Source organism: Symphalangus syndactylus, chromosome 3 (genome assembly GCF_028878055.3).
Source record: "Symphalangus syndactylus isolate Jambi chromosome 3, NHGRI_mSymSyn1-v2.1_pri, whole genome shotgun sequence".
NCBI lineage: Eukaryota > Metazoa > Chordata > Mammalia > Primates > Hylobatidae > Symphalangus > Symphalangus syndactylus.
Window position 1 is genome coordinate 103,628,011 of NC_072425.2, and position 144,179 is coordinate 103,772,189.

The 144,179-nt window shown below is 39.0% G+C and overlaps 1 protein-coding gene, 1 long non-coding RNA gene and 1 pseudogene across 3 annotated transcripts; 1 reads left to right on the forward strand and 2 right to left on the reverse strand.

Annotated features, from left to right (window-relative positions):
* The first annotated feature begins 16,319 nt into the window (after nucleotides 1–16,319).
* Nucleotides 16,320–17,089, forward strand: LOC129478555 (large ribosomal subunit protein eL8-like; annotated as a pseudogene).
* A 22,145-nt stretch (nucleotides 17,090–39,234) lies between these two features.
* On the reverse strand, nucleotides 39,235–115,293 carry SDHAF3 (succinate dehydrogenase complex assembly factor 3). 2 transcript variants are annotated; one of them, XM_055272633.2, is made up of 5 exons: nucleotides 113,227–113,391; nucleotides 88,985–89,131; nucleotides 78,215–78,407; nucleotides 77,478–77,630; nucleotides 39,235–40,000 (listed from the first exon to the last, which is right to left on the reverse strand). In XM_055272633.2, the coding sequence occupies exons 3-5, from the start codon at nucleotides 78,233–78,235 to the stop codon at nucleotides 39,797–39,799; spliced, it is 378 nt and encodes a 125-aa protein (XP_055128608.1). In that variant the 5' UTR covers nucleotides 78,236–78,407; nucleotides 88,985–89,131; nucleotides 113,227–113,391; the 3' UTR covers nucleotides 39,235–39,796. The 2 variants fall into 2 exon arrangements, with proteins under 2 accessions (XP_055128608.1, XP_055128607.1); XM_055272632.2 differs by lacking the exons at nucleotides 77,478–77,630; nucleotides 78,215–78,407; nucleotides 88,985–89,131; nucleotides 113,227–113,391 and adding an exon at nucleotides 114,065–115,293.
* Nucleotides 105,130–107,405, reverse strand: LOC134735992 (uncharacterized). Its single transcript, XR_010119601.1, has 2 exons — nucleotides 105,778–107,405; nucleotides 105,130–105,500 (listed from the first exon to the last, which is right to left on the reverse strand). It is a non-coding gene; the product is annotated as an uncharacterized lncRNA (long non-coding RNA).
* Nucleotides 115,294–144,179: the final 28,886 nt, after the last annotated feature.

A 144,179-nucleotide genomic window follows, 5' to 3' on the forward strand; every position in this document is an offset into this window, starting at 1 on the left:
AAAAATGCTTTAGACCAAATGGACCTAACAGTGATAATACAGAACATCCCCTCCAACGGGAACAGAATACACATTGTTCTCAACTGCACATGGAACATTCTCCAGGATAGATCATATGTTAAGCCAAAAGACAAGCCTTAGCAAATTTAAGAAAGTTAAAAATATCAAGCACCTTTTCTGACCACAATGTTAAGAAACCAGAAATCAATAAGAAAAATGTAAACACAACATATTAAAACATGGGATGTGCAAAAGCAGTGCTAAGCAAAAAATTTATAGCAATAAACACATTGAAAAAGATATCAAATAAACAATGTTATGCCTCAGGAAATAAAAGAGAACTAAGCCCAATGTCAGCAGAAGGAAACAAAGAGATTAGAGCATAAATGAAAGAGACTGGAAGAACAATACAAAAGATCAGTGAAAATAATTTGTTTTGAAACGATAATTGACTAAGAAAAAGTGAGAACTCAAACTTGGAACTGAAAAAGACATTGCAACTAATAACACAAAAACAAAAAGGATCATGAGAGACTATTATGAACAATTACATACCAATAAATTGGATAACTCAGAAAACGAATAAATTTCTAGACACATATGTCATGGCTGAAGCAGGAAGAAATAGAAAATCTAAACAGATGAATAATAAGCAGCAGATTGAATCAGTAATTAAGTCTTCCATCATAGAAAATCCCAGAACCTGATGGCTTTACTGCAGAATCAACCAAACACTTAAAAAACTGATACCAACTCTTCACAAATCCTTGCAAAAAATGGAAAAGGCAGGAATACTTCCAAACTCTTTTTATGAGGCCAGTATTACCCTGATAATGAAACCAGAGAAAGACACTAAAAGGAAAAAAACACATTCAAAAAAACTGCAGGCCAATGTCTTCAATATACATCAATGTAAAAATCCTCAACAAAATATTAGCTAACTAATTTCAACAACATATTAAAAAATAATTTACCATGATCAAGGCGGATTTACCCCAGGGATGCAACGATGTTTCAACATACACAAATCTATAAGTGTAATACATCATGTTAACAGAATAAAAGACAAAAACCATATGGTCATCTCATTAGATGTAGAAAGAACATTTGACAAAATTCAGCATCTTTGAGGGCATTCCAAGACGGCTGAATAGGAATAGCTCTGGTCTGCAGCTCCCAGCGTGATCAACGCAGAAGACGGGTGATTTCTGCATTTCCAACTGAGGTACCTGGTTCATGTCATTGGGACTGGTTGGACAGTCGGTGCAGCCCACAGAGGGCGAGCCAAAGCAGGGCAGGGTGTTGCCTCACCCGGGAAGTGCAAGGGGTCAGGGGATTTCGCTTTCCTAGCCAAGGGAAGCCGTGACCCACTACCTGGAAAAATGGGACACTCCTGCCCAAATACTGTGCTTTTCTCAAGGTCTTAGCAACTGGCAGACAAGGTGATTCTCTCCCGTGCCTGGCTTGGTGGCTCCCACGCCCATGGAGACTTGCTCACTGCTAGTGCAGCAGTCTGAGATGAATCTGTGAGACTGCAGCCTGGCTGGGGGAGGGGCGTCCATAATTGCTGAGACTTGAGTAGATAAAGCTGCCAGGAAGCTCGAACAGGGTGGAGGCCATCCCAGCTCAACAATGCCAACTGCCTGTAGACTCCACCTCTGTGGGCAGGGCATAGCTGAACAAAAGGCAGCAGACAACTTTTGCAGACTTAAACATCCCTGTCTGACAGCTCTGAAGAGAGCAGTGGTTCTCCCAGCATGGCGTTTGAGCTCTGAGAATGGACAGACTGCCTCCTCAAGTGGATCCCTGACCGCTGTGTAGCCTAACTGGGAGACACCTCCCAGTAGGGGCCAACAGACACCTCATATAGGTGGCTGCCCGTCTGGGACAAAGCTTCCAGAGGAAGGATCAGGCAGCAATATTTGCTGTTCTGCATCCTCTGCTGGTGATACCCAGGCAAACAGGATCTGGAGTGGAACTCCAGCACATTCCAACAGACCTGCAGCTGAGGGACCTGTTAGAAGGAAAACTAACAAACAGAAAGCAATAGCATCAACATCAACAAAAAGATCATCTACACCAAAATCCCATCTGTAGGTCACCAACATCAAAGACCAAAGGTAGATAAAACCACAAAGATGGGGAGAAACCAGAGCAGAAAAGCTGAAAATTCTAAAAATCAGGGTGCCTCTTCTCCTCCAAAGGATCACAGCTCCTCACCAGCAACAGAACAAAACTGAATGGAGAATGACTTTCACAAGCTGACAGAAGTAGGCTTCAGAAGGTCGGTAATAACAAACTTCTCTGAGCTAAAGGAGGATGTTTGAACCCATCCCAAGGAAGCTAAAGACCTTGAAAAAAGATGAGACGAATGGCTAACTAGAATAAACAGTGTAGAGAAGACCTTAAATGACCTGATGGAGCTGAAAACCATGGAACGAGAGCTTCGTGACACATGCACAAGCTTCAATAGCCAATTCGATCAAGTGGAAGAGAGGGTATCAGTGATTGAAGATGAAATGAATGAAATGAAACAAGAAGAGAAGTTTAGAGAAAAAAGAGTAAAAAGAAACGAACAAAGCCTCCAAGAAATATGGCACTATGTGAAAAGACCAGATCTATGTTTGATTGGTGTACATGAAAGTGAAGGGGAGAATGGAACCAAGTTGGAAAACACTCTGCACGATATTATCCACGAGAACTTACCCAACCTAGCAAGGCAGGCCAACATTCAAATTCAGGAAATACAGAGAATACCACAAGGATACTCCTTGAGAAGAGCAACCCCAAGACACACAATTGTCAGATTTGCCAAGGTTGAAATGAAGGAAGAAGTGTTAAGTGCAACCAGAGAGAAAGGTAAAGTTACCCACAAAGGGAAGCCCATCAGACTAACAGTGGATTTCTTAGCAGAAACCCAACAATCCAGAAGAGAGTGGGGGCCAATATTCAACATTTCTTTTTTTTTTATTATACTTTAGGTTTTAGGGTACATGTGCACAATGTGCAGGTTTGTTACATATGTATTCTTAAAGAAAAGAATTTTCAACCCAGAATTTCATATCCAACCAAACTAAGCTTCGTAAGTGAAGGAGAAATAACATCTTTTACAGACAAGCAAATGCTGACAGATTTTGTCACCACCAGGCCTGCCTTACAAGAGCTCCTGAAGGAAGCACTAAACATGGAAAGAAACAACTGATACCAGCCACTGCAAAAACATGCAAAATTGTAAAGACCATTGATGCTATGAAGAAACTGCATCAATTAATGGGCAAAATAACCAGCGAACATCATAATGACAGGATCAAATTCACACATAACAATATTAACCTTAAATGTAAATGGGTTAAATGCCCCAATTAAAAGACACAGACTGGCAAATGGGATAAAGAGTCAAGACCCATCAGTGTGCTGTATTCAGGAGACCCATGTCACACGCAAAGACACACATAGGCTCAAAATACAGGGATGGAGGAAGTTCTACCAAGCAAAAGGAAAGCAAAAAAAAGCAGGAGTTGCAATCCTAGTCTCTGATAAAACAGACTTTAAGCCAACAAAGATCATAAGAGACAAAGAAGACCATTACAGTATGGTAAAGAGATCAATTCAACAAGAAGAGCTAACTATCCTAAATATATATGCACTCAATACAGGAGCACCCAGATTCATAAAGCAAGTCCTTAGAGACTTACAAAGAGACTTAGACTCCCACAAAATAATAATGGGAGACTTTAACACCCCACTGTCAATATTAGATCAATGAGACAGATGGTTAACAAGGATATCCAGGACCTGAACTCAGCTCTGCAACAAGCAGACCTAATAGACATCTACAAAACTCTCCACCCCAAATCAACAGAATATACATTCTTCTTAGCATGGCATCACACTTATTCTAAAATTGACCACATGATTGGGAGTAAAGCACTCCTCAGCAAATGTAAAAGAATAGAAATCACAACAAACTGTCTCTCAGACCACAGTGCAATCAAATTAGAACTCAGGATTGAGAAACTCACTCTAAACCACACAACTACATGGAAACTGAACAACTTGTTCCTGAATGACTACTGGGTAAATAACAAAATGAAGCAGAAATAAAGATGTTCTTTGAAACCAATGAGAACAAAAATACAACGTACCAGAATCTCTGGGACACATGTAAAGCAGTGTGTAGAGGGAAATTTATAGCACTAAACGCCCACAAGAGAAAGCAGGAAAGATCTAAAATTGACACCCCAACATCACAATTAAAAGAACTGGAGAACCAACAGCAAACGAGTTCAAAACCTAGCAGAAGGCAAGAAATAACTAAGATCAGAGCAGAACTGAAGGAGGTAGGGATACAAAAAAACTCTTTAAAAAAATCAATGAATCTAGGAGCTGATTTTTTTTAAAAGACCAGCAAAACTGATAGACTGCTAGCAAGACTAATAAAGAAAAAAAGAGAGAAGAATAAAATTGATGCAATAAAAAATGATAAAGGGGATATCACCACCAATCCCACAGATATAGCAACTACCATCAGAGAATACTATAAACACCTCTATGCAAATAAACTAGAAAATCTAGAAGAAATGGATAAATTCCTGGACACATACACCCTCCCAAGACTAAACCAGGAAGAAGTGGGATCTCTGAATAGACCAATAACAGGCTCTGAAATTAAGGCAATAATTAATAGCCTACCAACCAAAAAAAGTCCAAGACCAGATGGATTCACAGCCGAATTCTATCAGAGGTACAAAGGGGAGCTGGTACCATTCCTTCTGAAACTATTCCAATCAACAGAAAAAGAGGGAATCCTCCCTAATTCATTTTATGAGGCCAACATCATCCTGATACCAAAGCCTGGCAGAGAAACAACAAAGAGAATTTTAGACCAATATCCCTGATGAACATTGATGGGAAAATCCTCAATACTGGCAAACTGAATCCAGCAGCACATCAAAAAGCTTATCTACCACGATCAAGTTGGCTTCATCCCTGGGATGCAAGGCTGATTCAACATATGAAAATCAGTAAATGTAATCCATCACATAAACAGAACCAATGACAAAAACCACATGATTATCTCAATAGATGCAGAAAAAGCCTTTGACAAAATTCAACAGCCCTTTATGCTAAAAACTCTCAATAAACTAGGTATTGATGGAACGTATCTCAAAATAATAAGAACTATTTATGACAAACCCACAGCCAATATCATACTGAATGGGCAAAAACTGGAAGCATTCCCTTTGAAAACCGACACAAGACAGGGATGCCCTCTCTCACCACTCCTATTCAACATAGTGTTAGAAGTTCTGGCCAGGGCAATCAGGCAAGAGAAAGAAATAAAGGGCATTCAATTAGGAAAAGAGGAAGTCAAATTGTCCCTGTTTGCAGATGACATGATTGTATATTTAGTAAACCCCATTGTCTCAGTCCAAAATCTCCTTAAGCAGATAAACAACATCAGCAAAGTCTCAGGATACAAAATCAATGGGCAAAAATCATAAGCATTCCTATACACCATTAACAGACAGAGAGTCAAATCATGAGTGAACTCCCATTCACAATTGCTACGAAGATAATAAAATACCTAGGAATCCAACTTACAAGGAAGTGAAGGACCTCTTTAAGGAGAACTACAAACCACTGCTCAATAAAATAAAAGAGGACACAAAGAAATGGAAGAATATTCCATGCTCATGAATAGAAAGAATCAATATTGTGAAAATGCCCATACTGCCCAAAGTAATTTATAGATTCAATGCCATCCCCATCAAGCTACCAATGACTTTCTTCACAGAATTGGAAAAAACTACTTTAAAGTTCATATGGAACCAAAAAAGAGCCCGCATTGCCAAGACAATCCTAAGCAAAAAGAACAAAGCTGGAGGCATCACGCTACCTGACTTCAAACTGTAGTACAAGGCTACAGTAATCAAAATAGCATGGTACTGGTACCAAAACAGATATAGTGACCAATGGAACAGAACAGAGGCCTCAGAAATAACACCACACATCTACAACCATCTGATCTTTGACAAACCTGACAAAAACAAGAAATGGGGAAAGGATTCCCTATTTAATAAATGGTGCTGGGAAAACTGGCTAGCCATATGTAGAAAGCTGAAACTGGATCCCTTCCTTACACCTTATACAAAAATGAATTCAAGATGGATTAAATACTTAAATGTTAGACCTAAAACCATAAAAACCCTAGAAGAAAACCTAGGCAGTACCATTCAGGACATGGGCATGGGGAAGGACTTCATGACTAAAACACCAAAAGCAATGGCAACAAAAGCCAAAATTGACAAATGGAATGTAATTAAACTACAGAGTTCTGCACAGCAAAAGAAACTACCATCAGAGTGAACATGCAACATACAGAATGGGAGAAAATTTTTGCAATCTACCCATCTGACAAAGGGCTAATATCCAGAATCTACAAAGAACTCAAACAAATTTACAAGAAAAAAACAAATAACCCCATCAAAAAGTGGGCAAAGTATATGAAGAGACTTCTCAAAAGAAAACATCTATGCAGTCAACAGACACATCAAAAAATGCTCATCATCACTTGTCATCAGAGAAATGCAAATCAAAAACACAATGAGATACCATCTCATGCCAGTTAGAATGGCAATCATTAAAAAGTCAGGAAACAACAGGTGTTGGAGAGAATGTGGAGAAATAGGATCACTTTTACACCGTTGGTGGGACTGTAAATCAGTTCAACCATTGTGGAAGACAGTGTGGTGATTCCTCAAGTATCTAGTACTAGAATTACCATTTGACCCAGCAATCCCATTACTGGGTATATACCCAAAGGATTATAAATCATGCTACTATAAAGACACACGTACACGTATGTTTATTGCGGCACCATTCACAATAGCAAAGACTTGGAACCAACCCAAATGTCCATCAATGATAGACTGGATTAAGAAAATGTGGCACATATATACCATAGAGTACTATGCAGCCATAAAAATGGATGAGTTCATGTCCTTTGCAGGGGCATGGATGAAGCTGGAAACCTTCATTCTCAGCAAACTGTCGAAAGGACAGAAAACCAAACACCGGTATGTTCCCACTCATAGGTGGGAATTGAACAATGAGATCACTTGGACGCAGGGCAGGGAACGTCACACACTGAGGCCTGTTGGTGGGGGGGCTGGGGAGGGATAGCATTAGGAGAAATACCTAATGTAAATGATGAGTTGATGGGTGCAGCAAACCAATATGACACAGATATACCTACGTATCAAACCTGCATGTTGTGCACATGTACCCTAAAACTTAAAGTATAATTTAAAAAAATAGAATCCATAAAATCAGTGACTTTCAAAAAAATTCAACATCTTTTATCATTAGACACTCTCAATACATTAGATATAGAAGGAATATACCTCAACACAATAAAGGTCATATATGATAAGCCCACATATACTCAACAGTGAAAAACTGAAACCCTTTTCTCTAAGATCTCGAAAAGACAAGAATGCCTACTCTGATTATTTCTATTCAAGTAGAGTGGGAAGTCCTTGCCAAAGCAATTAGACAAAAGAAAGAAATAAAAGGCATCTAAATAGGAAAGGAAGTAGTGATATTATTATTGTTTGATGACAAGAACTTATATATAGAAAAACTACAAAGATTTCACCAAAAACTGCTAGAGTTAATTTAAGAATATAGTAAAGTTGTAGAATACAAAATCAACATACAAAAATTAGAGATCTTCATGTACACTAACAATGAACATTCCAAAAGAGAACAATCCTATTTACAGTAGCCATAAAAATAATTTAGAAAGAAATTAATCGAGGAGATAGAGACCTGCACACTAAAAACTATAAAATGTTAATAAAATAAATTGAAAAAGACACAAATAAATGGAAAGATATCCCATGTTTATGGATTGGAAGAATTGACATTGTTTAAATGTCCATAATACCCGAAGTGATATACAGATTCAATGCAATCCCTATCAAAATTTCAATGTCATTTTCCATGGAAAAGAAAAAAACAATCCTAAAATTCATATGGAACCACAAAAACCCCAAATAGCCAAGGCAATCATAAGGGAAAAAAAAAAAACTGGAGGCATCACACCGCCTGACTTTATATTATAAAGCAGCATGGTACTGGCATAAAAATAGACTCATTGACTAATGGGAAAAAAATACAGAGCCTGGAAATGAACCCATGCGCATGTGGAGAACTGATTTTCAACAAAGGTGCCATGAATACAGGAAAAAGACAGTCTTTAATGAATGCTGTTGAAAAAAATTGGATATCCAGATGCAGAAGAATGAAATTAGACCCTTATCTCACACCATATGTAAAAATCACCTCAAAGTGGATTAAAGAAAATAAGACCTGACACTATAAAACTACTAGGGGAAAACATTCTGGAAAAACTACAAGATACTGGTCTGGGCAATGATTTTTTTAGATTTGACCCCAAAAGCACACTCAATAAAAGCAAAAAGAGACAAACAGGATTACCTCAAAATAAAAATCCTCCACACAACAAAGGAAACAACAGAGTGAAGAGACAACCTAAAGATCAGGAGAAAGCCATGCAGCTGATTGGGGTCAGTATGTAAAATATGAGAGTCAATTCTATACAAAGAAAACAAATCTGATTTAAAAATAGGTAAGGGAACTGAACAGACATTTATCCAAAGAAGATCTACAAATGGCCAACAGATATTAGAAATATTGAGCATTTTTTCATAAATAGAGAAATGCAAATTAAAACCACAATGAGCTATCCCCATACATGTGTCAGAATGGCTATTCAAAAGATGAAAGATAATGAGTATTAATGAGAATGTACAGAAATGGGAACGCTTGGACACTGTTGGTGGAAATATAAATTAGTACGGCCATTATGGAAAACTGTATAGAGGTTTCTCAAAAAACTAAACATAGAATTACATATGTAAATTACATATTTACATATATAAATATAAATTAGTACAGCCATTATGGAAAACTGTATAGAGGTTTCTCAAAAAACTACACATAGAATTACATATGATTCAGCAATCCCACTTTAGAATATTTACTCAAAATACTTGAAATCAGTATATTGAAGAGATGTCTTCATTCCCATATTCACTGAAGCACTATTCACAGTGGGAAAGTTATGGAGTCAGCCTAAGTGTCCATCAACAGAGGAATAGATAAAGAAAATACGGTATTACACATGATGGAGTACTATTTAGTTAAAAAGTTTGTCACTTGTGGCAATATGGATGGAAGTAAAAAACATTATGCTAAACTAAACAAACCAGACACAGATGAAGATTGCATTTCTCATTATATGTAGAATATAGAACACTCAAATGCAAAGAAGCACAGAATAGAATGGTAGTTACCGGGGGTGAAGGTGGGGGGGTGGTGCAGGAGGAATGAGGAAGATGATAGTCAAAGAAAACAAAGCCTCAATTAGAAGAAATATTTCTTTTTCCTTTAGATATATTGCATTACAGAGTGAATATAGCAAAATAACCTATTGTACATTTCAAAATCACTGAGAGTTAATTTCAAATGTTCTCACCACAAAAAAATAAGTATTAAAGGTAATGAACATATTAATTAGCTTGATTTAATTATTCCATATTATATTCATAAATATCACTTTGGGCCAGGCATGGTGGCTCATGCCTGTAATCTCAGCACTTTGGAAGGCTGAGGCAGGTGGATCACCAGGTCAGGAGTTCGAGACCCGCCTGAGCAGCATGGTGAAACCCCGTCTCTACTAAAAATACAAAAAAATTAGCCAGGCGTGGCGGCACACGCCTGTAATCCCAGCTACTCAGGAGGCTGAGGCAGGAGAATCGCTTGAACCCAGGAGGCAGAGGTTGCAGTGAGCCGAGATCGCACCACTGCAATCCAGCCTGGGCTACAGAGTGACTCCATCTCTCAAAAAAAAAAAAAAAAAAAAATCACTTAGAACTCCATAATTACATGCAATTATAACTTGTCAATTTACAATTAAAGGTTTTTTTATAGGCCTGGCACAGTGGCTCATGCCTATCTCAGTATTTTGGGGGCTAAGAGAATTGCTTGAGCTCAGGAGTTCGAGACCAGCCTGGGCAACAGTGAGACCTCTTCTGTACTAAAAAACAAACACACAAAACAAACACACAAACAACCTAATAAAAACATCTACAGGCCGGGTGTGGTGGCTCATATCTGTAATCCCAGCACTTTGGGAGGCCGAGGCAGGTGGATCATGAGGTCAGGGAGATAGAGACCATCCTGGCTAACATGTTGAAATCCTGTAACTACTAAAAATACAAAAAATTAGCCGGGCACGGTGGCACCACCTGTAGTCCCAGCTACTCGAGAGGTTGAGGCAGGAGAATCACTTGAACCCAGGAAGCAGAGGTTGCAGTGAGCTGAGATCACGCCACTGCACTCCAGCCTGGGCGACAGAACGAGACTCTGTCTCAAAACAAACAAACATCTATGGCAGGAGATTCCCAGTAATCAGGTGAATAAATTGACGTGGTTTGTGAATATCTTGCAGCTTCTTTCTCCAACCACCCTAGTGCTTAATGGGCCTATGTACAGAGTGGCCACGGCAGCAGGGATATGGTGGCAGGATGCTATGCATGGGCTGAATAACATGGACTTTCCCACACCAAGGCTGACATGGATACCACTGTTGTTTTTTTGTTTTTTTTGTTTGTTTGTTTGTTTTTTGAGATGGAGTCTGGCTCTGTTGCCCAGGCTGGAGTGCAGTGGTGCAATCTCGGCTCACTGCAAGCTCCGTCTCCCGAGTTCACGCCATTCTCCTGCCTCAGCCTCCCGAGTAGCTGGGACTACAGGTGCCTGCCACCACGCCTGGCTAATTTTTTTTCGTATTTTTAGTAGAGACGGGGTTTCATTGTGGTCTCGATCTCCTGACCTCGTGATCCGCCCACCTCGACCTCCCAAAGTGCTGGGATTACAAGCGTGAGCCACCGCGCCCGGCCGGATACCACTGTTGTTGAGCCTGATCTATCAACATCAGAGATCAATGCTGAGCCCTTTGATGTGCCAGTACCCGCTAGGGGACTAGATAGATATCTGGTAGCAAATTGATTCCATCAGTCTCTTCTTTATGAGGAATAGGCAGGGATTTATCCTCATTGGAATAGGTATGTATTCTGGATATGAATTGGGCTTCCCTGCTGATAATACACGGCCAGCGTCACAATTTGTGAACCTATGCATTGCCTCACTCATCATTACGTGATTATACAAATGTTGCTGGTAACCAGTGAACTCATTTCAGAGCAAAAGAAGTGCACAATGGGCTCATGCCCATGGAGTTGATTAATCTCCCAGCACCAATCACCTAGAAGCAGTTGATCTAGCAGAATGCTAGAAAAACCTAGTGAAGACTCAGTTATGATGCCAGTTTGGAGACGATGCCCTGAAAGTATGCGGTTCTATTTTACAGGATGAAGTTTATAGTTTGAATTAGTAACCAATATTTGCTGCTGTCTCTCCCAAAGTCAGGATAGATGGACCAAGAAATCAACATACAGAATTGCATATCATTCCCCTCACTATTAGTAATACTTGCAGAATTTTTGCTTTGAAATTTGCCAATTTAGAAGACGTGGTTCCAAGGGAAAAATGTTTCTACCAGGGGACACGATGATGGTTCTATTGAGTTAGAAGTTAGGGCTACCACCTGGCCATTTGGGGTTCTTCATGCTACTGATCCAACAGGCAAAGATGGGGTTAATCCACTGGATGGGATGACTGACTCTGTTTACTAAGAGGAAATGGGGTTGCTGCCTACACCAGAGCTGGGAGGACTATGTTTGGAACTCAGAAATATTTCCACCTCAAAAGGGCAGGTCCGCTGAAGATTCAGGTCCTTCAGAATGAGAGTTTGAGACATCAAACATCACCAGGTTAAAAACAACAGTAAAGACAGCTTTGATCTGGTGAAGTTGTGGCTGAGAACAAAAGAGACAAGGGATTGGTAGTGAAAGAAGAAAGTTATAAACTATTACCTTGGGACTAGTTATAGAATTAATGACTAATATATATATTTTCTGTTGATTGTATAAGTGAGTGTTCATCTCTGTACATGTAAATACAAATTTTTCTTTCATATGCTTCCCCTTATTAATTTTCACAAATTTTGTTGGCAGGTAGGTTTACAATTTCCTCTTTAGGTGACCAAATATTCAGATGGAACTATGACTGAATTTTGGGAGTAGTTATCATAGCCCAAAGATAAATCATTTATGGATGTGGATGCTCTTATTGTAACTTTAGGCTCCTCATTTTGAGAAAAGGATGAGAACATCTTCATTTGTACAAAGGATAGTTGCATTTCTAAGTGAAAACATAGAGTTGTTTTTGTTGTTTGTAAGACAAATACACATAGAAGGATGCGAGCGTGCTGAATAGCTAAAGGGATGGATTTTGCCAGTTTCTGAGTTATTGTCCTTTAGCTTCAAACCCACTCTTCTAACTCAGCTTTGTGATGCTGGTGTTAGGACTACAAACTACATTCCTGCTTTGCCACATGGTTTCCTAGGCTCTGCCAATAGGGGATACTAGAGGAAAACTACTGGATTGGAGAAGGAAAAGCCTTGTTACTTCCAGTTTGCTTCTTATTCCTATTCCTATCAGTGTCCTCCAGCCTCTTTTCACTCTAGAAGCTGCGGCCCATTCTAGTAGCAGCAGTTGAAGCAAATTTACAGTTTCTAACATTTGCAAAACTAGCTGCATCATACTCACTCCACCTAAGACACACCAGCTGTCCACTGCCCCTCTCCTCAGAGGCCTGAATTTCAGCTGCTCGGGGCACACTTCTTTTGAAGTTTAACAATTTTAACCTCTTCCCGTTATTCCCTCAGCCCTAGAATTGATAGCTTCTTCCTGCAATTGCTACCTCTATGACATCTTATTGTTCTCTTTTGCTTTATCAGTTCTTAATAACTAATAAACAACTTTTCATCTTCTCTCAATGAAAATGACTGGTGTGGTTTCTGTCTTTTGAGAGTAGTTTCAGTCTTCTGACTGGACTCAAGTTCAGCCTAAAACTGCCTTCTCACGTATTTTAAGTTCAGCTTAAAGGTTTCTCCATACAGAGAAATACTGTAAACCAGAGGTGTAAACAGATTATAACCTAATCTTGTTTCAATCAAGAAGTTTTGGCCAATTGAAGGCAGCCAGCTGTTCAAACCATGTTTAAATAAAGCAAACACGAAGATGTAATCAATCCAGCTGTTTCTGTACCTCAACTTCCATTTTCTGTATGTCACTTTCCTTTTCCTGTCCATAAATCATCTTCTACCACAGAGCTGTGCTGAAGTCTCTCTGAACCTATTTTGGTTTTGGGACTGCCTGATTTGTGAGGCCTTCTTAGTTCAATCAAACTGTTTAATTTGTCTATGGTTGTTTCTTTTGGCAACTCCAAGTGATTCAAAAGGTAAACTCAAGCTAGATCGTAAAGCATGTAACAATATGCATTGAGGAGTTTGGACTTACCTTAAACAAGATAGCATTGAAGGGTTTTTAAAGCAAGTAAGTGACATAATCAGATTTGAATTTGAGAACAATTACCCTCATGGCACTCTAGAGAACAGACTGGAGGGGTCAATACTAGAGGAAGTTAGGAAGATATTGGAGAAATCCAGATGAGATAATAGGTTGAACTAAAGTGAAAGTGTGGATAGAAAAATCTGAGTGAATGTAAGAGTTATTAAATAGAATAGACTTGGTGATAGGTTGAGTAAAGGTGGGGAGGGAACAAAAGGAATGTATTTCATGCAGAGGTAAGGAAGAGAAACACATCAAAGATGACACTCAGTTTCTGGTAATGACAGCTAGGTGATTGTTCATAAAAAGAAGCCCAGACAGGGTGATCAGGTTTAGGGCAATTGAATGAGTGGAGTTTTGAACTATAGTCTTTGGGTTTTAGGATAGCTAGGGGTAGATATCTAAGGAATGCTTGGATTCAGAGGTATGGGGCTCATGAGAGAGATGTAGCCTAGGGAGAGATCTGGATATCATCAAATACATGGTTCAGAGAGCCAAAGGAGTTGATGGAGTACCCAGAGGGGGAATGGAGTAAGAAAGATATAAGACCAAAATCCTAAGAACAAAATGTGAGGATGTTTGGTGTGGTACTTTGAGTAAGCAGGTGTTTCTTTTTCTTTCTTTCTTTCTTTTTTTTTTTTTTTTTGCAGATGGAGTCTCACTCTGTTGCCCAGGCTGGAGTGCAGTGGTGCATCTCCGCTCACTGCAAGCTCCACCCCCCGGGTTCATGCCATTCTCCTGCCTCAGCCTCCCAAGTAGCTGGGACTACAGGCGCCCACCACCATGCCCGCCTAATTTTTTTGTGTTTTTAGTAGAGACGGGGTTTCACAGTGTTCACCAGGTTGGTCTTGATCTCCTGACCTTGTGATCCGCCTGCCTTGGCCTCCCAAAGTGCTGGGATTATAGGCGTGAGCCACTGTGCCCGCCGCAGGTGTTTCTTTTCATTACTGAATTTGAAAGTTACCATGAACTGTGTCCAGAGTTAGGGCCCATTTACATGATCTCAGGAAATTTGTCTTGCAGTCTCCTTTTGGAAGAGTTACTATCATCTAGTGTTGACTGTCATGCCTGCACTGTCTCCCTACACAGGGGACTCTAGTGGGACTACCCTATTGGCATCACTATTTGATGACCAGTATGGGGTGCTCATCTATGAGGAACTGACACAGAGGTACCTAAAGGAATGCTTGGCACCCTACGAGCAACATGAGAACCTTCGAGTGGGTAAGACCACTGTAAAGCAAGTGTCTAAAATGTCACTTGATGGGGACACAACCAATAGGTGCTGACCCAGCAGGTTACCTTTAGCAATTCAATAACATTTTCCTCTGGGAGGAAGTGTAATGGTATAGTGGTTAAAGGCATAGGTGCTAGGAAAACTAAAAAGGTTGAAATCCCATTTCTTGCTCTTATCAGCTATTTGACACCTAGTAAGTTACTTCATTCCTCTAAGCTTCAGATTATTCATCTATAAAACAAATAGCAAATCATAGGGAAATTGAGGTTTAAATAATTTATGTAACATGATCTATATAATAGATGAATAGCTATATACTATATGTAATCTAATAATAACCAATGTAAATCTCAGTATGTGGCATACATTCTATGTTAACTACATGTGCTTGATGTCAGTTTATTGCCTCTCTTCTCCAAAGTGATTCTGCCTTACCAGCTCTGTTTTGATGGAGATTTAAATACTTTTCCTTTGTAGTGAGAAAATATCTAGCTTTATCAGTGGAGAGTGCTGGAGGATCATTGCAAAAGCAGGGATTTATCTAGTGTGCTGCCATTTTTGCTTCTCCTTTGTTCCTGCTGCACAGATGCCAGCAGCATGTGTGTTGGGACACCAGCATACTCCACCTACCTGCATGTCCAGGATGTATAGTCTTTTGCCAAGCTTGTAGCCTGGCCTGGACTGGTGATCACCTCACCTGGCACTCAGGACAGGATCAATGAACATCTCATGCTATAGGGCACTCTGCTCACAAGTAAACTCCGGATGCCCTGACTCCCTCTTTGTGCCTACCTGGCTATCAGCCTCTGCCCATCTGTACCCGAGTTGCTTATTGTGTAACTCTAGACACAAACACTGTGCACTCTAAGCCACACATGTCCTTAGGCCTCATACCCTCTGTGTGCCTGTTACCATCCTCAACCTGCTTGCATTGCATAAGGTTGTTAAGACGCTCAGATATCCACACTGCATATCCGTCTGTACACTGCCTTACCAATGAGCAGAATCCCCAAACTCCCAATTCCTTCGTAAGCCTGCCTGCCTGCCAGCACCATCACACCTGCCAGAGGGTAGTTTCCTGCTTGCTTAGCAACTATACACTAGCTCTAGCCTGGGCAACACAGCAAATGCCTCTGCTATCTACTAGGCTCTGAATCCCAACCTTGGGAAGGGCCTCTCTTTCCAAGTTTCTTCTTCTGTGGGTACTCTGCCTTATCCCTAGGGTATTCCTTTGAGTTCTCTTTACAACTTTATAACAGTTTTACAGTTACGTCCCTACTTAATACTTTTTATATTAAACTTTCCATATTCAAATTGATCGTTTGTTCCAGAATGAACAATGACTACTATACTATTTTTAGATATTTTATTCAACTAATATTTATGGAGTCCCTACAATGTGGCTGGCACTTTATACGTATTGGTCAAACATCAGAGAACAGAACAAACTTTCTGCCTTATGGAACTTGCATTCTCTATAGAAAGACTGAGATTGGGCTCTCTCCTCCTGCCACCCAAGATGCCAAAAAGAAAGGCTAATGGGAAGAAGCAGGTGGCCAAGAAAGTGGTGAATCCCCTGTTTGAGAAAAGAATTAAAAATTTTGGCATTGGACAGGACATCCAGCTTAAAAGGGAGCTCACCTACTTTATGAAATGGCCCCATTGTATCAGTTTGCAGCACCAGAGAGCTATCCTCTATACGTGGCTGAAAGCGCCTCCGGTGATTAACCAGTTCACCCAGGCCTTGGACCGCCAAACAGCTACTCAGCTTCTTAAGCTGGCCACTGACCAGAGAAAAAGCAAGAGAAGAATCAGAGGCTGTTGGCCTGGGCTAAGAAGAAAGCTGCTGGCAAAGGATATGTCTCTGCTAAGAGATCACCTGTCCTTCAAGCAGGAATTAACACCATCACCACCTTGGTGGGGAACAAGAAGGCTCAGCTGGTGGTGACTGCACAGGACATGGATCCTATCGAGCTGGTGTCTTCCTGCCTGCCCTGTGTCATAACATGGGGGCCCCTTACTGCATTATCAAGGGAAAGGCAAGACTGGGGCATCTAGTCCACAGGAAGACCTGCACCATTGTAGCCTTCACACAGGTTAACTTGGACAACAAAGGAGCTCTGGCTAAACTGTTGGAAGCTATCAGGATCAATTATAACGACAGATATGATGAGATTCCCCATCACTGGGGAGGCAGCGTCCTGGGTTCCAAGTCTGGCTCGCATTGCCAAGCTGGAGAAGCCAAAGGCTAAAGAACTTGCCACCAAATGGTTAAATATACACTGTTGAGTTTTCTGTACATAAAAATAATTAAAATACAAATTCTCTTTTAAAAAAAGACTGAGATTGGGGCAACAGAGTTAAACAATGTGAGATGTGTCTTTGGGTCTAGAAGACACAAAGGTACCCTCACATGTTTCATAAAGCTAAGCTTTGAGAACAACTGCAATATTTTGAAGATATTCACTATACTAGTTTATTGAAGTGTTACAATGTTGCATTTCTCCCTACTTTAGATTAGTTGGTTTAAAACATTATCTATTCCAAATCCCATTCATTCAAATGTTTTTACCATAATCTTTTTGTTTAGTCATATTTTAAAATCAAATTGCTATTGAGTGAGCTTGTCTTACAAGTTCATCATGATATACATTTTAAATGTAAAATTTTACTATTCTTGTAGCCTGGTGCTTTGTTCTCCTTTCAGTCATCTAATGTGAGTGGCAGCATTCATTAGATATGCCATTATATGCAGATAGTTATTCTCTTAATGTTGCTTAGCAACAGTTATTCAACATTCAGCTCGTTTCAGCTTTCACACTGATATATTTTGAAATCCTGAAAAGGGTATACTATTTCAGGTATCTAGCATTGAACTCTATTATTTCTTTGCTAAAACATTATAAGCTAATCTTACAATTTGTACAAAAATAATACATTTCCTAAAGCCCATAACTGCCAACGGACCCCAGCACTTCTGCATGTTTCTGTAAGTCAGACTTAAAGATGTCTAAAATACTCAACTAGTTGGAATAAGTGAATTTATATTTCAAATTCATTAATCTCAAGAGTCAAAATGCATTCCTTGATCAAATAAGTACTGAAAATAAAAGGGCAAAACATGTGGTTAAACTAGATACATTTATTAGCCTCTTGAAATTCCATAATTTTATAGGAATAAAGTTGATACAACAAAGGTCCTGTAGTCTTTCCTCTATCAGGTCTATTAACAAGGAAAATGCAAACAACCCTCAAGTGTTGTTCATTGTAAAACCAATTTTTTGAAACACATCAACATAAAATGCCAAGAGCTAGAAAATAAGGACCTTTATAAAAAATGATAGCAACAAATACAAACACAAAAGTAACCATTAGGTCAATTTTCTCTGTTAAGCAGATATATTCCTACATTACATATTAACCAAATTCTTGAAGTGTTATGAATAAGTCAAAATTGGGGGGAGATGGATTACATTGAAAGGGAGCTAATCACTATAAATGAAAGAACCTGTGGTTGATCCTTAATTGAAATAATTATTTTCCTATTTTTTTAGTTTTACTCACTCAAGGTATGTTGTTGGTTTGGTTTGTTTTTTTTTTTTTTCAAGTTTAAATAAACTCTTTATTCCAAGTTATTCTAATGTGGAAAAAGCATTGTAATTATTATTTTTACATCTAAAATAGAGTGATTTATTTATTTATTTATTTTTTTATTATTACACTTTAGGTTTTAGGGTACATGTGCACAATGTGCAGGTTTGTTACATATGTATCCATGTGCCATGTTGATTTCCTGCACCCATTAACTCATCATTTAGCATTAGGTGTATCTCCTAATGCTGTCCCTCCCCCCTCCCCCAACCCCACAACAGTCCCCGGAGTGTGATGTTCCCCTTCCTGTGTCCATGAGTTCTCATTGTTCAATTACCACCTATGAGTGAGAACATGCAGTGTTTGGTTTTTTGTCCTTGCAATAGTTTACTGAGAATGATGTTTTCCAGTTTCATCCATGTCCCTACAAAGGACATGAACTCATCATTTTTTATGGCTGCATAGTATTCCATGGTGTATATGTGCCATATTTTCTTCATCCAGTCTATCGTTGTTGGACATTTGGGTTGGTTCCAACTCTTTGCTATTGTGAATAGTGCTGCAATAAACATACGTGTGCATGTGTCTTTATAGCAGCATGATTTATAGTCCTTTGGGTATATACCCAGTAATGAGATGGCTGGGTCAAATGGTATTTCTAGTTCTAGATCCCTGAGGAATCACCACACTGACTTCCACAATGGTTGAACTAGTTTACAGTCCCACCAACAGTGTAAAAGTGTTCCTATTTCTCCACATCCTCTCCAGCACCTGTTGTTTCCTGACTTTTTGTTTTTTTTTGTTTGTTTGTTTGTTTTTGTTTTTTTTTTTTTTTTGAGACTGAGTCTCGCTCTGTCGCCCAGGCTGGAGTGCAGTGGCACAATCTCGGCTCACTGCAAGCTCTGCCTCCTGGGTTCACGCCATTCTCCTGCCTCAGCCTCTCGGAGTAGCTGGGACTACAGGCTCCCGCCACCACGCCCGGCTAATTTTTTTGTATTTTTGGTAGAGACGGGGTTTCACCGTGGTCTCGATCTCCTGACCTCGTGATCCGCCCGCCTCGGCCTCCCAAAGTGCTGGGATTACAAGCGTGAGCCACCGCGCCTGGCCTCCTGACTTTTTAATAATGGCCATTCTAACTGGTGTGAGATGGTATCTCATTGTGGTTTTGATTTGCATTTCTCTGATGGCCAGTGATGATGAGCATTTTTTCACGTGTTTTTTGGCTGCATAAATGTCTTCTTTTGAGAAGTGTCTGTTCATGTCCTTTGCCCACTTTTTGATGGGGTTGTTTTTTTCTTGTAAATTTGTTGGAGTTCATTGTAGATTCTGGATATTAGCCCTTTGTCAGATGAATAGGTTGCAAAAATTTTGTCCCATTCTGTAGGTTGCCTGTTCACTCTGATGGTAGTTTCTTTTGCTGTGCAGAAGCTCTTTAGTTTAATGAGATCCCATTTGTCACTTTTGGCTTTTGTTGCCATTGCTTTTGGTGTTTTAGACATGAAGTCCTTGCCCACGCCTATGTCCTGAATGGTATTGCCTAGGTTTTCTTGCAGGATTTTAATGGTTTTAGGTCTAACATCTAAGTCTTTAATCCATCTTGAATTAATTTTTGTATAAGGTGTAAGGAAGGGATCCAGTTTCAGCTTTCTACATATGGCTAGCCAGTTTTCCCAGCACCATTTATTAAATAGGGAATCCTTTCCCCATTTCTTGTTTTTGTCAGGTTTGTCAAAGATCAGATAGTTGTAGATATGTGGCATCATTTCTGAGGGCTCTGTTCTGTTCCATTGATCTATGTCTCTGTTGTGGTACCAGTACCATGCTGTTTTGGTTACTGTAGCCTTGTAGTATAGTTTGAAGTCAGGTAGCGTAATGCCTCCAGCTTTGTTCTTTTGGCTTAGGATTGACTTGGCGATGCGGGCTCTTTTTTGGTTCCATATGAACTTTAAAGTAGTTTTTTCCAATTCTGTGAAGAAAGTCATTGGTAGCTTGATGGGGATGGCATTGAATCTATAAATTACCTTGGGCCGTATGGCCATTTTCACGATATTGATTCTTCCAACCCATGAGCATGGAATGTTCTTCCATTTGTTTGTATCCTCTTTTATTTCATTGAGCAGTGGTTTGTAGTTCTCCTTGAAGAGGTCCTTCACATCCCTTGTAAGTTGGATTCCTAGGTATTTTATTCTCTTTGAAGCAATTGTGAATGGGAGTTCACTCATGATTTGGCTCTCTGTTTGTCTGTTATTGGTGTACAAGAATGCTTGTGATTTTTGTACATTGATTTTGTATCCTGAGACTTTGCTGAAGTTGCTAATCAGCTTAAGGATATTTTGGGCTGAGATAATGGGGTTTTCTAGATATACAATCATGTCATCTGCAAACAGGGACAATTTGACTTCCTCTTTTCCTAATTGAATACCCTTTATTTCCTTCTCCTGCCTGATTGCTCTGGCCAGAACTTCCAGCACTATGTTGAATAGGAGTGGTGAGAGAGGGCATCCCTGTCTTGTGCCAGTTTTCAGAGGGAATGCTTCCAGTTTTTGCCCATTCAGTATGATATTGGCTGTGGGTTTGTCGTAGATAGCTCTTATTATTTATCTGGTTTGTTTTTAATATAGCAGTGAAAGTCAAGCCCAGAAACCCATCAGAATTTCCTAGAGAGCTTTTTTTAAAACTACAAATGCGGTGGCTCACGCCTGTAATCCCAGCACTTTGGGAGGCCGAGGCGGGCAGATCACGAGGTCAGGAGATCGAGACCATCCTGGCTAACACGGTGAAACCCAATCTCTACTAAAAATACAAAAAATTAGCCGAGTGTGGTGGCGGGCGCCTGTAGTCCCAGCTACTTGGGAGGCTGAGGCAGGAGAATGGCATGAACCCAGGAGGTGGAGGTTGCAGTGAGCCGAGATTGTACCACTGCACTCCAGCCTGGGCAACAGAGCGAGACTCCATCTCAAAAACAAAAAACAAAAAAAACTACCAATGCCTAGGCTCTATCCTACACAGTTTCTTCAGGGTGGGCACCCAGTAATTTGTATTTTTAAAAAATCCACCATTGTACTCAATGGTAAAACACTCTCATTTATAAGGCTCAATATGCACTGGGAGAAGGAGGAGGGGTTCCATATCATGTCCACTCTTTCTTTCCTTGATCTTGAGCAAATGTCTCCAAATGCCTTTGGACTGTCCATTTAGAGATTACACTTTGTCTCTCTTTCCCGTGCCCACACTTCGAACAATTATCTTTTCCACTCCAGAAGTTTTTAGTAGCTTAAAAATGGAAGTCAATGACATACACATACAATTTGAAGAATAATTATAAATACTCATATAAACATAACACAGCTTAGAATATGAAACATTGCCCCCCGGGATCCGAGAAGACCCCATGTGCCCATTTCCAGTCACAACCTTGTTAGTGGAGTTAACCACTATTTAATTTTTGTGATAGTAATTTGCTTGCTTTCTGTAATGTTTTACCATGAATACCTGCATTCCTCACAATATTGTTTTGTTTTGCCTGTTTTTCAATTTTGTACTAATGCATTCACACCATATTTATTTGACTTCTTTCTTCAGTGTATATGAAAATAATAGTTCATTCAGGTTTGCTGCTATATGACTATATCATAACTTTTTTTCCATTCTGCTATTGAGGGACATTAGCATTGTTTCTGGTTTGACAAAAACAAGCAATGAGGAAAGGATTCCCTATCTAATAAATGGTGTTAGGAACACTGGCTAGCCATATGCGGAAAACTGAAACTGGACCCCTTCCTTATACCTTATACAAAAATTAACTCAAGATGGATTAAAGACTTAAACATAAGACCTAAAACCATAAAAACCCTAGAAAACTGAAGCTGCTAAAATAATTCTTATATGAACATTCTTGTATAGTATCCTAATTCACACATGCACAAAATTGTCTAGAATTGGTTTTGTGGGTTGTAAAGTAATAGTAACAGCAATAACAATAATAAATGCTTTGTAGTGTTTATTACATTCCAGGTACTGTTCTGAACATTTCACAGAGACTAACTCATTTAATGCTCACAACACTATGAAAGCAAAAATTGGTTTTGGGGTGAGGAGACAAACTTTACTTTTATGAATCAAGTCACATGTTCAAGGTCAAAAAGCTAGGAAAATGGAATTCAAATCCATGTAGTTGGCAGAAGTGTCTGTACTCAACCATCATACTACAGTGTAATACCATGAATCAATAACATGAAAAATGCAATAGTATTATGCATAATAATCTTCAAATTTACTAGAGAATATCAAAATGTATTCCAAAGACATTATACTAATCTATACTCCCACCAGCAGGATAAGAGTTTTTATTGTTTCCTTATCTTTGTTAACACTTGTTATTGTCAGACTTTATTTTATTAAACCTGGAAGTTGTGTAATGTAATCTTATTGTAATTTATATTTAAATTTCCCTATTACAAATGAGGCTAAGGATTTTTTTCTGTTAACTGACCATGTAAATTTCCTTATTTGTGAACTTACTATTCAATATCTTTGCCCATTTTCTATTGGAATTAACCCCTTTTTCATTGATTTATAGGAGTTCTTCAGATGTTGTTGGCCATTAATATATGTAGCAACGATCTTTTTATACTCTGAGGCTTGTGTCTGCATTCTTTACTACTTTTAATAATAAGTTTTATGTTAATCAGACTTATTCATTTTGTTCTTTAGAACTCGTTGTCTTATTTTAAAAGTTCTCTCCTACTCCAATATTTTGAAGATACTGTGTATTATTTTCTTGCAGTGTTGTAATACTGCCTTTCATATTTTGATCTTTAAGAAACCTATAACAAATTTGAGATACCAAAGTTTTTTTTTCCTAGAAAAATACCACTTTCCAGAACAGTTTATTGAAAAGTAGTCATTTCTCCATTATACTGCAGTACATCATTGCCATTAAGTCAAGGCACCCTATAATAAAATGCTATAATATCTTAATAAATAAAGCTATATTTGACATCTGGTAGGGTAAGTCTGATTATATTGTCCTTAAGGGTGACTTGGTTATCCTTGGCCCTTTACAATTCCATATAAATTTTAAAATAAGCTTGTCAATTAAAAATAAAAACATTTAGAAATTAGATGAAGACTGTGTTGAAACTACAGACCATTTGGAAACAAGGTATTTACAATATTAAATATTCTAATCCTTGACTGTGGAGTGCCACTCCCTTTATGGCTTCTTTAGTGTCTTTAAGTAAAAAGTTTATAATTTCCTCCAGAAAATTTTTTTTAGTATAGTTAATTCCAATTATTATTTTTAATTTTTTAAAATTATACTTTAAGTTCTGGGGTACATGTGCAGAACATGCAGGTTTGTTACATAGGTATACATGTGCCATGGTAGTTTGCTGCACCCATCAACCTGTGATCTATATTAGGTATTTCTCCTAATCCTATCCCTCCCATAGCCCCCCACCATCTGACATGCCCCCAGTGTGTGATGTTCCCCTCCCTATGTCCACGATAATAAGAGCTATCACTTATGTTCTCACTTATGAGTGAGAGCATGCAGTGTTTGGTTTTCTGTTCTTGTGTTAGTTTGGTGAGAATGATGGTTTCCAGCTTCATCTATGTCCCTGCAAAGGACATTAACTCATCCTTTTTTACAGCTACATAGTATTCCATGGTATATAGGTGCCACATTTTGTTTATCCGGTGTATCATTGATGGGCATTTGGGCTGTTTCCAAGTCTTTGCTATTGTGAACAGTGCTGCAGTAAACATATGTGTGCATGTGTCTTTAGAGTAGAATGATTTATAATCCTTTAGGTATATACCTAGTAATGGGATTGCTTTGTCGAATGGTATTTCTGGTTCTAGATCCTTGAGCAATTGCCACTGTCTTCCGCAATGGTTGAACTAGTTTATACTCCCACCAACAGTGTAAAAGTGTTCCCATTTCTCCACATCCTTTCCAGCATCTGTTGTTTCCTGACTTTTTAATGATCGCCATTCTAACTGGAGTGAGATGGTATCTCATTGTGGTTTTGACTTGCATTTCCCTAATGACCAGTGATGATGAGCTTTTTTTCATATGTTGGCCACATAAATGTCTTCTTTTGAGAAGTGTGTGTTCATATCCTTTGCCCATTTTTTTGATGGGGTTGTTTTTTTTCTTATAAATTTGTTTAAGTTCTTTGTAGATTCTGGATATTAGCCCTTTTCAGATGGATAGATTACAAAAATTTTTCCCCATTCTGTAGGTTGTCTGTTCACATTGATGATGGGCTTCTGCACAGCAAAATAAAATTTTAGTTTACTTAGATCCTAATTGTCAATTTTGGCTTTTGTTGCCATTGCTTTTGGTGTTTTACTCATGAAGTCTTTGCCCATGCCTATGTCCTGAATGGTATTGCCTAAGTTTTCTTCTAGGCTTTTTATGCTTTTAGGTCTTACATTTAAGTCTTTCATCCATCTTGAGTTAATTTTTGTATAAGGTGTAAGGAAGGGGTCCAGTTTCAGTTTTTTGAATATGGCTAGCCAGTTTTCCCAGCACCATTTATTAAATAGGGAATCCTTTCCCCGTTGGTTGTTTTTGTCAGGTTTGTCAAAGATCAGATGGCTGTAGATGTGTGGTGTTATTTCTGAGGCCTCTGTTCTGTTCCATTGGTCTATGTATCTGTGCTGGTACCAGTACCATGCTGTTTTGGTTACTGTAGCCTTGTAGTATAGTTTGAAGTCAGGTAGCGTGATGCCTCCAGCTGTGTTCTTTTTGCTTAGGATTCTCTTTCTTCCGCTCGATCGATTAGGCTATTGATAGTTGTGTATGCTGCACAAAGTTCTCGTGCTGTTTTTCAGCTCCATCAGGTCATTTATGTTCTTCTCTAAACTGGTTATTCTAGTTAGCAGTTTGTCTAATCTTTTCTCAAGGTTCTTAGCTTGCTTGCATTGGGTTAGAACATGCTCCTTTAGCTTGGAGGAGTTTGTTATTACCCACCTTCTGAAGCCTACTTCTGTCAATTCGTCAAACTCATTCTCCATCAGGTTATGCTCCCTTGCTGTTGAGGAGTTGTGATCCTTTGGAGGAGAAGCAGCATTCTGGTTTTTGGAATTTTCAGCCTTTTTGCGCTGGTTTCTCCCCATCTTCCTGGATTTATGTGCCTTTGTTCTGTGATGTTGGTGGCCTTCGGATGGGGTTTTTGTGTGGACGTCCTTTTTGTTGATGTTGATGCTCTCATCCTTTCTGTTAGTTTTCCTTCTATCAGTCAGGCCCCTCTGCTGCAGGTCTGTTGGAGGTCGCTGGAGGTCCACTCCAGGACCTGTTTGCCTGGGTATCACCAGCAGAGGCTGCAGAACAGCACAGATTGCTGCCTGTTCTTTCGTCTGTAAGCTTTGTCTCAGAGGGGCACCTGCCAGATGCCAGAAGGAGCTCTCCTGTCTGTCGACCACTGCTGGGAGGTGTCTCCCCGTCAGGAGGCACGGGGGTCAGGGACCCACTTGAGGAGGCATTCTGTCCCTTAGCAGAGCTCAAGCACTGTGCTCGGAGAACTACTGCTCTCTTCAGAGCCAGCAGGCAGGAACGCTTAGGTCTGCTGGATCTGCGCCCCCAGCCGCCCCTTCCCCCAGGTGCCCTGCCCCAGAGAATTTTTAACATCTTTTTCTAAATTGGTTTCTAAGTATTTAATATTTGTTGATAAAATACTTATAAATTTTCATGCTGCTTTTTGCTGCTACACATAAATTCAATTGATAGCAATTATTGCATCCAGCAAACTTCTCTTATTCATCTGAATTTGTGGAAATTTGTGGATTCTTCTAGATTTTCTCCATATACAATTATATTATCTGAGACTTTCAATTTTGAATTCAGAAGAAGAAATGACAGATATCCTTGTCTTTTTCTCAATCTTAAAGACAAAGCTTTCAACGATTCATCATGTTTGCTGCTGATGTTCAGTAGAAACCCTTTCACTGATAAAGTGCCCTTTATACCTGGTTTGCTAAAAGCATTTTTATCATGAATGGATACTGAATGTTTTTTTTTTTTTTTTTTTGAGACGGAGTCTCGCTCTTTCACCCAGGCTGGAGTGCAGTGGCGCGTTCTCGGCTCACTGCAGGCTCCGCCCCCGGGGGTTCACGCCATTCTCCTGCCTCAGCCTCCCGAGTAGCTGGGACTACAGGCGCCTGCCACCTCGCCCGGCTAATTTTTTGTATTTTTAGTAGAGACGGGGTTTCACCGTGTTAGCCAGGATGGTCTCGATCTCCTGACCTCGTGATCCACCCGCCTCGGCCTCCCAAAGTGCTGGGATTACAGGCATGAGCCACCGCGCCTGGCCGATACTGAATGTTTAGCAAATGCTTTTTCTCCATCTAATGAGATGATCATAATTAAATTTCCTTTAATTTATGTGATCATAGTAATTGATTTTATGTAAAAACAACTTTGGATTTCTGGCATAAACCAAACTAGTTCCTGATGAATCATCCTTTGCTGAATTTGTCTTGCTAATACTTAGTTTAGAATTTTGAATCTCTGTTCCTAAGTGAAACTGGCCAGTAATTTTCCTTTCTCATAATTCATTTGGTTTCAGGTATTTGCTGAGCCCATATAGTTAAGGAGTAACTCTCTTTTCTGAAAAGGCTTAAGTTTGGAATTACTTTTTGAATACTTGTTAGTACTCACCAAGTAAGTTGTTTAGGCATGGAATTTTCTTTCTGGGAATATTGTAAATTATTGATTCAATTATTTTGATGGTTATTGAACTATTGTATATTTTGGTAAGCTATGTTTTAAAATTCATCAATTTCTTCTACATGTTACAAACTTATTGGTTTTAAGTTATTCATAATAATATATTTAACATCATAATAGAAATATTTATGTCCTCTTCTTCATTCTAGATACAGGATATGTGTGCCTGCTTTTTTCCTTAACTTTGCCAGAGGTTTATCACTGTTAGAAATCTTTTTCAAAGATAAAACCTTAAAATAAAATTCTGGTCTAGTCTTTATTGCCTTCTAGTTTCTTTCAGCTTATTTTGTGTTGTTTTTCTATAACTTAAGATATATGCTTCTTGGCCGGGAGTGGTGGTTCACGCCTGTAATCCCAGCACTTTGGGAGGCCGAGGCGGGCGGATCACGAGGTCAGGAGATCGAGACCATCCTGGCTAACACGGTGAAACCCCGTCTCTACTAAAAATACAAAAAAATTAGCCGGGCGAGGTGGCGGGCGCCTGTAGTCCCCGCTACTCGGAGAGGCTGAGGCAGGAGAATGGCGTGAACCCGGGAGGCGGAGCTTGCAGTGAGCCGAGATTGCGCCACTGCACTCCAGCCTGGGTGACAGAGCGAGACTCCATCTCAAAAAAAAAAAAAAAATATATATATATATATATATATATATATGCTTCTTTCATTAACATTTAATCTTTCCTTCTGCTAGACACATTTAAATCTATCAATTTCTTCCAAGTGCTGTTTTAGCTGCAACACTACATTTTAAGTATTTTCACCACTGTCCAGTTCCACTTACATTTTAGGTTAGATGAGCATTTCTTTGACACACGGGTTACCTTGAATTGCATTAAAATCCTCAAATATGAGGCTGCTTAATCATTTACTTACCAGGTAATGCCAAACTTTTTTGAGACAAGAGTCTTGCTCTGTCACCCAGGGTGGAGTGCAGTGGCACGATCTCAGCTCACTGCAACCTCCGCCTCCTGGGTTCAAGCAACTCTCCTGCTTCAGTCAGCCTCCCAAGTAGCTGGGATTACAGGCATGCATTACCACACCTAACAAATTTTTGTATTTTTAGCAGAGACGGGGTTTCACCATGTTGGTCAGGCTTGTCTCAAACTCCTGACCTCAAGCAATCCACCCACCTTGGCCTCCCAAAGTCCTGGGATTACAGGCGTGAGCCACTGCACCTGGCCGGTAATGTCAATTTTGAATTACCTTCCTAGTGGACTGAAATTTTGATTATATGACTCTTTCCCTAGCAATTTCTTTTTTCCAATACTAATATATCTACATCAGCTTCCTTTTGGTTTGTATAACTTTTACCCATCACCTTACTTTCCAAATGTTTGTATTTTATGGTTTAGGTGTTGTCTTTTATAGCAGTATGTAATTGGTTTCATTTTTTAATCAGTTAACAATCTGCCTTTAACTGGATAACTCGGTCCATTTACATTTAATGTAATTACTGACATTTTGGTTATGTCTACTGTCTCATTTTTTTCTACTTACTCTGTTCCTTCTATTTCTCTTATAATTTTTTTCTATTTCATTTTTCCACCCTACTAGTTTGAAGTTATATATTCATTTCTATGTAACAATCATTTCAAGTGGTTACACTAGAAATTACATCTATACTTACATCTGTTAATATCTTTTTTTTCTACTTACTCTGTTCCTTGTACGGTTTTTTCTATTTCTTATTTTATAATTATTTTTCCTATTTCATTTTTCCATTGTACTAGCTTGAAAGTTATATATTCATTTCTATATAGCAGTCATTTGTAGTAGTTACACTAGAAATCACATGTATATTTACAATTAAGTTAATCAGTACATTTTATTCACTTCTCACACCATCTAAACTTAGAGCACTTCCTTCAATCATTACCATACCAATTAATGTATTATTCTTGTATGTTTTTAAATCTCTCATTTTTAACCCTATGAAACATCAATATTCAATATAATAACAGCTCCTTCAGAGTCATCCATTTTTACAATCTAATTGGTCTTTTATTTCTTCTCATTACACGAATAAAGCACATCCTTTTTTATTAAAAAGAAACTTTAAGTTCAGAGGTATATGTGCAGGTTACATAGGTAAACTTGTGTCATAAAGGTTTGTCGTACAGATTATTCTGTCAGGTATTAAGCCTAGTACTCATTAGTTGTTTTTCCTGATCCTCTCCCTCCTCCGACTCCCCACCCTCCAACAGGCCCCAGTGTCTGTTGTTCCCTTCCATATGTCCATGTGTTCTCATTACTTAGCTTCCACTTATAAATGAGAATATGTGGCATATGGTTTTCTGTTTCTGCATTATTTTGCTAAGGATAATGGCTTCCAGCTCCATCAACATTCCTGCAAAGGACATGATCTCATTCTCTTTTATGGCTGAATAGTATTCCACGGTGTATATGTACCAGATTTTCTTTTTACACTTCCACCAACAGTGTATAAGCATTCCTTTTTCTCCATAACCTCACCAGCATGTTATTTTTCGACTTTTTTTTTTTTTTTTTTGAGACGGAGTCTCGCTCTGTCGCCCAGGCTGGAGTACAGTGGCGCAATCTCGGCTCACTGCAAGCTCTGCCTCCCGTGTTCATGCCATTCTCCTGCCTCAGCCTCTCCGAGTAGCTGGGACTACAGGCGCCCGCCACCACGCCCGGCTAATTTTTTGTATTTTTTAGTAGAGACGGGGTTTCACCATGGTCTCGATCTCCTGACCTCGTGATCCGCCCGCCTCGGCCTCCCAAAGTGCTGGGATTACAAGCGTGAGCCACCGCGCCTGGCCTTTTTGACTTTTTAATAGTAGCCCTTCTGACTGGTGTGAGATGGTTTCTCATTGTGGTTTTGATTTCCATTTCTCTAATGATCCATGATGTTAAGCTTTTCTTATATGTTTGTTGGCCGCAAGGTACGTCTTCTTTGGAAGAGTGTCTGCTCATGTCTTTTGTCCACATCTTAATGGGGTTGTATCTTTCTTGTAGATTTAAGTTCCTTCCAGATAGTGGATATTAGAACTTTGTCAAATACATAGTTTGCAAATACTTTCTCCCATTCTGTAGGCTCCCTGTTTGTGCAGCTCTTTAGTTGGAATTAAATCCCATTTGTAAATTTTTGCTTTTGTTGCATGTGTTTTTGGTGTCTTCGTCGTGAAATCTTTATCCGTACCTATGTCCTGAATAATATTGCCTAGGTTGTTTTCTAGGGCTTTTATAGTTTTGGGCTTTCCATTTAAGTTTTTAGTCCATCTTGAGTTGATTTTTGTATATGGTATAAGGAGTCCAGTTTCAATCTTCTGCATATGGCTATCCAGTTATCTCAGCACCATTCATTTATAGGGAGTCCTTTCTCCATTGCTTGCTTCTGTCACCTTTGTGGAAGATCAGATGGTTGTAGCTGTTTAGCTTAATTTCTAGGCTCTCTATTCTGTTCCACTGGTCTATATGTCTGTTTTTGTACTAGTATCATGCGTTTTGGCTACTGTAGTCATGTAGTGTAGTTTGAAGTTGGGTAGTGTAATGCCTCCAGCTTTGTTCTTTTTGCACGGGAGTGCCTTGACTATTTGGGCTCTCTTTGGGTTCCGTATGAATTTTAAAATAGTTTTCCCTAGTTCTGTGAGGATGTCATTGGTAGTGTAATAGGAATAGCATTGAATGTACAAACTGCTTTGGGCTGCTATAAGGTCATTTTAATAAAATTGATTCTTCCTATCCATGAGGATGGAATTTTTTTCCATTTGTTTGTATCATCTCTGATTTCTCTGAGCAGTGTTTTACAGTTCTCCATGTAGAGATCTTTCACCTCCCTGATTCACTGTATTCCTAGGTATTTTATTCTTTTTGTGGCAACTGTGAATAGGATTGCATTCCTGATTTCACTCTTGGCTTGACTGTAGTTGGTTATAGGAATGCTACTGATTTTTGTATGTTATGTATCCTGAGATTTTGCTGAAGTTGCTTCAGCTTAAGAAGCTTTTGGGCTGAGATTATAGTGTTTTCTAGATACAGAATCATGTTGTCTACAAACAGAAATAGACTTCCTCCTTCCTATTTAGACGCCCTTTCTTTCTCTTGCCTGGTTGCTCTGGCCAGGACTCCAATACTATGTTGAATAGTAGTGAGAGAGAGATTATGCTTTTGCCCATTCAGTATGATGTTGGCTGTAGGCTTGTCATAGATGGCTCTTATAATTTTGAGGTATGTTCCTTCAATACCTACTTTATTGGGAATGTTTAACATGAAGAGGTATTGAATTTTATTGAAAGCCTTTTCAAAGCACATCCTTTATAATTTCCTTCAGTGAGAATCCGCAGATGGCAACCTTGCTCATATTTTGTTGTCTGACACTATCTTTCTTCTACCTTCATTCCTGAAATACACTTGCTAGGTATATAATTTTAAAATGGAATTTATTTCTCTCAACACAGAGATAGTCATTCAACTGGTTTCTGATTTCCATTATCGTTGAGAAGTCAGCTTAAGATTTAGTTGTGAGGAAGATTCACGGTGCACTGCTTACCACTTTAGCCCACTGCATCTTGCACTGCAATCTCTACTACTTCCAAGAGTCTGGTGAGACAGGACATTCACACACACGTTTCATGAAGTCGTCTTATTAATTGTAGGTAGGCAGTAAGGAAAAACAGTAGCCCAGGATTCATGACAAGCAAGTCTCCAAAGGCTGAGGAAAGCTGCCTAGGGCAGATTTGGACTCATCTGTGCATACCCCACTTGCACTATCGCTGAGGGCCCCTGGGTTTTGAAAGCCATACCCCCTAGGAGGTGACATGGTCTGCTGGGTTAAAGTGAAGGACACCCTGTTCCAGGAGGGACAGGAACAGAGCCTGGGCTGTTCTGGACAATTCTTTATTAGAATGTTGTATTCCTGGCACATTTTTACAAGAACTACAAGTGAGAAAGTGGAGAACAGTTGGGTCACCAAAGCCATCCAGGGACTTGTCCTGTACTAGCTGAGGTTCCTTTGTGACTTTTGTTTTGGCTGCTTTTACAAGTTATTGGCATTCTGCTGCTTCAGTATGGTATGTCTAAGAATGAGGATTTTATATCTATCCTGCTTAGGATAAATACATAGACTAATGTGTTTCATTGATTTGAAAAAGTCTCAGGAATTATAGCTTCAAATATTGGTTCTGCCTCAGTATCTATCTGAAACTATTAGATATACATTAGACTCTTGTGTTTTAACCACCTCTCACATTCTCAAGTTTGCTTTTCATGTGGAATTCTGGATAATTTCTTTTGGTTCTATATTGCAGTCACTAATTATCATCATTTCAAGTCCATCTAGTCTTTTAAACTCGCCCATTAGGGTTTTTTAATTTTAGTTATTCTGTTTTCTACTTCTATAACTTCTGTTTGGTTCTTTTTCAAATATGCCAGGTTGCTTTTTATAATGCCTTGTTTCTTGCAGATATTTCCAAATAACTTTTAAGTTTAAACCTGTGAACACGTTTTATATTATACATATTATATTATGTTAATTCCAATATGAGTTTTCTGGTGGTCTGTCTCTGCTGCCTCTTAGTCATGGTGCTAGCTTTCCATGTGGAGTCTGCTTGTTTACTGAAACTTGAGGATTCACTTTCCTTGAAATTATCTGTGACCCGAGTATCCTCAAAAACTTGTTTACATTTGTCAGGTACTCATTTTGGGACCATATATTAAATTTATAGCTTAAGTTTTATTTTAGCACACAGATGACTTGAATCCAGGATAGCCTGCAATTCTGCACAAGTACTGGAGCAAGTTTTCTTCTGGCTCGCTCTAACCCTGAGGGTATAGTCTTTAGGGTCCTGTCTTTCTGGAAAAACCGTTTCTTACGACTCTCCAACTTACGTGGGTTCTGTGCTTTGTCTTCTGCCCACTGTATCCCAAAGGACCATCAAAACCAAAGTAGAAATTCATCTTAGGGTAAAAGAGGCTTTACCAGTTTCACTTAGCAATATTGGCCTTAAGTAATCTCTTAGGATATTGCCAGCTCCTAGAAGCTTCTAAAAAATACTTTTTCTATTCTACCTAAAAGTTTTCATTTTCAGCAGAACTACTCAAATTAGCATTGTTTGCCACATTACTAAAAGAAAATCTAACATTTTATTTAAAATCCCATATATTTCATAGCATCATTTTCTCACTTATCAATGTCAGGAGATGTTCCATGTCGTTAAAAATTCTTCATAAACCTACATTTAAACTACTTCATTATACATGTCATCACAACTCACTTAACCTTTTAAGTATTTGGGGGAGTTCTGCTGTTCCAAATTCACTCAAATATCATTTTTTAATAACATGATTATATGAAAAATTTTGTGCACATTCCTGAATATCTTTTCTTTAGGATAGAATCTTAGAAATAAAATTTATGGGTTCAAAAAGTACCATTGTTCTTAAAGTTCTTAATACATATTTCCAATTTATTTTCAATAAGCCGTATCAGATTCCTCTCAACCACCAAGTACAATAGTAAGAAGCCAATTGTGCCACGTATCACTACCATTAAGTACAATCCAGACACCCTCCTCCACTCCAAATGTTAAGCAGGGAAATATGATAGGATTTGCATATCACTAAGGTGACTGGCTGCAAATAACATACTAAAAAACAGGCTGGAGATAAGAAAGCCACATATAGATTGCTACAGAAAGAAATTCTAAGTCTAAAGTGTCATCAGACTAATACTCGGAAAAGGGGGAATGAGTAATTTTGAGACAGTAAAGCAGTACAGTGTATCAGCCCTAACTATATAATAAGCCGCCCCAGAATATACTGATTTAAAAGAACTGCCATTAATTTAGTTTGTAATTGGCAATTTGGACTGGGATTAGCTGTCATGGCTGAACTCATTCATATAAATGTGGTTGGCTGAGAGCTGGCTGGTCTAGGAATGATGACTCATCTTTGCGCCACATGATCTGATCCTCTGGTAGGCCAGCCCTAGTTTGCTCACATGGCAGTTGGACAGATGTCCAATAGTGCCGGAAGAAGTATGCAAGGCTCTGAGGGCCTAGAACCTAAGTTTGCATAATATTGCTCTCTCATTCTTTTGAGCAAATCAAGTCACAAGGCCTGCAGATTTGAATAACTGAAAAACAGATGAATAGGGAGGCACTGCAAAGTTACCTTGCAAAGGGCATGAGTACAAGGAGTGGTAGAGAACTATGAGCATTTTGTGATCCACCATATAGCGTTGTCAGAAGTGCTGAATAGTGAGGGAGAGGCCTCTAGGGAAATGGTGAAATTGAAGCAAAATTACAAAAATCTAAACTGGTAAAGTGCGTATATGTTACTTATTTTATTTTTTTATTATACTTTAAGTTCTAGGGTACATGTGCACTACATGCAGGTTTGTTACATATGTACACATGTGCCATGTTGGTGTGCTGCACCCATTAACTCATCATTGCGCATATGTTCACTGAAAAGGGAAGAGAAGTGTATTTGATTTTAAACATGAGTTGGAAATGTCAATTTCAAACAGATCTTAAGTTCAGAAATGAGATTAAGAGGCTCCATCAAAAACTACAAGAACTGATAAAATCAGTAAAACTGCAAGATACAAAATCAACATATAAAAATTAGTAACATCTCTATATGCCAAAAGTGAACAATCTGAAAAATTTTTTTAATCCCATTTACGATAGTTACAAATAAAATTAAACACCTAGGAATTAACCCTTTAACCAAGAAGTAAATGATCTCTATGATGAAAACTATAAAACAATGAAAAAAATTGAAGAGGAAACAAACTATGGAAAGATATTCCATGTTCATGGATCGGAAGACTCAGTATCATTAAAATGTCCATATTAACAGATTCAATGCAATCCCTATCAATGCCATTCTTCACAGAAATAGGAAAAATTCTAAAATTTATGTGGAACCACAAAAGACCCAGAATAGCCAAAGTTATCATGAGCATAAAGAAGAAAACTGGAGAAATCACATTACCTGACTTCACATTCTACTACAGAACTATAGTAACCAAACAGCATGGTACTGGAATAAAAACAGACACATAGAACAACGCAAAGAAATAGAGAATCCAGTAATAAATCCACACATCTCCACACATCTACTGGCCAGGCGAAATGGCTCATGCCTATAATCCCAGCATTTTGGGAGGCCGAGGTGGGTGGATCACTTGAGGCCAGGAGTTAGGGACCAGCCTGATCAACATGGTAGAACCCCATCTCTACCAAAAATGTAAAAACTATCCAGGCATGGTGGCACATGCCTGTAGTCCCAGCTACTCAGGAGGCTGAAGCACAAGAATCACTTGAACCTGGGAGGTGGAGGTTGCAGTGGGCCAAGATCATGCCACTGCATTCCAGCCTGGGTGACAGCGACATTCTGTTTAAAAAAAAAGAAATGAAAAAAAAAAAACAAAAAAACCACACATCTATAGTGAACTTATTGTTGACAAAGGTGCCAGGGACATATATTGGAGAAAAGACAGTCTTTTCAATAAATGGTAGTGGGGAAAACTGGATATCCATGTGCAGAAGAATGAAATTTGACCCCTATTTCTCACCATATACAAAAATCAAAATGGACTAAAGACTTAAATCTAACACCTCAAATTATGGAACTACTATAAGAAAACACTGAAGAAAATATCCAGGGCATTGGTCTGGACAGAAACATGAGTAATACCCCCCAAGCACAGGCAACCAAAGCAAAAATGGACAAATGGGATTATAGTACATTTAAAAAGCTTCTACACAGCAAAGGAAATAATCAACAAAGTGAAGAGACAATCCAGAGAATGGGAGAAAATATTTGCAAACTACCCATCTGACAAAGGAGTGATAACCAGAATATATAAGGAGTTCAAACAACTCTATATGAAAAAATCTAATAACCAGATTTAAAAATGGGCAAAAGATCTGGTAGACATTTCTCAAAAGACATTTAAATGGCAAACAGCCATATAAAAAGGTGCTCAAAATCACTGATCATCAGCGAACTGCAAATCAAAACTACAATGAGATATCACGTCACCCCAGTTAAAATGGCTTTTGTCCAAAAGACAGGCAATAACAAATGCTGATGAGAATGTGGAGAAAATGGAACCTGTGCAGTTTGGGTGGGAATGTAAATTAGTATGACCACTATGGAGAACAGTTTGGAGGTTCTTTAAAAAACTAAAAATAGAGCTAGCATATGACCCAGCAATCCCACTGATGGATACAGACGACAAATAAGAAAAGTCAGTATACTAAAGAGATATCTGCACTCTCAAACTGCAGCATTCTTCATAATAGCCAAGTTATGGAATCAGCCTAAGTGTCCATCAACAGATGAATGGATAAAGAAAATGTGGTATACAATAGAGTACTATTCAGTTATAAAAAAGAATGAGATCCTGTCATTTGCGACAACATGGATGGAACTGGAGGTATGTTAAGTGAAATAAGGAATGAATAATACCTAGTATTTCACAGCACAAGGTGACTATAGTCAATACCGTACATTTAAAAATAACTAAGTATAACTGGTTTATAACACAAAAGATAAATGTTTGAGGGGATGGATAGCCCATGTTCCATGATGTGATTATTATACATTGCATGCCTGTATTAAAATTATCTCATGTACCCCATAAATACATATATCTATGTACCCACAAAAATTAAAAATTTTAAAATGAGATTTAGGTTGGTGTGACTTAAGAGTAGAGCTAATATTTGAAGCAACAGATGTGTAACGTGAGAGTCCTGAGGATGAAATCCCAGAGAACATCATATTTTTAAAAGTGGGGGTGGGGAGGAGAAAATTTATAATCTAAAGGAGAATTAGGCAGTATAAAAAGCAGAAGTGGTTTAAAAGCAGAAGAGAGTAATACTATCAAATCTTCAACATATCAACCTTACAGTGATTAATATCCCATTGATTTTGGCAAGTGAGTAGTTACCCTGGCTAGAGCAGCAGATGAAGTAAAGAAAAAGGAGACATGGAAGGTACTGCTCAGTGGCTGGCTGAAGTGAAGGATCACAGAAACTAGGCAGTCTGTAATGGAAACAAAAGCACTAGTGGAATGACACTGAAGACACCAAGTAGTCAAAGGACTGATAAGTTTATTTATCAGTTTACTGTTAAAGACCACTCCCTATTATTTCCCAAATTTTTAGTTTACGAGCTTTGTGTCCCAGTATTTGCACAGTGCATCTAGGCAAAACAGCAAACGAAACTTAGTTTTATTAAGTAGTCCAAACAACTTATTTATGCCAAAACAATTTAGCACCTGTTGTACACTATGCAACTTACACTGTAATCATATTGACCAACACTACCTACATTTTCTGTTACTCACTCATCTTCTGTGGTATTTGCATTTTTATCACAGCAAACACTAAAAGCCCAGCTTCACAAAGATCTGTCATTAAAAAGAATGTGGCAATGTAACTGTAAAACTGAAAATCCTTGCACTAGTAATGTGTGTGGTGTCCAGCAAACACAAACGTGACTGTGATTTCCTCAAAGTTAAAATATCCTGCAGCACCCGAGTTCTCTGAGGTGCCTAGGGAATCTCAGTTTATAATTTCGGAACCATAGCCCTATTCCCTATCCTTGCTTTTATTTTTCTCAATAGTACTTATCACCCTACATATTTTATTTCACTCCTTTAGAATGTGAGTTCCATGGGGGTAGTAGACTTTTTGTCTTTGATAAGTGCTATATTGCTAGTACCTAGAATGACATCTGGCAAATGCAGGTTTTTAATAAGTAGCTGTTGAATGAATTGTGCAGTGGGAGTAAGAAACTGATTATATTGTTAAGAGATTGTGGCAAAAGCACAGGATATTGAAATTCATAATTTCAGATGCAAAAGTTCTGAACAGAGTGAAGGTTTAAGTGTAGCCATAGCATGAGTGAGTGGTTGAATGAGTGAAAGTGAATAATGCCAGATAACTCTCAGTCTGCTGGATAAGTAAACGACATAAATATTAAGTCACCAAAATAATGCCAAGATTTGAGGTTAAGTCAAGTGCCAACAAACAGAAGGGAAGTACACCCTAAAAGAAAAAAAGCCACAAAGGAACGAGTTCTTAAGTGAGGGTGGCATAGTGATGGGTTGAAAGGGACAATCGGATGGGTCTCTTGTAAAGCGGGGGTTGTGGCCCACTTTACAAGACTATGGCAAAGCAGTGTGTTCAGAAGTATTAGGCTTCTATTAGGCATGATGAAAAGGATAATGCTGTAAAGAGTTTGCAGATGTATTTGTTCATGATGAAAGAGGGCTCCTGAATGCACAACTAGATTTTAAACTTCTTGAGGGCAGGAGCTTTGTCTTATCCATTGTTGTATCCCTGAAGCCTGTTATAACATAGACAGAATAATTATTATCTTTCTCAATGAGAAAGAAAGACCAACAGATCAGACTGACTCAAAAAAAAAAAAAAAAAAAAAAAAAAAGGATGGAAGAATGGACTCAGGTGGCCCTAGCAGGTGTATACAAACAGAGAACACATGAGACACCAACCCAGAGAAAACATGTATCAGTTTCTAAAGAGATGACATAAATTCCAAGTACATCTAAAAAAATGATCATTTCAGAATCTTGGAGTAAGCCTCCCTAACTAACTGTCTTAGTCTCTTTGGGCTGCTATAACAAATTACCATAAACTGGGTAGCTTATAAAGAGAAATCTGTTTCTCATGTTTTGGAGACTGCAAAGTACAAGATCAGGGCACCAGCAGATTCAGTGTCTTATGAGGGGCCACTTTCTGCTTTAACATCATCTTCTCACTGTATCCTCATATGGTAGAAGGGGCAAGAGATCTCCTTGGGGCTTTTTTTTTTTTTTTTTTATAAGGGCACTAATCCCATTCATGAGGGCTCTACCACCTAATCGTATCACACTGGGAATCAGGTTTCAATAACTAAAGATACAAGTCATTTAGCATAATATTTTTTAAAATCCACATTTTATGTTGTAAATGGGGTTACCGTTTTTAAAATTTGACATCTTAGGAAAGTTTCTTATACTTAAGTTGATTTGTAATGTCCTCAACTATTAGTTGATAAATGAGAGTCTCAAGGTAGCTGCACATTATTTCAGGGGTTGTTATTAACAAACAAACACTGGAGGAAACGTATTATATTTTGTATAGTTTATTATACAAATGATAGTAAAATAGTGAATTTTAAAGCGTCTCCCTAACCTTTCATTGTGAATGAACAGTGATGCAGGGAGAAGAGACATTCAGAAGAAAAATCATGTATGTATTATTAAAGTAGAAGAGAGAAAATGTTCAGAATGACAATGTATTTAAAAAATAACCTTGTTGGAATTGTACATCTATCATTATCACAACATACTTATTTGATGAAGCTAAAGAAAAGCCAGAAGGCTAATACGGCTGGATGAGAATAGCATTTTAAAACGTTTTCAGCAACAGTCTAGAAATTTGTCCATTTTAGATCCATTATTTCCTGTTTAGTTCCAAAATTGAATTTCCTACAAGTGCTATTATGCCAATAGTTTTTTCAATTGTCACTAGTGATCTTGATCCATATATTGCATTCATAATATCCAAAATAAAAGAATATTTCATTAATAACAGGTGTTTTCAAAGCTTAAATATATTTCAAAAACCAATGACAGTTAAAGTAGGGGTTCTAAATTTTTGCATGTCTTATTAAGCTTTGTTGTATAGACTAAAATTTTGGTTTCGTAGACTCAGAAATACTAAATTGCCTATTGGGTTTTGTGGCTTCTTGCATCAGCTCCTGCAACTGTCCAATTTGTTCATCACGAAAGTCATTAAGTTTTTCTTCTGGGAGGAAGGTGCCAAAACATGCTTTTCCAGTTGAATTTTGTCTGTTTTCATTAGCTTGTTGCGATAACACTGTTGCATACACCTAAAAAGATAAAGAATGAAGGTTATAGATGTAAAGTTTAAATAATATTTAACATTAGAGGACTTGAATTCTGAGTCACCTATTTTTCCTCATCACTAAATGCAGAAGCATTTGGTTAAGGAGATATATAGTTGTGAAGATACAATTCATTGATAATTTCATATATATCTATTTTTAGCTCTTTAAGCGTTTTAATCAACTTTTAGCAAAATTTTTAACCTGGATATAAGTAAAGAGTGGTGAGTCCACGGATGAGCTTCAGAAGCATGCATAAACCACATCAAACCATATGCAAAATTGTATTTACACAAGTACAGACATCATTTCTGGGGCCATAGCTTTCAACAGATTCTCAAACAGGAACCATGGGTCTTTTTTCCCCCAATTTTTATTTTAAACCTGCACATGTACCCCCTAGATACAAGGGGTACATGTGCAGGTTTGTTAGATGGGAATAACTGCATGATGCTCAAGTTTGGAGGGAGTAAGCACAGTACCCAACAGGTAGTTTTTCAACCCATACCTCACCCTTCAGTAGTCCATGCTGTCAGCTGTTCCCAGTTTACATCTATGTGTGCTCAATGTTTAGCTCCCACTTAAAATTTTATTTTTCTGTTCCTGTGTTAATTTGCCTAGGATCATGGCATCTATGTTGCTACAAAGGACATGCTTTCATCCTACTTATGGCAGCATAGTATTCCACGGTGACATGTAATACATCTTCAAGTGAGTCTAAGTTCATTCCTATGTCTTCAATTACAATTTTAATTTAAAACATACTAGAGAGAAACTTCTTAAACCTTTAAGCCTTCAATATTTAACAACTATCTGTTTCAAGAAAAACTTTTTCATGTTCTAATTTTGCTTATTCATTAAGTACATTAAGCCTAATATTCCAACTATCCCCATCTGCACAAGTGCCACTGTTTTGAAACAGACTCACTCTAAAATTAATCTTTTAAGCAGACAAAGTACCAAAGTATTTTAGTTCATGAAGTTAAAGTGAATGAACTGGCTAACTCTGGATAATGCTGCTACCTGATCTGGCTTGAGATACATAAATTGCTTGTAATTGCTGGAATGGCGGCATTGCCAGAGCAACTTTAATTCCAAACATTCCAAACCTATGGAGAAAATATTTTTCCATGATTTACAGAAATCCACTTATTAAGATGAAAACACTTCAAGTTTTATCAATTCCACTTCTATACGCTTCAGGGCAGGCAGGGTTTTTCAACCTCGGCACTATTTTGTGTGTGTAGTGGGGGTAGGGGTGGGGAGGGGTTGGTGAGAGTCTGCATTGTAGGATGTTTAGCAGCATCTCTTGTCTCTGACCACCAGATGGCAGTAACACCCCTCTCCCAGTCTTGATAATCTAAAATGTCTCCAAACACTGCCAAAGGTTTCCTGGCAAGGCAAAAATCACCCTACCATCCTGAAGAAACTTTCAAACATGTGAACAAGTACCATGCACAAGAATGTTGATTGTTAGAATGTTGATTGTTAAAGCAAAAAAAAAAAAAAAAAATGGAAATAATTGTACTTCAACAGGAGAAAAGTCAAATACACTGAAATTTACTCAGATGATTATAAAGAAGTCATAACAAATAAGCTACAAGTCTATGTATCAACACGGATGAAACTCCAAAAAATAAAATCTAGAAAGCAGGCTTTAAGAAATTATTCATTTGCAAAAATGGACAACTAAGGAGCTCTAAATAGCAAAAACAGAGGACTCACAACTCCCAATTTCAAAACTTAACTAGAAAGCTACATTGAACAAAACAGTGTGGTACTGGCATTAGAATAGATGTATAACACCAATAGAATGAGGAGTCCAGAAGTAAATCCTTACATATATAGCCAATTGATTTTTGATAAAGATGTCAAATCCATTCAGTGGTGGAAAGAATAATCTAGTCAACAACTGGTGCTGGGAAAACTGAATTTCCACATGCAAAAGAGTGAAGTTAGATACCCCATCTTCTACCATGTACAAAAATTAACTCAAAGTAAATCAAAGACCTAAATATAAGAGCTAAAATCATGAGAATCCTAGAGGAAAATATATAGGTAAATCTTTATGACCTTTGATTTGGCAATAGGTTCTTAGATATGACACCAAAAGCTCAAGCAACAACAAAAATAGATAAACTGGACAGTATCAAAATTAAATACTTCTATGAATCAAAGGATACTTAATAGTAAAAAGACAAACTACAGAATGAGAAAAAATTTGCAAATCATATCTGAAAAGGGCTTATTATCCAGAATATATAAAGAACCACAACTAAAAGACAAAAGGGTAAAGCACATGAATAGACATTTCTCCAAAGATATACAGATGGCCAAGTACATGAAAAGATGCTCAAAATCATTCGCCATTAGAAAAATGTAAATCAATGCCTGACTTCACCCTAAGATGTCTACTATAATAAATTTTTTAAACCCCAGAAAAATAACAGTTGTTGGCAAGGCTATGAATAAACTAGAATCCTCATACATTGATAATAAGAACACAAAATGGTATAGCCACTGCAGAAAAGACTGGCAGTTCCTCAGAAAGTTAAACACAGAATTACCATATGATCCAACAAATGCACTCATAGGTATATACCAAAATAACTGAGAACAGGAACTCAAACACATACCTGTATACACAATAGATGACATTTGGAAAATAACCTAGATGTCCACCAGCAAGCAGATAAAATGTGGTATACACATACAATGGAATATTTATCACCCTTAAAAGGGAATGAAGTTCTGATCCATACTACAACATGGATAAACCTTGAAAACATTACGCTAAGAAGCCAAACAAAAAGACATATTGTATGATTCCACTTACATGAAATATGTAGAATAGGCAAATTCATAGAAAGAATAGAGAATACTAATGGCCGGGAGGAGGTAGGAGAGGGTGTTATTGTTTAATGGCCACCGAGTTTCCGTTTGGGTGAGGAAAAATCTAGAATAATGTTGTTACAATGTATCATTTACAGTGTCCAGGAAAAAAATAATTAAAAATTATTACAAACACAGTTAAGAGGCAATCAATGGAGACCAGTGCCTGAGATTATTCAGACATTAGAATAAGCAGAAATAGATTTTAAAGCAGGTACTATAAATGATAAGTATGTAAAAGAAAATACAGTCATCATAAATGGGGCAGATAAATCTCAGCAGAGAATGAGGAATTATCAGAACCAAATAAATTCTAGAACTCAAAAATGCACAATCTGGAATTTTTTAAATGTCACTTAATAGTAGACTGGAGATGAAGGGAAGATTCATGAACTTGAAAATACAGCAATAGATTATCCAGTTTTAAATAGAACAAAACTCTTAAAAGAATCTGTGAAACAATGCCAAAAGAGTTACCATAAGTTTAAGTGGAATCCAAGAAAAGAGGTAACTGCCTTAGCAGAAAAATAAATTTTAATGGGTATCTTATTTTTTTTTTTTTTGAGACGCAGTCTCGCTCTGTCGCCCAGGCTGGAGTGCAGTGGCATGATCTCGGCTCACTGCAAGCTCTGCCTTCCGGGTTCACACAATTCTCCTGCCTCAGCTTCCCCAGCAGCTGGGACTACAGGCGCCCGCCATCACACCCAGGTAAATTTTTTGTATTTTTAGTAGAGATGGGGTTTCACTGTGTTAGCCAGGATGGTCTCAATCTCCTGACCTCATGATCCACCCGCGTCAGCCTCCCAAAGTGCTAGGATTACAGGCCTGAGCTAAAGTGCCTGGCCGGGTATCTTATTTTTATAAACTTTTATGAATTTTAATGAATATTTTAAGGAAAAATAAATTCAAGAAGCTTAGCAAGTTCCAAGCAGAATACAAAATACTATACCTAAGCATATGATAGTTAAATTGTTGAAAAATAAAGCAAAAATCTTTTTTAAAAGTTTAAAAATATATATGTATCTTTTACAAATATATGCAAATGTACAAAACATAAAAACAAGCATGGAAACAACCAACATCAGGATCCTGATTACCTCTGAGGAGTAAGAAGGGGGAATGAATTTTAGCTGTACCTTTTAATATTTATTTTCAAAAAGTGAACTAAATATTTCAAAATATTAATATTTGTTAAATCTGAGTGGTGAATACATAACTTTCCCATTTTTGAAAATTTTCATAACTTTGTGTATAATTTCAGAGAACATTTCACTTAGGGTATAATTTGTAATAATTATGGGAATAATGTTTCTTATGGAAAGTAGAAATACATTTCATGTGTGAGAAATGATCAATGAATGAACACCTTGGGGAGAAAGACTCACAAAAAGGAAACAAAAAAAACCCAACCTTTCCCCTGTACAACATCCATTACTGACTAGTCTTTGACTCCATGTACTTGCAACAGCATTCCTTTCCTGGCAAGAGAGAAAAATGGCCAAAATAAAAATAACTTCAGGACCACAATTTGGAGGTTTCCAGATACAGGAAGAAGCAGCAGTAAAATGTGAATTTACGACTAAGTCACCCTTCCAAGCATATCTGCCTGGAGGGAAGAGACTCAGAACAGAAAAATACTACACTACACATTAACTAACAGCATCTTTTGGTTTCAAACTGTTATGCTGGCTTCTAAGAATAAAGCTATCCCGAAAGTTAGAAGATTCCTATGATTGCTCTCTTGAACCAAAGAGAATATGCAGTGCTTCCTCAGGGTAAGTTAAGCAGCTGCTTCAAGTAGCAGAAAGCTGTCGAAGAGAGACACTTTTGAGTATGGTGAGAGCAGGTGCAGTGGGCTGAATGGTGTCCCCAAAAGATGTCAAGTCCTAATCTCTGAAACTGTGTTACCTTATATGTATATTAAGGTTTTGCAAGTGTGATTAAGGATTCTGAGACGAGATTATCCTGATGGTCCTGAAAATGTGGTCACAAGTATTCTTAGAGTGGATGAGTATTCTTAGAGGGGATGAGAGAAATTAGGCATACAGAAGAGAATGTGATATGAAGAAAAAATCAGTTTGGAGTGATATGGCCATAATTCAAGGGAATCCTGGATCCATCAGGAAGCTGAAAGATGTGGATTTCTTCCCTAGAGCCTCTCACTCTTTAAATGAGGCCTCTCCAGAATACACTACCATTGTTTTAAGTCAGGCTGTGGTAATTTATTACAGCAGACACAGGAAATTAATACAGCAGTGAACTATAGGAACACAGTCTTAAAGTCTCCTAGTAGAAAAAAACTAACCTTCATGCTATCCTGTTTCCCATTAGAGTTTTTGAAAAGGCAGAGAAGCTGTAGTACCAGTTTGTCAGTGATAGAACAATTAAATATTATGAGGCCAGCTGTGCCTTCACTGTACTCTCTAATTCTCTACCTGTATATTAAACTTGCTTATAGTCTGAATCAAATTGATACTATTAAATTACTGATATGGTCGAGCACACTGGCTCACACCTGTAATCCTAGAGCTTTGGGAGGCCGAGGCAAGAGGACTGCTTAGTTTTTAGTAAACCAAACATCACACATTCTCACTTGTAAGTGGGAGCTAAATGATGAGAACTCATGAACACAAAGAGGGGAACAACAGACACCTATATAAGGTGGAAGAAGGAAAAGAAAAGATAACTATTGGATACTGGGCTTAATGACTAGGTGATGAACTAATCTGTACAACAAACCCCTGTGACACAAGTTTACCTACGCAACAAACCTTCACATGTACCCCCAAACCTAAAATTAAAATCTAAAAAATGTGTCAGTTTAATAACGTTAAGAAAACAATCAAATTATAAATTAACTTAAATTACTTAAATTTTAGAACTCACTTATTATACAGATGTTTTTAAAGAATAGAAATGAACTATATTAGATTTCTTCTTACCAGCATTTAGAATCAAACTAAATAAACCATTTCAAGGAATAACATAAAAAGAGAAACAACCAGATATTACGTGCCTTCTGATATTAGTACATATTACCAAAACAACAACAATAAAACCAAAAACAAAAAAAATACACCTAATAAGCCTCTACATCTAATTATCAATTTACAGGAAACACAAGAGACCTAAGTGTTAAACGTCACCATGGGAATGCAATCAGCATGATTCAGACTATGAAAAACTACATAACAACGCCAGTCTCAGAAGTAATAAAGGAAAAATGGCAACTTTACAGTGAAGAAAGCAGAAAGATACCACCTCAATGAAATGATCAAGGTAAACATCACCAGTAATAAGTCACACTGCTCTCATGTACCTCCCAATAATTAGGCACTGAGAGGATGTATCATCTCGGTGGTATTCTTGCCAATAATGCACAACCTCAATCTAATCATAAGAAAACATCAGATAAAGTTCAATTAAGGGGCACTCTATAATATACCTGATCAGTACCCTTCAAAAGTTTTAAGGCCATCAATGACAAGGAAAAAGGAAGGAAGGAACTATTACAGATTAGAGTAAACTAAGGAGCTCTGATTAGGACTAAATGTGATGCAGGATCTTGCATCAGGCCCTGGAACAGAAAGAAAAAATTCCTATAAAAGCTGGTGAAACTGAATATACTCTGTAGTTTAATTAATAATATAATATTGCATTAATGTTAGCTTCTTAGTTTTTATAATAGTACTATAGTTATGTAGGCTATTAACAGGGGAAGTAGCTGCAGAAAGGTATAGGGAACCTGTACTATCTTTGCAACTCTCTTCTGTAACTCTAAAATTAACTCAAAGAGCTAAACAAAAGAATTTTAGATTTAACAGGTGTATCAACTAATTATAATACATTTATTTATTTCTTATTTGAACAAAAATGCTCACAGTGGCTCATGCCTGTAATCCCAGCATTTTGGCAGGCTGAGCTGAGTGGATCACTTGAGGTCAGGAGTTTGAGACCAGCCTGGCCAATATGGTGAAACCCTGTCTCTAATAAAAATACAAAACTTAGCCAGTGTGGTGGCATATGCCTGTAACCCCAGCTACTCAGAAGGCTGAGGCAGGAGAATTGCTTAAAACCAGGAGTCAGAGGTTGCAGTGAGCCGAGATTGTGCCACTGCACTCCAGCCTGGCGACATAGCAAGACTCTGTCTTAAAAAAAAAAAAAAATGCTGCTAACAAGAAGAATCAGGAAACTTTAAAAACTGACTGGATGTTTGGTATTAAGAATTATTTCGGCCAGGTGCAGTGGTTCACGCCTGTAATCCCAGCACTTTGGGAGGCAGAGGTGGGCAGATCACGAGGTCAGGAGATTGAGATCATCCTGGCTAACATGGTGAAACCTCGTCTCTACTAAAAATACAAAAAATTAGCCAGGCGTGGTGGCGGGTGCCTGTAGTCCCAGCTACTAGGGAGGCGGAGCTTGCAGTAAGCCGAGATCGTGCCACTGCACTCTAGCCTGGGTGAGAGAGTGAGACGCCATCTCAAAAAAAAAAAAATCTAATTTTGGAGGTGACAGGTGACATAATAGTATGGTCATGACTTTAAAGAGTCTGCATTAAAATATCTAAGAAAAATTTTATGTTTGTGATTTAAAAATCTGGGAGAAAGAGAAATAAGTAGGGGTACAGATGAAACCTGATTGGCCATGAGTTGACAACTGTTGAAGTCAAGTCATAGGTACACGGTGGTTCATTATATTTCCTCTACATTTTATATGGTTGAGATTTCTCTAAATTAAAAAAATGCATATATACACATGCATACACACATTCATATATAACTTAAAATTAGAAACATTCAACTAAAACTATTTCAATAACTTCTCACTTTCAACTATGGGTTTGAAATTTCTTCTCAAAAAAGCTTCCCAGGTACTGGTGCAGTCCACAGCCTGTTAGGAAGCAGGCAAGCATTACCACCTGAGCTCTAACCTCCTGTCAGGTCAGCAGTGGCATTAGATTCTTACAGGAGCATGAACCCTATTGTGAAGTGCCTATGCAAAGGATCTAGGTTACGTGCACCTCATGAGAATATAATGCTTGATGATCTGAGGTGGAGCCATTTCATCCCAAAACCATCCCCTCCAACCTGTAGAAAAATTGTCTTCCACGAAACCAATCCCCAAAAGGGGACCGCTTACAGTTCTTTGATAAAGCCTTGATTTACCAGTAGTTTTTCTTCTGTTTCTAGAAATATTTCTTAAACATCTTATCATCATAATTTTTTACAATACACATTTTTAAAATCCAAGCAAGACATACCAAAATCATTTTTAAATAGGTTTCACAGTAATTTCCTCACCAAAACAGTAGGATTTCAGTACTGTCACTTTAGCACATAGCTGGTGAAACTTTCTTTAATAATTTACTTTGTGTACCATTAATATTTTTATTTATAATGTAAATCATTGAAATTCCCCACAGGCTAGAAACAAAGTGGCATAAAATTCCTTATATAACTGACATACAAAAATTGAGACTGAGACTGACTGGTTCAATAAACAAATCTGGGCCACAATTTAAGATTCCAATAATGAACAGTGTTGGAAGAAGAAAATTGGATTTGAATATGGAAAGGTGGTAAGAGTCACAGAAGGACAAGACCAAGAAAACAATGGATTTCGGAGAGTTGAGGACTCTGAGTAACAGGACTATGAAGGCAGAAAAGCTACTAGACCCATTCATCCCTTAAAAAATACATGCATATAGAAAAAGGTATAAGGATTGGTCACATTAACTATAGTTCATCTAGACTACAAAAGAGCATGCAATAGTTAAAAAGAACAAGGTCAAACATGTACTGACATGAAAAGCTTCCCAAGTAAAATAATCAACTTGCAAAATAACATGGATATATGCCATTTGAATATGCTTCAAAACATGTACAAATTTAAACAGAGGCTGAAAGGATGGCCAGAAACTTTTGAAGAATAGTTTTTCATATTTTGTTCTGAACACCTCAACTCTGTACTGTTTTGATATTTTATAATAAATATTATTTAAGTAACTAAATGAAAGGGAAAGAAAGGAAGGAATAGCTATAGGAAAAACTTGGGGATAAGGAAATTACAGCTCCAGTATTTCATTTGTCCTTAACAGCAGAGATCAAAGCAATTTTGCAGATTGTAATTAATGTAATTTGAACACAAGCTTTAAAAAAGAAAATCTAAGTTCTCATTATTTTGTGTAATCACATATCTAGTATTTGCTCATCTGTGTTTTCTAAAACAAAATTCCAACTAAATGGCCCCAAAGTAATAATGATATATGAAAATCCAAACTGTCAAGCTCTGTAAATAAAGATAATTAGTTGCCTCACAAAAGGCTATTCTTATTTAGAAAAGCATGTAGCATAGGCCTCCTTTAATACTAAAACCAAATGGTGTAAAACATTTTATGAAAATAGCATTATTAAGGTACTCATCAACTGTATAGAGTTCAAGAAAATACCAAACTATATGACATCTATCCCATTAAAAACTTGACTTTTTAAATATTTTATATACAAAGAATTTCCTCAATAGCATAAAAAAAGATTTGAGGTTAAATCATAAAAATGCTGTCACAATCAGTCTGATGCCTTTCTTTTGAATTACAAAAATTATAAATTCCCTTTAAAATGGGCATAAACTGTGCTACTATTCTCACAACTTCCTGGATAGCTAAAATGACAGTAATTTTTTATAGTTTTGAAAAATTATTTGTATTCTTCAATGTAAACAACCAAAGGAAAGCCAACTATTATTTAGGAAAGAAAAAGGTAACTTTCCCCCAAAATTTATTCAATTATTGTAAGATTCTCTTTAGCAACACTGAACCAACAAACCTAAGTTGGGAGCATTTGGTCAAGCTTTCCCTAGAGAACTTATTAAAAATACCATGACTCCTAGAGGAGCAAAAACAAAAAACACCCCTCTCCACAAGAAACCTGAAAGTTACCTGAATTACAATAACTAAATTCAAAGACACTTTGGGGATTTGAAGCACGTCTGCCCAAGTCATTAATACAGAATATATTATAGAAAAAAAAAAAAAGAACCTACGTTGGCAATGATAATAAATTTGGTTTCTTGGGCTCATTCTGATGAGGTTTTATGATTTTCAAGTCAAAGATGATAGATTATACATGCTATTTCTTAGCCCACAAACACTTGTAATATATAACACTTTGATATACAGAGTGCAAAGAATAGAAAGTAACACTAGTGTCACTAACAAGTGAATTTCTCAGGTGGCCATGAAGCTTAGCCTCTGTGAAGTCAGGTTCCTCTGTAAGCCAAACTCAAGATTCACCTGTGACTCCCAGAGATGAGCAAAAAAAGGTGTTAGTTGTGACACAGCACAGCAAAGATAAAAAGAAAAAAAAGCAAGAACATAGAAAGTTCTTGGCTAAGGAAGTAGTAAGGAAATGTTATAGAAAACCTAGTTCACAAATATTCTTTACATTTGTCTACTATAAACTCTATGTTCATGATATTTGACACTTACAAATCAAATGTCATAATGTCAGAAATGAGAAGTCAGCACAGAAAATAAGCACATTCTTGTTTATGAAATTCATCCAAAAGTTCCCAGAAACAATAGCATTGAACTTAAGGTAATATTACATAATTTACTTCATCTAAAAACGTATTCATAAAACTAATTTTAAAAATACATTTTCCTGATCATTTAGGTGAATGGACTATTTGTACATTTTATGTTTTATATATAACCTTTAATTTATTCTTTAGTAATATTAGAATTCAGTGAGGCACAAGGAAACTTTCTGGAGTAACAGATTTTTGTTACCCTGAATGTGGTGACAGTTTCATGGATGTATACATATTTCAAAACTCACCCAAGTATACACATTAATATGTGTGGTTCACTGTGCATCAATGACACCACAGTAAAGCCGTTACGTTAAAAAAAAAAAAAAAAAAGGAACTAGCCAACTCCTTACCTTACTCACTTATACCTCAATGGAGGTGAGGATGGGTTCTAGCAAAGTAGCAAGAAAATAAGTTTAACTGTAATACCTAAGGATGACAATGATCCAGTTAGATAAAAATGTATATACAATACTGATTTAAAAATTGATGGGGAACAAAAAACAGCTTATAAAGCTAATACACAAAACTCAAAGCTTTTGAAAAAATTCTTCTAAATATTTTACATCATCATCAACAACTAAATTGTAATAGCTAATAGAACAAAAAAGTTCACTCCTAGACATTAAAAGCATGAAGAGTTCAAAACTATAATTTTATTTTTCTTTTTTTACGTTTTTTATAATCAGGCTTTTTCTTTTCACTCTACAGAAAAACTGCATTTAGCAACAGATTTTTAACTACCTGCTCATCTGTAATGCAGGTTAATTCTATATTTTAAAAGATTATATAAATTAAAGGACATGATGCATTCAAATTCTATTTTGATGTAATCAGTTTAGAAAATCCCCAATTTATTGAGAAAATAAAATTAGTACGTTTTATAACAAATTATTTACATTATAGCTGTCACCAAAAATATGTATAGCAATCTGCATAATTCTTACTCTCCAAAGGAATCTATCAAGTGAGTTACATCAAATCAAATATTTTAAAAATTATATTTGATATATATAGAAATTGATAGTACTTTCACAGTTCAATTTGGGGTAATACTGATCCAAAGCAGAGGATCATGATATTAATACTCTTTTTTTTTTTTTTTTTTTTGAGACAGTTTCGCTCTTGTTGCCCAGGCTGGAGTGCAGCGCCACGATCTTAGCTCACTAGGTTCAAGTGATCCTTCTGCCTCAGCCTCCCAAGTACCTGTGATTACAGGCACCCGCCACCATACCCAGCTAACTTTCGTATTTTTAGTAGAAGCAGGGTTTCAACATGTTGGCCAGGCTGGTCTTGAACTCCTGACCTCAAGTGATCTGTCTGCCTCCCAAAGTGCTGGGATTACAGGCGTGAGCCACCGCACCCAGCCCTGAAAGGCACATTTTAACACAAAATTTAAATATATTCTAATGTCTTACAAGTTATCTTCTGTATTTGTTATTCTAATTAACCAAATGAAAGAGTGTATCACAATCACATTTCACGTTACCCAGAGTCTACACATCTGTAATCAAACTAAAATATCAAATAAGATAGCTCACTCACTAAACGAGAATATAAGAACTCATTAAAGGAGAATATAAGAATAAGTATATAAGAAATGAACAGGATATTTATTTGTAGGCTAAAAGAAGAGGGGATAAAAATTAGTTTACAAAGTAACATAATAAAAAATGTAAAAGGCATGAAGAAAACACAAAAGCCAAGCGTATGAAACCTCTCACCTTGGAGTCAACACCTATCCCAATTACACCCCCGGTTAGCAGGAAGAAGTTAGAGCAGTTGTCACACTTTTTCCATCTTCACTAGCCCACATCTTAAGATTAAGGTGATATAAAACCCAAAGGAAGGGATTGAAACCATCATTGCAAAATTATAACTGAGACAGTGAGAGAGATCTGACCTAACCAACTCCATCTTGCTTCTCACGTCCAAGCTGTCCTTATTTAATCCTGGGCACAGGTTGAATTAACTTTGGGAGAATTTAGTTTACAGTTTGAAACAAAGATAACACATCTTTCCCAAAACAAACCCCCTTCTTGCCTGGGAACTAGACTGCTGTTGTAGGACTAACAAATTAGCCAAAAGATTATGATTTCAGACTCATGCAGCTGGAGGCTACAAGATTCTGACCCTCCCCCAAATTGCTCCTGGGGATAATATCACTATTGTGAAACTTAAGATTGATGCAGGATTTTTTGCTCTAAGCTTAGTTCAGCTAAATCCAGGTTCTTGTCTCATGACCAGGAAAAATTAGGCATGTGAACACATTGAAGGGTGATAAGGGCAGAATTCATTAGGCAAAAAGAGGGGGTCCGGCCAGCAAGCTTCCACCTCACAGACTGAATACCAGGGCTCCCACACATGAGCTGGAGACCAGGCTCCTCCTGTGCATAAAGGACGAATTCCTGGTGGCTCCACCCCATTCCCCCAGTGCATGTGGGCCTCTAGTTCACTGTGGGCATGCCCAGGCAAGACCCTGTGCAGGTATTCCCTTATCTGCACAAAAACATCCAGTGTACACACTTGTGGGTGGATTAGAGATTCTCCAGGGACCCTTCCTTATCTACCTAGGCATTTGTCTGCCTCCTGCCCCTATCAAGATCAGTGCTTGTTTTGCAGCCCCTGCACTTGGATCAGCTGGCACCACCCAGATCGATAAACTGGCTCATCTGATCTGTGGGCCCCCACCCAGTGCAAGAGGATAGCTTCAACTCTGTATGATTTTATCTCTGACCCCACCAATCGGTACTCCTGACCCACCGTCCCCCACCCACCAAATTTTCCTTAAAAACCCTGATCCCAAATGCTTGGAGAGATTGATTTGAATAATAATAAACTCATCTCCTGTACAGCCAACTATGTGTGAATTACTCTTTCTCTATGGCAATTCCCCTGTCTTGATAAATTGGCTCTGTCTAGGCAGCAGGCCTGGTAAACACATTGGGTAGTGTATTAGTCTGTTCTCACACTTCTCTATTAAAAAACCTACCTGAGACCGGGTAATTTTTGAAGAAAAGAGGTTTAATTGACTCACAGTTTGGTAGCCTTAACAGGAAACATGACTGGGAGGCCTCAGGAAATGTACAATCATAGCAGAAGATGAACAAAAAGCGAGCACCTTTTCCACATAGCAGCAGGAGAGAGAGAGAGCCAAGGGAGAAAGTGCTACACACCTCCCACCAAGCCCCTCCTCCAATTCGACATGAGATTTGGGTGGGGACACACATCCAAACCATATCAGGTGGTTACATGTAAATCCATCCTAACACACTCCTCTTTAACTGCCTTGGCATGAAAATAAAAAAACTCACTGAAAGTTGTAAAATTTTATCAAGCATTGTCAAGAAAGAAAGTGCCTAGATCAGTCAAATTAGTATTTTGATGCCCTGAGCGAGACACTTCAGTGGAAAAAGTACATAAAATCTATTTTAAGTTTAGTTATAAGATCCGTTATGCATTGTTCTATGCTGAATGAATAACTTTTAAACGGCAATTATTATTTCTACTATTCTATAAGGTCCTTCATCTGGCTCCTTATTTCACCAGCATCATTACAAACTACCTATAATTCCTGTAAACCTAAAATAAAATTCTAAGCCCCCCACCAACTAACTGGCCCCTTCTCTTGGCCAAGGGCATTCTAAAGTAAACCTGAAATATTAGTTCAGGCCATAATGGGAAAGGGTGGTCAGACATGCCTGATCATACCTTCTTCCCTTTGGAATTCAGGCACAGCTGACCAGCATTAACATTAAAACAGAAACCTTAAAACTAACAGAAGAGACTCTCTAAGTCTTACAATCTGTTCTCTCCAAAAGCTGCTATCAGGAGACTTCATCTGCATAACAAGAACCTTCCTCTCCACAACCCCTTATCTTAACCCAGACACTCCCTTTTATTGATTTCAGGTCTTCAAACTCTTTCAACCAATTGCCCATCAGGAAATCTTTGAATCCCCCTATGACCTGGAACTCCCACCCTCCCCAATTTGAGTTCTCCCCACTTTCCAGACTGAACCAATGTACATCTTACATGTATTTACTGATGTCTTATGTCCCGTAAAATGTATAAAGCCAAGCTGTTGCCCAACCACCTAGGGCATATGATGTCAGGACCTCCTGAGGCTGTGTCACAAGCATGTCCCTAACTTTGACAAAAAACTGTTAAATTAATTGGTTGAGAGTTGTCTCAGATAGTTTCTGGTTTACATTCTGAAATATTCTACACCCATCCATGCATCAGCAGCCATATAGTCCCTCTATTTGGAATGTCCTTATTTACTTCATGGAATAAGATGTCAAGACTCAGTTCAAATGTCATACTGTTGGGACACCTGTACCCCTGCCCAGGTTTGCCTCTATGCTCCCTTGGCACTTTGTACACAGTTTTTTTATAGCAGACTTCTTACTGTTGATGTTGACAGCAAAGTCCTCAAGACACAGGATCATGCCAAGACACCCACATCCCTTCACTGTCTAGCAATACCAGGCATTGATATACATTTATTAAAGAAAAAAGGAAGAGAATAAAATGTGTAAACTGTGCTGACCAGCTAAAACCTGTATTCACAATTCACCTGACAAATTTTGCTTTACAAGGCAAACTGACAATTTAGCCTTGCAATCAGCATATTAACCTCTTCAATTTCACAAAAACACATAGAACGTGGACAAATTTGAATGGATGAGCTTGCAAATCTAAATATCAGAATTCAGACCCAGGTTTATTCCAAGAAAATGAGGAGACTCAGGATTAGTATAAACATGATTATTTGGAGGTGTTTATTTCTCCTTTACACCATTTTACAAAATCTCACCTAGTCATTTAAATTCTTCGATCACAAAAAAAGTATTATTAAAAAGGCAGCAAAGTCCCTTTAATCCCACATTTGAAAGTCAAATGTTGATTTTCAAATAAATACCCGTAAAAAACATGCTAATGGAATGCTAACTGGTAACCAAAATAAAAAACAAGCAAAAAAAAAAAAAAAAGTAGGAAAATCCTTTGAGATACCCTAATTGATCTGAAGTCAAGAAATTTATTTATTTTTATTTATTTATTTTTTGAGACAGAGTCTCGCTCTGTTGCCCAGACTGGAGTGCAGTGGCACGATCTCGGCTCACTGCAAGCTCCACCTCCTGGGTTCACGCCATTCTCCTGCCTCAGTCTCCCAAGTAGCTGGGAATACAGGTGCCCACCACCACACTCGGCTAATTTTTTTATATTTTTTTAGAAGAGTTGGGGTTCCACCATGTTAGCCAGGATGGTCTCGATCTCCTGACCTCGTGATCCTCCTGCCTCAGCCTCCCAAAGTGCTGGGGGTTTAATCTTTTAAAGAGTGAGTTGTATTCAAAGAACTCCAACTTATTGTTTTCCATTACAGTTTCGTCACAGCCATGACACATCATTTCAAACTATGTTCCCTAATAGGTTTATCTTGTCATCTTTCCTATAGTTTCAGTTCACTATGTAATTCTGTTTATATACTAATATATTGCTTCAGTATGATGCAAATTATGAGAAATTATGTTAGTCTATCATCCCTCCATCCCCACATTGGTAGATGAGTTTCACTTCAAATCTCCACCACTAGTTATTCACTGTGTGTGTGATGAATTCACGCAACTCAAGATGACTTGGGGCATAAATGTCATAGCTATATAAAAGAACTATGAACTGGCCAGGCACGGTGGCTCATGCCTGTAATCCCAGCACTTTGGGAGGCCGAGAGGGGTGGATCACCTAGAGTCAGGAGTTTAAGACCAGCCTGATCAACATGGAGAAACTCCTGTCTCTACTAAAAATACGAAATTAGCTGGGCGTGGTGGCACACACCTATAATCTCAGCTACTCAGGAGGTAGAGGCAGGAGAATTGCTTTAATCCGGGAAGTGGAGGTTGTGGTGAGCCGAGATTCTGCCATTGCACTCCAGCCTGGGCAACAAGAGGGAAACTCTGTCTTAAAAAAAAAAAAAAAAAAAAAAAAAAACAACTATGAACCAATAGACCTTTAGTTTAGAGATAATAATTACCTTGCCACCATACAATCTGTTAAATAAGCAGGAGGCCATTAGCCTGAGGCTGTCCTAAGTAACAAACTGCAAGCTAATTTTGTAACGAATAGCCAGTTTCAACCAATCACGAACAGTCAAGCTTTAACCAGTCACAAGCAACTAACATGCCACCATGCCCAAATACTTCCTGTGTCTGTGTATCCATCTGAATATCTGAACATGAGACTTAAGACTTAGTTTTATAAAATGACTGCCTCTGGGAAGCAAACACACAAAAATGGGAAGGGATGAGACATGGCAATGATGCTTTTAATGCTTTGATACTACCTGATTTTTGAGACTATGTAAACATAAAACTTAAAAAAAATTAAAAAGAATGCTTGATGATTATGTTTTTTGGGAGGCAGGATAGGAGTTCCTGAACTAGGCCCCATTTTGCCAGGGTCTTATTCCCTGCTTCATACATTTCTAACCAGCCTTCCCCTCCTGAAGTGAAGTCTTTCTTCTGGTTTTCTTGGTTCATCCTTATCTCTGCTGTTTAAATTTCTGAGAGAGAAATAAGTCAGTATCAGCATTATCTGGATTTTGTTAGAAATGCACATTCTCAGGTTTTGTCTGAGATCTACTGAATGAGAGAACAAGATTGGGGGGCCAGGAATCTGTGTTATAAGAAGCCCTCCAGATTCTTCTGGTGTAACTTAAAATTTGAGAACTACTCCTATAATGATTTAACATTCTTCTTTTCCTCATTTCTTCCACAAAGGCTACATCCTCTCAATTTCCACACAAACACCTACAGAAGTGCACAACCCATACAGAAGATACAGTCTGTGTAAAATAAATACCATAAATGCCTGGGGAAAGGGGGCAATTATCATAAACACTACTCTTTATTCTGCTCTCAAATGCCATGAATTTCTAGATGTTTAATAATAAATCTGAAATGTTTTAAGTGGTTAATGAAAAGAAATAGTATGGAAGGGATGTCCCTGAGTCCTTGTCAACAAATAAGAATCACTCTCTTTCTTACCTGCAAGTTAAAGACATCTATCTCAACACTAAAAAGATGGGTGTAATTACAATACCACTTACTTTTGACCGCTTTGATTCATGCTGTCTTAATTCTTAAAATCAAATAAAACCACAGAAGGCTTTCTGTGGCATACATCCATAAATACTAATAAATCAAAACAAAGCTTCTAAGGATTATTTTTAAATCTTTTTTTAAATCAAATAATTTTAAATCAAAACTTTTAAAATCAGATTTACAATAGCCCAGGAAGATGGGGAGAAACCAGCGGAAAAACGCTGAAAACTTCAAAAAACCAGAAAGCCTCTTCTCCTCCAAAGGATCACAACTCCTCGCCAGCAAGGGAACAAAACTGGATGGAGAATGAGTTTCAAGAATCAGAAACAGGCTTCAGAAGGTAGGTAATGACAAACTCCTTTGAGCTAAAGGAGCATGTTCTAACCCAATGCAAGGAAGCTAAGAACCTTGAAAAAAGGTTGGATGAATTGCTAACTAGAATAACCAGTTTAGAGAAGAACATAAATGACCTGACAGAGCTGAAAAACACAGCAAGAGAACTTCGTGAAACGTACACAACTATCAATAGCTGAATCGATCAAGCAGAAGAAGGGATATCAGAGATTGATGAACAATTTAATGAAATACAGTGAGAAGAGAAGATTAGACAAAAAAGAATAAAAAGGAACGAAAGAAGCCCCCAAGAAATATGGGACTATGTGAAAATACCAAATCTACGTTTGGTATACCTGAAAGTGATGAGGAGAATAGAACCAACTTGGAAAACACTCTTCAGGATATTATCCAGGAGAACTTTGCCAACCTAGCAAGACAGGTCAACATTCAAATTCAGGAAATACAGAGAACACCACAAAGATACTCCTCAAGAACAATCCCAAGACACATAATTGTCAGATTCATCAAGGTTGAAATGAAGGAAAAAATGTTCAGGGCGGTCAGAGAGAAAGGTAAGGTTATCTATAAAAGGAAGCCTATGAGACGAACAGCAGATCTCTCTGCGGAAACCCTACAAGCCAGAAGACAGTAGGGGCCAATATTCAACATTCTTAAAGAAAGGAGGCCGGGCCGGGCACGGTGGCTCACGCCTGTAATCCCAGCACTTTGTGAGGCTGAGGCGATAGGATCATGAGGTCAGGAGATCGAGACCATCCTGGCTAACACAGTGAAACCACGTTTCTACTAAAAATACAAAAAATCAGCTGGGCCTGGTGGTGCTTGCCTGTAGTCTCAGCTAGTCAGGAGGGTGAGGCAGGAGAATCGCTTGAACCTGGGAGGTGGAGGTTGCAGTGAGCTGAGATGGCGCCACTGCACTCCAGCCTGAGTGACAGAGCGAGACTCCGTCTCAAAAAAAAAGAGGCCAGGCGCAGTGGCTCATGCCTGCGATCCCAGCACTTTCAGAGGCTGAGGCGGGCGAGGAGATCGAGACCGTCTTGGCCAACATGGTGAAACCTCGTCTCTACTAAAATATAAAAAAAACAGCCAGGCATGGTGGTACATGCCTATAATCCCAGCTACTTGGGAGGCTGAGGCAGGAGAATCGCTTGAACCCGGGAGGCGGATGTTGCAGTGACCTGAGATCGCACCACTGCATTCCAGCCTGGCAACAGAGCAAGACTGTGTCTCAAAAAAAAAAAAAAAAAAAAAGAATTTTCAACACAGAATTTCACATACAGCCAAACCAAGCTTCGTAAGCGGAGGAGAAATAAAATCCTTACAGACAACCAAAGGCTGAGCGATTTTGTCACCACCAGGCCTGCTTTACAAGAGCTCCCGAAGGAAACACTGAACATGGAAAGGAAAATTGGTACCAGTCACTGCAAAAACATACCAAATTGTAAAGAACATCAACACTATGAAGAAACTGCATCAACTAACGGGCAAAATAACCAGCTAGCATAATAACGACAGGATCAAATTCACACATAAATATATTAACCTCAAATGTTAATGGGCTAAATGACCCAGTTAAAAGACACAGACTGGCAAATTGGATAAAGAGTTAAGACCCATCAGTGTGCTGTATGCACGAAATCCATCTCATGTGCAAAGACACACATAAGCTCAAAATAAAGGGATGGAAAAATATTTACCAAGGAAATGGAAAGCAAAAAAACAAAGCAGGAGTTGCAATCTTAATCTCTTATAAAACAGACTATAGGCTGGGCGCAGTGGCTCACGCCTGTTATCCTAGCACTTTGGGAGGCTGAGGCAGGCAGATCACAAGGTCAGGAGTTCAAGACCAGCCTGGCCAATAGGGTGAAACCCTGTCTCTACTAAAATCACAAAAATTAGCTGGGCATGGTGGCAGGTGCCTGTAATCCTGGCTACTCGGGAGGCTGAGGCAGGAGAATCACTTGAAACCCGAAGGCTGAGGTTGCAGTGAGCCGAGATTTCACTGCACTAAAAACTAAAACAAACAAAAAAGACTTTAAACCAACAAAGGTCAAAAGAGACAAAGAAGTGCATTACATAATGGTAAAGGGATCAATGCAGCAAGAAGAGCTATCTTAAATATATATGCACCCAATACAGGAGCACTCAAATGCATAAAGCAAGTTCTCAAGAGACCTACAAAGAGACTTAGACTCCCACACAATAATAGTGGGAGACTTTAACACCCCACTGTCAATACTAGACAGATAAATGAAACAGAAAATTAACAAGGATATTCAGGAGTTGAACTCAGCTCTGCACCAAGAGGATCTAATAAACATCTACAGAACTCTCCACCCCAAATCAACAGAATATACATTCTTCACAGCACCTCATCACTATTATTCTAAAATTGACCACATAATTCGAAGTAAAACACTCCTCAGTAAATGCAAAAGAGTGGAAATCATAACAAACAGTCTCTCAGACCACAGTGCAATCAAATTAGAACTCAGGATTAAGAAACTCACTAAAAATCGCACAACTACATGGAAATTGAACAACTTGCTCCTGAATGACTACTGGGTAAATAACAAAATGAAGGCAGAAATAAATATGTTCTTCGAAAGCAATGAGAACGAAGACACAATGTACCAGAATCTCTGGGACACATTTAAAGCAGTGGGTAGAGGGAAATTTATGGCACTAAATGCCCACAAGAGAAAGCAGGAAAGATCTAAAATTGACACCCTATTATCAAAATTAAAAGAACTAGAGAAGCAAGAGCAAACAAATTCAAAAGCTAGCAGAAGACAAGAAATAACTAAGATCAGAGCAGAACTGAAGGAGATAGAGACACAAAAATCCTTCAAAAAAAAGCAATGAAGCCAGGAGCTGGTTTTTTGAAAAGATCAACAAAACAGATCGCTAGCCAGACTACTAAAGAAGAAAAGATAAAAGAATCAAATAGGTGCAATAAAAAATGATAAAAGGGATATCACCACTGATCCCACAGAAATACAAACTACCATCAGCGAATACTATAAACACCTCAACACAAACTAGAAAATCTAGAAGAAATGGATACATTCCTGGACACATCCACCCTCCCAAGTTTAAACCAGGAAGAAGTCAAATCTCTGAATAGACCAATAACAACTTCTGAAATTGAGGCAGTTATCAATAGCCTACCAACGAAAAAAACTCCAGGACCAAACAGATTCACAGCTGAATTCTACCAGAGGTACAAAGAGGAGCTGGTACCAATGCTTCTGAAACTATTCCAAACAACAGAAGAAGGGGGAATCCTCCCTACTCATTTTATGAGGCCAGCATCATCCTGATACCAAAACCTGGCAGAAACACAACAAATAAAGAAAATTTCAGGCCAATATCCCTGATGAACATCGATGTTAAAATCCTCAATAAACTACTGGCAAACCGAATCCAGCAGCACATCAAAAAGCTTATCCACCAAGATCAAGTCGGCTTTATACCTGGAATGCAAGTGGGTGCAGGACAGTGGGTGCAGTGCAGTGGCACGAGCCGAAGCAGGGCGAGGCATTGCCTCACTCAGGAAGCGCAAGGGGTCAGGGAGTTCCCTTTCCTAGTCAAAGGGGTGACAGACGGCACTTGGAAAATCAGGTCACTCCCACCCTAATACTGTGCTTTTCCAATGGGCTTAAAAATGGCACACCAGGAGATTATATCCCGCACCTGGCTCGGAGGGTCCTACACCCACGGAGTCTCACTGATTGCTAGCACAGCAGTCTGAGATCAAACTGCAAGGCAGCAGCAAGGCTGGAGGAGGGGTGCCTGCCATTGCCCAGGCTTCATTAGGTAAACAAAGCAGCCGGGAAGCTCGAACTGGGTGGAGTCCACCACAGCTCAAGGAGACCTGCCAGCCTCTGTAGGTTCCACCTCTGGGGGCAGGGCACAGACAAACAAAAAGACAACAGTAACCTCTCCAGACTTAAATGTCCCTGTCTGACAGCTTTGAAGAGAGTAGTGGTTCTCCCAGCACGCAGCTGGATATCTGAGAACGGGTAGACTGCCTCCTAAAGTGGGTCCCTGACCGCCGAGCAGCCTAGCTGGGAGGCACCCCCCAGTAGGGGCAGATTGACACCTCACACGGCCGGGTACTCCTCTGAGACAAAACTTCCAGAGGAACGATCAGGCAGCAGCATTTGCGGATCACCAATATCTGCTGTTCTACAGCCACCGCTGTTCTGCAGCCACCGCTGCTGATACCCAGGCAAACAGGGTCTGGTGTGGACCTCTAGCAAACCCCAACAGACCTGCAGCTGAGGGTCCTGTCTGTTAGAAGGAAAACTAACAAACAGGACATCCACACTAAAAACCCACCTGTACATCACCATCATCAAAGACCAAAAGTAGATAAAACCACAAAGATGGGGAAAAAACAGAGCAGAAACACTGGAAACTCTAAAAAGCAGAGTGCCTCTCCTCCCCCAAAGGAACGCAGCTCCTCACCAGCAACGGAACAAAGCTGGACGGAGAATAACTTTGACAAGCTGAGAGAAGAAGGCTTCAGATGATCAAACTACTCCAAGTTACAGGAGGAAATTCAAACCAATGGCAAAGAAGTTAAAAACTTTGAAAAAAAATTAGACGAATGGATACCTAGAATAACCAATGCAGAGAAGTCCTTAAAGGAGCTGATGGAGCTCAAAGCCAAGGCTTGAGAACTACGTGAAGAATGCAGAAGGCTCAGGAGCCGATGCGATCAACTGGAAGAAAGGGCATCAGTGATGGAAGACGAAATGAATGAAATGAAGCAAGAAGGGAAGTTTAGCGAAAAAAGAGTAGAAAAAAACGAACAAAGCCTCCAAGAAATATGGGAATATGTGAAAAGACCAAATCTACGTCTGATTGGTGTACCTGAAAGTGATGGGGAGAATGGAACCCAGCTGGAAAACACTCTGCAGGGTATTTATCCAGGAAAACTTCCCCAATCTAGCAAGGCAGGCCAACATTCAGCTTCAGGAAATACAGAGAACGCCACAAAGATACTCCTCGAGAAGAGCAACTCCAAGACACCTAATTGTCAGATTCACTAAAGTTGAAATGTTAAGGGCAGCCAGAGAGAAAGGTCCGGTTACTCACAAAGGGAAACCCATCAGGCTAACAGCGGATCTCTCGGCAGAAACTCTACAAGCCAGAAGAGACTGGGGGCCAATATTCAACATTTTTAAAGAAAGGAATTTTCAACCCAGAATTTCATATCCAGCCAAACTAAGCTTCATAAGTGAAGGAAAAATAAAATCCTTTACAGACAAGCAAATGCTGAGAGATTTTGTCACCACCAGGCCTGCCCTACAAGAGCTCCTGAAGGAAGCACTAAACATGGAAAGGAAGATTGGTACCAGCCACTGCAAAAACATGCCAAAATGTAAAGATCATCAAGGCTAGGAAGAAACTGAATCGACTAACGAGCAAAATAACCAGCTAACATCATAATGACAGGACCAAATTCACATATAACAATATTAACTTTAAATGTAAATGGGCTAAACGCTCCAATTAAAAAACACAGACTGGCAAATTGGATCGAGTAAAGACCAATCAGTGTGCTGCATTCAGGAAACCCATCTCACGTGCAGAGACACACATAGGGTCAAAATAAAGGGATGGAGGAAGATCTACCAAGAAAATGGAAAACAAAAAAAGGCAGAGGTTGCAATCCTAGTCTCTGATAAAACAGACTTTAAACCAACAAAGACCAAAGATCAAAAGAGACAAAGAGACATAATGGTAATGGGATCAATTCAACAAGAAGAGCTAACTATCCTAAATATATATGCACCCAATACAGGAGCACCCAGATTCATAAAGCAAGTCCTTAGTGACCTACAAAGAGACTTAGACTCCCACACAATAATGGGAAACTTTAACACCCCACTGTCAACATTAGACAGATTAATGAGACAGAAAGTTAACAAGGATATCCAGGAATTGAACTCAGCTCTGCACCAAGCAGACCTAATAGACATCTACAGAACTCTCCACCCCAAATCAACAGAATATACATTTTTTTCAGCACCACATGACACCTATTCCAAAATTGACCTCATAGTTGGAACTAAAGCACTCCTCAGCAAATGTAAAAGAACAGAAATTATAACAAACTGTCTCTCAGACCACAGTGCAATAAAACTAGAACTCAGGATTAAGAAGCTCACCCAAAACCACTCAACTACATGGAAACTGAACAACCTGCTCCTGAATGACTACTGGGTACATAATGAAATGAAGGCAGAAATAAAGATGTTCTTTGAAACCAATGAGAACAAAGACACAACATATCAGAATCTCTGGGACACATTCAAAGCAGTGTGTAGAGGGAAATTTATAGCACTAAATGCCCACAAGAGAAAGCAGGAAAGATCCAAAATTGACACCCTAACATCACAATTAAAAGAACTAGAAAAGCAAGAACAAACACATTCAAAAGCTAGCAGATGGCAAGAAGTAACTAAAATCAGAGCAGAACTGAAGGAAACAGAGACACAAAAAGACCTTCAAAAAATTAAAGAATCCAGGAGCTGGTTTTTTGAAAAGATCAACAAAATTGTTAGACTGCTAGCAAGACTAATAAGAAAAGAGAGAAGAATCAAATAGACATAGTAAAAAATGATAAACAGGTTATCACCACTGATCCCACAGAAATACAAACTACCATCAGAGAATACTATAAACACCTCTACACAAATAAACTAGAAAATCTAGAAGAAATGGATAAATTTTTCAACACATACACCCTCCCAAGACTAAACCAGGAAGAAGTTGAATCTCTGAATAGACCAATAACAATCTCTGAAATTGTGGCAATAATCAATAGCTTACCAACCAAAAAAAGTCCAGGACCAGATGGATTCACAGCCGAATTCTACCAGAGGTACAAGGAGGAGCTGGTACCATTCCTTCAGAAACTATTCCAATCAATAGAAAAAGACAGAATCCTCCCTAACCCATTTTATGAGGCCAGCATCATCCTGATACCAAAGCCTGGCAGAGACACAACCAAAAAAGAGAATTTTAGACCAATGTCCTTGATGAACACTCATGCAAAAATCCTCAATAAAATACTGGCAAACTGAATCCAGCAGCACATCAAAAAGCTTATCTGCCATGATCAAGTCGGCTTCATCCCTGGGATGCAAGGCTGGTTCAACATTAACTGTAATCCAGCATATAAACAGAACCAAAGACAAAAACCACATGATTATCTCAATAGATGCAGAAAAAGCCTTTGACAAAATTCAACAACCTTTCATGCTAAAAACTCTCAATAAATTAGGTATTGATGGGACGTCTCTCAAAATAATAAGAGCTATCTATGACAAACCCACAGCCAATATCATACTGAATGGGCAAAAACTGGAAGCATTTCCTTTGAAAACTGGCACAAGACAGGGATGCCCTCTCTCACTACTCCTATTCAACATACTGCTGGAAGTTCTGGCCAGGGCAATCAGGTAGGAGAAGGAAATAAAGGGTATTCAATTAGGAAAAGAGGAAGTCAAATTGTCCCTGTTTGCAGATGACATGATTGTATATCTAGAAAACCCCATTGTCTCAGCCCAAAATATCCTTAAGCTGATAAGCAACTTCAGCAAAGTCTCAGGATACAAAATCAATGTACAAAAATCACAGGCATTCTTATACACCACTAACAGACAAACAGAGAGCCAAGTCATGATTGAACTCCCATTCACAATTGCTTCAAAGAGAAGAAAATACCTAGCAATCCAATTTACAAGGGATGTGAAGGACCTCTTCAAGGAGAACTACAAACCACTGCTCAATGAAATAAAAGATACAAACAAATGGAAGAACATTCCATGCTCATGGGTAGGAAGAATCAATATCGTGAAAATGGCCATACTGTCCAAGGTAATTTATAGATTCAATGCCATCCCCATCAAGCTACCAATGACTTTCTTCACAGAATTGGAAAAAACTACTTTAAAGTTCATATGGAACCAAAAAAGAGCCCACATCGCCAAGTCAATCCTAAGCCAAAAGAACAAAGCTGGAGGCATCACGCTACCTGACTTCAAACTATACTACAAGGCTACAGTAACCAAAACAACATGGTACTGGTACCAAAACAGAGATATAGATCAATGGAACAGAACAGATCCCTCAGAAATAATGCCACATATCTACAACCATCTGATCTTTGACAAACCTGACAAAAACAATCAATGGGGAAAGGATTCCCTATTTAATAAATGGTGCTGGGAAAACTGGCTAGCCATATGTGGAAAGCTGAATCTGGATCCCTTCCTTACACTTTGTACAAAAATTAATTCAAGATGGATTAAAGACTTACATGTTAGACCTAAAACCATAACAACCCTAGAAGAAAACCTAGGCAATACCATTCAGGACATAGGCATAGGCAGGGACTTCATGTCTAAAACACCAAAAGCAATGGCACAAAAGCCAAAATTGACAAATGAGATATAACTAAAACTAAAGAGCTTCTGCACAGCAAAAGAAACTACCATCAGAGTGAACAGGCAACCTACAGAATGGGAGAAAATGTTTGCAACCTACTCATCTGACAAAGGGCTAATACCCAGAATCTAAAATGAACTCAAATTTACAAGAAAAAAACAAACAACCCCATCAAAAAGTGGGCGAAGGACATGAACAGACACTTCTCAAAAGAAGACATTTATGCAGCCAAAAAACACATGCAAAAATGCTCATCATCACTGGCCATCAGAGAAATGCAAATCAAAACCACAATGAGATACCATCTCACACCAGTTAGAATGGTGATCACTAAAAAGTCAGGAAACAACAGGTGCTGGAGAGGATGTGGAGAAATAGGAACACTTTTACACTGTTGGTGGGACTGTAAACTAGTTCAACCATCATGGAAGTCAGTGTGGCGATTCCTCAGGGATCTAGAACTAGAAATACCATTTGACCCAGCCATCCCATTACTGGGTATATACCCAAAGGACTATAAATCATGCTGCTATAAAGACACATGCGCAAGTATGTTTATTGAGGCACTATTCACAATAGCAAAGACTTGGAACCAACTCAAATGTCCAACAACGATAGACTGGATTAAGAAAATGTGGCACATATACACCACGGAATACTATGCAGCCATAAAAAATGATGAGTTCATGTCCTTTGTAGGGACATGGATGAAACTGGAAATCATCATTCTCAGCAAACTATTGCAAGGACAAAAAACCAAACACCGCATGTTCTCACTGATAGGTGGGAATTGAACAAAGAGAACACATGGACACAGGAAGGGGAACATCACACTCCGGGGACTGTTGTGGGGTGGGGAGAGGGGGGGTAGGGGGAGGGGGAGGGATAGGATTAGGAGATATACCTAATGCTAAATGATGAGTTAATGGGTGCAGCACACCAACATGGCACATGTATACATATGTAACAAACCTGCACATTGTGCACATGTACCCTGAAACTTAAAGTATAATAATAATAAAATTAAAAAATATATATCACAATGAAAAAGGAAAAAAAAATCTGACACAAACAAGCAATGAGGAAAAGATTCCCTATTTAATAAATGGTGTTGGGTAAACTGGTTAGCCATATACAGAAAAGTGAAACTGGACCCTTTCCTTACACCTTATACAAAAATCAATTCAAGATGGATTAAAGACTTAAACATAAGACCTAAAACCATAAAGAATCCTAGAAGAAAACCTGGGCAATACCATTCAGGACATAGGCATGGGCAAAGACTTCATGTCTATAACACCAAAAGCAATGGCAACAAAAGCCAAGATTGAAAAATGGGATCTAATTAAACTAAACAGCTTCTTCAAAGCAAAAGAAACTATCATCAGAGTGAACAGGCAACCTACAGAATGGGAGAAAACTTTTGCAATCTATCCATCTGACAAAGAGCTAATATCCAGAATCTACAAAGAACTTAAACACATTTACAAGAAAAAAAAAACCCATCAAAAAGCGGGCAAAGGATATGAACACACACTTCTCAAAAGAAGACATTTATGCAGCCAACAGACTATGAAGAAATGCTCATCATCACTGGTCATTAGAGAAATGCAAATCAAAACCACAATGAGATACCATCTCATGCCAGTTAGAATGGCAATCATTAAAAAGTCAGGAAACAACAGATGCTGGAGAGGATGTGGAGAAACAGGAACACTTCTACACTGTTGGTGGGAGTGTAAACTAGCTAAACCATTGTGGAAGACAGTATGGCAATTCCTCAAGGATTTAGAACTAGAAATACCATTTGACACAGCAATCCCATTACTGGATATATACCCAAAGGATTATAAATCATTCTACTATAAAGAGACATGCACATGTATGTTTACTGCATCACTATTCACAATAGCAAAGACTTAGAACCAACCCAAATGTCCATCGATGATACCCTGGATAAAGACAATGTGGCACATACACACCATGGAATACTATGCATCCGTAAAAAAGGATGAGTTTATGTCCTTTGCAGGGGCATGGATGAAGCTGGAAACTGTCATTCTCAGCAAACTATCACAAGAACAGAAAACCAAACACACCGCATGTTCTCACTCATAAGTGGGAGTTGAACAAGAAGAACACATGTACACAGGGAGGGGAACAGCACACACCAGGGCCTGTCAGAGGATGAGGGGGGCTAGGGGAGGGATAGCATTAGGAGAAATACCTAATGTAGGTGACGGGTTGATGGGTGCAGCAATCCACCATGGCACGTGTATACCTATGTAACAAAACTGCACATTCTGCACATGTACCCCAGAACCTAAAGTATAATAAAATGAATAAGTAAATAAGAAACCAGCAGAGAAACTTACTGTTGTAATCATTCTTCGTGTAATCCCAACCAAACAGCAGCTAATTGTGAAGTCGAGTCCCATAGACTATATAGATGCTTGCTGACTTATGATGGGGTAGTGTCCTGACAAACCCACTTTAAGGTAAAAATACCATTAGTGGAAAATAATTTAACACACTTAACCTACCCAAGATCATAGCTTAGCCTATCCTACCTTAAACATGCTCAGAACACTCACATTAGCCTACAGACAGGCAAAATAAACACTGGCAACACAGTATACTGTAGAGTACTGTGACTGAGTGGCTGATTGGGACCCAGCCACTGCCCAGCATCACAAGAGGCTATCGCACTGTATATCGCTAGCCTAGGAAAAGACCACAATGCAAAGCACAGTTTCTACTAAATGTGTTTCACTTTTGCATCCCTGTAAAAGTAAAAATACCTTAAGTCCAACCATCGTTAAGTGGGGGACCATCTGTACTTTTTTTTTAAGAGATGACAAAGAAACTGAAACAAGTAGAAATTAATGTTTATACCAAATTCCAAAAATAATTTTCCTACTTAAAAAAGAAAAAGTCTTATTGCGCCTACACTGACTGTTTGCCAAAGCTCAGGCTTCAGCAGCCATTTGTCATTCCTTCCACAAATACACCTCTATGTTCCAGAGCTTCAGCATTGCCAAATTCAAAACCTAATCTCAAGTCTGACCACCTCTGCCTTTCACCACAGTCACATATTTACAACTGCCTACAGCGCATCTCCATTTGGACGCTTTTCATTGGCCTGTTCTTAACAAATCCTTGTCATTATCTTTCCTTTCCTAATGTCATCAGGATAGTACCATCCTCAGAGAAAAATCATAGAATCAGATGGCAGCAAATATGGCGGAGTAGAGAACACCAATGGTCTAACCCTCCAAAAAGCAACAAATAAACTGGCAAATACTGTCAGAACCAACCTTCTCGAAACTCCAGAAACTAATGGAAAGCTTACAGCAACTAGGTAAATGTTAAGAAAGAAAGAACTAAATCTCAGTAGGAGAGTTTTGTGGCTTTTTAACTCACTCTTATCTACTTCCATGTTCCCCAGGTGACCAGTGGCGTTGAAGACATCAGCCCACACTCCTGGTAGACATACTCAATACCACAGGGAACTGAATAGGCCTTATTCTTTAATAAAAAGAAAAAAAAAACTGGGGTTGTTATGACTTATTTGGTGATTTCCTGGAGGACCAGCTCAAAGGGACTGCCTTTCTCTTGCTTGACTCAGAACTCTCCCTGTGCTGAGGGGGCTTTTGGGAAACTTCAACAAAAATATGTAAAGGAAAGGTTAGTCAGTGCTGCCTGGGGCAAGGGATATTGGGGGAAAACAACAGACTAACCAAAAAACTTGGGAGGAAAGGCTGGTGAATGAGATGCTCTAACGAATAAGGGCCTTAAAAAGCACCCACATATTTCTGGAAATCTAAAAGGTCATACACATTGCTACATGTCTAAAATGTTAAAGAAGTTTAGATTCTAGCATCACTGCTTAGAGGAGATTCCCCCCAGGAGAGCTGCCTCAACAGGAACATCTACAAACTATGTTTTAAGATCAAGACATACATTTTTATCATATTAAGCCACTAAGACTTTGGAATTACTTGTTATAGAAGCTGGCACTAATTACATGAATGATACAGACTTGAAGGAATCTAAAAGACATGTATGACATTTTGCTGGAAAATAATAACTTATTTAAATAAAAATGCGTAACTTTATACCATGTTCTGTTCAGTTAGGATCTCAGCAAGTATACTTTCCTTATATCATTGAATTGCTAACAACAGTAAACAGAAAAAAGAAAAAAAAATGGTTGTTTACATATGTGTATATATTTTTCAATAATTTACTTTGAGCCTTACACTGTAACAATTTTAAAGCTGCATGAATCAAATTTTTATAAGTTGAAGTATCTTAAATTAACTACAGAATGAAATAGTTTATTCCTAAAAAGTTAGCTAAAATTAAAAATCTCCTGTTGGTCCTATTTTATCACAGTTTAAGGTCATATTCTATACACTGGGTTTCTTATAGTGATCCTGGTCTATATTATTTTTTAATTATTTTTTCCAATGACATTGGTCTTGCATCTTTCCATTTCAAAGATTTACTCATAAACATGGGGAAACTCGCTGGGTGCAGTGGCTCACATCTGTAATCCCAGCACTTTGAGAGGCGAGGCAAGTAGATCACCTGAGGTGAGTTTGAGACCAGCCTGGCCAACATGGTGAAACCCCGTCTCTATTAAAAATACAAAAATTAGCCAGGGTGGTGGCAGGCGCCTGTAATCCTAGCTACTCAAGAGGCTGGGGCATGAGAATCACTTGAACCTGGGAGACAAAGGTTGCAGTCAGCCAAGACTGTGCCACTGCACTCCAGCCTGCGCAACAGAGTGAGACTTTGTCTCAAACAAACAAACAAAAACAAGGGGAAACTAAGATGTTTATAGGATCAGAAGAAATGGAAACATCAAACAACAAAAAAAGGTTCATGGGTGAAAGCTTTCATATTCTATATTAGTGGAAATATAACTGTTAGTTGACTAAAAGTGTTCTCTCAATTAACCTAGCCCCCAATAGGAAATTTTAAGACAAGTAACCTAGCAATGATTGTATTTTTTTTTAATTATACTTTAAGTTTTAGGGTACATGTGCACAACGTGCAGGTTAGTTACATATGTATACATGTGCCATGTTGGTGTGCGGCACCCATTAACTCATCATTTAACATTAGGTATATCTGCTAATCCTATCCGTCCCCCCTTCCCCCACCCCAAAACAGGCCCCGATGTGTGTTGTTCCCCTTCCTGTGTCCATGTGTTCTCATTGTTCAATTCCCACCTATGAGTGAGAACATGCGGTGTTTGGTTTTTTGTCCTTGCGATAGTTTGCTGAGAATGATGGTTTCCAGTTTCATCCATGTCCCTAAAAAGGACATGAACTCATCATTTTTTATGGCTGCATAGTATTCCATGGTGTATATGTGCCACATTTTCTTAATCCAGTCTATCATTGTTGGACATTTGAGTTGGTTCCAAGTCTTTGCTATTGTGAATAGTGCCGCAATAAACATACCTCTGCATGTGTCTTTATAGCAGCATGATTTATAATCCTTTGGGTATATACCCAGTAATGGGATGGCTGGGTCAAATGGTATTTCTAGTTCTAGATCCCTGAGGAATGACCACACTGACTTCCACAATGGTTGAACTAGTTTACAGTCCCCCCAACAGTGTAAAAGTGTTCCTATTTCTCCACATCCTCTCCAGCACCTGTTGTTTCCTGACTTTTGAATGATCGCCATCTCACACTCTGGTGTGAGATGGTATCTCACTGTGGTTTTGATTTGCATTTCTATAAGGATTCCTAAGGTTCTAACTAACTACAAGGTTGGAATTCCAATATACAACCCATCTTGTTTGTCAGGAAATAGAAGGGAACTGTCACAGCAAGGATACCATGTACAGAAGTCTAACTTGAAAAAGTCTAGAGAATGTAAAAAAGAATCAACTTAGGAAGCCAGTAAAATGACGACTTTTGAAATTCTTTTAGTTCTCTACTAGACAATTAGTATCCAGAGTCAAATGTCAGTACCCTAGGGATACAGAGATTATACACAGCAAGGCAATCCACTAGGGTAAGGGGAAAAATAACAGAATTCCTAAAAAATTTCTGGTTAGAAATCCAAACAACACATGTTCTCACTTAAAGTGTGAGGTGAACAATGAGAATACGTGGACACAGGGAGGGGCCTGTTGGGGGCTGGGGGCTGGGGGGCTGGGGGAGGGATAGCATTAAGAGAAATACCTAATGTAAATGACGAGTTGATGGGCGCAGCAAACGAACACGGCACATGTATACCTGTGTAAATAACCTGCACGTTGTGCGCATGTACCCCAGAACTTAAAGTATAGTTAAAAAAAAATTCACTCCAAAAATATATGTAAAACATTAAAAAAAGAGAATTTTTTTCTTAATATTTATAGAATATCCTTAGCATCCTCATGACTGTGTAACATACAGTCTAGGTCATGTAGAATACAGGCAATAAATAATATGAGGGAAGAACAGAAGTTCTCCTGTTCCCCTGCACTGAAGAAACCTCCACCTATACCCCTGTATTTGCTTTTGATGTATGGTATTTATATGTGCTACAGTTTGATATGTCAGTTAAATGGATTTAAATTTATATTATCTAGTTTAAACTAACCCTTAAAATGGACAGATAACTTCAAAGATGCCCATAAAGAATGTTCTGAAGACAACATTAATAATGCAAGTAGAAACAAAAGATAACAGTGGAGAATACTTTTCCAACTATTAGTGCAAGCTCATCAGCCACATTAATGAGGTAAAAACAATGGCAATAATGTACACCTGATATGGAGGGAATGGCACTTTACCTCTATGGTTTTCATCCCAACAACTCATAACCCCAGTTTTTTCATGAGAAAGACATTAGACAAATCCCAATTGGCGAACATTCTACAAAACACTATGTGTACCTTCGAAACTGTCAAGGTCATCAAAAACAGGGAAAGGCTGAGAAACTGTCACAGCCTAGAGGGCTAAGGTGACATGACAACTAAATATAATGTGATCTCCTGGGTGGAATCCTGAAACAGAAAAAGGTCATTAGGCTAATGACCTAAGTTAATGTGAATAAAGACTAGGCTAAATGTGAGTAAGAATGGACTTTAGTTAGCAATACTGTGTCAGTATTAGTTCATTAGTTATGACATATGTACCATAATTGTTTAAAAAATGGCAATATAATTAAGTCTAAAAACAAACTAAAACTTTCAAAAATATCAAGAAGACTACTTGGAATGTAAATTGGTATCTACTGTTATTAATGAACACTCCCCACTAGGTAATGTATCATGCTTCAGATATTAGCTAATGGTAAGACAATTCAGAATTCATAATATATATACACATGAATAATATATGCTCCAAAAGTTTAGAGACTACAATTCTAGAAAATACTAGGTAATGTATCATGCTTCAGATATTAGCTAATGGTAAGACAATTCAGAATTCATAATATATATACACATGAATAATATATGCTCCAAAAGTTCAGAGACTACAATTCTAGAAAATAAGTAGTCACCATATAAATAACTAGATGTGATACTACTGTCCATATATCCCCAGTTACTTATTGTATATACACCAAATATCAAATGCTAAGGATATAAAGATGATCTCACAATTTCTGATTTAAAGCAGCTTATAATTTAGTGGGAAAGCACACAAGTAATAAGGTAGTTAATCACCACACAATATAATGAAGAGCAGCAAGTGCATAATAACTGCCATAAATAGAAATGAACAGAGTTCAATGGGAGCACTTGGGCTGAGAAATGAGGCATGGGGCAGAAAAGGTTTCCATGAAAATGTGCCATCTAAGCTGAGTCTAAAAGGGTAAGAAGTAGGCCAAGCTAAATCAAAGGAAGGTGTTCAAGAAACAAGGACCAGTATGCACAGGAGTCCAGAGCTACACCGTCCAATAGAGAAGCCACAAACCAAGATGACTACTGAGCACTTGAAACATGATTACTGAGACTGAATGAGGAACTCAATTCTTGATTTGATTTCATTTTAATTTAAATTTTAAAATTGAAGCAATTCAGCACAGAAAAGATATTAATGCTCCCCAAATTGACCTCTAGTTTAATGTAATTCCAATCAAAATCCCAGATATGTTTTTTGTACATAAAGATAAGCTTATTATAAAATGTATAGTGGAAAATAAAGGTTCTATTATAGCCAAAGCAATTTTGAAATAGATGAATTAAGTGAAAGGAGTAACTCTTTCTGATGTTAAGGATTAATGTATTGTCACAGGTAACAAGGCAGTGTGACAGCTAATAGACATGGAATAGAAAGAAAACACTAGACTGACAAATATGCCTTACTCATTTTTTACTAAGGTACCTGAATAATTAAATGCAGGAGAAACAGTCTTGTAACAAATTATGCTGAAGCAACTGGATATCCCTAAGCAAAAAATAAATAAATAAGCCTTGACCTAAAACTTCAAATCATATGGAAAAGTTAATTCAAAATAGATCATGGGCTTAAATGTAAAACATAAAGTTATCAAAAATAAAAACAAAAACAAAAAACAAAACAGGAGCAAATCTTCAGGACCTAGAAGTAGGTAAAGAGTTCTTATACTTGACACCAAAAGAATAACCCCAAAAAAGGAAAAAATGATAAACTGGGTTTCATCAAAATTTAAAACTTCTGCTCTGAAAAAGACTGTGTTAAAAAAGGATAAAAAAACAAACTACAGCCTGGGAGAAAATATTTGCAAACCACATAACTGACAAAGGACTAGTATTTAGAATGTATCAAAAACTCTCAAAATCGGAAAAAAAAATCCAATTGGAAAATGGGCAAAATAAATGAGCGACATTTCACCAAAGATAATATAAAGGTGAAAAATAAGCACAAGATGTTCATCATCACTAGTCATTAGTGTCAGGCCTCTTAACCCAAGCTAAGCCATCATATCCCGTGACCTGCACATACACATTCCAGATGGCCTGAAGCAACTGAAGATCCACAAAAGAAGTGAAAATAGCCTTAACTGATGACACTCCACCATTGTGATTTGTTTCTACCCCACCCTAACTGATCAATGTACTTTGTAATCTCCCCCACCCTTAAGAAGGTTCTTTGTAATCTCCCCCACCCTTAAAAAGGTTCTTTGTAATTCTCCCCACCCTTGAGAATGTACTTTGTGAGATCCACCCCCTGCCCGCAAAACATTGCTCCTAACTCCACCGCCTATCCCAAAACCTTTAAGAACTAATGATAATCCCACCACCCTTTGCTGACTCTCTTTAGGGACTCAGCCTGCCTGCACCCAGGTAAAATAAACAGCCTTGTTGCTCACACAAAGCCTGTTTGGTGGTCTCTTCACACGGACGCATGTGACAATTAGGAAAATGCGAATTAAAACACAAGATATCACTATACACCTTAATTAAAACAGCCAATTTTGAGAGGTGACAGTGTGCTGGCAGTCCTCACAGCCTTTGCTCACTCTCGGCGCCTCCTGTGCCTGGGCTCCCACTTTGGCAGCACTTGAGGAGCCCTTCAGCCCACCGCTGCACTGTGGGAGCCCCTTTCTGGGCTGGCCAAGGCGGGAGCTGGCTCCCTCAGCTTGTGGGGAGGTGTGGAGGGAGAGGTGCCAGCGGGAACCGGGTCTAAGCGTGGCACTTGCGGGCCTGCTGGAGTTCCAGGTGGGCATGGGCTTGGCGGGCCCTGCACTCGGAGCAGCCGGCCAGCCCTGCCGGCCCCGGGCAATGAGGGGCTTGGCACCTGGGCCAGCGGCTGCGGAGGGTGTACTGGGTCCCCCAACAGTGCCAGCCCACCGGCGCTGTGCTCGATTTCTCACCGGGCCTTAGCTGCCTTCCCACGGGGCAGGGCTTGGGACCTGCAGCACGCCATGCCTGAGCCTCCCACCCCCTCCATGGGCTCCTGTGCGGCCCAAGCCTCCCCAACGAGCGCCACCCCCTGCTCCACGGTGCCCAGTCCCATCGACCACCCAAGGGCTGAGGAGTGCGAGCGCACAGCACGGGACTGGCAGGCAGCTCCACCTGCAGCCCCGGTGCAGGATCCACTGGGTGAAGCCAGCTGGGCTCCTGAGTCTGGTGGAGATGTGGAGAACCTTTATGTCTAGCTCGGGGATTGTAAATACACCAATCGGCACTCTGTATCTAGCTCAAGGTTTGTAAACACACCAATCAGCACCGTGTCTAGCTCGAGGTTTGTGAATGCACCAATTGACACTCTATCTAGCTGCTCTGGTGGGGCCTTGGAGAACCTTTATGTCTAGCTCAAGGATTGTAAATACACCAGTCAGCACTCTGTGTCTAGCTCAGAGTTTGTAAGTGCACCAGTCAACACTCTGTATCTAGCTGCTCTGGTGGGGCCTTGGAGAACCTTCATGTCTAGCTCAAGGATTGTAAATGCACCAATCGGCACTCTATATCTAGCTCAAGGTTTGCAGACACACCAATCAGCACCCTGTGTCTAGCTCCAGGTTTGTGAATGCACCAATCGACACTCTGTGTCTGGCTGCTCTGGTGGGGCCTTGGAGAACCTTTGTGTCGATACTCTGTATCTAACTGATCTGATGGGGATGTGGAGAACTTTTATGTCTAGCTCAGGGATAGTAAACGCACCAATCAGCGCCCTGTCAGAACAGACCACTCGGCTCTACCAATCAGCAGAACGTGGGTGGGGCCAGATAAGAGAATAAAAACAGGCTGCCGGAGCCAGCAGCGGCAACCCGCTTGGGTCCCCTTCCACACTGTGGAAGCTTTGTTCTTTCGCTCTTTGTAATAAATCTTGCTACTGCTCACTCTTTGGATCCACACTGCTTTTACGAGCTGTAACACTCACCTCGAAGGTCCGCAGCTTCACTCCTGAAGCCAGCGAGACCACGAGCCCACCGGGAGGAGGGAACAACTCCAGACAACGCCGCCTTAAGAACTGTAACACTCACTGCGAAGGTCTGCAGCTTCACTCCTGAGCCAGCGAGACCACGAACCCACCAGAAGGAAGAAACTCCGAACACATCCGAACATCAGAAGGAACAAACTCCAGACGTGCCACCTTAAGAGCTGTAACACTCACCGCGAAGGTCCGCGGCTTCATTCTTGAAGTCAGTGAGACCAAGAACCCACCAATTCCAGACACAATTTCATGCGCGTCCGTGTGAAGAGACCACCAAACAGGCTTTGTGTGAGCAATAAAGCTTTTAATCACCTGGGTGCAGGCGAGCTGAGTCTGAAAAGAGTCAGCAAAGGGTGGTGGATTATCATTAGTTCTTACAGGTTTTGGGATAGGCGGTGGAGTTAGAAGCAATGTTTTGGGGGGCGGGTGGTGGATCTCTCTAAGTACATTCTTAAGGCTAAGGAGAATTACAAAGAACCTTCTTAAGGGTGGGGGAGATTACAAAGTACCTTCTTAAGGGTGGGGGAGATTACAAAGTACATTGATCAGTTAGGGTGGGGCAGGAACAAATCACAATGGTGGAATGTCATCAGTTAAGTCTATTTTTACTTCTTTTGTGGATCTTCAGTTACTTCAGGCCATCTGGAGGTATACATGCAAGTCACAGGGGATGCAATGGCTTGGCTTGAGCTCAAGGGCCTGACAACCAGCATCCAAAACACTGCGACCACCAAAACGCTGGCAAGGACATGCTACAGAAACTCTGATTCACTGCTGGTGGAAATGTAAAATGATCACCAAAACGCTGGCAAGGATATGCTACAGAAACTCTCATTCACCGCTGGTGGAAATGTAAAATAGTACAGCCACTTTGGAAGACACTTTACAATTTCTAACAAAACTAAACATACTCTTACCATATGATCCAGCAATTGCATTCCTTGGTATTTATCCAAAGAAGTTGAAAAATTATGTACACTCAAAAACGTGCAAACAGATGTTTACTGCAGCTTCATTCATAATTAACAAAACTTGGATGCAACCAGGATATCCTTCAGTAGGTAAATGAACAAACTGTAGTACATCCAGACAATGAAATATTCATCAGAGCTAAAAAGAAATGATCAAGCCATGAAGACACATAGGAAACTTAAATGCATATTACCAAATAAAAGCAGCTAAGAAGTCAATTTGAAAAGGCTACATTCTGTATGATTCCAACATGTAACATGCCAGAAAAGGCAAAACTAGGGCGAGAATACACAGATCAGTGGAGAAACCACCTTTGCAAAAATTATAAGTGAGAAAATTATGACAGCGAAAGAGATATGACCTAATTAACTGCATCTTGCCTTTAACCTCCAAACTGCCCTTGTTCATTCCTGGGTGTAGGTCTAGCTAACTTTGTGAGGAATTTACACTTCAATTTTGAAACAAAGTAACAGGCCCTGACTAAAACAAACATCCTCCTTGCTTGGAGACTAGGCCACCTTTGTAAAACTAACAAATTTGCCACAAAATAAGAAATAATGGCTCAGGGCCAGATGCAGTGGTTCATGCCTGTAATCCCAGCACTTTGGGAGGCCATGGCAGGCAGATCGCTTGAGGTCAGGAGTTCAAGACTGGCCAAGATGGCAAAACTCTGTCTCTACTAAACCACCACGCCTACAAAAATTTGCTGGGCATGGTGGCACACATCTATAGTCCCAGCTACTCAGGAGGTGGAGGCATGAGGATCGCTTAAACCTGGGAGCAGGGGTTGCAGTGACCTGAGATTGTGCCATTGCAATCCAGCCTGGGCGAAAGAGCGAGACTCCATCTCAAAATAAATAAATAAATAAACAAAATAATGGCTCAGAAGTCACACAGTCAGAGACCATAAACTTCCTAACCTCCTGAATTGCTCCTATGGATAACATTACTACTGTAAAACCTAAGACTGATGTTTGACATATTTTTCAGACCCTGCATTCTAATGGATCCACTGGTGTTACCCAGGCCCATAAACTGAGATATCTGGTCTTGTGACCTCCCACCCAGGAACTGACTCCATGCAAGAGGACAGATTCAACTCCTTATTACTTCATCCCTAACTTAACCAATCAGCATTTTCCATTCCCTAGTCCATGCCTGCCAAACTATCTTTTAAAAACTCTAGTTTCCAAATTTTCAGGGAGGCTGATTTGAGTAATACCAAAACTCCAGTCTCCCATTTAGTTGGCTCTATGTGTATTAAACAGTTTCTCTATTGCAATTCCCATCTTGATAAATTGGCTTCATCTGGCAGAAGGCAAGTAGAACCCATTGGGGGTTACAGTTGTGGGCTATGAGAGGTTGGTGAGGGGGATGAACCGTCAGGGCAGAGAGAATTTTTAGGGCAGTGAAAATATACTATATACTACTATAAAGATGGATACATGTCGTTATACATTTGTCTAAACTCACAGAAAGTAAGAAAACAAGAGCAAACCCTACATGTAAATGATGAACTCTGGGTGATCTTAATGTGTCAATGTAGTATTGGGGCTCAGAAAATGATACCCCAAAGTAAGGCTCTTTGGTATCCTGACTGGGGAACAGCAGGGAACCAGTGGATGCAAGCTGAAGTTTTCTCTGAGGACCCCTAATCCACCTAAAGATGGATCTGGAAAGACCATACCATAGGAAAAAGAGACTAAAGGTTGGCCGAGCGTGGTGGCTCATGCCTGTAATCCCAGCACTTTGGGAGGCCGAGGCAGGCATATCACGAGGTCAGGAGATCGAGACCATCCTGGCAAACACTGTGAAACCCCGTCTCTACTAAAAATAAAAAAAAATTAGCCAGGCATGGTGGCAGGCGCCTGTAGTCCCAGCTACTCGGGAGGCTGAGGCAGGAGAATGGCATGAACCCAGAGGGTAGAGCTTGCAATGAGCGGAGATTGTGCCACTGCACTCCAGCCTGGGCAACAGAGGGAGATTCCAACTCAAAAAAAAAAAAGACTAAAGGTTAACAACCTCACCCAGAGCAGCTTTACCCATTCTTTGAAGGGCTGCTCCCTGAGATATTTTAATCTATGTAACAAGACAACCTTTGTTCACTAGATTTCTTCCCCTCATCCTCCCAAATCCTGTCTGTCCTTACTTCCACTCCCTAGAAGCCCCAAGCCTCTATTTCTTTCTGCAGCTACAGATACTATAAAAATTCCAATCATCTGGCCTGAGTCTTTTTGTGAGACTCTTGTGTATATGCACATGATAAATCCGTATGCCTTTCTCCTATTAATCTGTCTGCTTTCAGTTTATCACAGATTCAACTACAGAAACTTCGGAGGTTGCAGTAAAAGTTCCCGTCACCCCCAGTTTGTTCATCTATTGTAACAAATGTACTACTCCAGTGGGGGATGCTGATAATGGGAGAGGCTATGCATATGTTGGCGCAGAAGGTATATGGAAAATCTCTGTGCTTTCCTCTTAATTTTGCCATGAACCTAAAACTAATCTTAATATATTAAGTCTTAAAACACACAAACAAACAACTGACAGCCAGGCACAGTGGTGCATGCCTGTAGTCCCAGCTACTGAGTATTTTAACCCCACTATTCAGACTACTGATCAGAAAAAGATTCCTAGGCTGGGCGCGGTGGCTCACACCTATAATCGCAGCACCTTGGGAGGCCACGGCAGGCGGATCACAAGGTCAGGAGATCAAGACCAACCTGGCTAACACAGTGACATCCCGTCTCTACTAAAAATACAAAAAATTAGCTGGGTGTGGTGGCGGGTGCCTGTAGTCCCAGCTACTCGGGAGGCTGAGGCAGGAGAATGGCGTGAACCTGGGAGGCAGAGCTTACAGTGAGCCAAGATCGCACCACTGTACTCCAGCCTGGGGGACAGAGCAAGACTCCATCTCAGAAAAAAAAAAAAAAGAAAAAAGATTCCTTCCAAAATATTACTGATCACTGACAATGCACCTGGTCACCCAAGAGCTCTGGTGGAGCTATACAAGGAGATTAATAATGTTTTCATGCCTACTAACACAATATCCATTATGTAGCCCCATGGATCAAGAAGTAATTTTGACTTTCAAGTCTTATTTCAAAAATACATTTTGAAAGACTATAGCTGCAATAGATAGTGATTCCTCTGATGGATCTGGACAAAGTAAATTGAAAAACTCCTGGAAAGGATTCACCATTCTAGATGCGATTAACAGCATTTGTGATTCATGGGAGCAGGTCAAAATATCAACATTAACAGGAGTTTGGAAGAAGTTGATTCTAACCCTCATGGATGACTTTGAAAAGTTTGAGAATTCAGTGGAGTGAGTAACTGCAGATGTGGTGGAAACAGTAAGACAACTCTACTTCAGAAGTGGAGCCTGAAGATGTAACTGACTTGCTGTAATCTGATTATAAAAGTTGAATGGATGAGTTCTCTCTTATGGATGAGCAAAGAAAGTGATTTCTTGAAATGGAATCTACTCCTGGCAAGGATGCATGAACAGTGTTGAAATGACAACAAAGGATTTAGAATATTACATAAACTTAATTAATAAAGCAGCAATAGGACTTGAGGGAATAGACTTCAACTTTGAAAAAAATGACTACTGTGCATAAAATGCCATCTAACAGCATTGCATGCTACAGATCAATCTTTCCTAAAAGTGTCAATTAATGCACCACACTTTATTGTGGTCTTATTTTAAGAAATTGCCACAGCTACCCTAAACTTCAGCAACTACCCCCCTCATCATTCAGCAGCCATCAACATTGAGGCAAGATTCTTGATCAGTAAAAATATTATGACTTGCTGACAGACAATCATTAGCATTTTCAGCAATATTTTTAAATTAAGGCCTATATATTGTATTAAGACAATGCTTTGACACACTTAGTAGATAATAGTGTAAACATAACTTTTATATGCACTGGGAAACCAAAAAAACCCACATAGCTCATTTTATTGCAATATTTGCTTTTTATCACAATATCTCCAAGGTATACATGTGCAGTTTGCTCCTACCACAGTGGTTTTGCCATTTAGTATACAGTACAAATCTGCAACTATGTATTGTTTGGCAATGCTTTTTATCTTGCAACTAACCCTTCTGGCACCAGTAAGCTTTAAAAAAAAAGAGTATCTTGAGTGAAAAACTGAAATTTTTATTTCTAAAAACCAGTTGATAATAAACATGCAACATGGAGACTACTGCAATCCTGCAATCTCACTGACTAAGTGTAAATCAAAAGACACAAATCAGCCAGGCACGGTGGCTCACACCTGTAATCCCAGCACTTTGGGAAGACAAAGCGGAAGAATCGCTTGAGCCCAGGAGTTCAAGACCAAAGCCTGGGTAACATAGTGAGACCCATGTCTCTACAAAAAAAAAAGAAAAAAAAATAGCCAGGTGTGATGTCACATGCCTGTAGTCCCAGCTACTCAGGAGGTGCAGGTAGGAGGATCACTTTGGCCTGGGAAGTTGAAGCTGCAGTGAGCCGAAATCATGCCACTGTACTCCAGCCTGTGAGACAGAGTGAGATCCTGTTTCAGAAAAAAAAAAAAAGACGACACAAATCTAATGATTGTGCATCAGAATCTACTTTTTAAATTATTGTACATGGAGACAATAGGTATAATTACAGATAATATATATTTACATATATATTGTAAAAAATTGTGCTGAGAAGCACAATTTTTTCATTTAGATCAAATCACTGATCATTTAAGTTAATTTCACTCATTTTTATTCTAGGTTATCTTATGCACATATAAAAGTAAAGCAATAGTTGTTAGACTGTTAACAAAAGAACTACTTTGAAAAAAGTTGAATGCTATTAGCTTTATGTCAGTGATAGCAGATGCTTCAAATGTAAAAACCAGTTAAATTAAATCTAGGAACAGGCTGAATTGTTTATCAAATTCATGCAGTCAAAGTAAAACTACTGGTGACTATTTATTTTTATTTTCTTTTAAAAGACAGGGTCTTGCTCTTTCGCCCAGGCTGGATTACAGTAGGGCAATCATAGCTGGCTTCAGCCTCAAACTTCTAGGCTCAATCAATCCTCCAGCCTCGGCATCCTGGGCAGCTGGGCCTACAGGCATGAGCTGTCATGCCTGGCTAATTTTTAAAACATTGTTGTAGAGACAAGGTCTCACTTTGTTGCCCAGACTGGTCTCCATCTCCTGGCTTCAAGTGGTCCTTCCACTTCAGCCTCCCAAAGTGCTGGGATTATAGTTGCAAGCCACTGTGCCCGGCTGGAAATTCATTCTTAAAGGTGAAACATCTGATGTTATCGTGAGTGTTATTATAAATTCAGTTTTTAAAAAGTTCAGCAGTGGCTCACATCTGTAATCCTGGCACTTTGGGAGGCTGAGGTGGATCACTTGGGGTCTGGAGTTCAGGACCAGCTTGACAACATGGTAAAACCCCGTCTCTACAAAAATTATCTGGGCATGGTAGCATGTGCCTGTAATCCCAGCTACTTGGGAGGCTGAGGTACGAGAATTACTTGAACCTGGGAGTGAGAGAGGTTGCCGTGAGCCTGCACTCCAGCCTGGGAGACACGGCAAGACTGTCTCGAAAAACATAAAAATAAAAATAAATAAATAAATAAAAAGTTCACCACTGAAGATAAAATTATTTTTTACAGTGATAACACATTTTGGTGGTGCAGAGTACCAAAGTAAGAAACAATGTTCTTATTAGAGTCTTTGAGAGGAATGTACATGCAATTAGTGGTGCGTGCACAATTTATAACCATGCTCAAACTGTGACATTCTAATAATCAAAACAGAATCTGCTGTCAAATTGACACTTGGATAAAAATCTGTATTTATACAGTAAGAGTAATATATAAAATTTTTGTAACAAAACTGCTATTGAGCATAAGCATTTCCCCATGGCAGCATGAGCTTTCCTTTTGGGCTGCGATTTTAGAAATCTTGGAGCCTTTTCAGAACTAATTTGCAAATCAACCTAAGTATCCTACAATGATGCTGAAATTTCTTATAAACTAGTTCCCTAGATTTTGGTTGCATTTTGTTCAAATCAGTAGGTATTATTTAATCAAAGTACTGGACAAATAAAGAAACAAAAAGCTTAAGCGTTTAATAAAGTGTTTTTGAAAATAAAGCTTATACCTAGAAGACAAATTTACTAAAAGAAGAAACAATGAATTATGAGAGCACAAATAATGCACAAGATCTAAGTCTGAAATTCTATAATTGCGTATCTATCTCAACTTCTGAAAACAATCTTTTGAAGAACTCCTAGTTATAACTGCATATACTTATATTCATACCCAAATAGAAGAAAACTGAAAAGGCCTATGATTTTGAAGCATGTGAATTTGGCAAAACATTTAAAATAATCCTAAATACAGGTAATTTATCTGCCAAGTTTTATCTTACAGAAATATCTGTCAGAGAAAACTAATCTAAATGGAGACAATATCAGTACCTATTGGCTGGGCGCAGTGGCTCACACCTGTAATCCCAGCACTTTGGAAGGCCGAGGCGGGCAGATCACGAGGTCAGGAGATCAAGACCATCCTGGCTAACACAGTGAAACCCCATCTCTATTAAAAATACAAAAAATTAGCCAGGCGTGAGAATGGCATCAACCCGGGAGGAGGAGTTTGCAGTGAGCCCAGATCGCACCACTGCACTCTGGCCTGGGCGACAGAGTGAGACTCCGTCTCAAAAAAAAAAAAAAAAAGGTACCTATTAAAATCTTTGGGCTTAAATATTTATAATTTAAATGCAAAAAAAATATTGATTTGAGAATATCCTCCATTGGGCAAAATTTGCCCTGAGTTTCTTTGGTATCCCAATATTTATAGCAGAATAGTTTTCTCTATTAATCATAAAATGTAACTTCAAAAAAGATATCAGGCAACTAAAAAAAATTAACTAGAACGAAATTGCAAAATCTATATTCTTCAGAGAAAAAAAGTGACACTGCATTACAGACAGGAACAGATAGAAAGTACATAAATATGTCTCAAGAACAATTATCTTATGTTCTTTTTGTAACATTTATACAATCACAATAAAAAGTGTTTTGCCTTCAAGTATACAAATGTTTTATATTTTGGAAAATTTTTGAGAAGTTATAAAGAACTGTTTCATAGTTCTAACAACATAATAAACACAATTTATATGTCAATAAATACACATTTCAAAAATGTGTGTATGATGTGATTTTAGTGCTTCTATTACTCCCAAAAGTGTCCCAGTTTTGACAACAAATTATACAACCTAACTAATAATAGACAGGACAAAACATCAGCACATTTAAAAAGGCCAGAATATTACTGGCCAAAAATAAAAAATGTCATGTTATCTCTTTGCTTTTTAAACTAAATTATCTGGCATCTAGTGTTCAAAAGCGGGGGGGGGGAAAGCCTATTTAAGTTTTCACAAAATTTCCAAGTCTCTATTTTTATCTTTTCCAGGTCATCATTGATAGCATTCATAATTTCACAATTAATCTGCTAACTATAAAGCTGCATCTTCCTTAAAATTTTTATTATAAATATATTTTATTGTAGTAAGAACCACAAAAATTTACTCAAAAACCATCATGTGTTTGATGGCTATCTGCCTTCCAAGACTGGGAAATCCTGAAAACGAAGATTCTCTCTCTGTTGGGGTTTTGAACTACTATGAATCATCAGGCTATAGAGCAGGATCTGAAACATGGAAGGCATTTAATGTTTATTGAATGAAATAATTTCTTCAATTAAGACAAAGAAAATTTAAGAGAACACTTCACAGCGACAGGGAAAGGAAGCAAGATTCAAAATGGTAATGAGACCATGAAATGGTCATTCAAAATTCTAGGTAACACAAAAGAATGTATGTTGAACCAATTCCTTAATTTCTAAAATAAAGTCAAATAAAATTTCACATATTGGGTTTCACATATTCATCTAAAACTGGTAAATAAATGCCTTCAATATCCCCTAAACTTACTAAGAAAAATGACTTTTACCAAACCAATTATTTAAACACTATTCAGTGATTACCCATGAAGCCTTCAAAAATGGATTAACATTGTATATAGTAGAAAAAATATTTACTCCCTTTTAAAATTAGTTAAAACATATATATAAAATAGTTAAAGTGGCAACAAATCTGTAACACACATTCAAATATGAAATGTACTAGTTAGAATGTAAAAAGACAAATACCACTTCAGATAAAATTTAAAGTTTTCATTTGGTTACGTCTTCCCAGACATAAGTATCTTCTGCCATCAGGTGGAAATTTCTGAAATTACATGTACACACAAAATTAATGTTATCAAGTTCCTAGAACTGATAAAGGAATTCAGCAAAGTTTCCAAATACGAGATTAATGTACACAAATCAGTAGCTCTTCAATACACCAATAGCGACCAAGCGGAGAATCAAATCAAGAACTCAACTCCTTTTACAATAGCTGCCAAAAAAAAAAAAACTTAGGAATATACCTAACCAAGGAGTTCAAAGACCTCTACAAAGAAAACTACAAAACACTGCTGAGAGAAATCACAGATCACACAAAGGGAAACACACCCCATGCACATGGATGGGTAACATCAATATTGTGAAAATGACCATACTGCCAAAAGCAATCTACAAATTCAATGCAATCCCCATCAAAATATCACCATCATTCTTCACAGAATTACAAAAAACAATTCTAAAATCCATATGAAACCAAAGAAGAGCCCACATAGCCAAAGTAAACTAAGCAAAAAGAACAAATCTGCAGGCATCACACTACCTGATTTCAAACTGTTAAGACCATAGTCACCAAAACAGCATGATACTGGTATAAAAATAGGCACATAGACCAATGGGACAGAATAGGGAACCCAGAAATAAACCCAAATACTTACAGCCAACTGATCTTCGACAAAGCAAACAAAAAAGTAAAGTAGGGAAAGGACAACTTTTTCAACAAATGGTGCTAGAATAATTGGCTAGCCACATGTAAGAGAATGAAACTGGATCCTCATCTCTTGCCTAATACAAAAATCAACTCGAGATGGATCAAGGACTTAAACCTAAGACCTGAAACTATAAAAATCCTAGAAGATAACACTGGAAAAACCTTTCTAGACATTGGCTTAGGATTTCATGACCAAGAACCCAAAAGCAAATGCAATAAAAACAAAGACAAATAGCTGGGACCTAATTAAACTAAAGAGAAAAGGAGAGTCAGCAAACAGACAACACACAGAGTGGGAGAAAATCTTCACAATCTATACATCTGACAAAGGACTAATAACCAGAATCAACAATGAACTCAAACAAATCAGTAAGAAAAAAACAAACGATCCCATCAAAAAGTGTAAAGAATGTAAGTAGACAATTCTTAAAAGAAGATATACAAAAGGCCAATGACCATATGAAAAAACGCTCAGCATCACTAATGATCAGGGAAACGCAAATCAAAACCACAATGTGATACCGTCTTGCTCCTGCAGGAGTGGCCATAATAAAAAAAAATAAAAAAAAATAGATGTTGGCATGGATGCGGTGATCAGGGGACACTTCTACACTGCTGGTGGGAATGTAAACCAGTACAGCCACTATGGAAAACAGTGTGGAGATTCCTTAAAGAATTAGAAGTAGAACTACCATTTCATCCAGCAATCCCACTACTGGGTATCTACCCAGAGGAAAAGACAATCTTTTTCATTATTTGACAAAGATACTTGCACATGCATGTTTATAGCAGCACAGTTCACAATTGCAAAATCGTGGAACCAACCCAAATGCCCATCAATCAATGAGTGGATAAAGAAACTGGTATACACACATACACATACACACACACACACACACACACACACACACACAGTGGAACACTACTCAGCCCTAAAAAGGAATTAATTAACAGCATTTGCAGTGACCTGGATGAGACTGGAGACTATCATTCCAAGTGACGTAACTCACGAATGGAAAACCAAATATTTTATGTTCTCACTGATATGTGTGAGCTAAGCTGTGAGGATGCAAAGGCTATAAGAATGACACAATGGACTCTGGGGACTTGGGGGAAAGAGTGGGAGGGGGGTGAGGGATAAAAGACTACAAATATGGTGCAGTGTATACTGCTCGGGTGATAGGTAGACCAAAATTTGACAAATCACCGCCAAAGAACTTACTCATGTAACCAGATACCACCGGTACATCAATAAGTTATGGAAAAAGAAAAAAAAATTAATGTATCAGACTAGGATATTAGCTTACCCTAGCAGTCTCTAATATTTGAAAAGATTAATCCAGTTTTTAAACAAAGTAAATATTCTTAGAAGAATTTAAGAAGGGGCCGGGCGTGGTGGCTGAAGCCTGTAATCCCAGCACTTTGGGAGGTGGAGGTGGGTGGATCACTTGAGGCCAGGAGTTCGAGACCAGTGTGGCCAACATGGTGAAACCCCCTACTAAAAATGCAAAAATTAGCTAGATGTGGTGGCGTCTGCCTGTAATCCCAGCTACTCAGTAGGTTGAGGTGGGAGAATCGCTTGAACCCAGGAGGCAGAGGTTGCAGCAGTGAGCCAAAATCGCACCACTGCACTCCAGCCTGGGCTACAGAGTGAGACTCTGTCTAAAAAAAAAAACAAAAACCAACAAACAAAAAAAGAATTTAAGAAGAAAATAATCCTGAAAAGCTGCTCCTTTTTCCTGAGAGAAGATAGTGGTGTTCATTTGTACCTTAAGGAAATTGCATGCAGACACTCCGTTTCATTTTCTTTCCAAGACTCAGCAGTTATGGCTCTTCTAGGTCTTTTCCACTTCAAGATCTTAAATTCCTTAAATACTGTCTCCTTTTCTCTCCCCTACTTTAGGCACTTAAAAACCCTGTATTAAATGGGAAAAGAAACAGGAGTATTAAGCTACTTTAACTTGTTCTGAATAATTAGAAACTAGAGATGCTTGATACTAGTTTTATAAAGACAAAAGCTTATTAATAGCCAAATAGCAAAAAAAAACAAAATTAAAAACTGAACCAGCTAGCTATGCATACAATCATCTGCCTAATGGGTTGACAGTATTATCTACATAAAGACATGAATTAAAGTGCTTGGAATAAGCCTAATGCCCTAAGTTCTCATATATTTATAAAATACAATTTCAGAATTTAAGACTTTGTTTACATTATTAATCTTTATAAACACTACAATTCGGGCCAGGCGCGGTGGCTCATGCCTGTAATCCTAGCACTTTGGGAGGCCGAGGGGGGCAGATCACGAGGTCAGGAGTTTGAGACTAGCCTGGCCAATATAGTGAAACACTGTCTCTACTAAAAATACAAAAAATTAGCTAGGCGTGGTGGTATGCGCCTGTAATCCCAGCTACTCGGGAGGCTGAGGCAGGAGAATCGCTTGAACTCGGGAGGCGGAGGTTGGAGTGAGCCGAGATTGCGTCACTGCACTCCAGCCCAGGCAACAGGGCAAGACTCTGTCTCAAAAAAAAAAAAAAAAAAAGACTACAATTCACACATTTCGTTGCTCAACTTTCTATCCAGCTGTGGTAATTAGCGTATTTGGTCTTTGTCAAAAATAATCACTCATTTTTCTTTTGGGGGGGAAAAAGACTTACTGAACATCTATTATAACATACTACTGTCCCATTAATTTTACAAGGATAAATAGAACATTGTTTCTCAATGAACTTACCACCAACTAGTGGCAAAAAGGTGTACATAAGTAACTATAAGACAATGTAGATAACATTAAGCACCAAAAGAGACTATAATCCCAGCATTTTGGGAGGCCAAGGCAGGGGATCACAAGGTCAGGAGATAGAGACCATCCTGGCTAACACAGCGAAACCCTGTCTCTACTTAAAAATACAAAAAATTGCCAGGCGTGGTGGCAGGTGCTAGTCAGTAGAGCATGAGACTCTTAATCTCAGGGTCGTGGGTTCGAGCCCCACGTTGGGCACCAGATATCGGGGAAATTCACCCCCGATATTTCACGTAGGTTCTTTTCTATTTTCCCTAAGTGTCGGCCAGTCTGAGAAATAAAGGGAAAGAGTACAAAAGACAGAAATTTTAAAGCTGGGTGTCTGGGGGAGACATCACATGTTGGCAGGTTCCGTGTTGCCCCGAGCCGTAAAACCAGCAAGTTTTTATTAGTGATTTTCAGAAGGGGAGGGAGTGTACAAATAGGGTGTGGGTCACAGAGATCACATGCTTCACAAGGTAATAAGATATCACAAGGTAAATGGAGGCAGGGCGAGATCACAGGACCACAGGACCGGGGCGAAAGTAAAATTGCTAACGAAGTTTCAGGCACGCATTGCCACTGATAACATCTTATCAGGAGACAGTGTTTGAGAGCAGACAACTGGTCTGACCAGAATTTATTAGGCGGGAATTTCCTCATCCTAATAAGCCTGGGAGCGCTATGGGAGACTGGGGCTTATTTCATCCCTCAGCTATGACCGTAAAAGACAGCCATCCCCAAAGCGGCCATTTCAGAGGCCTCCCCTCAGGGATGCATTCTCTTTCTCACGGATGTCCCTTGCTGAGAAAAAGAATTCAGCAATATTTCTCCCATTTGCTTTTGAAAGAAGAGAAACATGGCTCTGTTCCGCCCGGCTCACCGGCAGTCAGAGTTTAAGGTTATCTCCCTTGTTCCCTGAACGTTGCTGTTAACCCTGTTCTTTTTTCAAGGTGCCCAGATTTCATACTGTTCAAACACACATGCTCTACAATTTGTGCAGTTAACGCAACCATCACAGGGTCCTGAGGCGACATACATCCTCCTCAGCTTACGAAGATGACGGGATTAAGAAATCAAAGACAGGCATAGGAAATCACAGGGTATTGATTGGGGAAGTGATAAGTGTCCATGAAATCTTCACAATTTATGTTCAGAGATTGCAGTAAAGACAGGCGTAAGAAATTATAAAAGTATTAATTTGGGGAACTAATAAAAGTCCATGAAATCTTCACGATTTATGTTCTTCTGCCATGGCTTCAGCTGGTCCCTCCGTTCGGGGTCCCTGACTTCCTGCAACATGTAGTCCCAGCTACTCGGGAGGCTGAGGCAGGAGAATGGCGTGAACCCAGGAGGCAGAGCTTGCAGTGAGCCAAGATCGCGCCACTGCCCTCTAGGCTGGGCGACAGAGCAAGACTCCATCTCGAAAAAAAAAAAAAAAATAGTACCAAAAGAGAAAAATACAACTTGAAGGAAATTTAAGACATAGAGATTTCTTTCCATTTGAAGAATTAATCAATTAAGAACTGATGGCACCATATGAAGGTTGTTTTGAAAGACACTTTAGGGTTTGGCCACACAGACAAAGACAGTAAAACATTTAAGCCAAATGAATAGTCAGAGTCAAAACAACTTGAGGCCACTTTCAGAGAGCAATGCTCAGTTAAATGACTAGAACATAGAATTCATGACAAAGAACATTGAGATAAAGGTAGGAAAAATATATTCGGGCCAGATTTTGCAGTTTTGAACGTCACGTTAAAGACAGGTCAATGGGAAAACACTGATGGGTTTTGACAAGGGTAATAAAATGATCAAAGTTGTATTTTATAAGGTGACAGTTAAAAGAGACTAAAGGCAAGATTATTTATGAAATAACTACAAACATCCAGAGGTACTGACAATTGGAATGGAGATAATAGGTCAGAGTTCTGATACCATAAAAGAAAACAGAATCAACAGGATTTGGCAACTAACAGCATACGGAAGATAAGAAAGAAGAAAGACTTAATTAAGAATGTCAAAATTACAAAATTTGTTTTCAGAGCACTCTTACCTGGAATTCTTGTCTCCTTCCTGTCAACCTACTTCCTACCCCACATTGATAGCAGCAGGAGGCAGACAAATGCCTAGGCAAATAGGGGCAGGTCCACAGTGAAACCTCAATTTCAAACCAAAGGCAGTTTAAAGCCTAAAAGTCAAGCTATGAGTCTCAGATACATCTACAGGCCAGACTGAGAACCTCTCTTCCTGTCTGGTGCTTTCCTCTGATTGATCCTCACCCTTCACCAATTTTACATATACCCACCCTTCCCTAATTGGCTTTTTTACACTGTCATGCCTACCTTTGAGAGGTGCCTTTGTTTTAGCCTTTTTTGCATACTAACAAACCAATCAGCATACACTCCCCCATTCTGAGCCCACAAAAGCCCCAGACTCAGCCATACTTTGGAACTGCCCGTCTCTGGGTGTGGGGGACTACCCACCTTCAGGTGGGGGACCACTCACTTTGAGTCCCCTCTCCACTGAGAACTGTTCTGTTGTTCAATACAACTCTTCTCTGCCCTTCTCATCCCTCGGTTGTCAGTGTAACCTCATTCTTCTTGGACACAGGATAAGAACTCAGGAACCACCGAACACAGGTAGGAAAAAGGCTGTAACACTGTGGCCTTCTGCCGGGCCGGCACCGGGAAGCCACCCCATGCAGTGGGAAGCAGCAGCAGGGCCAGGCCAGCCCCGGAGGCACTGCTGGGAGCAGGGCAGTGGGACTGAATGAGCTGTAGCACAGGCAGGCTGGGGAACACCTGGCCCAGACACAGGCTGAGTGTAGATCCTGTGACAAGCACAGGATCTGGGCCAGAGTGCAAGCCAGGCGTGGTCCAATGGGCCTAGTGGGTAGGCGCCTCCTGCAGTGAGCCTGGGCACAAGCAGGGATCAGATGGGGGTGTCACTGGCTGCACAGAGGTCTCCAGCTGGCAAAGCAGCACCAAAAAAATACTGTGTCAACATTAAAGCTAAAATATCTAACATTTGTTGAACACTTACTCTGCGTAAGGCACTGGACAACTATTACGCATATACTATCTTATTTAATCCTTAACCTTAGAGGTAAGTACTGTTGCTATGCCCATTTTACTGATGAGGAAACCAAGGCTTAGAATGGTTAATAAAATTACCCAAGGTCACAGAGTAAGTGGCTAGATGTTAATCAACATCAGATAACCATTAAAAGTGTTAGTCATATTAAATTTAAAATGTAATCTCTCATATGGATATACATGTTTTTAAAATAAACTCAAAGATAAAATGATCTTCAAAAGCCAGCGAGGGCTGGGCAGTGGTGGCTCATGCTCTTAATCCTAGAACTTTGGGAGGCCGAGGCAGCTGGATCACCTGAGGTGAGGAGTTCGAAACCAGCCTGGCCAACATGGTGAAACCCTGTCTCTACTAAAAACGCACAAAAAATTAGCCGGGTGTTGTGGCAGGCACCTGTAATACCAGCTACTCAGGAGGCTGAGGCAGGAGAATTGCTTATACGTGGGAGGCGGACATTGCAGTGAGCTGAGATTGCACCACTGCACTCCAGCCTGGGAAACCAAGAAAGACTGTTAAGAAAAAAAAAAAAAAAAAAAAATGCCAATGGGGCTTGGCACAGTGGCTCACCCCTGTGATCCAGCACTTTGGGAGGCCAAGGCGGGTGGATCACTTGATGTCAGGAGTTCGAGACTAGTCTGGCCAACAAGGTGAAACCTACTAAAAATACAAAATTAGCTGGGTGTGGTGCCACATGCCTGTAATCCCAGCTACTCGGGAGACTGAGGCAGGAGAATTGCTCAGACCCAGGAGATGGAGGTTGTGGTGAGCCAAGATGGCACCACTGCACTCCAGCCTGGGCGACAAAACAAAACTCCATCTAAAAAAAAAAAAAAAGTGAATGGAATGAGGGCATATGATGGAATGGCAAGTGACACGGTAGATATATTGGGTAGATAATCATAAATTCAACAGCTAAGAGAGAGAGAGACGCTTTCCCTCTTGTACTCATACTACTCATACTCCAAATCACTGTCACACTGCCATAAGACCAGCATTCACAACTATTATTCTTTAAGACAAAATGGGTCTCACCCTATCATATATTGATTTGTGGCAGGCTCATAAAGTCCTTAAAGATCCTATGTATTAATATCTGTAACCCCTAAAAAATAGTAGACATTGAATAACTGAGTAAACAACTGAACTCAGTTGGGCTGCTTCTGTCTAGTTCTCTCCAACACAGTGTGAACACCCTCACATAGTTCAAGGCCTACATTTTGAACAATTTCTCCATGTCCTTGACTTGAGCTTGATCCTGAAACCTCTGCTCCTGATCTGTTGTCTCCTTTCTAGTTTTGAACTTAATAATGTCCTGTGCATTATCCTTGACTCTCAACTTGTTAAAGGTCATGGACAAATATAGCTGGCCTGATTTATATTACAAGTGTTTCTCCTAGTTTCTAGGAAATTTCCAAGAGTTCCCTATCCCACAGACTCCCTCCTCAGTTTTCAAGGAAAGGATTTAATTTCCATGGGCTCTAACAGAACATATGTTAGATCATGAAAGGGTTCTCCTTTGACTGACAATCTAAATCTAGTAGGCTATGCAGAGGATGTGAGAGATGTAGACAAGTTCCCAATGTTCTCAGCTTTAGTTTATATATACTTTCCCAAAGAAAGAATGTAATAGTAGTGAGGCTCCTAGACAGCCCTGAAAAACAAACAACCAAAAAAAAAAAAAAAAAACCTATATTTAAAGAAAATGGTGCAGTTAAATATTACACAATAGGAATCACATTTTATTTTATATTTTCAGTATAAATCTACCATTTTATATTATATTAAGGACTAGATAACTGTTTATGGCTATTTCAAGCATTCAAACTAAGATGAATTATCATTACTATCTTCCAAGTATTAAGCAGAGCAATAAATTGCTGGATATTAATCAAACTATAGTAAGTAGTAAGTGAACAAACATTATATTTAAATGCACCATATACATCTACTTCAACTAGAGACTAAGCTAAAGCAAAATAATTTCAAATCCCAGTTATGCTTTTAAAAGAGAAAAAAACCTTCTGAATAACTTTTTAAACTTTACAAAACTGTACACTACCCATTACTATTTAAGAAAATACAGTTTAAAAACGAACTGTAGTTCAATCTTACACAAACTCTTGCCACCCCCTTAATTTAGGCTGTAAAGAATATTTTGATAGCATTTTGTTAAAAAAAAAAAAAAGTGGAACTAAAATAATCTGGCAGGTCTTACTTATTGAAAGTAACAAATCTGAATTCTTCACATGAAACAGAAATTTTCTTTTCAGATACATGCATCAAGATTTCTAGACATACCCTATTTAAAACAAATTTGATTTATGCAAATATGGGTTTACACAAAGAAACAAATTACAGGTTGAAAATTCACTTTTCAAAAGGATTCACAAAAGAACTCCTTTAATTAGTAAGTTTGCCAATATACCTAAAAGTTATATTTCAAAAAAAATCAGTTTATAAACAATTCTTCAGAAATACACTCAAGGGTATTAAATTAGTTACAGTTAGTTACAAGAGTATCAAGCTTCAAAAACTCCTATTAGTCTTTGTCCCAACAGCTCGACAAATATTGCAGGTGAAACCAAATACATTAACTGAAAATGGCATAGAAATGCATATTCAAGATAGTCTCTGATAAATACATTTATATCTATCCCAATAATCATGAACCTACCAAATTCTTCTTTAAAAATATATACAGGGACTAGGCCAGGCACAGTGGCTCACACCTGTAATCCCAGCACTTTGGGAGGCCGAGGTGGGCGGATCACGAGGTCAGGAGATCGAGACCATTCTGGCTAACAACACAGTGAAACCCCGTCTCTACCAAAAATACAAAAAACTAGCCGGACATGGTGGCGGGCGCCTGTAGTCCCAGCTACTCGGGAGGCTGAGGCAGGAGAATGGCGTAAACCCGGGAGGCGGAGCTTGCAGTGAGCCGAGATTGAGCCACTGCACTCCAGCCTGGGCGACAGAGCGAGACTCTGTCACCCCCCAAAAAAAAAAAAAAAAACATACACACACACACACACACACACACACACACACACACATACATACATACGGGGACTAGCAAATAATGCAGTCAATAATGACTAAAGGTGACCCCAAGAAACCAGTGAGCTAAGAGCTACTTTCCCTTCTTTGTATAGGCCAGAAGTACTAAAAGAAAAATCTAGAGATCCCCATTAGTGTTGCTGGTTTTTAAGAAGTGCTCTCGCACGTCAGAGACAACGTCTAAGAAAGGAAATCTAAATTTGATGATCTGGAAATGAAGCATTTTGGAGCAGCTAAGAGAGGCAGGAAGAAGGATCCTAATGTCCACAAACTATCACTGCCGGCTAGCTTCTTGTTCTGTTTAGAGTTGTATCCTAAGAACAAATCCACAAACACTGGCATCTTAACTGAAGACCAAAATGTTAGGTATGATGTAGAGTAATCTTACTGATAACAAAAAGCAGCCTTACAATAATAAGGGGGTAAAGCTTAATGAGAAATATGACAAGGATGTAGCCACTTCAGGAAAATTTGACAGCGCAAAGGAGAAAGCTAAAGTTCCTGGGGGGTGGGGCGGGGGGAAGGAGTAGGATGAACAGGATGACAGGAGAAAGAGAGGATTAAGGAAGGGGGTATGAAGAAGAAATAAAACTGAGTATCTCTTTCCATGTAAATTCCAGAGTAGGGAAAACATCATAATACACCTGAGAATATGTCTCTGCCCTTACTAGATTTAATTACAAAATTAGAATATGACCACATGGCAGTTTCTCTAAAAGTGTTCTGAAAATCTTAAGTATGCATATTGAACAGTCAGGGGTGTTATGAGCACCCAGAAACTATATCAAACTTGCAGAAATGTCCAAACATTTTAAAGTAAGAACATCTTCTCAGCTGGGCGAGGTGGCTCACACCTGTAATCCCAGCACTTTGAGAGGCCAAAGCAGACGGGTCACTTGAGGTCAGGAGTTCAAGATCAGCCTAGTCAACATACTGAAACCCCGTCTCTACTAAAAATACAAAAATTAGCCAGGCATGTTGGCAGGCACTTGTAATACCAGCTACTTGGGGGGCTGAGGCAGGAGAATCACACGAACCTGGTAGGTGGAGGCTGCAGTGAGCCGAGATCATGCCACTGCACTCCAGCCTGGGCGACACAGCAAGACTCCGTCTCAAAAACAAAAGAAGTTCTTTTCACTCTGTGCATCTTTCTCTTAGCCTTATAAAAGCATTTAATGATAGTCACAGCATTTTTCTTTTAAAGTGGTGTTCATTCTGGTTATTCACCAGTAATCCAGAGTTATCAGTTATATATATCTATAGCTTATAAAATAAATAAATCACAAACTCTTGAGGCCCATGATTGGAAGTGTGAGGCAATAAACATGTTACTTTTTGGAGGGACTACATTCAAGGCATGTGGTGTGAAGCCAGATCCACTGAGGCTGCAGCTGGCACCCATCTCACCCAAGTAGCTGCTGTAGCTGTTTTTGCAGTTATGTGTTTGCTATATCATCTGCTGCCCTTCTGAGTTTTGGAAAGGGGGAGGGAGTCAGCTGCATGAAAAGTGTATGGATTTGTTTTTAAGTGGCATAGTTTTTAAACAAACTATAGACCTCTTCATCAGTAAAGAGTTATTGCACCAAAGTCCAGAAACCGTTCCTACTTAACCTATGCCATGTACAATAATATTCCGGTTTTGGCCTTGGGTTTTTGTTTGTGTGTTTATAACAATGAAATGTCTTTTAAAGGAAAATAAACCATACTATAACTTCTAAATCTATTCGAATAAAGCATACATATTTTAGTGTTTTAGAGTTCTGAAAGCAAAGTGCAATTTAGTTTAGAAATGCTTTGAGTTACACTGATTTAGGAGTAAAGAAGAGCAAAAAGTTGTAAATGAGGCAAATATCATTCTCCCTCCTCTAGGGTTAAGCTAATTAAATTTACACACAAAGAGAAGAATCTGAAATTTTTCAGGCCTAGGAAAAATAAGTAAGAAGTAGTTTAATCCATTAACATGTGTAAGAGTAACAATGATACCTCAACAGAAAGAAGGTGGTTAACATAAAAATAAAGGATTGAGGGCAAACTTACAATATGCATTCAGTACTGTTCAGGAAAAAAGGGCAATGAAGCTGTAGGACCCACAAAAATAATCACTAAAGGGATGTTTTCTACTGCAGACACAGTGAGGTCTGATGAAAAAAGCTCTCATGCCTACCCACTCCCTGTCATTTTAATTCCATGTTTACCAGGCAACCTTCTAAACACTAATTCAGTTTCCCAGAAAGTTTAATAGAGGTCCACAATCCCCTGAAGTCAAAGTTCTTTAAAACAAAAGCTCTTTCAGAACTTATCTGGCAGCAAATCCTGACATAAATGTACATAAAGTCTTTATTTACTCCACTTACTGTGAATATTCAAATTTTTTTCTGCAGACATACTAATGTATTTGATTACAGTACCACCCTAGATCCCACTCGGTGTTTCTTAAAAGTCACCAAATACTACTTCTTCACTTTCTAAAATCTAAAAAAAATACATGATTCTGAGACATATCTGAAAAGGTTTCCCCTGGAAGTAAATATAAACATTCTAACTCCTGGAAATGAGAGCCCTCTTCACTAGCCCCCACTCCCCTAGCAGCAGAAAAAATAAATCAGTATTCTTATTTATATTTCAATGTTATATAAAGTTAAGTAATGTGAGTCTGCTGCCAAAAATCTGATCATTTCTGGTTATGTTGGTAAAGTCCAACTCCAGACTACAAGATCAATTACCAGACCCTATATGATCACAATCAAGGTGGCACATACCTACCTAGAATATCTTTCTGAAGCCTACTGGTTTCTAAGCCAAGGGGAGCCTATTTACTTGTCTTCCACCCTCCCTGATTGATGTGTCAGAAGAAGACAAACCAACGGTTAACCTATATCCCCTCCCAATCCTACCTCACTGACAGCCTTCATTCACCTTCTATAAAACATAGGGGAAAAAGGTAAAAAATAAAAATAGAATACAGTTACTACATGGTAACTTAATTTTTATCAAATTTAGTGGAAAATCATTGAATATTTAAGAATGATCGCTAAGAAATTAAACATAAGATTATTCACGTTGCTTAACAAGACATAATACTAGACCAGATAGACGACACTGATGATAGGTACCAAATAGATAACCATGATGATTTTCTGATCTCAGTTTAGAGCCCTAAAGATTCCAAATATTTTTTCTTATGGTTACGTAAAAAAGAAATATTTGGATAAATTTTGAATCTACACGTTTAGATTTTCATTTATTTCATTTAGAAAACTCAACAAGAAACCATACAAAATATATAGATGACATTAACATTTATTAAACATGAAAAAGTCTGAGTTGAACCTACAAAATTTTAAAGGCAAAATTAGGAAATGTATATATAAGGCGCTAGTAGCTGACTCACTGAGCATGTCTGCCTCAAGTCCTCTGTGAAAAAGACTGGTAAAAATATTAACTATATCCAGTGCATTTTAAAAATTATCCTTAATAACTTTCTTATAATTACTAAAGTAACACCTGATTTTTGCAGATAATCAAGAAAATCTGAGGTACACAGAAGAAGATTACAATCATTCTTAATCTTATCATCCAAAGATAAAGTTTATATGTAATTATGTTACAGTTTTTCCATGTTATTAGTTCTTCTGAAACACCATTTCTAATAACTGCATCATGTGGCTATAATTTCATTATTCTATCATTGGATATCTACAGTAATTTAAAATTCTCACTTTACTATAGATATGCAACAACACAGCAATTAGCATCTTTGTATGTAAATCACAGTCTCTTTTGCCCATTTCTTTTAGTAAAGCTTTAAGTTTTTTCCTATTGAACTAAATAAGTTCTTTTCATATTAATGTGACCAATCACATATTAATCCCAAACATTCCATTTGTCTTTATACTTTAACCAAGCCATTTGATTCAATAGTTTAACTCACCTCATAATATAATCACATCTTAAGAGGTAAAAAGGAACTTTGGTCCATCCCTAATTCAGGGGTAAAATATATTTTCCCTCTTGAGACAACTAAGGCCCAAAGAAACCTTTCAAAAAATCACACAGAAAACAAATATGTGCCTGATTATTTAAAAAGTTTAACAGTTACAGCCCAGCAATTTCCATTCTTATCTCATTACTGAAAACAATCTTTCAAATAGAAATATCAGGCAATTAGCACTTCTAGCCTATTAATTAGCCTATTATTAGGCTAATAAACATAAAAACAAATTATTAAATAATATTTAGACATTGATTTACAAGATATTGTGCTAGAGGTGTAGAAGATAAAAAGATGATTAAGAAGATATCTTTTCCCTCAGGAAAAATATAAAAACTGAAGACTCAAATAGACAAATTGTAACAAGCAAACAAGCAAGATTCAAAGAAAAAATCTGTAATCATTTTACAGCACAATAGTTTTTTGGAAACACTAATTTTAAATCTTGACTAGACCTTCATAAACTAAGAACATAACATTTTTGTCCTATGTAGCTATATGATACTGATAGCAGCAGGAGACAGGCAAATTCCTAGGCAGACAAGGGCAGGTCCAGAGAAACCGACTTTCAAGCCAAAAACAGCCTGGAGCCTGAAAACCGAGCTGCCAGTTCCTGGCGAAGTCCATGACCAGATAGAGAACTTCCTCCCTGCCTTTTTAGCCGATCAAACGGTGTTTTTTCCAGGCTTGCCCATGGACCAATCAGCATACACTCCTCCATTCTGAGTGCACAAAAACCCCTGGACTCAGCCATGGCGGAGACTACCCCCCTTCAGGTACGGACTACTACCCACTTCCGGTCCCCTCTTGCGTGGAGATTGGAATAAAACTCTTCTCCACCTTACTCACTATCTGGTTGCCCCCATAACCCTATTCTTCTTGGATGCAGGACAAGAACCTTCTTCTTCTTGGATGCAGGACAAGAACCTTCTTCTTCTTGGATGCAGGACAAGAACCTGGTCGTAGCCCTCCCACCCTCTGCCATCACAGGGCTGCGGCCCCACATGACTGGAAGCACTGGAGGGGCGGGGCCAGCCCAAGAGCCACAGGCCAGTGCAGGGCAGTGGGAATGAACAAGCTGTAACATGAACAAGCTGGCCAGCTCACCCAGCTGCAGGCAGTGACACACTCCCACTAGCTGGACTACAAAAGAAGAGCTAGGACCCTTCTGGGGGCCCAGACCCCAAGACTTCCCGAGCCAGAGCTGTAACATGCCCCAGTTTGCTAGGCTGCAGACGGCAGAAAACAAGCTGTCTTGTTTACTCATTGTCGGTGTTTTTGTGATGGTTCATTTAATGGTGATTTGTCACACATATATGTTTCCTACATAAATTTTTTTTTTTTTTTTTTGAGACTGAGTCTCATTCTGTCACCGAGGCTGGAGTGCAGTGGCACTGTGTGGGCTCACTGCAACCACCTTCTCCTGGATTCAAGCAATTCTCCTGCCTCAGCCTCCCGCATGGCTGGGATTACAGGCATCCACCACCACACACGGATAGTTTTTATATTTTTAGTAGACACGAGATTTCACATGCTGTAATGCCCCCTTTGGGGCTCCACAGTTTCTGGCATCTCCAAGTTTTCGGGCTCCACTGCCTTCTCCTCATCCTGATGCTGGCACCCAAGGTGGAAGCTGCTGTGGTATGCCTGGTCCAGCCACTGCCTCGCACGAAGCCAGTGCCTGAAGCTGCCCATCCCACCGCAGACCCACCACAGCAGCCGGCACACCTGGCTGTGCACCATGGCTGGATCCCACACTCGCTTGCTCACATATCCTTTACTGCTCCGTGCCTGGCTTGCCCTCAGCAGACATGGGATCCAGACTGGTAGCATGAGCCGAGCACAGCCTGCCAGCCTGGGTGGGCAGAGCAAGCCTAGTGGCCAGCTCAGAACTAAGTGAGGCCTGGGCAGGGGTGCTGCCAGCCAGAGAAGATTTCCAGCTGGCAAAGCGGCACTGAAAAAATCCTACATCAGTATCAAACAAGTCATTTTACTTCTATAGGCCTTAGTTTCTTCATCTTTAACATGAAAGGATTTCCAAGTAAAGATGGCAGACTGGGGATATCACAAGAGCTTATTTTTTATCTTCTCTTCCTTCCAAAGCCAGACTAAACTAGTAGTAAAGCAATTTTTAAAAGGAATAATCCATAATGACTAGAGAACAAGAATGGAGCCATTAGCAGCCAAGCAATTTCAACAGATTTTCTGAATATGGAAAGCAGAACAGTGTAAATAATGAAGCAAAGCAGACAGAGGAGGCCACAGTTCGGAATACAAACAGAGAATACACCTAAAGAGACAGCCAAGCTGCCAAAACCAAGTGAACTCAAACACCAGGTAGGTAGAAAATCAGGAGCAGGAAGCAAATACAGGCAAGATTAACCAAAAAGTAATTTCCCAATCAACAAGCCTATCTATAAGGCATAGTTCTTGGTTAGTTTCTTATTGTTTTATTCATAAATATGGACAGATAACCAAAATTCTCAAGACATTTGGAACATGAAAGAGACCAAAATAAAACAAAAAATGTCCCCAGAAGAGATAAACAGAAAAGAGTACATTGCTTTTTATTATAAGCCCTTCTACACTAATTATTCTAAGCCATATGTATCTATTACTTCAATTTAAGAAAAAAGTTAATCTCTGCTACTAAGGAGGCTGAGGCAGGAGAATCACTTGAGCCTAGGAGTTCGAGAGCAGACTGGGCAACAGAGCAAGATCCTATCTCAAAGGAAAAAAAAAGTGCACCAGGCTGGGCGCGGTGGCTCACGCTTGTAATCCCAGCACTTTGGGAGGCCGAGGCGGGCGGATCACGAGGTCAGGAGATCGAGACCACGGTGAAACCCCGTCTCTACTAAAAAATACAAAAAATTAGCCAGGCGTGGTGGCGGGCTGTAGTCCCAGCTACTCAGAGAGGCTGAGGCAGGAGAATGGTGTGAACCCGGGAGGCGGAGCTTGCAGTGAGCCGAGATCGCGCCACTGCACTCCAGCCTGGGCGACAGAGCGAGACTCCGTCTCAAAAAAAAAAAAAAGTGCACCAACTGAAAAACGGGGGCTTAACAAAACAATCAGAAGCTCTCTTTCAGTTAATTCTACTCCCTATGTAAAACTTCAGTTGTATACAGTGTTCTTATTAAGCAACCATAAACTATATTTATTTAATAAAATAGTAAGAATAAAATTAATATTATCCATATATTTTCCCGTATTTTTCATGAATTTTAATTTTTTATTTTCCTTTCATGCATATGTAATTTTTATCACCTTAAATTCTGTACAAAAACTTCAAATTTTAAGATTGCATGTTACCTATACACATACCTCTACACACACAATGTTTCAGAACTATGACCACTAGCATATTAACATTATCATGCTATTACCATTATTTTAAATCCAAAAATTTAAATAAATTTTGAATCATTTAAATAAAAGAAACATAGACCTGTCTTCCAGTAACATACCATAAAGTCAATAATATATGCAATATTGATCAAACTATAATTTTTACTTTGTTACTTTATCATGAGCATTGTTATAACACATTTTATAACACCAATAAAAATTAAATATTCCTAAGTAGTAATATCTTAAAAGCTTCACTAAGAATTCAAGTGTTTCAGACATGAAAAAGTAGAAAACATGGACCACAGTATGGCTAAAATGTTTTAAAAGTTAAAACTTGACTTTGGGAGGCCGAGGCAGGTGGATCACCTGACGTCAGGAGTTTGAGACCAGCCTGGCCAACACGGTGAAACCCCATCTCTACTAAAAATATAAACACTAGCCAGATGTCGTGGTGGATGCCTGTAATCCCAGCTACTCGGGAGGCTGAGGCAGGAGAATTGCTTGAACCCAGGAGAAGGAGGTTGCAGTGAATCGACACAGTGCCACTGCACTTCTAGCCTCAGCGACAGAGGGAGACTCAGTCAAAAAAAAAAAAAAAAAAAAAACTTGTTGTAGAAAACAAATATGTGTGACAAATCACCATTCAATAAACCATCACAAAAACACCGACAATGAGTAAAATGCAGAATTAACAATTTGACTGAGACCCAACTGACCCACTCATACTTGGAAGATGTATCCCTGACACATACAATCCATTCACTAAACAGAGAAGCAATTCATTCCTCCTCCCCTGCAAGCTAAAACTATAAATCAAGATGTTCAAAACCAACAAAATGAGGTCCACAAATTAGGTAAGAGAAGCATACATTTATAAAAACTAGCCAAATACCCATCCAATCCTAATTATACTAAGGAAACTCTAAATATAGGTGACATGCCACATAATACATGTGTATATATGATACATACATACAAATGATGATCCACTTCAAAATCATATATAAAAAAAAGACATCACATGAGAGTTACAAAGGGATGGCTACCTGAAGTCTGAAGCATTTCCTCCTCTCGAACAAATGTAACAAAATAAAATGGGAAAGAAAATGTTATGATATCTAAATTATCACACAAGTATAAAGAATTGAACATAATCAAGAAGTAAGAGCAGTTATAGTCAGTCCGTGATACCGGGATCATTGCCTTTACTTGAAGAGAAGAAAAAGAAAATGGATTCTCTTGGATCTGGCAAGATAGCCAAATAGGAACAGCTCTGGTTGGCAGCTCCAAGCAAGACCAACACATAAGGCAGGTGATTTCTCCATTTCCAACTAAGGTACCCTGTTCATCTCACTGGGACTGGTTAGGCAGTGGGTGCAGCCCATGGAGGGCGAGCAGAAGCAGCATGGGGTGTTGCCTCACCCAGGAAGTGCAAGGAGTTGGGGGAGGTGAGGGGGCTTCCTTTCCCAGCCAAGGGAAGCCATGAGGGACTGTGCTATCCGGCCCAGACACTATGCTTTTCCCATGATTTTTGTAATCCGAAGACCAGGAGATTACCTCGTGTGTCTACACCACCAAGGCCCTGGGTTTCAAGCTCAAAGCTGGGCGGCTATTCCAGCAGACACCAAGCTAGCTGCAGGTTTTTTTGTTTTTTGTTTTTTTTATTTCCATACTCCGGTGGTGCCTGGAACCCAGGCAAGACAGAACCGTTCACTGGCCTGGAAAGGGGGCTGAAGCCAGGGAACCAAGTGGTCTCGCTCAGCAGGTCCCACTCCCATGAAGGCCAGCAAGCTAAGAACCACTGGCCTTTAAATTCTTGCTGCCAGCACAAGTCTGAAGTCGACGAGGGATGACAGAGCTTGGTGGGGGGAGGGGCATCTGCCATTACTGAGGCTTGAGTAGGCTGTTTTCTTCTGACAGTACTAAGGACTGGGAGGAACTCAACATAATGCAGCAAAGCAGCTGTGGCCAGACTGCCTCTCCAGATTCCTCCTCACTGAGCAGGGCATCTCTGAAACAAAGGCAGCAGCCCCAGTCAGGGGCTTACAGATAAAATTCCCATCTCCCTGGGCCAGAGCACCTGGGGGAAGGGGCAGCTGTGGGCGCAACTTCAGCAGACTTAAATGTTCCTGCCTGCCGGCTCTGAAGAGAGCAGCGGATGCTGACAAGGAGGGCTTTCCCAGGACGGTGCTTGAACTCCACTAAGGGACAGACTGCTTCCTCAGCTCGGTCCCTGACCCCCATGCCTCCTGACTGGAAGAGACCTCCCAACAGGGGTTGACAGACACCTCATACAGGAGAGCTCTGGCTGGCATCAGGCCGGTGCCCCTCTGGGACGAAGCTTCCAGAGGAAAGAGCAGGCAGCAATCTTCGCTGTTCTGCAGCCTCTGCTGGTGATACCCAGGCAAACAGGGTCTGGAGTAGACCTCCAGCAAACTGCAGCAGACCTGCAGAAGAGGGGCCTGTTAGAAGAAAAACAAACAAACAGCAGCAACATGAACATCAACAAAAAAGACCCTCACACAAAACCCCATCCAAAGTAAATCCATGAAGATGAGGAAACACCAGCACAAAAATGCTGACAATTCCAAAAACCAGAATGCTTCTTCTCCTCCAAATGATTGCAACTCCTCTCCAGCAAAGACACAAAACTGGATGGAGAATGAGTTTGATGAATTGACAGAAGTAGGCTTCAGAAGGTAGGTAATAACAAACTCCTCTGAGCTAAACGAGCATGTTCTAACCCAATGCAAGGAAGCTAAGAACTCTGACAAAAGGTTACAGGAACTGCTAACTAGAATAACCAGTTTAGAGAAGAACATAAATGACCTGATGGAAATGAAAAACACAGCACGAAAACTTCATGAAGCATACACAAGTATCAAGAGCCCAATCGATAAAGAGGAAGAAAGGATATCAGAGATTGAAGATCAACTTACTGAAATAAGGCGTGGAGACAATTATTAGAGAAAAAAGAATGAAAAGGAATGAACAAAGACTCCAAGAAATATGGGACTATGTGAAAAGACCAAGCCTAGGATTGACTGAGGTTCCTGAAAGTGGTTTCTTTGAAACCAACGAGAACAAAGAGACAATGTACCAGAATCTCTGGGACACAGCTAAAGCAGTGTTTAGAGGGAAATTTATAGCACTAAATGCCCAATCAGAAAGTGGGAAAGACCTAAAATTGCCACTCTACCGTCACAATTAAAAGAACTAGAAAAGCAAGAGCAAACAAATTCAAAAGCTAGCAGAAGACAAGAAATAACTAAGATCAGACCAGAACTGAAGGAGACAGAGACATGAAAAACCCTTTAAAAAAATCAATGAATCGAAGCTGTTTTTTTGAAAAGATTAACAAAATAGAACGCTGGCCAGACTAATAAAGAAGAAAAGAGAGAAGAATCAAATAGACACAATAAAAATAATAAAGCATTCCCTTTCAAAACCAGCACTAGACAATGATGACCTCTCTCACCACTCCTATTCAACGTAGTATTGGAAGTTCTGGCCAGAGCAACCAGGCACGAGAAAGAAATAAAGCATATTCAAATAAGAAGAGAGGAAGTCAAATTGTCTGTTTGCAGATGACATGATTGTGTATTTAGAAAACTCCATCATCTCAGCCCAAAAACTCCTTAAGCTGATAAACAACTTTAGCAAAGTCTCAGGATATGAAATCAATGTGCAAAAATCACAAGCATTCCTATACACCAATAATAGACAAGCAGAGAGCCAAGTCATGAGTGAACTCCCATTCACAATTGCTGCAAAGAAAATAAAATACCTAGGAATACAACTTACAAGAGATACAAAGGACCTCTTCAAGGAGAACTACAAACCACTGCTCAAAGAAGTAAGAGAGGACACAAATAAATGGAAAAACCTTCCATGCTAATGGATGGGAAGAATCAATATTGCTAAAACGGCCATACTGCTCAAAGTAATTTATACATTCAGTGCTATTCCCATCAAGCTATGATTGACTTTCTTCACAGAACTAGAAAAAAAAATAGTTTAAATTTCATATGGAACCAAAAAAGAGCTCACATAGCCAAGACAATCCTAAGCAAAAAGAACAAGGCTGAAGGCATCATGCTAGCTGACTTCAAACTATACTACAAGGCTACAGTTACCAAAAGAGCATGATACTGGCACCAAAACAGACATATAGATGAATGGAACAAAACAGAGGCCTCAGAAATAACACCACACATCTACAACCATCTCATCTTTGACAAACCTGACAAAAACAAGCAATGGGGAAAGGATTCCCTATTTAATAAATGGTGCTGGGAAAACTGGCTAGCCATATGCAAAAAACAGAAACTAGACCCCTTCCTTACACTTTACAACCAACTCAAGATGGATTAAAGACTTAAACATAAAACCTAAAACCACAAAAACCCTAGAAGAAAACCTAGACAATACCATTCAGGACACAAGCATGGGCAAAGACTTCATGACTAAAATAACAAAAGCAATGGCAACAAAAGCCAAAATTGACAAATGGGATCTAGTTAAATTAAAAAGCTTCTGCTCAGCAAAAGAAACTATCGTCAGAGTGAACAGGCAACCTACAGAATGGGAGAAAATTTTTGCAATCTATCCATCTGACAAAGGGCTAATATCCAGAATCTACAAGGAATTTAAACAAATTTACAAGGAAAAAAAAAACCCATCAAAAAGTGGGCGAAGGATATGAACACACCCTTCATAAAACAAGACATTTCTGCGGTCAACAAACATGAAAAAAAGCTCGTCATCACTGGTCATTAGAGAAATGTAAATCAAAACCACAATGAGATACCATCTCACACCAGTTAGAATGGCAATCATTAAAACGTCACAAACTACAGATGCTGGAGAGGATGTGGAGAAATAGGAACATTTTTACACTGTTGGTGGGAGTGTAAATTACTTCAACCATTGTGGAAGACAGTGTGGCAATTGCTCAAGGATCTGGAACCAGAAATACCATTTCACCCAGCAATCCCACTACTGGGTATATACCCAAAGGATTATAAATCATTCTACTATAAAGACACATGCACACGTATGTTTACTGCAGCACTATTTACAATAGCAAAGACTTGGAACCAACCCAAATATCCATCAATGATAGGCTGGATAGAGAAAATGTGGAACATATACATCATGGAATATTATGCAGCCATAAAAAAGAATGAGTTTATGTCCTTTGCTGGGACATGGACGAAGCTGGAAACCATCATCCTCAGCAAACTAATACAGGAACAGAAAACCAAAAACCTCATGTTATCACTCATAAGTGGGAACTGAACAATGAGAACACATGGACACAGGGAAGGGAACATCACATACCTGGGCATTTCAGGGGTGGAGGGAAAGAGGAGGTAGAGCATTAGGACAAATACCAAATGCATGCAGGGCTTAAAACCTGCATGATGGGTTGATAGGTGTAGCAAACCACTATGGTACATGTATACCTATGTAACGAACCTGCACATTCAGCACATATATCCCAGAACTTAAAATAAAATTTAAAAAAGTAAAAAAGTACTTCCTTTGCAGCAGTAGCTAGGAACAACTAAATACAGATGGAAAAAAAAAAGAAAAGAAAAATTCCAGCACTATACGACTACTTTCATTCTCTTAACTCCTAAATGTTAATGTTCTATCTTTGACCAACTTACACCCAAAAGGGGCACTTCCACCCACATCTTTGGCCTACCAACTACAGGTAATAACTTCCAAATCTCTATCTCCAGCCACATTCTGTCTCCTGGGTATCAGACCAACACATATCTCTCTGAACATCTTCACTTAACTGTTCCATGAGAATTTTTAGCACAAAGCACACCAACCTGAACTCATTCCCAATCTGTTCCTCCTATATGACTATTCTGGTTACTGGTATCATGCTCCAAACCTGGGAGTTATCCATTCTGTTTTCTTCTCCTTCACTAATACTGTATTAGTCAACAAGTCAAGTTCCACTCTACTTTAAAAGAAAAAAGAAAAATCTCATAAATCTATATCCTCCATTTTTAAGGCCTCTGTCTTGGTTTAGGGATATACCTATTTGAGACGGGGATTACTACATCCATCTACTAACACTTCTCCCTACTTCAATATGGCTTTTACTTCAATTATTCCTCTATATTGCTGCTAACATGATCTTTCTAGAATGTAATTTAAGTCATTTCCACCATTTAAAAAGCTTTCAATGATTCAAAATAAAAACTTAAAACCCTTAGCAGAATATCCTGTCTCCTGCCACCTCTTTAGCTTTATTTCTTCCTCATCTTCCGTGTAAAACAATAAATTCCAAACACAACACTGCAGTTCCTGGAAAAAAGTCATACTGCTTCGGACGGGCGCGGTGGCTCCGGCCTGTAATCCCAGCACTTTGGGAGGCCCAGGCGGGCGGATCATAAGGTCAGGAGATCAGTATCATCCTGGCTAACACAGTGAAACCCCGTCTCTGCTAAAAATACAAAAAATTAGCCGGGCGCGGTGGTGGGCGCCTGTAGTCCCAGCTACTCAGGAGGCTGAGGCAAGAGAATGGCGTGAACCTGGGAGGCGGAGTTTGCAGTAAGCCGAGATTGCGCCACTGCACTGCACAGGCTGGAGCCTGGGCAACAGAGCGAAGACTCCATCTCAAAAAAAAAGTCATACTGTTTCTTACCTCGATGCCTCTGCATATGTTATTTCCCTCTTTCTAGAAGATTCTCTTTTTGACATGGTAAATTCGACCTACCCAAGACTTAACCATCTTGTGTAGCTTTCAACTTCCTCCATTACTCCTTGATCCCACAGCATTTAATAGACACTCTTTCATACTATATTACAATTGTCTATCCTTTTCTACTAAACTTTGAACACTGTGAAAGTAAAATACATTTATTATTCATTTTTGTGTCTTAAATGCCTAGCACATTGTCTGGCCATAGTAAGTGATCAAAACTATCTGAAAAATGTTTCTGCCTTTTTCTAGAAACAAAAGACTTAAAAAACATTCCCCAACAGACACAGAACAAAACAGGTACTTAAGAAAAACAGGAACTAGGCAAGAGACAACTGAGAAAAATAAATGGGACAGAAAAAGAAAAACACATGAAGTCTCTTCAGGTAGCTCCTGAGAGCACACTCTTCTGTGCTCTTTGTCTCATATTCTCTCACCAACATGTTTTATCTATTTAATCTTCAATGCTTATTCTGATTTCCTAGAAAATAAGTGGTAGGCACAGAGAGAAAAATAGAAATCCTTACTTACATCAACTATTCCTCAAAAATGAGCACAGTCAGAACTTTTAAAATGCCAGTCAGACCCCTGATCTATGGAGTCTCAATTTCACTTCTAATAGTTACCTCCTAAGAGTTGAGATTACAATGCACATTTTACAAACCAGTTATCATACATTCTCCCTTAATAGATTCCCAAAAACTCTTCCTGAACTTGTATTTTTTCTCTTATGGTGAGAAATTATATAAATTCACCATTTACTCTGTAAACATGCTTTTACATTTCTATACTTAAAATACTTTCCTTCCACGTTGCCCCAATTGGTCCTTGAACAAAAACTTCCCCCAGCTGAATTCTCTCTACTATTATACTGCCAGTTTTCCAGGATCACAAATGAAGGAAATTAGAGAACTCTCTTCGAAATACGGGGCCTCTAGTGTTCTTGATCCCTTTCTTTTCTCCAGTGGCAACTATACCCAACGTTGTCCACTGATCTAAAACAAATTCAGAATCCATTCAAGTCCATAATTAAGTTTAGATGTGTGTGAGGGATTGGGATTGTGTAGACCAGACTCTACATAACATATTAAGTTAGAAGTCCACAACAGTTAATCTTAGTTTGATGTAAACATAACCATTAAGTAATATTCAAAGAACAGGTGCCAAGTTTGTAATGTGCACTAACTGAAAAATAAAGGCATAAAAATCCATGTCATGTCTAGCAGTATCTAGTATAACATAATCATAAATTAGATGTTTTGAAGAACATGTGGGGGTAAAAAAGACTTGGAAGTCTTAAATATATTACTCTGGTGATAAAACTTCTCTAGCCAGGTTTTTCTCTCCTCCAATCATTAGCATGTTCTCTAGCCCTACTCTTTGAAGACCAGTTCTTCAAGTATGTTTCCTGGTAGGATCCAACCTACCACGTCTAACTCCCAGGCTTAGATTAAGCTGCCTTGTAACTGTGATAACTATGTTATCCAAAGAGATCACTACGTTTAAATTTATCTTTACCCAGCCGCCAATTCATTAATTCCAGTAGATCAACAATGGTCGGGGAAGACAGGAAAACTGTTCTGTACAGACACGTGTCAACTAATAAATTCAGAAGGAATGAGGGAAACAAAAGAACCACCATTGGAACACAACGGCAAAATCCATCAATGAATGCTAAGATTAGTAATCATCTGAAAGCCTGAGAGTACCTACCCCCAAATATGTATTAATTTCAAAAGAGAAAATAGTAAGTTTACAGTAGAGACACCAGTCGGATTATTACTTTAACCAAATGATCACAGTTATCACCAGTAAGAAGTCATGTTAGTATCATGTGACCTCTGACATTAAGTGTTGAGAAGAACACTTCGCCCATGTGGTATTCTCAGTAATGCATAACATCAATTTAACCATGAGAAAACATCAGACAAACTCAAATTGAGAGACATTTCACAAAGTAACAGACTAGTACTTTTCAAAAAAGTATCAAGGTAATGAAAGATAGGACGACAGAGGAACTGTCACAGAATGGAGATTAAGGAAAAAGAATGACTAAATGCATTGTAGAATTCCCACTGGATCCTGGAACAGAATAAGGACATTAGTGAAAGGGCTGGCAAATTGTAAATAAAGCCTGTAGTTAACAGTATTGTAGCAATGTTAATTTCTTGTTTTTGATCACTGTACCCTAATTATGTAAGATGCTAACACAGGAGGGAAACAGGATGTAGGGAACTCTGTACTAACTCTTCTGTATGTCTAAAATTATTCCAAGTTTTAAAAAGCTCAATTCCAGTTACCAAGCCTACTAGGTCAACTAACACATTTTTTATTTATGCAGTTCTTTTTTATACCCTCTCTCCTACAACCTATTATCAATTTTTTCTGAGTTGCTACTCTTTCCTACTTTTTCCCAAAGAGGCTTCCCAGTGCTTACATTTTAAGACTTCTCAAAATAACCTTATTTCCTCCCAACAGAGAGCTACTCTCCTTCCTGTACGGCCACAAAATGACCTACCATAAAAGATGTAAAATACTTTAATACAGTATCTTATAGCTTCATAACAATTAGCAATACAGAAGTGCTTGTAAATACATTTACATACGTAAATTTTGAGATGCATAAACACTTATTATTTTATAGATGAGAAATAAGACTAGAAAAATTATGTGATCTGACACTTAAAATATCAGAGGCTGAATCTGAATCCAGTTCTTCAGGCTCCAAAACCAAATTACCTTATTAAAATAAAGTGCTCTGTATCTGAAAAGCTTCAACTTCCCTGCTTCAGGCAAGCGAATTACATCAAATACACCATGATTTTCAAGAAAGTTCTAAATTGCCCGATTGTTCTAAATGTCGCTCTTAAAAGCTTCAATAATTATACAAATAAGAATTCTGGAAGTCTGTGCAAAGTTTGTGTTCACCCTAACCATTCTTTTGATTTTTTTTTAAAAAGCAGACTTCAGTCATCTCCCCTTCAACTTTTTAGGCCGAAGAATCGCTTACCTCTATTTTCATATCAGCTCCAACTCATGCTTTCAAATATCTGAGCTGTCATTCCAATCTCTAATTCCATTCATTTCTTTATATTTGCAAATGAAAACTAGGGGCAATCCTGCAGGGCCCCGAGCCCCACGAAATACTCTAAATATCTTTTTTCCTTTACTCAAAAAAAGAAAAAAAAAGTCAAACGACTTATTGCTAATACATGTGTCTGTTTAATATTTAGCGCAATGGTGCAGGGCGATGTAACAATGACTTGAGACCGGAGGAAACAACTTTCGCCTGACTTAACTGCCACCAGCATTTTTCTCCTTCACGGTTTGTAATCTCCAGCCTTTTGTAATCTTTTTTATGTTATCTGATTTCTGTATCAGCCAAGTGAGAAAATTATTTAAACCCAACCAAAAGCGCTGAGATTAAAGAAATAATAAATTACAGAAATAAGCCTTTAAATTTGAAAACTAAGAGAACCATTAATTTACTAATGGGCGTTTACTAGGTGCAAAGGCACTTAAAAGGACAAAAAGCTCCTGACGTCTTTGAGCATTTGACGACTTGCTCATTTTTGTGACCTCCTACCCTCATCCTTCGAGAACCTGGCATCTTCAGGAGCTCAAAAGTTGAACTGAATTGGGGACGCTTAAGTAATAGGATCTGCTCCAGTGAAAAACCCGTGGAAGAAACTTTGGAAAGTGTTATCAGTGTTATCTGAACAGCATTACGCTAATTCAAACAGAACAGGCTGCTGCTCTGTTTAACCCCGCACGGGGGACTGGAACGAGAAACCGGGACACCGAGGAACCCGAAAGGTCTTGGGCAAAGAAAAGGGGGCGTCACTTGCCTCCCACTCCTGCAAGAAACGCTGGGCCTCGTCAGAACCAACGGTCTTATGTCTCCTAAATTCGTCTTTCACGTACTGGTCGCCCAGGGATTTGAGGTCCGGGGGCAGAACACGGTGCAGCTGCAAGACGCGCTTGTACAACGCCCGGACTCGAGAAACGTGCCGCCCCGGCATAGCGCCCTGCGCCGACCGCCAACTGCGCCTGCCAGAGGGACGGCGCGTTCCCGCCCTCTGCGAACTTGCGTATTAGTGAACCGGAAGGCAGACGAAAGAGGGCGCGCGACCTCTATCCGGTTTGGTCCCTTCCAGAATCAGGTCCTTCCGGAAACCCCAGCTCCGCTGCGGGCGGAAAACGGGTCGGTCCTTCTCTAGGAGGGGCGTGGCCCTCGTGGAGTCGCGCCTGCGCTTTGTCGTGGCTTCTTCTGGCCTGCGTCCTGAGGACACAGGCCTTGAAAGAGAGAGGTCTGTCGTGGGCCGTTGTCACTTCTCAGTCCCACTCCACTGTCTTTTTCATTCAACTTCGTCTCTGTCCTCCTACCAAAGGCCTGAGAAAAGCTTCGTTAAAATCGGGCTCCTCCAGGAATCCTTCCATGGTTCCCCACCCACTTGAGGCATTTAGAGTATTAAACTGCACCCTACTTTAGGGATCAGAGTGAGATTAATCTCACCATCCAGTAGCTCACCAACTCACGCTCTTTGCACAGCGCTGTTCTCCCAATTTATACTCTAGGCATGGGCTCTTCCATGTAAACAACCCAAGTGAGCACAGAGCTGGCCTATTCCTTAGCCGAAGTCAAGTTGGCTGCAGAAGGATCCTTGGGAAGGGTTTTAAACGTATTGTTTCCAGGGCCACGACCCTGGAGATTCTGGTTAAATAGTCTGGGATAATAAGAACGAGGAATCTAGAAATTTAAAGCTCTATCTTTTGCGAAGGTAATATGAGAGTAGAACTGGTTTCCAAAGCTGGCAGCTCCTTGTGTTGTCCTTTCCTGTCACACGTTTGGTTCTTCAGCAAATCCTGATGGCGTCACCAACAAACATGCAGAAATCAATAATTTCACCCCATGTACTCTACCACAATCTCTCTCCACTGGATATTGTGTTAGCTTCCATATCTGTGTTCAGCTTCTGGCCATGACCAACTTTGGTCATGCTCCAACATAATTTAAATTAAATTAAATTTGGCCTAAAATTTCCTCCCTACTCTGAGTTGCTATGTAGGGAACTGCAACCTAACTTAGTATGTAAATAAGCTGCAACTGAGAGTATATTCTTGTGACAAGTAGCTGAGCTTCAGCCAATCACAGGCTGCCAACTGATCAGACTATGTGCATATAAGGCAAATACTTAATAATGTCCTGCCCAAATAAGACTAGCCCAACTATAAGCAATCAAGCTGTTTCTGTGGGGCACTTCCTTTTTCTGTCTATAAATACTGCCTGCCAACAGTGCTGGGTAGAGCTCTCTCAACCTCTCCCTGTTAAGTGCTGCTGCCTGATGAATGCCTCATAAATCGTGTGTGTGTGTGTGTGTGTGTGCACGGGCACTCGTGCAAATAAACTCTATTAGATTTAACTTGTTTAAAGGTTTTCTTTTAACAATCTAAACTGTAAATCAGATCATTTCACTCCTCTGCTCAACAAAAGCCTCCAGGGATTTTCATCAGAGTAAAGCCCAGTCTCTAGCCCTTAAATGTTTAAATTTTCTCCTACTGCTTTCTTCCTAGTTAGCCAGTTGCAGCCACACTGGCCTCCTAGCTCTTACGTCATCTTTTAAAAAGCCAGGTACACTCCCAACTGAGGCCTTGGCACTTGCTGTCCCGTCTACTTGGAATGCTTTGCCAACTTTATGTTCTTGACTAACACTTTTATTTCACTCAGCTCATTATTTCAGGTCCCCTTCTAATGAGACCCTCCTTGGCAACCCTATTTGAAACCCTGCTTGAAGTTGCAGCCTCACCAAACCAAGAATTTCTTATGCTCCTCCTCTGCTTTGTTTCTCTCTGTATTACTTACATAATTTACTCATGTGCTTATTCTCCATTTATTATCTCCCAACAAGAGTACAAATTCTATGGGGGCAGGGATTTTGTGATTTCTTAGTGAACTGCATTAGGTCTGTAATAAACACTCAATAAATATCTGTTGAATTAATGTGTTAAACTCACTAACAGTGTCAGATGCCTCATATTCCTGCTGGTGAAGAAGAGGCAGAAATGTTGAAATTTGTGTGATTGTCTCACAGACCCCAGACTTCTTTCTGTGCAAAAACTTTTTGAAAGAAAAACAAGACACACTCAGCTACTGAAGGCAGGTACTTACTCATTTTAGTATCCTTTTCAGGGCCCACCACAGTGCCATACAAATAGTAAGCACTTCAGTATTTATTGCCTTTAATAGAGCTTCTCCTTTTGCTTAAATTTAGGGAAAATACGTGTTTTAAAAAACACGGAACTTTTTAAAAATGGATTTAATTTGGTATTTTGACAAACTGCATTAATGGCAAGGATTGAATGGCAGCGTGGTTATTTTGCTTCTGGAAATTTTTTTCTAACCATACTTCATCTGTTAATATCCCTGTAAAATTGAAAATTAATTTCTTGTCCCCATTTGTTTTTTTTCTGGTTTCCTTTGTAGTTAAAGAACATGTGTAATAAATACCTCTTTCAAGAGCCAACACTCTTATAAAAATGTGAGAAAACATTCTGCCAATGAATTAATTAAAAAATAAAGGAATTAATTGAGCCTAAAGAGAGTAGAAAGGGTCCACAAAGCATTGGAGAATCAATGCTCAAAAATGGCAGATGATGGGTAAAAGAGAAGCCAAGACATAGTGGTGTGGTTAGGCCTTGAGAAGTGGAATCAAGCAATAACAGTGAGAATAATGACAGTTAACCTTTATTTTATTTTTTTTTTACAACAAGCTGGACAGTGAGCTACGTTTTGAGGACAAAACTTTCTCTGTTTCCATGAACAATTTAGGCTGATCAGTGTTCCTCTTGTGGTAAAAATAGCCATGAACTGAAAATAAAATCACAGTTATATTTCTGGCCACCAATCTAGATCACTACACTTCATGCAGACCTTTCCTTTATCCTTGCTTCATGTATTTCTTTTTCTTATATATTACTCTGCAAGTGATTTAACTGCTCTGTGCCCAGATTTTCTCACTTGTAAATGAGCTGGGTTAGGTAATTTGCAGTACTTTCCAACTTTACTAATCTCTAACCATGACTTCTCTCAGATTCCCTCCAAAATTTTTTGTAAAGTGAAAGAGAACATATATCCACTCTTAAATAATTGCTTTAAAATTTTTTTGTTTAAAAAAACATGGGGTAAATGCCTTAAAATTGTATATGGAACACATCGCCTAAGCCTTTCAGGGCACACAAAATATAATAACCACCTGTAGCCATAGGGATGATCAACACAGCAACTACACTATTCAGTGTACTGCTTCTGTGGACTACCTCACATACAACTAGAAATGGAAGGAGGCAGCTAGGGACAATTTTTGACAAGCAGATAGAGAATTTCGAGGTCAAAAGAGATGGAGAGAATTGGTAAATGAGGAAAAATAAATTAAAGGAGAAGAAACACCTGTATGGAGTGTACTGAATTGTTACTTTGTATTATACTCTAGTCTTTACTAAAATGTTGAAAATAAGTCTTGCCTGCAAATAATGCTAAAGCATTTTTCTCTCAAATGGAAGTGAGAAAGGGGGGAGGGGAGAAACTGATGACAAAAGATTTGGAAACTGCTTTACATCATTAGATAAGAAAACAACATTTTTGCAGTCTTGAATTCAGTTGCACAAGTGCTCAGTTTTCAAATTATAGTTACTCAAATTTCAAGTTCTAAATTACCAAGAACAATGAAAAGTCTGGGACAAGATACATCTTTAACCCAAACAGCTCTCACATGCTTAGAGGCCTAGAGAGATGTACAAACCTGGTCTAGCCATTGTGACTACCCATAGTCCCCCTAAACAACACCACAAATTGTCTTTCATTTCCCACCTTACCTTGGAGTCTCAAAGTTAGGTACATCATTGTGTGACAATGAAAACTATAAAAAGGAAAGAATTATTTAACGTTTTTAAATGGTATCTGATATGTCTAATTATTGAAATGCAATGGTAAGACAGCAGATAGTCTTAAAACCAAAATTTCAAGCTTAAACATACTGTTCAAGGAATGAGAAAAGCAAATACTTTCATGGAAAGTCCATTCTCTGAAAGTCAATTTAGAAAACATAATAGTCTTTAGCATTTTTCTGAATCTCTGAAACATGTTACATAAAAAATATCAAAGAGACGGGAGGCTGAGGCAGGAGAATGGCGTGAACCCAAGAGGCAGAGCTTGCAGTGAGCTGAGATTGCGCCACTGCACTCCAGCTTGGGTGACAGAGCGAGATTCTGTCTCAAAAAAAAAAAAAAATCAAAGAGAAACTTAATGCGTTTGTATCTGGAGAGAAAAATCAAACCATAAGGAATGTTTTTAAATGTTTGTAATTGTTGATTACTGAGAACAGAAAATCAACTGAAAGTCCAAATAAAATGTTATATTTTATAATTTAAAGTATTAATGATATACTATAAGATCTAAGGAGGAAAAAAATGACCATTGTTCATAAGCTGAAAAACATTTGACAAATTCAACACCCATTCCTGATTTTAAAATAATAGCCAGGCGTGGTGGCTCACGCCTGTAATCCCAGCACTTTGGGAGGCTGAGGCGGGCGGATCATGAGGTCAGGAGTTTGAGACCATCCTGGCTAACACAGTGAAACCCCGTTTTTACTAAAAATACAAAAAATTAGCTGGGTGTGGTGGCAGGCACCTGTAGTCCCAGCTACTTGGGAGGCTGAGGCAGGAGAATAGCGTGAACCCGGGAGGCGGAGCTTTCAGTAAGCCAAGAGCGCGCCACTGCACTCCATCCTGGGCGACAGAGGGAGACTCCGTCTCCAAAATAATAATAATAATAAAAAAATAGAAATCAATGAATTCTGCAACACAAAAGCCAGCATCTTAGTTGATAGAAAAACATCTGACTAAGTAGGAAAAATTTTGCATAAAAAGGGAAAAAAATGCACACACAGCTGACCCTTAAAGAATGCAAGGGTTAGGGATGCCAGTTAAAAATTCATACATAACTTCTGACTCCCCAAAAACATAACTACTGTGCAAAAAGGATAAACTAAAAACTGCATTATCTTGTTCAGTTGATTATATTATTCAAATTTTCTATACTTTCTCTTTTTTTTTGCCTCCTCGATCTTTCCATTTCAGTAAGTAGAGCTTTGGATTCACCCACTGTTGATCAGAAGCCTTATAATTACGTAAACAGTTGATTAACACATATTGTATGTGTATTATATACTGTGTTCTTATGATAAAGTAAGATACAGAAAAGAAAATGTTAAGAAAATCATAAGGAAGAGAAAACATATTTACAGTACTGTACTATATTTATCAATGCCATAAGTTTATGTCATCTGTTTCCAAGATGAATTGTATGTCAGAAATGGCTGGCAACCATAAGTGCAGACCTCAATCTATGGTATATATCAAGCAATTTAACTTTTTCTTTTAATGTCATGACTTTTTTCTGCTTCTTGGGAGCACTTCCAGTATTGCTAGTGGCACTTCGCATGGGTCCCTTGATGTTATTCAAGGTTTACTGTATCGCACTGGATGCAATAAAAAATATGCAAGAACTGTGACAGATCTCTTTTTACTGGGATATGCAGTTTACTGGAGAGATTAACTGTTCACACAGAGATTATTAGCATCACACAGTGCTTTATTGTTTTTTGTTTTTGTTTTTTGAGATGGAGTCTCCCTTTGTCGCCCAGGCTGGAGTACAATGGCGCGATCTCGGCTCATTGCAACCTCCGCCTCCCAGGTTCAAGCGATTCTCTTGCCTCAGCCTCCCCAGTAGCTGGGACTACAGGCACGTGCCACCACACCCAGCTAATTTTTGTATTTTTAGTAGAGATGGGGTTTCACTGTGTTATCCAGGAAGGTCTTGATCTCCTGACTGTGTGATCTGCCTGCCTCAGCCTCCCAAAGTGCTGGGATTACAGGCGTGAGCCACTGCCCCTGGACCTAACATCACACAGTGTTTTAAGCAGATGCTTGCAAACCTGAGCTCACCAAAATAGCAACAGGAGGTGGCTATGAAATTATTACAGTAGATCAGTATGAACCACCATTAATTTTATGCAGTTATGATTTAATATCACACCTTTATGTTTGTTTACATTTCTCTCTACTGGGAATGACCCCATATACAGTCTGTTGTATGTGTAAGTTTTGATAAATTTTAGCTGTTTATAATAGATTTGGGTATATTTTATGGTAACATGATAAAAATAAACTAGTATCTGCATTGTATTTTATGAATTTATGACATACCTCACATTTTCTTAATTTTTTTATCTTTTTAGGCTATGCAGTTTGTGAGTTTTGTCAAACTGTCACAAATCTCCAAAAAAATTTTCAATGTATTTTTTTTTAAATCCACATATAAGTGGACCCATGCAGTTCAAACTCATGTTGTTCAAGGGTCAACTGTAGTTCCTTAGCTGTGCAAAAAGAATAAACTAAAAACTGCATTATCTGGTTCAGTTGATTGTATTATTCAAATTTTCTATACTTTCTCTTTTTTTTGGCCTTCTCAGTCTTTCCATTTCAGTAAGTAGAGCTTTTGATTCACCCAGTATGATTGTGGATTTGTCAGTTTCTCCACGTGAATGTATTTGTTTTTGGTTTGTGGTTTTGGGAACTATGTTGTTAGACACATTAAGACTTATGATTGTTATACTTTCTTATATCTTTCAATAACATGAAATAGTTCAAGTTCCTTTCAGTATTTTTGTCATAAATTGTATTTTATCTGGCCAGGCATGGTGGCTCACGCCTGTAATCCCAGCACTTTGGGAGGCCAAGGGGGGGCGGATCACGAGGTCGGGAGTTTGAGACCAGCCTGGCTAACATGGTGAAACCCCATCTCTACTAAAAATACAAAAAATTAGCCAGGCATGGTGGCACACACCTGTAATTCCAACTACTCAGGAGGGTGAGCAGGGGAATCACTTGAACCCAGGAGATGGAGGTTACAGTGAGCCAAGATCACACCACTACACTCTAGCCTGGATGACAGAGCGAGACTCAATCTCAAACAAACAAAAAATTCTTTATTATCTGATATTAATATAGTTATAATTGCTTTTGTTTTGTTAACATTTGCTTCAAGTGTCTTTTTATGTTCAACCATCACATGTCATTTTGTTCTTCTCCTCTTTATTATAACTGGGTTTTATGCAGTCTCTCAGTTGATCAGTGTAGCCTATTATTGTGTTTCATGGTCTGTTTGAACTACTCCCCACTGTCATATTTTGTGTTTTCTACTAACCACAATTTCCAGCTTTTTTTTTGACTGTATTGCCTTTTATTGAACTACCAGTTGGAAACTTTTAAATTCTATTTCTTTTTTTTTTTTTCTTTTTTTTTTTTGTGAGACAGAGTCTCGCTCTGTCACCCAGGCTGCAGCGCAGTGGCGCGACCTTGGCTCACTGCAAGCTCCACCTCCCGGGTTCATGCCATTCTCCTACCTCAGCCTCCCAAGTAGTTGGGACGACAGGTGTCCGCCACCACCCCCGGCTAATTTTTTTGTATTTTTAATAGAGACGGGGTTTCAGCATGTTAGCCAGGATGGTCTCAATCTCCTGACCTTGTGATCCACCCACCTCGGCCTCCCAGGGTGCTGGGATTACAGGTGTGGGCCACCACGCCCAGCCTTTTAAATTCTATTTCTGTTGTTCTAGTCATCACCCTTGCACTTTCATGTATCCATAATATATTGTTCAAACAATATCTAAGGTTAATCAGTTCCTATATGCTCCTCCAAATAAGACAGGAGCATTAGCATGATTTTATTTCCCTCCCTGCCTGTCCTCTGCAATGTCCTATATTGATGCCTATTCCAATTGTAGGTTCAGATTATTGTTCAAATTTAGTTTCCCTATTCTTAGGTAGTGATACACTATCCTCTGTTCTCATCCTGTTCTGCTTGCTCTGTTAACTGTTTCCTGAGGTATAAGTACTTACATTTGTTGAGTTCATTGTATTTCCTGGTATTGACTTTCCACAAATATGAACAATTCTGACTAGGTACTTACTTTTGTATTTCAGATGCCCAATTAGTGTGTCTCTTCTCTCAAAGGAAAGACAAGACAGGCTACCAAGGATTGTATGTCTATCAATTTTCAGTAAGAGTAAGGGAGTAGAGACAATGTGCCACCAGAATATCTTGCCAGTCTGAGTATCTTAATGGGTATCTTAGTCTTACGCTTGTGGAAATTCCTACCCTCTTGTGTGCCCTTGTTATCCACCTAAGGGCACATTCTCATCTCTCTGACCCAATCTCCCATACCCATTGCTTTCACCTGGAGGCAGCCACCAGGCTGCTCCTACTGTGGTACCCTGACTAATCACCCTGTTCGCTGCTAAGACCCTCCCTGCTCATAGTGTTTAACTCTTCCAGGTGTGGTACATTCTGGGAATCACTCTTACCTGCTTCTAGCAGTACTCATGTACTCACCTTTTGGGCTGAGCTTTCTTTTTCAATGAGAGCTACTCTCCATCACTCAGGGAATCTTCACAGTTTCTGAAGTTTCAATAGTTACAGTACTGTTATTTCTGGTAAGATTATGAATGTAGTTCCCAATTTTGAACAACACATTATCTCTTTTACATATAAAAAGATATTTTACATAACTTGTTTAAAAACTTTAAAACAGAATTCATATTACTATTAAATTATTAATATTAAATTCCCCATCTTTTCCAATCCAGTTACAGCTTTTTAAAATATACGTTATCTCATTTCTAAAGATTAGTAGGAATGGGAGTTTGGGGTGTGTTTCCAGTCTATTATTTTAACATTTGAAGAATGATATATTATTTACAGTTGTAAAAAAAAGAATGAAATATAAATGTCCAACACCAAGGAATTAATTAAATTATGATATAGCCATATAATAGAATATTAAATATGCTTTTAAAAATGATGTTAAGTATGATAATGACAAAACACATCAAATTATTGTTAATAACCAACAGCAGGATACAAATATATATAATATATATGGATTTTAGTCATTTTTTAAAAATAGAAACTCTAGAAGCAAGCATGCTAAAATACTTACTGGTAAGAATATGAATGTAGTTCCCAGTTTTGAACAATAAGTTATATCTCTTTTACATGTAAAAAGATATTTTACATTACTGGCTTAAAAACTGTTGAAAACAAAGAATTCATATTACTTTCAAGTTTCCATAAAAATCTATCAAAAATTAGATGATATCGCAAAGAAAAATTTAAATGAATTTTTTAAAACCAAGAATTTTATAGATCTTATTCTCTGACCACAATGCACAAAATTAGAAAATCGTAATACTTACTATGTAGCCACAAAAATTGAAACAACACAAAAGTACAACCACTCAAAAATTCTAAAGCATCCTTATAATAAGTGTTAGAACAAAGAAAGGAACATGAAAACAGAGTATTTAGAAAATATTAAAAAGAGGTACTTAAGGGCTGGGAACAACACAAAACAAAATGGATTATATTTCAAATTGTGTGATCATATACTCAGGCACTCATCTAGGAAGACATTATAGATGAGTGGAATCTACGCTGTGCCTTGAATAATGATATCATATAGACAGGTTAAGAAAAGACCTGAGGGTTTTTCAAAAGAGAAAAACAACATGAAAAGCAACACTGAGCTTGTGTTGTTAGAACAGTGAAGAAACCAAACTGATTAGAATAATGAATAGTCTATTGCAGGCAGAGTAGAAAATAGTCCTTTAAAAAATAGGAATATTTGTTTGGATCTAAAAAGAATTATATATGTATAACATATAGTATTATATAATTACATATCTTTATATATTTATTAATGTGTAATTTTACAGGTGGTAAAATGGGCCAGAGAAATTAAGTGACATCCTAAGTTGAATGGGTGTCGATTATGAAACTGGTCCAATTGTCCCACAAAACTGATGTTTATGGTTTCTTTTGAATAAACATAGAAATTGACCCTCCCAAGACTTTTTTAGTTATTCCCTATATTGTTTAAGGGATAATGGCAAGAAAAAAATGTCTGGGAGATTCTTAAGACTTAAAGTTACATTTTTCTTATCTGAGTTACTTTCTCAGGAAACCAAACATCAGGCCTTCCACATAGTATCAAGGAACTGAAACTTACTAAATCACTGCATTTGGACAATGAGATGCCAGATCCCTTAGCTGTTATTATTGCCTAACTGACCACCTGCTTCCTGTTGACCAATTCCTCTTCCTTACCCCTCCCTAATTCCTGTTTTCCCACACATAGTTACTTTTCTTTCCTGGTATATAAACTTTCAATTTTAGTTGGTCAGGGAGATGAATGGAGATGGATTTGAGACTGATCTCTGATCTCCTCAGCTATAGCACCTGAATAAAGCCTTCTTCCCTGGCAATACTCTGTCTCAGTGATTGGCTTCCTGTGTGGTGAGCAGCAGGACATAGACTGAATCCCTGGAGTTTCAATACCAATTATACAAAGCCTTAAAAGGCACACAAAGTAGTTCACCATTTACAGAGCAGGAAATGAGGAGTTACTGGGAGATGTGAGTCAAGAGAATTGTCAAAAGCAGTCTTTTAAGAACAATCTGGCAGCCATGTGCAAAATAGACTATTGAATGAATAAATACCTTCATTTAAACAAAGGGCCTTGCATGAATCCACGATGACAACATGCCTGAAGAACATGATTAACTCAACTGTCTGCACTTGAGCCAAAGAAGACAGCAAGGGATTTCCACGAGTTCATAACATAGAGGCAGGCAGACTCTGGGAGCATGGGCATGAGACTATGAAGGGCATTGGATTTAAGGACTGACCGGATATGAGGAAATGGAAAAAAAGGCTGAATCTAAGAGGTTTTCATGTTTTCCTTTGTCGATGTACAATTGACAGAAAGTCCAGAGAGAAAACTGCTTGTGGAAATGCATTTTATTTTAATCACACTGAGTTTGAATGAGGCAGCCTACCCTAAATGATGCATTGAAAATTTACCTAATAGTGTCAGTGCAGTTCCTTTAATTGTCTAAGTCAGTGGCTCTCAACATCTGCTGTATATTACATTCACCTGTGAAACTGGTAAAAAAAAAAAAAAAAATACTGGTTCTTAGGCCTCATTCTAAACTGCTTGAATGAGGCCTCAATTCAAACCTCCAAGAGTGGGCTGAGACACTGATATTGCTTAGAAGCTCTGGGCAAGGTGATTCTAATGTGCAGCCGGGATTCAGAACCAGTGATCTAAATTCCCATCTTGGAGACATTTGAGTTCTGGGAAAGTACACAAGATATTAAAGCACTGTGTTAACAACTAATTATTAAATGTTCAGCCTTTTCTGTGCTAAAGAATCCTTGCAACAATGGGGAAAAATGTTGTTATATAGTTAACAATATTTTAAACCATAAAAGTAAACTTCTCTCTGAGGAGGAGAATGTAAAGTGCAAACAGTAAAAACATAACTTTGAGTTATATCCGCATTTATAAAGTAGGGGGAGGTGATTATAATGTCACGATCTGAAGAGCACACCCCAGAATCTTTCCACATGCCACATCTACAATACCACGTTTCTCTAGGAAAATGATTTAACTTTTCCAGATAACTAATGAACATTTGGAATACAGCTTACTTATACAATCATCTCTTGATATACATGGGGAATTGGTTCCAGTGCTTCTCCTCTGCTCCCCAGGTACCAAAATCTGCAGATGCTCAAGTCTGTGATAAAAAATGGCATAGTTATTTGCATATAACCTATACACATCCTCCCGTATACCTTAAATAATCTCTAGATTACTTATAATACCTAATACAATATAAATAGTTGTTCTACTGTATTGTTTAGGGAATAATGACAAAGAAAAGTCTGTATATGTCAGTACAGATGCAATTGTTTTTCTGAATATTTTTGATCCTGAGTTGGTTAAATCTTTGATGCAGAATGCACGGATATGAAGGGCTCTCTGTACAATGTTGGCACTCTTAATGAAGATGTCTAAAATCTCCATCATCTATATCTTCTTCCTTCCTACTCTCCTTCAACCGACACCTTCCACCAGAACTCTTGATTATATCCCAACTCGTCTGAGGAGTGTCTTCATAACCCCTTGTTCTTTCTCTCACAGGCATTTTCAGTTATTTTCTTCATGATATTATTTCATTGAGCTCACAAACACTCACGAGAATACTTCAGGCTAAAAGAAAATCTCTCTATTCTGCCTCCCCTTTAAGCGATCATCCTGTTACTCTGCTTTTTTTCCATTGACTGACTTGAAAATATACATTCCTATTCCCACTTTCTCCATCTCCACACCCATTCCTCATTTAATCCCCCGCCTCCTCTTTTTTTTTTTTGAGACAGAGTCTGGCTTTGTCGCCACGGCTGGAGTGCAGTTGTGTGATATTGGCTCACTGCAACCTCCACCTCCCCAGGTTCAAGCGATTCTCCTGCCTCAGGCTCCCAAGTAGCTGGGATTGCAGGCTAATTTTTGTATTTTTAGTAGAGACGGGGTTTCACCATATTGGCCAGGCTGGTCCCGAACTCTTGGCCTCAAGTGATACGCCCGCCTCGGCCTCCCAGTGTTGGGATTACAGGCGTTGAGCCACCGTGCCCAGCCCATTTGACCCCTTTTAACCTGGTGTTAGCCTCACTGTTCCTCTGAAATCTCTTTCATCAAAGTCATTTGCTTCTGTTCACACTCCTACCACCTCCTGACTTCCTGGAAGACTTTGCATCTTTGCCTTCCACACATTTGTGCTGCCCCGGCGATCCCACCTTCAGGACCCCACTCCCTCTGTCTCCTTAACTGGCTGTAGTTCTTCCAGCCCACAAATGTGAACACTTCCAAAGGCTCAATCCAAACATGACTCCCTGTCAGCGCTCTTGTATCGGCCAGCTGTCCCCAGCAATTACTGATTCTCTGCTGCCCCCGCCTGGCCAAGCCCATTCTAACCACTTCAAAGGCCTCACTGGACCCTTATCTGGAAAACCGCCAGCATAGCTTCTCAAAAAGCTATTCGAAGCCTCGTACACACACCTCTGACCTCTCCACAGTTAAGAGTCTTGCTCTCTATATAACCACGGGGTAAGTCCAAACTGGGTGTCCTGTCATCCTTTCAGAGTCTCTGTTCCAAGCTAAACTCATCAGTTTTCTCCAAAGACTTTTCTCTCTCCACGCATCTGTGACATCTTTCCTTCTCTTGATATATGTCATTGTCGAGGAATCCTTGTTTTGACACTTCTTTTGTAAATCAGTTGCTTCTTCTCCTTGCCATTGCCCCACCTGCGTAGACTCTGTATCTCTCAGTTGAAGGATTGCAACAGTCTTCTAATTGCATTTCCTTTCTTTAGCTTTTTTTTCTACCTCCAATTAATAGGACATAACATATTCAAATTGATCTTTTTAAAACATGGCTTCACTCAGGTGTCTCCCACAGCCCACCATCTTCCAAAGCTTTCCCACTGTCCTCAGAGTACAACCTGTGCCCCCAGGATATAAAGTCACATTTTAATCAAAGGCAACTGGCAGCCACACTATTACTAACTCACTTTTTCATAGCACTGTACTTTCATAGTACATAGCACTCTTAAACTTGAAGGAAAAAAATCTAAATAATTCAGACAAAGATGTCAACTTCATAATGCCATTGTCATTTAACCTACAGAAAGCAAAAGTCAGTAAATATATAAACAAATGCAAAAAAATTGACAAGGGACATTATCTCCCTTCTCTCTGTCCTCCTCAAATTAGAATGAATTTACAGTATCTATTCTGTTTTGTTGTTGTTGTTTATTTCAATAGTTTTGGGGGAACAAATGGTGTTTGGTTGCACAGAAAAGTTCTTTAGTGGTGATTTCTGAGATTTGGTGCACCCATCACCCGAGCAGTGTACACTGTACGCAATGTGTAGTCTTTTATCCCTCACCCTCCTCCCACCCCTTCGCTCAAGTACCCAAAGTCCATTATATCATTCTTATGCCTTTGCATCCTCATAGCTTAGCTCTCACTTATAAGTAAGAACATGTGATGTTTGGTTTTCCATTCCTGAGTTACTTCACTTAGATAATGATCACCAACTCCATCCAAGTTGCTGCGAATGCCATTATTTTGTTCCTTTTTATGGCTGAGTAGTATTCCATGGAATACTATATATTCCATGGAATATTATATATGTTATGTCCTATTAATTGGAGGTAGAAAAAAAAATAAAGGAAATGCAATTAGAAGACTGTTGCAATCCTTTAACTGAGAGATACAGAGTCTACGCAGGTGGGGCAATGGCAAGGAGAAGAAGCAACTGATTTACAAAAGAAGTGTCAAAACAAGGATTCCTCGACAATGACATATATCAAGAGAAAGAAATATGTCATAGATGCGTGGAGAGAGAAAGTCTTTGGAGAAAACTGATGTAATTTACATATATATATATAATATAATACCATGGTGTGTGTGTATATATATATATACAGGCGTGAGCCACCGCACCCGGCTGACAACTGACCTTTAACAAGCAAACAAAAACATAAAGTGGGGAGAGGACACTGTATTCAACAAGAAACCAGAGTTTCTTTATCCACTCATTGATTGAAGGGCATTTGGGCTGGTTCTATATTTTTGCAATTGCAGATTGTGCTGCTATAAACATGCGTGAGCAAGTGTCTTTTTTGGATGATGACTTCTGTTCCTCTGGGTAGATACTCAGTAGTAGGATTGCTGGATCAAGTGGTAGTTCTACTTTTAGTTCTTTAAGGACTCTCCATACTGTTTTCCACAGGGGTTGTACTAGTTCACAGTCCCAACAGCAATGTAAAAGTGCTCCCTTTTTACTACATCCATGCCAACATCTATGGCCATTCTTGCAGAAGCAAGGTGCTTTTGCACTGCAGTTTCGATTTGCGTTTCCCTGATCATTAGTGATGTTGAGCATTTTTTCATGTTTGTTGGCCATTTGTATATCTTTTCAGAATTGTCTATTCATGTCCTTTGCTCACTTTTTGATGGGGTTGTTTTTTTCTTGCTGATTTTTTTGAATTCCTTATAGATTCTGGATATGAGTCTTTTATCAGATACATAGCTGGCAAAGATACTCTCCCACTCTGTGGGTTGTCTGTTTGCTGATTATTTCTTTTACTGTGCAGAAGCCTTTTAGTTAATTAGGTACCATCTATTTGTTTTTGTTGCATTTGCTTTTGGGTTCTTGATCATGAAGTCTTTGCCTAAGTCAGTAACTAGAATTGTTTTTCTGATGTTATCTTTCAGAATTTTTATGGTTTCGGGTCTTAGATTTAAGTCTTTGATCGATTTTGAGCTGATTTTTGTATAAGGTGAGAGATGAGGGTCCAGCTTCCTTCTTCTACATGTGGCTTGCCAATTACCCCAATACCATTTGTTGAATACAGTGTCCTTTCCCCCACTTTATGTTTTTGTTTGCTTGTTAAAGGTCAGTTGTCAGCTGGGTGCGGTGGCTCACGCCTGTAATCCCAGCACTTTGGCAGGCCGAGGTGGGCGGATCACGAGGTCAGGAGATCGAGACCATCCTGGCTAACACAGTGAAACCCCGTCTCTACTAAAAATACAAAAAATTAGCCGGGCATGGTGGCAGGCACTTGTAGTCCCAGCTACTCGGGTGGCTGAGGCAAGAAAATGGCATGAATCTGGGAGGTGGAGCTTGCAGTGAGCCGAGATGGTGCCACTGCACTCCAGCCTTGGTGACAGAGTGAGACCCTGTCTCAAAAAAAAAAAAAGGTCAGTTGTCTATAAGTATTTGGCTTTGTTTCTGGGTTCTGTAGTCTGTTCCATTGGTCTATGTGCCTATTTTTATACCAGTACCTTGCTTTTTTGGTAACTATAGCCTTGTAGTATAGTTTGAAGTTGGGTAATGTGATGCCTGCAGATTTGTTCTTCTTGCTTAGTCTTGCTTTGGCTATGCAGGCTCTCTTTTGGTTCCATATGAATTTTAGGAACGTTTTTTCTAGTTCGATGATGAATGATGATGGTATTTTGTTGAGAATTGCATTGAACTTGTAGATTGCTTTCGGCAGTATGACCATTTTCACAATATTGATTCTACCCATCTATGAGCATGAGATGTGTTTCTATTTGTGTCATCTATGATTTCTTTCAGCAGTGTTTTGTAGTTTTCCTTTTAGAGATCTTTCATCTCCCTGGTTAGGTATATTCCTAAATATTTCTTTTTTTTTTTGGCGCCTGTTGTAAAAGGGGTTGAGTTCTTGATTTGATTCTCAGCTTGGTCATTGTTGGTGTATAGCAGTGCTGTTGATTTGTGTACATTGATTTTGTATCCTGAAACTTTACTGACTTCGTTTATCAGATCTAGGAGCTTTTTGGATGAGTTTTTAGGGTTTTGTATGTATACAATCATATAATTGGCAAACAGTGTCAGTTTGAGTTCTTTGTTACTAATTTGGATGCTTTTTGTTTCTTTCTCTTGTCTTATTGCTCTGACTAGGACTTCCAGTACTATGTTGAATAGCAGTGGTAAAGGTGGGCATCCTTGTCTTGTTCCAGTTCTCAGGGGGAATGCTTTCAACTTTTCCCCCATTTAGTATAATGTTGACTGTGGGTTTGTCCTAGATGGCTTTTATTACCTTGAGGTATGTCTCTTCTATGCCAATTTTGCTGAGGGTTTTCATCATAAAAGGATGCTGAATTTTGTCAAATGCTTTTTCTGCATCTATTGAGATGAACATGTGATTTTTGTTTTTAATTGTTTGTGTAGTGTATCACATTTATTGACTTGTGTATGTTAAACCATCCCTGCATCCCTATTATGAAACCCACTTGATCATGGTGTATTATCTTTTTGATATGCTGGTGGATTTGATTAGCTAGCATTTTTGTTGAGGATTTTTGCATCTGTGTTCATCAGGAATATTGGTCTGTAGTTTTCTTTTTTTCTTATGTCATTTTCTGGCTTTGGTATTAGGGTGATACTGACTTCATAGAATGATTTAGGGAGGAATTCCTCTCTCTCTATCTTGTGAAATAGTTTCAGTAAGATAGGTACCAATTCTTCTCTGAATGCCTGATAGAATTCAGCTGTGAGGCCGGGCATGGTGGCTCATGCCTGTAATCCCAGCACTTTGGGAGGCCGAGGCGGGTCGATCACGAGGTCAGGAGTTCTAGACCAGTCTGGCCAACATAGTGAAACTCCATCTCTACTAAAAATACAAAATATTAGTTGGGTGTAGTGGTGTGCACCTGTAATCCCAGCTACTCGGGAGGCTGAGGCAGGAGAATTGCATGAACCTGGGAGACAGAAGTTGCAGTGAGCCAAGATTGTGCCATTGCACGCCAGCCCGGGCGACGGTGCGAGACTCCATCTTGGAAAAAAAAAAAAAAAGAATTCAGCTGTGAATCCATCTGGTCCTGGACTTTTTTTGATTGGTAATTTTTTTATTACTGTTTCAATATCACTACTCGTTAGTGGTCTATTCAGAGTTTCTATTTCTCCCAGATTTAATCTAGGAGGGTTGTATATTCCCAGGAATTTATCCCTCTCCTTTAGGTTTTCTAGTTTGTGTGCATAAAGATGTTCATAGTAGCCTTGAATGATCTTTTGTATTTCTGTGGTATCAGCTGTAATATTTCACATTTCATTTCTAATTGAGCTTATTTGTATCTTCTCTCTTCTTTTCTTGATTACTGTTGCTACTGGCCTATCAATTTTATTTATCTTTTCAAAGAACAAGCTTTTTGTTTCATTTATCTTTTGTAATTTTTTTGTTTCAATTTCATTTAGTTCTGTTCTGATCTTTGTTATTTCTTTTCTTTTGCTGGGTTTGGGGTTCTTGTTTCTCTAGTTCCTTGAGGTGTGACCTTAGGTTGTCAATCTGTGCTCTTTCAGACTTTTTGACATAAGGATTTAATGCTATGAACTTTCCTCTTAGCACTGTTTTTGCTGTGTCCCAGAGGTTTTGATAAGTTGTGTAACTATTATCATTCAGTTCAAAGAATTTTTAAATTTCCATCTTGATTTCATTATTGATCCAGAGATCATTCAGGAGAGATTATTTAATTTCCATGTATTTGTATAGTTTTAAGGATTTCTTTTGGAGTTAATTTCCAATTTTATTCCACTGTGGTCTGAGAAGCTATTTTATATAATTTCAATTTTCTTAAATTTATTGAGACTTGTTTTGTGGCCCATGATATGATCTGTTTTGGAGAATGTTCCACATGCTGATGAAAAGAATGTATATTCTGCAGTTCTTGGGTAGAATGTTTTGTAAATTATCTGTTAAGTCCATTTGTTCTAGGGTATAATTTAAGTTCATTGTTTCTTTGTTGACTTTCTGTCTTGATGACCTGTCTAGTGCTGTCAGTACAGTATTGAAGTTCCCCACTATTATTTTGTTGCCATCTATTTCATTTCTTATGTCTAGTAATACTTGTATTATAAATTTGGGAGCTCCCATGTTAGGTGCATGTATATTTAGGATTGTGATATTTTCCTGTTGGACTAATCCTTTTATCGTTATGTAATGTTCCTCTTTGTCTTTTTAAACTGTTGTTGCTTTGAAGTCTGTTTTGTCTGATATAAGAATACAGTATCTATCCTTCATTATTACAAATTTAAGGTGACTAAGTCATATTCAGCTAGATTCCAGCTCTGCCACTTTTGAAGTCTATGCCTTGGGCTAGTTGTTTAACCTCTCTGGACTTCAGTTTCCTCCTCTTAAAATGAGAATGTTGGTAGGCATTTTAAAAGCATCTGTGAGGCTGGCCTCAGTGGCTCATGCCTATAATCCCAGCACTTTGGGAGGCAGAGATGGAAGAATCACCTGAGGTCAGGAGTTTGAGACCAGCCTGGCCAACGTGGCAAAACGCCGTCTCTACTAAAAACACAAAAATTAGCTGGGCGTGGTGGTGGGCACCTGTAATCCCAGTTACTCGGAAGGCCGAGACAGGAGAATCACTTGAACCCGGGAGGCGGAGGTTGCAGTGAGCCGAGATCTCGCCACTGCACTCCAGCCTGGGCGACAGAGCGAGACTCTTTTCTCAAAAAAAAGAAAAAAAAAAAAAGCGTCTGTGTAATTTAGCTATTTAATATGTAAAAAACATTTAGAAGACCAGGCATAGTGGCTCATGTCTGTAACCCCAGCACTTTGGGAGGTCAAGGCAGAAGGATCTCTTGAGCCTGGGAGTTCGAGACCAGCCTGGGCAGCAGCGCAAGACACCATTTCTACAAAAAAATTGTTTTAATTGTCCAGGTCTGGTGGTGCATACCTGTAGCCCCAGCTACTCGGGAAGCTAAGGTGGGAGGATCACCTGAGCCGGAGGGATTGAGGCTGCAGTGAACTGAGATTGTGCCACTGCACCCCAGCCTATGCTACCGGAGTGAGACCCTGTCTCAAAACAAACAAACAAACAAACAAAAAACAAACAACAAAAAAAAATTGAGAATAGTGACTAGCACATAAAAAGTGATTATTAGAGTTAATGATAATGATGATGATGTAAATCGGTAGTCAGTAGAAACTTGGCCCACTATTTTAAAAAATACGTTTTTTAAACCTAATTTTCACTTTAGAACATAACATTATGGTTAGATATATACAACTTAAAATTAACTGAAATAATGATATGACATAACCGTATATGACTGTCTAAATTTTTTTTTTTTTTTGAAATAGTGTCTCACTTTGTCATCCAGGCTGGAATACAGTGGCATGATCTCTGCTCACTGCAATCTCCATCTCTGGGCTCAAGCAATCCTCCCACCTCAGCTCCAGAGTAGCTGGGATTACAAGCGTGCGCCACCATGCCCAGCTAATTGTTTGTATTTTTAATAGAGGAGGTTAGGTTTCACCATGTTGGCTAGGCTGGTCTTGAACTCCTGGCCTCAAGTGATCTGCCCGCCTTGGCGTCTCGAAGTGCTGGGATTACAGACATGAGCCACTGCGCGCGGCCCTTAAATATTTTCCAGGCTGGAGTAAGAGTGTTTAAACAAACAAACACTTTTTTCTCCCCCATAAAATAAGACTTTGACAATTAATGACGACAGTATTTTTTTACAAACATATTAGCAAATGTTACAAAGATCTTAGAATTATGCTTAGAGCAAATCACAAAATTATTTCATTCTTTTTTTTTTTTTTTTTTTTTTTGAGACAGAGTCTCGCTCTGTCGCCCAGGCTGGAGTGCAGTGGTGCAATCTCGGCTCACTGCAAGCTCTGCCTCCCGGGTTCACGCCATTCTCCTGCCTCAGCTTCTCCGAGTAGCTGGGACTACAGGCGCCCGCCACCACGCCCGGCTAATTTTTTGTATTTTTAGTAGAGATGGGGTTTCACTGTGTTAGCCAAGATGGTCTCGATCTCCTGACCTCGTGATCCACCCGCCTCGGCCTCCCAAAGTGCTGGGATTACAAGCGTGAGCCACCGCGCCCGGCCTATTTCATTCATTTTAATTATCTTATTTACCTGAACTCCAAATGGCCTTTCGGATAGTATAATAATGTTCTTAATCGATGAGATTATTTTAAAATGTAACAATGTCACAACATATGCATCCAATAATGAAATATGCATTTCAAAGTTATGTCAAATAGGATCTATACTAACAAAAACAAAAAAGAAAAAGAACACGGATGTATTCTCCTTTATGGATGTATGATGGAATTATAGCCTTTTCAGGAACTCTAGCAGAATAAACATTCTATAGAGACTCTATTTTGCCATATATAGGAATATAATATTAAAGAAATTTTTTGGTTCACAAGTACCAAATTTAAATACAATCATGCCCTGCATAACAATCTTTCAGTTAACAATGGACCACATATACAACAGTGGTCCTAAGAGATTATAATGGAGCTGAAACATTCCTATTGCCTAGTGACATAGTAGCAGTCATAATATCATAAAGTAACATGTTACTCACCTGTTTGTGGTGATGCTTGTGTAAACAAACCCATCGTGCTGCCTGGCCTATAAAAATACAGCACATGCAATTAGGTATAGTACATAATACTTGAGAATGATAATAAATGACATACTGGTTTATGTATTTACCATACTCTACTATCATTTTTATTTTTTATTTTTATTTTTTATTTTTTTGAGACAGAGTCTCACTCTGTCGCCCAGGCTGGAGTGCAGTGGCGCAATCTTGGCTCACTGCAAGCTCCGCCTCCCGGGTTCATGCCATTCTCCTGCCTCAGCCTCCCAAGTAGGTGGGACTACAGGCGCCTGCCACCACGCCCAGCTACTTTTTTGTATTTTTAGTAGAGATGGGGTTTCACCGTGTTAGCGAGGATGGTCTCAATCTCCTGACCTCGTGATCCGCCCGCCTCAGCCTCCCAAAGTGCTGGGATAACAGGTATGAGCCACCATGCCTGGCCTATTCTTCATTTTTAATTTTTTCATCAGGCTCCTAATAAGTCCATCAGATCACAAAGGGCTGCCAATATTCCTAAGGGATTCTTGAGCACACAGAATGTTTTCCATAGTACTCCTACTGGAGAAGCTACCTAATGTCTCAAGAAGTTGGGTCTGAGAAAAGAAGGATTTTCCTAGAAGGCCTTCACCCTAAATTGGTGCTTCTCAAACTGTAGTGTGCTCACCAGTGATCTGGGTATCTCGTTTAAATGCAGATGCAGATTCAGTTGGTTCAGGGAGGGAACTGAGATCCTACATCTCTATCAAGCTCTCAGGTGATGCCGATGCTGCTGAACCACAGACCACACTTTGAGAAGCACAATCCTAAAATGTAGTCTGTTTTATAAGCTAAAAGAGAGTGAGGTTTTGCTTCCCCCAATTAAATTCTATTTATTATAGTGTGTATAGTGTAGATATTTTAGGTGACTTGTAAACAATTATAATTTCTCTAAACTGACATGCAATTTAAAATCATTAAACAGGCTGGGCGCAATGGTTCACAACTGTAATCCCAGCACTTTGGGAGGCTGAGGCGGGCGGATCACTTGAGGTCAGGAGTTCGAGATCAGCCTGGCCAACATGGTGAAACCCCATCTCTACTAAAACTATTTAAAAAATTTAGCAGGGCATGGTGGCACGTGCCTATAATCCCAGCTACTTGGGAGGCTGAGGTGGAAGAATCGCTGGAACCCGGGAAGCAAAGGTTGCAGTGAGCCAAGATCGCACCACTGCACTCCAGCCTGGGATACAGAGCAAGACTCCATCTCAAAAAAAATATAGAAAATAAATACAATAAAATAAAATCATTAAACAAAGGAGCAAAAATAAAGCTTCAGTATATTATTTTTGTGTTGTTGTTGTTCATTTGTTTTTGAGACAGAGTCTCGCTCTATCGCCAGGCTGGAGTGTAGTGGCATCATCTTGGCTTACTGGAACCTCTGCTTCCCAAAAGCGATTCTCATGCCTCAGCCTCGGAGTAGCTGGGATTACAAGTTTGCGCCTACACACTGGGCTAATTTTTTTTGTAGAGACGGGGTTTTATTTTTATTTTTTGTAGAGACGGGGTTTCACCACTTTGGCCAGGCTGGTCTCGAACTCCTAGCCTTAAGTGATCTGCCAGTCTTCGCCTCCCAAAGCGCTAGGATTACACGCATGAGCCACTGTGCCTGGCCTCCAGTATATTCTTTGAGTTAAAGAGCTAAGGCAGGAGAAGGATACTACAAAGGTGAAGGCCAATCAGTCTCACATTGGAAGCATGGTCTTCAGGTTTGGGGGCCTGCCCAGCCAGGGTAGACAGCTTTTATATAGGGTATGGCAGGGCAACTGAATCCTAAGCACTTAAGGCTAGAAGTGTTCATGAAAGTCTACAGTTGCTTAATCAAATTGCTTTTATGCCATTGGATCATCATTACATTACCCTACAGGGAATTTAAACATAACATAAACATGTATTTAAATGAACTTGGAAGAAAGCTTGTTGTCCCCTCTCCTGTTTTAATTAGATATGTCTTATATAAGAAATATATAAATGCAGACTCTGTGGTTTCCCTGTCAAGGCTAAGGCACTAAGTAAATCCACTTTAATACTATTTTGTTTGCTTTTCCTTTCCCCTTAATTAAGTTTTTTAAGTTTCCTTAGCTCTCTGTGTGGCTGCTTCAGCTCTGGCAGCTGGGTTTGTGGTGAAGGGTTGGGAGAACGCATACCAGCCTCCCCTCACCCCTCCTAATCACACCCCCTGTACAGCTAGATAGGAAAGTAGAAGAAATTGGAAGGGAAAACATCCCAACCAAACAACAGATGACCTTCATATAAATCCCCTGTCATGCTTAAGAAAAGCCCATTATTTTACCTAGGACATTGATGGTGGGAGGAGGGGCTTTACTCGAAAGCTTTCACCTCTCCAGTATGTGGATGGCTTTCCAAGGCTTAGGGAAAACAAGGATAGTGTCCAATTACACAATGCCAATGTATTAAAATATGCTGCTGGCCCAAGTGCTATCTTCAACATAGATCTCTGGACTGGAGGCTCCTAGATCAGGGGCTGCAATCATGTGCTAGCAAAATAACCAACATGGGACAACATAGAGGCCTCTGGTTTCTCTCTTCTTTTATTAAAGCCTTAGTGAAGAAAGCCAGGGTTGACAAATGGCACACGCTGCTGAATGCTATTTAAATTAGAAAGCTGAATGGTTTCAAAACTATGTGCGTTTTTCATCTGCCTTTTTAAATTTTGTTTTGTTTTAGTTTAATATTAACTAAACCATAACTGAATGCTGCTAAAATTGAGAACAAAAAGTAGCATATGCATAATATGACCTGTGTATGTTGATACAGCTGGCTCCAAACATGTGTAATTAAGCTAATGATGACTCACATAAGATATAGATATATATTTGTGTCTCCCTTTTATGTTCTAAGACTACGTCAAGGAAAAACATTTAGTAAATCCATATAGTATGTTTTAATTTATGCTTCTCTTCTTCAGGTTAGGTACTTGGTTTAGATACATTAAAATTTATATATGAACAAAGATATGCATAGGAAAAACACTGGAAGAAATACACCTAAATGTTAATACTGATTATTTCTAAAAAGTAAAATTAGAGGTGATTTGTAATTTTAAAAAAAATTGTCTTTCTTTTCCCCACCCCTTCCAAAATTTCTAAGTGCTTTAAAACAAAAACAAATGAAAAAGACTGTATTACAATCAGAAGTATGTTAATGATTTTTCTTGATATTTGTTCCACAACTATTTTACATAGAGTACTTAATTCAGTCATTCAACACAATTTATTAAGAATCTCCTATGTACCAGGCACTGTGCTCGGGCTTTGGGAATGCATGAATATACATACATTACATATTTTCATCAAACAAATATCTTACCAAATACTCTTCATTGGCTTATAGAAGGTTACTAGAAATGCAGGCTTCAAGGTACACTGATCTTCTTCGAAATTACCCCTTATTCTCTACCTTTCCTTAATGGAACTGAGAGTAGAATTAGTCTGACTAAGTAAGCTTTTTTATCACTTTGTTTTTATCTTTAGTGAAAAAAAGTCACCTAATGGTAACTGCCTTCAGCCATGAAAACACAAATGTGCAAATCTTGTGTCCATCTTTTCAGAGCTTTGTGCCAAGAACTGGTAATGATAGAGCAGCCCCCACACTCCTCTGAGGCAGGGACAGGCCTGGGGAGGTCGCAGTGAACCACATCCCTCTCCCTTCTGAAGACATTTGTACTGTATTTAGGAAGCCCCAGAGAAAGCTGTGTGGGACCAGGCTCATCAAACAGAATAAACAAGAAGTGATCAAACACCCAAAGACCAAAGTCTGTAAAAGATGCTTAGCTAGTTAAATATAGATCTTCATAATGGAACTACTGTATATGCCCCAGGTTCCAGAAGAAACCTCTGTGATTAGCAATTTCCATCCATCCAACATTTAAATTGCAATGTAGCTAAGTGGTGCTTCTTCAATGTCTAGGTGTAGCGTGTTATTTAAAAACATCTCCAGCCAAGCCCACAGCACATTTCAAAGTTTCCTTGACTGCATAGTCAAGGTTTTTGATAAACTGATCCTGGCCTTTGTTCTTCCCACTTCATTCCTGCATAGCCTTTCACTTCAGTTAAACAGGATAACTAGCCAGTCCTGGAAAGTTCCTCCCACTTTCCCATTTTTGTCTCTTAATCCCAAAAGCCATCCTTTCTTTTCTCCATTTTATCTATTCTCCAATAATATACGACATTCACTTCTTCAGGAAACTTTCTGAGAGAACTTCAACCCCCAGCATGTCTCCATCCTTGGACTCCACTGTGCTTCTCTCTGTAGACCTCATTGGGCCATGAATAGGTGTATGGAGGCAGATGGTTTGGATTGAGTGGGGTGCAGTACCCAGTCTACACACTCTTAGAGTGTCTTCTCTCTCTAGCTTCTTACCATTCAGTACTGGCACCTTGATTTTGCTGTCTTTGCCATAAGACAGCCAATCTAACACAGAGCTTAGTTATGTCTTCAATGAGCCATAAGCCCCTCTTGTATTACAGAATACATAATGGGTAATTAAATATTCAATCATTTTCTAATGATCTAATTGCTCAACTTTTCAAGATTGAGTCTATCCAAATAGACTTCGTGCTTTCTGGAGGCAAGCACCATCTCATTCTTCTTTCATCTCTTAGAGCTCCCAGTGCAATGCTTTTCACATGTTAGGTGCTTAATAAATATGTGTTTGTTGATGTATTTCATATTCAACACTATCAATAACAAAGTGTTCCCATAGAGATACCTCAAAGCAAAAAATGTGTCTTATAAATCTGGAGCTGGTCAGCTCTCCAGCTCCATCCTCTTTGTACTCTTAGCCAGACTCCTTTTATAGTTTGGGTGTATATTAATTAATACTCATGTTAGAATAGCTGAAATCTAGAATACTGATAACAAACACTGGCGAGATGTGGAGCAACAGAAACTCTCCTAATTCTCGTTTATTGCTGTTGAGAATTCAAAATGGTATGACCACTTTGAAAGACAGTTTGGAACTGTCTTATGAAGTTAAACATACTCTTACCACATGATTCAGCAGCCACACTCTCTCCCAAATGTGTTGAAAATTATGTACACACAAAAACCCTCACTGGTATGTTTATATCAACTTTATTCATTACTGCCAAAACTTGGAAGCAACCAAGATATCCTTCAGTAGGTGAACTAATAAATAAGCTGATATATTCAGACAATGAAATATTATTTAGCACCAGAAAGAAATGAGCTATCAAGCCATGAAAAGACATGGAGGAAACTTAAATGTGTATTACTAAGTGAAAGAAGCCAATTTTAAAAGGCTATATACTGCATGATTCCAACTATATGACACTCCGGAAAAGCCAAAACTTTGAAGACAGTAAAAAGATTAGTGATTGTCAGGGGTTAGGGGAAGGGAGAGATGAATAGGTAGAGCACAGAGGATTTTTATGGCAGTGAAAATATTCTGTATGATGCTATAATGGTGGATACATGTCATTATACATTTGTCAAAACCTATTAAATGTATAATGCTGAATCCTAATATAAACTATGGATTTTGGGTGATAATGATACATCATTGTAGGTTCATTGATTGTAACAAATGTGCCACTCTGGTGCCAGATTTTGATGGTGGGGAATGCTAAACAAGTTGGGGGGGCAGGGGACTGGCAAGGAGTATAGTGGAAATCTCTGTGCATTCTGCTGTTTTGTTGTGAACCTAAAACTGCTCTAAAAACAGTCTATTTAAAAGGCAGGTGTGGGGCGGGGGATTCCTAATGGGTTCTACAAAGGAAGATTCCAATTAGAGAAGCCAAACCTGCATCTCTCTAAGTCCCAGCCTCAGATACAGCTTTCCCCTGCTTGCTGAAACACTTCTGTGGGAGCCCTAGGACGCCAATGTAAAAAGCCCTCTTACCCTGAGGCTGCCTTGCTGTGAGGAAGCCCAAACCAAGCCCCACAGAGAGTCCATATGGAAAGGCCCTGAGCTATATAGAGATAGCCTAGCCAGCTCCCAGCTGTCTTGCTTCCCTCCTGCTCCACCTTAGACCGCTGTCTGACTGTAATCAGATGAGAAATGCCAGAGCTAAAACTGCCGAGCTGAGCCCTTCCTGAATTGCAGTCCCATAAAAATAATGAAAGATGATAAAATACCTGTTATTGTTTTAAGTCCATGAGTTTTGGGGTAGTTTGTTACACAGCCTAGATAACCAGAACAGTCACCAGAAATACAGAGGCCACTACCCAATTTTGCCTGGGCCCATGAGGGAAAAAGGGCATTTCTGCTCAGAGGCTTTGCTGCCTCAGAATTTTAGCCTACAGACCATAGGTTTGGAGTCAAGAGTCTCAGTCTTTATTCTTTGCTCTAACTTGATTATGAAGAATGACTTCATGCAATTCACTTGACTTTTTCAGATTCTACATCTACAAAGTAAGAGAATCTGTCCTTATTTTCTACATGGCTCTTAAGAATGCTGTGAGGGTCAACAGGACGTCATAGGAACAATCTTCCCAAGGCAAGTGTTCCGTAAATGTAACCTGTGACTTGATTTCCTCACGTTTTCCTGTCTTCGTAAAGGTCTTGTAAGACGTTGAAGTAGTGTGAAGTGGATACTGTAATAGTTCATTAACGGGATTTACCTCCAGCACAACTCCAGCAGACTCAATAGAGACTCCAGTGAGTCTGTTACCTCCTGACTTGTTAAATTACAGGGGAAAGCACTAGCCTCTCCGTAATTGTACAGAGGAATGCTGCTTCCCATGCTAAATCTCTCTTCTGTAACTCCATGGGGTCAGTCCCCATTACTTTTCAATAGGAGAAACAGGATAAAAAATTCTCTTCAAAGGGCCTCTTTTTATGACTTTGCTCTCTGTGAGATCTCAGGGAACATATGTGGTTAGGATCGTTTCTTCCAGCACCACAGACTTTTTCAAAATCCCTCCTTTGGCAGCCAGCAAGTCTCTTATAATCCCTCTGGAAATAGCTTTTCCCTGAGAATAATCACCCTGGCAATGAGGCAGGGAAGAACACATAACTATGTCCCAGGAAAGCCATGTCGGAGGCCCTCATTTAATGCCAATTCTATACAATGGGACTCCTGAAGGAAAATATCGCCTTGATAGAGAAATCAGGCCCTGTGGCTGCTCAGCCTGGGTGGCCTGACAACCAGGTAGAAAGCAACTGCAGGGACAGTTCTTAACTTAGGTCACTTCTAATATTCAATGGTAAGAGGGAGATATTCAAAATTAATTATTTTACTGTCTATTCAGATTTTATCATATCTCCAATCAGACAGAAGCAGGATCTGGAATAGCTTCTACCCTAAAACCTAAAATTGAAAAAATTTAAAAATATATAGGTATGCACTTTTACTTATATACAATATGAATTGTTCAATTGTTGTAAATTTTCTTGAAAACCTTGAGCAGGCTATTTATTAACAGTAAGGACAAGAATGCTAAATGTTTTTGAAAAACAAGAAAGATGGGCACAGATCATTGATACTGCACTAACTAGGAATCTGGAAATGTAATTAAGTAGTTATGTTGAATTTAGTTAAATTGGTTTTAACTGCATCAGGATAACTGATAACATCACATAGAAAGAGGTAAATTTAGAAGAACATGTTATATTTCATAGAGTATATTTTAGGTGATGTTTTTTTCACTTTCCACCCTTTCCACAACCCCATTTCTGCCAGAGTAGGAACACAAAGACATTTTGTTTCTGGCTTGTGTAGGCTCCCTTCAATTTTTAAAAATTGAATGTGAAGCAAACTCAATTCTAAAGGCTACCTTGACTCTTAACATTGAAAGTATCAAAAATAATTTTTGGATAAATGAAAAGATACTTTTTTTTGAAAAAAATGTATTCAAGTTACTAGAAGTTTTTAGATTGACTTTTTTCTACTATTATAATTTTTAAGTCTTCCAGGTCTTTTCATGGAAGCTTTCAGGGCTCTATCCCAAGGCATTAACTTCTGTTAACAGATCTGTCCTGGCTTCTTGTTGGCATTTATTCCTGTGCCACCCACGTAGAACTCCAAATGTGGATCCAAGGATTGCTGAGCTGTGAACACTCTATTTGTGTAATTCTGCCAGTGACCACCCTTAAACCTCAAAAGAATCAAAGGAAAGCAAAGATATGCTGAAATTTTAAAAAGTTTTTTAAAAAAACCTTGAGGACACTTACAAGGATGTGAGTTCTTCTATACTGCATTCTGTCAAATCTGAGTCCGAAGGGTCAGGACCACCTATGTACAGTTTTAAGCAGCTATTGGCTCTGGGCATGACCTGTGGTGAAGTTGTATGCGCATATGTACCAGCCTGCCCAATGCGCCACAAAAAAATCAAGACTAACCACAGCCTGAAAGAGGAAACTGTCATCTGCTGCAAAAAGTAGGTGAATTGTGAGCCTTGGATCAAAACACCTTCTTTTACCTTCTTCAATACTTAAATAGGATTTGTGTGTGTGAGAGTGCTGTATGCGCATGCAAACTTTGTACCTTAAACCATAACATAAAGACATGAGACAGTAGGGCTTCCCCATCCAGCAACTATGGATTAGACAAAAGTTAAACAAAAAGAAGATATAGTAGTCATTTGAACCTTAATTACTAACTTTCTTGCCAACATCACCAGCAATAAAAACTTTGTTTTGCCTTTATTCCAATTTGTAACTTCAATTTTATTCAGTATTCCGAATTAAAGTGAGAAGAACATCAGTTAATTATAAGTTAATTTTGCCATAACCTGGAATAAATTAGATGATTGTTCAGATAAATATATTGTAATCATGAATTGGGATTTCTGACTTCGAAGGGAGCTTTGAAGTTACTTCCCATCCAAACCTCTCATTTTAGAGATGAAAAAAATGGGGAATCCAATATGATTAAATGACCTGCCCAAGGTCATATAGCTAATTAAAAGCTAAGCAAGAACTAGATATCATGCCCCCTGCTTTCCCATTAGGGGGTTTGTTTTCTTCTATTACAGCTCAGCTTTTGGTTAGTCATAATAAGAGGTGGCAGTGGCCTGGATTAAAGAAAATAGCAAA

Excerpts from the sequence above, each read along its gene's own strand:
- SDHAF3 (XM_055272632.2), bottom strand. The coding sequence starts at position 114,238 with ATGCCGGGGCGGCACGTTTCTCGAGTCCGGGCGTTGTACAAGCGCGTC. Across the intron at positions 40,001-114,064 it reads GTTTCTTGCAGGAGTGGGAG|GTGTATGCAACAGTGTTATC; the intron begins GCAAGTGACGCC and ends TTATCTTTTTAG.